Source organism: Sebastes umbrosus, chromosome 17 (assembly GCF_015220745.1).
Source record: "Sebastes umbrosus isolate fSebUmb1 chromosome 17, fSebUmb1.pri, whole genome shotgun sequence".
In the NCBI taxonomy this organism is placed as follows: Eukaryota; Metazoa; Chordata; class Actinopteri; order Perciformes; family Sebastidae; genus Sebastes; species Sebastes umbrosus.
Genome location: NC_051285.1, coordinates 4,838,990 through 4,960,885, shown reverse-complemented (window position 1 = coordinate 4,960,885; position 121,896 = coordinate 4,838,990). Strand labels below are relative to the sequence as shown.

Below are 121,896 nucleotides of genomic sequence, written 5' to 3'. Positions count from 1 at the left end.
AGCTAATTGCCTAAACTATTCCTTTAAAATAATATTTAACAAAAAATCTAAATAGTTTATAAAAAAACTAAATATACAGATTAAAATATTAGGTTTTTAAATCAGAAACATAAAAATTGATTAGTTTGTCAAATAATAAAAATATGTCAAATCAGTGCTAGTTGATTGTTCAGTATGACCACTTAAACAACTTTAAATAAGCAGTTTGCGGCCTGTAAACAATGTTGGTTAAAGTTATTATGAGTAGAATCAAACCTTTCTGCCCCCGTTGTCTGAACACCACTTATACTTTTACAGATTTCTGCCTCTTCTGTACTGTTATTTGTGCTTTAAAATACACATACAATACAAATAACTTCATCTGATATTTTCTTTTTCATGAATAATATAAAAACAAAATACAAACAAAAAGAAAAAAGAAAATGTGTGGTAAGGTAAAGTTGTTCTGATCTCTCTGCTCAGCAGGATCCAGATGAGAAGGTGTCTTTTTTTTTGTTAGAATAAACTCTCTCCCGTTCTCTTGTCTTAACCCACATCGTCGTAGTCTTCTTCATCGTCTTCACCTCCGATGTCATCGTAGTCGTCCGTGGAGATGTTGTCTGCTGCTGGATCTTGACCATTGTATAGAGGAGGAGGAGGAGGAGGGAGAAGCTCCTCCTCATCCTCCATCTTCACATAATCAGACTGCTCGTCCATGTTCTGATTGTCCTCAGGCATGTTCTGCACGTAGTCGGGGATGCTCTGCACGTAGTCAGGGATGCCCTGCACGTAGTCAGGGATGTCCTGCACATAGTCTGGGTCGGCCTGCTCGTAGGCGGCCTTGTCCTGCTCGTAGTCTGGGTCGGCCTGCTCGTAGGCGGCCTTGTCCTGCTCGTAGTCTGGGTCGGCCTGCTCGTAGGCGGCCTTGTCCTGCTCGTAGTCGGGGTCGGCCTGCTCGTAGGCGGGGTCGGCCTGCTCGTAGTCTGGGTCGGCCTGCTCGTAGGCGGCCTTGTCCTGCTCGTAGTCGGGGTCGGCCTGCTCGTAGGCGGGGTCGGCCTGCTCGTAGGCGGCCTTGTCCTGCTCGTAGTCGGGGTCGGCCTGCTCGTAGGCGGCCTTGTTGTGCTCAGAGTCAGTGTCGACCTGCTCGTAGTCCTCAGCCAGGTTCTCATAGCTTTGGGCCTCTGAAACAACAAATTTCATATCAAAGAAGAGTTCATTATTAGTATATTCAAAATGTGTCCCAGTTTATTTCCTGTTGCAGTGTATGTGAATGTCATCAGCTGACAGGAAGTACACATGGACCCAAGCTGTTGCCTAGCAACGCAATTCTGTTGCAATTCCGTCAAAATGCGCTAAAACGGAGCGTTTCAGACAGACGGTAAATACAGACATATTCAGGCAGACAGTATGAGGAAAATAATGTGTTTTTTGAACATTACAGCATGTAAACATGTTCTAGTGGAAACACAAAATACAAAAAGTATGAACCTGAAAATGAGCACGATATGGGACCTTTAAGTTGGACCTTTCTTTATGTTTTTCACACCTCGCTAATGCTAAAATCCTAATGTTAGTGTCAATCATCTACACTTCTCTCTCAGTCTGATTTGGTAATGAATGGATGAGTTTTGGTTCAGAAACTCCAGTTTAGATTAAAATATGTGGTTCTTTGTTGGATCTGAGTTCAGTTTCTGGGGTTATTCACTACCCTTTATGATGTCTAATTTTATTGACATCAGTGGTCACATGTTTTTTTGGTTTGTCAAAACAAATTCATGTGATACCAAGAGTACAATCCTCGTTTTCTGCTGCCCTTTAGATGCTGGGTTAATGTCAAATGGCAGATGGGATGAGGTTTTGTATTCAGTTCTTGTGATAATGTGGTGGAAATGAGTAGAAGAGGATGTGTGGTTTAGAGGAGGAAGAGGTGATTTTGAAATTGTGTCTTGCCTGCTGTGAGAAACTGTGTCCGAGGAGGTAAAGGTGGGGTTTTGATGCTAGGGCTTCTCTCCTCGTATTTGTTGCTCCTGAAGTCAAGAAGAAGAAATGTTTTGTAGTTCAGTTCGATATAAATCTTCGCATAACTCTCGACAAGAAAGTGAATAAGTATTTCTTCTTCAATGTGAAACTTTTCCTTTTTTACAGTTCACTAAGATAGAATGTATTTAATATTAAACGTGACAGTGTATATTCATATATTACTTGACAGTGAAGTTGGAAGATCTGCTGTGAAGCTGATAGATTCTTTGTTTTCCTTTGGAAAAAACAAAAAGAATGTGCAGTTAAATTCAAGCAACAGGAAAAAGAAAAGTCTTGCATGAAATGTTAAAAAGGTTGATGTCAAATCTTTGTGCATTATGAAAACCAGAGGGTTTTTATTTTGGTGATGCAAAATGAGGACAAAAATAAATACAACAGCTTTAAGTAGGACATGAGAAAACCTAACAATACACATTTGTACATTAAATCTGTTTATGTCTAAATGTATATCCATACAGTATTCATGTTTTCATAATCCTCTTTTATCTGCACATGTGCTTTTACTCGTGATTATCAGTTATATTTTGTTCCCTTTATTTGCTCTGTGTTTATCTACATCCTAAACCATCACGGAGCCCCTCTCTCTCTCTCTCTCTCTGCTGCTGCAGCCCACTTCTCCCCTCAGGGATCATTAAAGTTTCATCTGAGCTAATCAAATCCAGAGGGCACCACTAATAATAGCAATTCATACAATTATAATAGTTTTTCTTCTGCTTTGCAGTGAACCCCTCAGAGTAATGCTTTCACAGCTATAATGGCAGTCTGTTTGGGGTTTGGTTTCTCTTCCTGCTCTGACTTTGCATGCGTGGTAGTATATTAGTTTTCCAGTTAAAAAAAAGAGGTAGTTAATGATACTGAAAATGAAACGAATGTCTTCTGCTGACTTCTTTTTACTGTAAATTTAACTTTACTAGAAATTGCTTATGAACATGAAGGCCTTATAAGCAGATTGAAAATTGGCTGATGATACGCCACCCTTCATCTAGTGACAAACACATTTACTCGAGTATTTGTATTTTATGCTACTTTATACTACAATTTAAAAAAATAAAAATAAAATAATAATAATAATATTAAACTGTATTTGTATAACATCGATCATACAAGAAATGCAGCTCAAAGTGCTTAACAATAAAGATATTGAATGCACTCACTCGTGCTTCACATGAAAATGAACATAAAATTAAAACATTACGATAGAAAATAAAACCAGAAAAAACACATTATAAGAGATAAAATCAGTGACCTAAACAATCCGCTAAACAGCAAACTTTGGGTTCCAATTCAGAGTCGAGGGAAATATTTTTACTTCACTACAATTTTGACTGCTTTAGTTACTTTACGTATTAAGATTTTACGAACAAACATTTATGAACAGCATGCACAGATACAACTAACAAAAAATAGTTAAAATTAGCTTTACTTCGACCATACACATGGATAATGTTTCTACATTATCTATGGATTTATTTTATTAATCATCGCATATAACACATCAAATAGAGAAATGTAACAGTAAGTAAACTATTTATTAATAATAATAATAATAATAATAATGATTTTAATAATGATAATAATAATAATAATAATAATAATAATAATAACAATAATAATAATAATAATAATAATAATAATAATAATAATAATAATAATAATAATAATAAATAAAAATAATCATGATAATAATATTCATTCACATATCTTGAGGTCAAAGGTCAACGGACCCCTTTGAAAATGGTCATGACAGTTTTTGACCGTTATTTAACCTCCTTCTCGACAAATAAGTATGACATGGCATGACATGGCATGGTATGACATTTACTGTAGCTTTAAAACTGATCCTAACTATAAGTTGCGTTAATGCGTAAAAGAAATTAGTGGCGTTAAAACAGGCTGTTTTTCTGACTTTTTAGAGATACATGGTTCTCACAGGACAGCGACGCTACAAACATATGATGATCTTATAGACCATGATACATTACTGTAGATTAAACTAGCCAACAGTTTATAAAGGAGTTAAAATGCAATAAACACATTAATGCAGCAGTAAAACACTGACAGGGACACAATACTTTTCATACTTAAAGTACATTTTGATGATAATACTTATATACTTTTACTTAGGTAAGGTTTTGAATTCAGGACTTTTACTTTAGTGGAATATTTCCACAGTGTGGTATTAGTACTTTAAAGGATCTGAGTCATTCTTCACCACTGTTAAACACATGTTGGAGCACTTTTTGTCTGTATACAGTTATATAAGATAAAATACCACATCAGCGGGGTCTGGATTTTATTAATATTGATGTCATGATTCATAATTTCCCATAGGAAACCACACTCCGATGACAAATTATTTCACAGCATATTAAGATTTTCTATACATTTTATTTCCCTATATTACGGTCTAAATGGTGTTTCAAAGAAATACTGAGACTGCTGAGGTGCTAATCTCAGGTGGTAAATATTAAAACATGTAACATTCATTAAGATCATCAAGTTGTATTAGGAACATTCATTTTATAATAAGAGTAAAAAAGAAGTGTGTGTCAGGGCAGGAAAAAGGAGTAAACATTCCTGTTTTGACATGCACGTCCAGTAGCTGTCTGATATACAGTATGTGTGTGAGACGAGGTTCAACCTACCTGTTCTTAATATGCACTTGTTGATCCAGATGAAGATAACGATGATCACCCCACTCCCAAAAATAACTGCAACTATCATCCATAACCAGAAGTAACTGCGCCAAAGCTCCATGGGCATTCTGCTCGACACAACAAAAAGAAGATTACAGAGAAAAAGAAAATCTCATTAAAAGCTGTGAAAGACTGATTCTTCACTCTGAGTTGTTGCTTTTCAGTATACAGAACTGAGGATCGGAAAGAAGACCATTCACCACTTCCCCTTTTCTGTTGACTAAGCCTTAAGGTTATTTTGGTGTTTATGTTAGCGCTCTGAGAATCCAACTGACAAGCTCTAGGGACTTTTTACTTGTGAAGAAGCCTACCAAAAATGTGATAACTTTTGTTTCGCTGTGTCTGCACTTGACATGAACTCAGTTTTCAACTTAACTGTTTATGTCAGCTAGAAAGATGTATTTATATTCCCTTATCTATATGAACAGAATGAAATAAATGTTCTTCTTCTGTTTATCTGAACACCACCCATATCCTCTTTTTGCACCAGCTTCCTGTCAACTTCCAATAAAAAGACAAGTCTGACAAATACAGCTGATTCTGAGTATACGTCTCGCTGGATATTCTGGTATTTTTCCACACATAAATGCACATAAATAACAAATATTATAGTTGAATATAGGCCTAATCTTTACATTTTACACTTTTCTTAAATAATACAATTATGTTAATCATGAATCATTTTATAATAGATATATTTTAGGATTCATTCAAGTCCAAAATGTTATTTTTTTTCACGTCAAATTCCTTCCAAATACTCAGAATGTGCCTTACCTTTTCAGGGAACAGCTTATGTCTTCAGGGCTGCGTTAAAGTGGGTGGAAAAGTCTCAGTTAATGGATGACAAAAGCAGATGGTGAGATATGTCAATGTCTGTGTTGCATTTATTTGCATGATAGTTTCTAATTTACTTACTCTAACCAAAGAGACTTGAAGGCTGAGACTGCATTAACACCTCCCCGCCCTCTGCCATGCTCCAGTGACTACAGCATGTGTGTGTCACAAGCATACCAGATATAGCCATACATCTGTGTGAAGACTTGAAGTTTGATGTTTTTTGTGGGAGATGATACTCCTCACTCAGTCTCTGTGATGTTAGAGATATCAAAAGCAATACTTTATGCATACATTTCCCATTGAGAATAGCCAGTGATGTCAATGTCTTGTGAGAGCTTTTATATCAAAGAGCAGAGCAGAGCATTACATCCATTTCCGAGTCTCTTTATATTTTCAGTTCCTCTTAAAATAGCATTTACATAAGTGTTAATCACCATGTATCACCACCTTTAGGAACTAGATTTTAAAGATAAGATTAGATAAGATAGTGCAAAAAACAAGATGCATCAGCTAACACAGTAAAAAAAAGTGTTACAAAATATGAACCATTTAAATAGAAGGAAGTGTAAAAAATAGAAGCAATATATACAGTACTGACAATAAACAGACTATTAACAAAATTGCAGAAGTGGAAAATGATATTGCACAGTGAGAATGAATGAAATTCCACCTGAAAATATCAGGTTATTGTCAGTTTTTGGTGTGTAAGTGTAAGTGGTCTACTGGGAGCAGTGCTGGTTGTGGAGTCTTTATCTTTATTGTAAATATTTTATATTCTATTTATGATTTTTGCTGGACTTTTTCTTCTCTTTTTTTTCCGTCTTACTATGTTTATTGTTATGCATCAAAATACCAAGACAAATCCCTTGTATGTGAAAACCTACTAAGCCTTAAACCTAAATAAAAATAAATAAATAAATATTTTAAATAGAAGGAAGTATAAAATAGGAGCAGTATATACAGTATTGACAATAAAAATAAATAAAATAGTGTTGTGCAGCTGTCTTTTTAAGTTATTTTTATGAACTGTGTCAAAATGAGAGAAAATTTGAATGAGGAACTTGATAGTTTCTATTTTATTTTTTTTTATCGCGAGGCGACGCGACGCTTCCCAACATTGGACGCTTGGTGGGCTGTCCCTAGAAACAAGGCACTTGGCTCCTGATTGGACGAACGCTTTCCCGCTGTTGGCTGCTGCTTCAAACCGGAACCAGTATGGAGGCTCGTTTGGAAACTTTCTTCTCTTATTTCACGAAAATAGTTCACCGAAATGTGTTTCTGAAAACATTTGAGACGAGAAATAAGCCGTGCAGTTGCTGAATATGTCTTTATTTTGGATCGACAACGTTTATTTTAAAAGATCTTCGGGAGTTTTGAGAGGCGGCGCGTCGCGTCGGATGCCCGTGATTTGCATAAAGTAGCCAGGACTTCAACTTTATGCAAATGAGGAGCGGGCTTCCTGCACGCCTAGTCTCTCGAATCGCGACGCCACGCTACCAGAATGCATTGCGCGGCTGCTTGCATAGACAATGAATGGGGAGTGTGGAAAGCACGGAACCTGTGGACACGTACCATTAGGAGCATACATACATAGTATGTTGTATGTATACTTAGTGGGTGTTTCCATTTGAAAAAAATTTAAAAGAACGCAGATGGACCCGCCCTTTGAAATGCGAGCGCGCATAGGACACCAACCTCGTAGATTTATACGTGTAAGAAGTTACAAACAGTCCCTTTAATGAATTGTATATATCTATATTTATGCTGCCTGTCTATACGTGCTGTCTGTCTGCATCCCTGAATGGGATTGTACTGATGTTTTATTGTATGTTTTGATTATATGTGCTGTCTCTGCATGATTGTACTGATGTTTTACTGTTCTCTTTTATCTTTATTGATCTATCTTGTTTCTTCTCTGTCTTAACTCTTTCCTTTTAATCAATGTGCTGTAATGTATTGTTCTTTTTAGGGTGCCTATTGTCATCGGGCCGGGGACTACAGCTGGATATTAGTCATGTTGGCTAAAGCTGCCCTTTTTACTGTTATTGCTACAGTCAAATAATTGGGATTGTCCACGATATAATAAACTAATAAACTAAACTAAACTATATCTATATATCTATATATCTACATATATATATATATATATAAACTGGAAAAACAAAGTTTGGAAACTTGTGTTTGGTCAATTATTTCTCTGTTGTTACAATGCTAATTGGCATTGTATTTTACATCGTTGGAAAGCCTGTTTATTTTCCTTCGCAATGATGCCCAACAGAGCATTTTGGCAAATTTTTCTTGGGCGCTACCCACATAATCAGCTGTGCTGCTCATCCCACAAATGCATGATCCTTACAAGTTGGACATCATTGCGAAGGTAAATAAACAGGCTTTCCAACGATGTAAAATACAATGCCAATTAGCATTGATACAACAGAGAAATAATCCACCAAACACAAGTTTCCAAACTTTGTTTTTCCAGTATATATATATATATATATACATATATATATATATATATATATATGTATATATATATATATATATATATTATTATTTTTATTTTTTTTATTTATTATTGATTTGACGCTTTTGCAATATTGTTCACCTGACAGTCATGCCAATAAAGCAAATTTAAATTAATTGAATATAGATTTTATTTTGAAAGTCTAACCGGAACCAGCCTGGTTTCCACCCCCTGCTAGTTTACCGGTTGTGATGTTAGCCTGTTTTCTGTGTCACTCCTAGCCGCTTATCTCACCCCACAGCCCGGGTTTAACAGCCTCACGTCCTCCCTCAGGACACCATGGCCGAGCAGGCCTCGGGACCCCCTCTGTCTACCCAACATGACGGTAAATATGTTGTTGTTGTTGTTGTTTTGTGTGAATGTTGAGAAGCAACGACAACATTAGCTTAGCATAGTTAGCATCATTAGCTCAGTTAGCATCATCAGGGCGACGTGTCACTGGCTGTCAACTGGCTCATATTCAACAATAACACTACGCAGCTGTTATATTACCTCCTTAAAGTTATTACAGCTTTATATAGCTGTGATATTACATCCTAATATATAATAATATACTCTCTAATGTTGATCTAAAGGTCGACACTAGCTTCTGTTAGCCTGTCAGTCTGTTAATCATATGGATTATATGGGTCCATTATAATGGCCTGCTGAACACTCACAGGGGTTGGACCATAATACAGGAGGATGATCATCCTGCTGGAGGTTTCTATACCTCTGGTTCTCAATCAGGGGCCCGGGGACCATCCTGGGGTCCTGCAGGGAATCTGTAGCTGCAGCTTTAAATGTGTGAGTGCAGATTATACATCTTGTATTTTCTAGAACAGTCACACCTGTTTGAGAACCCCTCCAGCAGGATGATCATCCTCCTGTATTATGGTCCAACCCCTGTGAGTGTGCAGGCCAGGCTACACACAACCCATTATAATGGACCCATATGATCCATATTACTCACTGCTACAGTTTGCACCCATAAATATAGTTGATATAAGCAGGTGTGGATGTTTTGGTGACAAATTATGCAGAAATCATAATGTCTTAAGATGTTTAAGGATTATTATTTTGTTCATAGGTTGTGCATAGGCAAGGCAAGCCAGCTTTATTGGTAGTGCACATTTCAGCAACAGGGCAATTCAAAGTGCTTTACATAAACATTCAAGATAAATTGCGAGTCCCAATTGTGGGATGTTTTAAGATGTATAAGGATTATTATTTTGTTCATAGGTTGTGCATATGCATGATCATCCTGCTGGATAGTTTCTACCTCTGGTTCTCAAACAGGGGTCCGAGGACCATCCTGGGGTCCTGCAGGGAATCTGTAGCTGTAGCTTTAAATGAGTGCAGATTATAAATCTTGCAGGATTTTAGTCACTGCTACAGTTTGCACCCATGAATATATGTGATATAAGCAGGTTTGGATGTTTTGGTGACAAATTATGCAGAAAGCATAATTGTGGGATGTTTTAAGATGTATAAGGATTATTATTTTGTTCATAGGTTGTGCATAGGCAAGGCAAAGCAGCTTTATTTGTAGAGCACATTTCAGCAACAGGGCAATTCAAAGTGCTTTACATAAACATTCAAGATAATTGCGACAAAGTGCAAGTCCCAATTGTGGGATGTTTTACGATGTACAAAGATTATTATTTTGTTCATAGGTTGTGCATATGCATGATCATCCTGCTGGATAGTTTCTACCTCTGGTTCTCAAACAGGGGTCCGAGGACCATCCTGGGGTCCTGCAGGGAATCTGTGCTGTAGCTTTAAGTGAGTGCAGATTATAAATCTTGCAGGATTTTTGTTTTGTAGAACAATTTCTGGTTAGTCACTGCTACAGTTTGCACCCATGAATATAGTTGATATAATCAGGTATGGATGTTGGTGACAAATTATGCAACAAGCATAATTGTGGGATGTCTTAAGATGTATAAGGATTATTAATTTGTTCATAGGTTGTGCATATGCATCATTTGGGATTAAAAGAAAGTCCAATTTTCATCCTGCAGTTTCACATGAGAGAACCACAAAATAATGTGATTCACAGGGGGCTTTTTTATGAAGCACCCTCACTATTTGTTCGGTAGTGTCAGGGGTTGCAAAACATTTCCATTTCATGCCATGTACAATTCCTCCATTTGATCATTTGAAAGAGCCTCATATCCAAGAGAGTGGGAGTGTGTGATTTAGTCATAATCAGATAAACCCTGAGAAACATAAAGCAGTTCAGGTTCAGCAGGTTCAGCAATCCTATATCTTGACACCTGAAATGAAAAATGTATTGATTTTTGGCCATTTCAATCAATATTAGGAAATGGAGCATGTTGTAATGGTTTTAGCATAGTGTAATACAGGTTATGAGGATGCTTTTGGTTATTGATCTTCAAAGGTTGATTGACTGTTAACGCTCTGAAATAGGGCTGGGCGATATGACAATATGTATTGTCAAAACAATATAAAAATGTCTATCTTGTATATCTTTCTATATCATTTTTATCACGATAAAAACTAGGTCTATATTTGTTTGTTTTTTCTCTATAATTTCACTTAGAGGTCAGAGGTCAAGGGACCCCTTTGAAAATGGCCAATGCCAGTTTTTCCTCGCCAAAATGTAGCGCATGTTTGGAGCGTTATTTAACCTCCTTCAGGACAAGCTAGTGTGACATGTTTGGTACCAATGGATTCTTTAAGTTTTGTAGTTTCATATGATACCAGTATCTTCACTCTAGCTTTAAAACTGAGCCTGCGACAACGTAACAATCACAAGTTGTGTTAATGCGTTAAAGAAATTATTGGCGTTAAAACAAATATGTGTGAACGCGTCATTATCGCGTTAACTTTGACAGCCCTAAAAATGATCTGAGAAGACGACTGTTACTGTTGGTGTACAGATAACTAGCGGCAGGTGTGGGTGGATGAATTATGTTTTTTTTTTCTGTCTTTTTCATTTATTTCCCTATTTTTTCCTTACAGTTATCTGTCAACTGTATGCTTGTGATGTTCTGTGTGAAAGGTGTAACACTAATCGTAAAATAATAAAAAGCTGGTCTTTTTTATCACAAAGTTTATGGCATGCAGTTTTGCATAGTTCTTTTTTTATTGCATATAATACTGCAAATGCTCAGAGGTAAAGTCAGGTCTTTATCCACTTAAGTGTCTACATTGACCCTGTTTATGTTCTCTAATCATCTCTAAAGCCTTTTTACTTACACTTTTGTTTCCCGGGCTACTTTTATTCGATATGTTCATGTTAATTCAGCATACTGATTCTAGATGTTTCCACATTCATGTGACTGCTGAAAAGTGGAGTGAGATTGAGCTTCATCCATATTTGCGTCTTCGGTGAATTGATTGTTTGTTGGCTAATAATTGCTGACTTTGTTTACATGCATGTGATCTTTGTGCATTCTTAAACTGAATGAATGAGTTTTTCATACCGAGACAGACCCTGTGACATAAGCTTGTTTCGGTAGCCATTATTTATAACTGTAGGAACGCTAAGTAAGTTTCCCTGTGTGTTTTGAGTTAAAGTGCAAAAAGAGCTTAACATGCTGTCTGTGTAAATTCTTCAAGAAAACCATGTGAATGTGTGTTGAGCTTAAATGTGGTGATGGAATTTCTGCTTTAGAGTCGGTTCAGCTGTCACATGATCGTGGTGGAGAGTTGTGCTGAAACGCTCTGCTGCTACTGCTGCTGCTGCTGCTAGTAAATGTTTCCATTCGTCTGTCTGTGATGGTATCATCGCTTCTCTGTCCTCGCTCTGCTGGTTTTGAATAAGAAAGGAGATAAATAAGATAAAGCAGCAATAGATGCCTTGTGACTTGAAGCCAGTTTGGAGGACTCTTGTTCATCAGTTTAGACTTTGAAGTATTTGTTTGGAAAGACCAATAAGTAACCGGATACTGCATTGATAATTACAAATGATATTGTGTGACTAGCTGGTCTTCCATATGCTTGAATGGTCCTGAAATCAAGGCTGTAGTCCAAAATCACAAAAGCAGGGACCTCACAGAGAGGTATTCATTTTATATTAGTTTTTTTTTTTAGAAACAGTTCAACACTAAGAACAACAACCAATCACGTTAAGTTTGTTAAAATAATTATGGTTACCTTTAGGTATTGTTAGTAGGGCTGTGTATTGGCAAGAATCTGGCAGTATGATACGTATCATGGTACAGGGGTAATGATATATTGAGATATATTGAGATACCGTAAGCAAGGTGATATATTGCAATTTTTTTTTAAAATTATTATTATTTTTATTTTAGGAAAATTAAAATCAAAAATAGCCATGCCAGTTTTTCCTCGCCAATATTTACTTTGGATCATTGGAGCGTTATAAAGAAATTAGTGGCATTAAAACTATTTTGCGTTAACGCGTTGTTATCTTCGAAAGCCCTAATTACTATATAATATAATAATAATAAACTTTATTTGTATAGCACTTTTCTTAACAACTTTACAAAGTGCTTCGCAACAAGAACAAAATTAAATAATAATAAAATACAAATGAAGTACAATATAGATAAAAATAGATACAAAAAACTGCTATGAAATAAAATTCACAGAGATAAAAGTTTAAAAAAAGAAAAATAAAAAAAGAAAGAGGAGAGGAGAAAATAACCTGGAAATGGAAGCATTACCATATATCATCTAGTTACTGTCTAGTTTAGACTACTCACTAAACTACTACTAAACTAGAATCATCATTTAGTCTCTAAGCAGTTACTATTTGTGTCAAATAAATACAAATACAGCTGCAAATAACAATTATTTCTATTGTCAATTAATTATTTTCTTGATAAATCTTTTGGTAGTGAAGTAGTTAAAAGTGGCCGTCACAATTTCTAAGCTGACATCCTTAAATCTTCTTGTTTTGTCCAATATAATACCCAAAAATAGTCATAGAAGACAAAAAAAAAAAAACTAACAGCAATTAGTTATCTCTCAAACTTTTTGTTGATTATTTTCTTGCTACTGAATTTTAATTTGTATGGTTATTTGATTGCTTATTGTCTTTACTTATAAATACATTGCAGCCGAAGTGAGTGAAAGTTGAATTTGTACATTATTGTCTTTAATTTGTAGGTTCAGTTTTATATTTATGTAATCAGCAGATGATTAATTACAGCCTTTTGTGTTTTCCTCTCTGTCATCCAGAGGTGCTCCAGCAACGGGTGGCCGCTCTGGAGCAGGAGAGGGCCGAGTTCATCAAACTCAAGCAGCAACTGGAGGCCGAGTTCAACCAGAAGAGAGCCAAGTTCAAAGAGCTCTACATGTCCAAGGAAGGTAAGGATCCCATAACCGTCATGTGTGTCATTTCCTGTTCTTCTTTCTGTTCTTGCACATTTGCCTCCATCATTCATGTCACCTCCCCTCCCTCCCCCCAGAGGAGATAAAGAGGCAGAACAAGGTGCTAGAGGGCGCCCAGGTCGAGCTGAGGTCCGTCCAGATCCAGCTGTCTGAGTCCCGCAGCGAGATGGAGAACATCAGAGCGGTTGCCACCGTGTCGGAAAACACCAAGCAGGAAGCCATTGACCAGGTCCGCGGCCAGTGGCAGGAGGAGGTGGCCTCGCTGCAGGCCATCATGAAAGGTATAACTGAGCAGTGGAAAAGTTTAATCCTACTCCTAATCATCCTAATCATATGGCATCATTTCACAAAGAATATGTTGCTCTTTAATACAGCAAATAGTGTAATTATGCTGTAGAAATTTGACTTAATGCCCAGACTTTCATCAAAAGAGAGAGCGATTTGTGATAGCTCACATGGCGTGAAGAGAGCGGAGAAATGGCTGAAGTTTTGGAAGAAAAGGGCAGTGACACAGCTGTAAAATATTGGAAGAACCATCAAAATTAAAAAGTAATTCTGCAAAGAGTCTCAGAAGGATGCCAGCATTTTTATATACTTGTCCTGAACCTGAACTTTCTTCCTGTGAGTTTTTGCTCAAAGTCGGATTCACCAAATTCTTGTAACTGCACAAACTTGTATGCTTGTTTCAACTTAAATTTAGCAGTGTCAGAAGTGTTAATAGGAGACTCCAAAAATGAGAAAACGCCTGTCAGCGGCAAGCTGTACAACAACAGAAGTAAAGAAGGAATGCTTTGACATGCATGTAAATGCAAAATAAATGGGGCAGGTCCATCTGTGTTCTAGTGTAACATAGCAAATTTCTGGGGTTTCCCCCTTGGCTACATGATTTGTGTATATGTATATTATATGTCCTCTGTTTCATTGTATGCTTTCCTCTCTGTCGTCCAATCAGAAACTGTGTGCGAGTACGAAGTCCAGTTCCACCAGCGTCTGGAGCAGGAGCGAGCCCAGTGGAACCAGTACCGGGAGGCAGTGGAGAGGGAACTGGGTGAGCTGAGACGGCGCCTCACCGAGGGCCAGGAGGAGGAGAACCTGGAGGAGGAAATGAAAAAAGTAGGCGTCACCACTGTAACTTTTGGATGGAGTATTTTACAGACTAAAATTCAGTTTCTGTAAGAATCATAAATTGTAACTTGGTGTGTAGCTGCACACATATTTACACGTTTAATGAGGGAGTGTAAAAACCCTTTAAAGGCCCAGGAGGATGCAGAGAAGCTGCGTTCAGTGGTGATGCCCCTGGAGCACGAGATCGCATCCCTGAAAGCCAAGCTGACGACAGCCGAGGACCGGGTGAAGGAGCTGGAGGCCTCCAAGGTTAGTCAGCAGTACATCGATGAAGATGAGAGGGGAAGATGATATTAACCCGGCATGGCAGCTGGTGTTTTCTAAGTAAATAAAATTTGAAGTGGTTCAATATATTCCAAATAAAAAGCCTATATATTTACAGTGTTTTGGTTGAGTTGTACATTCATAAAAGTTGCCATTTATTTAGCACGAAAAAGAAAGACAGTAAAGTTATTCTGCACCTAACATGTATTTTAGTGTCATGTAGGTGTGAAAAGTGTCTGTTGAATGTTTGCAGTGACAGTTCTCAGAGATAAAAGTGGTTGTGGTTGCGGCTTGCTTGTTACAATGCAGTGAGTGCAGTGTTAACCATATTTTCGTGAGTGTACTATAAGCGTACAGAACTTGTCACCACTGGAATCCATTTCAAAGGGCGGGTCTATCTGCGTTCTTTTACATTTTTTTCAAATGGAAACGCCCACTAAGTATACATACAACATACTATGTATGTATGTTCCTGTGTTCTGCGAGGTAAAATTACAGTTTTTGTGAATGTAGTCTGGTGGCTTTGAAGAGAGCGATATAACGTCTCCAGTTCCCTGTGAGAAAGGGTTGTCTGACGGCGAGGTAAAGCGGCTGTGGACGGGAGCAGCAGAAAAGGGTATTTTAGCCACCTAAAAAAAATCAATATCGGTGTAAGTGTACGCTATATTTAGAATATTTTCACCACTTTACCTCGCCGTTATCTATGCTCTCTTCAGAGCCACCAGACTTCATTCACAAAAACAGTAATTTTACCTCACAGAACACGGGAGTTGCTGGTCTACTGCTACATCGATCAATATGGAGCAGCGTCATCATGCAGAAACCTTATAAATTAAAGCTGCAATGATTAGTTGACTAACTGATCTGTCAATCAACAGAAAAATAATCACCAACTATTTTGTTCAAAGTGAAGAAAGGGGAGATGAACGCAGAGCTAAAAGGAGATTGAATATTGGACTTACTCTCGTCTCCAAACTCTGCAGTTACAGTAACTCCTGATAGAGAAGTTTCTACAAGATGTTTTAAGCTTGAAAGCAAATATGTCTTTTCTTTTCCAGGTCAAGGAGCTCAATCATGTCCTCGAGGCTGAGAAGTCGTGCCGTACGGACCTGGAGATGTACGTCGCCGTGTTGAACACTCAGAAGTCGGTCCTGCAGGAAGACGCAGAGAAACTACGGAAAGAGCTCCACGAAGGTACGTAGTTATGTTTATTTTTTAATGAACGTCCTTTTGATGAATAGAAGAAATGTTACGGCTGCACAGGTTGATGAGAGAGGAAGACTTCAGAGAGACAGAACTGATTAGAGAGAAACAGATCTGAGATCCCTCATTAGTGATGAAGATCAGTGAGGTATTTACATTATTAATATATTTTTATCTTTATAAAAGTCACTGTGAAATATAACTTACTGTATGTGTTAGAATCTGACACACAACCTTTCTATAAGCAGTGGTGGTACTGTACTTAAGTACAATTTTTGTGGTACTTTACTTGAGTATTTCTCATTTATTACTACTTCTACTCCACTACGTTATTCTGACAGTTGAAGTTATTTTTCAGATTAAGATTTTACATAAAACAATACAAGTTTATAAAATAAAATACAATGCATTGTGTAAGATTAAACTAGTGGTTCCCGACGACCGCCATCTAAGTTAAGTTTTTCCTCTCTCTTGCTGCTGTTTGGTTTTTCAGTCTGTCACAAGCTGGAGTTGGAGCGGCAGCAGCACAACCAGTTGAAACACACATGGCAGAGAGCCAACGACCAGTTCCTCGAGTCCCAGCGTCTCCTCATGAGGGACATGCAGAGGATAGAGAGCGTGCTGTCCTCAGAGCAGCTCCGCCAGGTGGAGGAGATGAAGAAGAAAGATCAGGTATACACACAGACCTGTTATTGTCTCTGTAGACTCAAGTGGTGGCTGCGTAGGGTTGTTTCCGACTCACATTATCCAAATAATTCCAGTAACTCCGTCGTTTGAAAGTCCATAAACAAAAGGTTTATTGAAATGAAATAGATCAAAAAATCATTTATTGAATCACATTTGTCAGCGTTTAACCTTTTGAAACAATTTTCACTGCGGTCAAAAAACTGTTCTCCGTTCTGCCGCTTGCCACACACAAAGGGAGGCGCTCACCTGTATAGAAAGTGTGGTCAAATTGAGAAAGAAATAATCAACGATCCTGCTTTTGATTGCGATGGTAGTGATAGGAGGCTAATTTAAAAAAAGAAAAAATTATTGTTTTTGCATTTATTATTTATAAACATTAATAAATAAAAGTGAAAATTAAACAGAAGAGTAAATAAATTATAATTATATTAATACAACGATAAATAAATAAAGAATCAAATTAAAACAGAAATATTAATTAATGTCACATTCTATCAATTAATTAATGGCGACATTTATTTTTAATATTATTTTTGCTACATTTAATGACATTTATTTATTCATTTATTTTTTATTTTGGCAGGTTCCTTCCTCCATACACTGCAAACTACAACCTTATTAATAAACATATAGTTAAATTAAACTCAAAGCTCAACATTATTATCTTTGTAAAGGCAGAATTTATGGCTGAGCTGTTGTATTGGATATTATATTTTTTTTAACTTATAAAGTGGAGTAATGGATGGAACTAATACGTGATAAATCTATGCTTAAAACCTTTTCCTGTCTGTCGAAGGAGGAGGACGAGCAGGAGAGGCTGAACCAAGTGAAGGAGCTGCAGGAGGAGGATGTGGGAGACAACACCGAGCCTCTGGAGGATTATTATCTCGGGCTGAGCGTCGAGGAGGTACGAGCATCACGTAACGCGATACGTCCCTCAGAGAGAACAGTGCAGACCCATTATCGTCTTACGTCATACATTATATTCCCTTCAGAGTAACGTGAGCTGCAAACAGGCAACACGGCACCTTCACTTTTGTCCTCGTGTGTTTCTAGCAGCCATGAAGTGACGCTGCAAACCTGTGATTATTTGAAATGTATATTTTATTTTGTGATTTAACTCGACCTTGAAGTGGCAATCCTTAATCTTTGTGTTGATACATGAGCTTCAAGTTTTCAGAATTGTGTGCATAGTTGCCTTTTTTTCTGTGTATATAATAGAGAAAAACTGTAAACAGACACTTGGTTTGTAATGCAATACTTTCATCAGTGGGCCATAGGCTCAGTCACCATTGTGTCACCTCCTGCGGCGATAGATAGTGATTTAACAGACATTTAATTAAATTAAAATCTTCGAGATTGCCTCTTTAAAGATTTAATTCTTTTGTTATTTTATCTTCATATAAAGTTTACAACAGTTGTGTAAAGTAACTAAGTACATAGACTCAAGTATTGTACTTAAGTACAGATTTGAGGTACTTTACTTGAGTATTACTTGAGTTCTTTTCATGCCACTTTATACTTCTATTCCACATCATCTCCTGCTTTTACATTAATTCATGAGTAATAATAATATAATGATAAAATAGTATACGACAGCGTATTAGGGTCATTGTAGGTAAAAAAATTAAATAATTACAGACCCGGGGAGGAGGTTAATATTCAGAGAAAAAAATTTGAATTTCCAAGATTATAAAGTCATACATTTACAAGAAAAAACTTGCATATTCTCTGAGATTAAAGTGGCCAATTTACGAGAAAAAACAAAAAAAATGTTATAGAAACTCCTCATTTACAGATTTCTCTTATTGTCTCCCTCTCTTTCAGCCTCGTGCCAACCACAGCGCCCACGGCTCGATGCACTCCTTAGACACGGATGTGGTGGCCGGCGTAGACCCCTACAAGGAAAACCTGCGGAGAGTCCAGTCGACAGACAGCCTCGGCTCCTCGCTGTCCGTCCAGCAGGGACTCGGCGGCCACAACCACAAGGCCAAGTCGGCCAGCCACTTGGACGAGTCGGACTTTGGGCCCTTGGTGGGGGCCGACTGCGGTGTGACTGACAGTAGCTTTGGCGAAACTTTGTCCATCAGCTCCATTAAGCTGACGTCGAGCCACTTCCTGCTGACTAAAGACCAGGAGAAGGCCATCAAGGCCATGACGCCCGAGCAGGAGGAGACGGCGTCGCTGCTGTCCAGCATCTCCCACGCAGCCGACACCGCCTTCTTACCGCCGGTGGGCTACAGACTCGTCAGCGACAGCGAGTGGAACCTGCTGCAGCAAGAGGTGCATCACCGCGGCTTTTTTCAGAGACGTTTGTGGTTAAATAAACTCCAAACTATTTAATGATTATGACAGGACATTAAACCTATACAGCACTAAGTAGCAATGAAGGTTTTCAAGTGATTTTATGATGATTACCTCCAGAGAATATATCACTTTTCCCAGTATTTCTCGCCGTCAGAGCTGCCGATGATCTTTATTCTTTCATATTTACAGTATTTGTTAGATTATAGTAATATTTTTAAGAGAATATTAATTTGTAAAAACTAAATGCAACCTTACAGAATCATTTCATTCTCTGTTTTTCAGCAGATCCTCTGTAGATCTATGGGAGTGTAAGGCCATTTTTTAAGGGCTGATCTGAGGTTATTAGTGTGTGCAGCGTCAGGGAAGGAAAATCACATGCAGCCGTTCCTGCTTGTTATTGTAGTAGTTAAAGGGATAGTTTGGGTGATTTGAAGTGGGGTTGTATGATTTACTTCTCCATAGTCAGTGTATCACCTACAGTAGATGGAGTTTGTAGAAACAGACAGGAGTTCCAGCACGGGAGCAAAGTAAAGTACTGCTGTGGACGGGGGCAGCAGCAATACGTAGTTTAGACACCTAAAATATCAGTTTAAGTGTACGCTATATTTAGAATATTTTCACCACTTTACCTTGCCGTGAGACAGCCTGACTTCAAACTGAAGCCATCTATGCTCTCGAAAGCCACCAGACTCCATTGGAAAAGAAAACTGTAATTTGACCTTGCAGAACACAGGAGTTGCTGTTCTTCTGCTTTTCGTTTTTGCTATTGTGTAACTTTGGTGAACCTGAACTACCCAAAGTCACATAATAATACAAACAAACCGATCGAGGCAGCGATAGACCAGCAACTCTTTTGTTCTAAGAGGTAAAACTGCTGTTTTTTTTCAAATTAGTCTGGTTGTTTTGGCGAGAGCATAGATAACGGCTTCGGTTCCCTGTTGGAAATGTCAGTCTCACTGCAAGGTAAAGGGGTGAAAATACTCTAAATATAGCGTACACTTAACTGATTTTTTTAAGGGTCTAAAATCCGTTTTTCTGCTGCCCCCATCCACAGCAGTACATTGCTTTGCTCCCGTGCTTGTACTCCTGTCTGTTTCTCCAACCTCCATCTACTGTAGGTAATACACAGACTATGGAGGAGTGCCTCATACAATCCAGCTTCAAAACACCTGAACTATCCCTTTGAAAAGAACCACATTATAAAGATGGAGATCTGGCCTTTCATGTCTAATTAAGACACTTGTTGAACAATCACGTTCACGTAATCTAAATACTATTTTGCCACCCAGCTGAACTGTAAGGTGACTTCATAGCATGACGATTATTCGGAAAAAAACAGCTCAAAAGTTGATCAAGATTACTGCAATAACAGCAATTTAAGATCCGACTACGACCGTTGCGTGGGAGATATGCACACAAATGCACTCAAGCACAAACATGCTAATAATCCCGGGATCCTGCAGTTATTTATTCCCAAGAAATAGGACAATATTTTGGCAAGAATTCCCGTTCACATACTGCGATGTCCACTCTGAATTCAGTCCTGAGAGAAGAAGGACTTCACGTTTCATTAATTGATAATCTTTTTTAATTCATCATCAATATAGCACACCCACATTACATTATCAAGTAGTTATTATTAAGTGCTTCATGGTTTTCTTATTGGTCTGTCACCAGGTGAAAAATGCCGGCAGGAAGCTTGGCCGGCGTTGTGACATGTGCTCCAACTATGAGAAGCAGCTGCAGGCCATCCAAGGACAAGAGGCTGAGACACGAGATCAGGTTTGTGTCTTTGCTGTCACTTTTATTTTTACTACAAGAACGTTTGTTGACATCAAACCACGGATGTTTTTAGAAGCATGGTGATGTGTGGTCTGCAGCAAGAGAGTGTGTAGAGCTGTACTGTCTGCATGTTGTATGATAGTGTTGTGTTTCTCTGTCACGCTGTCATCCAGGTGAAGAAACTGCAGGTGATGCTGCGTCAGGCCAACGATCAGCTGGAGAGGACGATGACTGAGAAACAGAATTTGGAAGATTCGGTCAAAGTGGGCAACGAGGAAACCGCTGCTAAGGTTTGGACACAGTGAATGTATTAATAACTTTATGTTGTTCCCTTCAGATATCTGGTTCAGTGCTTGATGTGTGACTGACAGTGAGGACTTTGATACCTAGCCTGCGTTTTTTTATGGAGGACTTTCTATCTCAGCATGTTGTTCTCAAATTACATTTGATAACATTGAATAATGGCTGCAGAAAAATTGTTTATTATTTGAGTAGATTTTTACAGAAAGTATTCAGAGATCGCGATCTTTAAACGATTAATCATGCAGCCCCAGAAGTAGGATAGTGAAACCTGGTCCTGCTTGGCTGTCGTTAATTAGGCCTACGTCTATCATATCTGACTGTTTTTAGATCTAGTGCAGTGACTCTGTGGAAGAGAGAGGACATCTATTGAGTAATAATGTGTTGAAAGTAGTGAATTCCTGATAACAGGCACTAGTATCTAATATGTGTAGGTGTATTACCTCAAGTGCACAGTGAGGATTTCTTCTCATCTGCACCTGTTTAGTGTTTCGATGACTTACCACAGTGGGAGGAGAGGTGCCGTACAGTAGGAGGGAGTGTAACAGGTTGTTGAGCAGTGAAATGCTATTTTGGTGACGAGGTTCACTGTTTTTTGGGCTTTCCATCATGTGCCTGTTTGGACCAGCTCAAATCTATCTTCATAGGCCTCTCCTAATTCACACAAACTCCTTTTATGTATGATTTGCTCATCTGTTCACTCTCTATTCTACTCTATTACATCCGACGGTCATCCAGAACTTGTAGAACCTTAGGTATACATGTAAGTCTTGTTTTTACGTCACTAATTGTCTAATAAGGTGACTGTACATGTAATTTACTAACTCAAAAAAGTGGATTTAGTGTTAAGTTTAAAGAGATATTATTTGCCCTGGCAGATTTGTGCTTCTAGTTCTCCTTGTCCTATAAGAGAATAAGAGAATATTACTGCTGTTTCCTCTGAGGAAAAGCTTTTCTAGAAGTGACCAAACTCATCATAGTGGGAAGAGAAAGCTGCTTTTAAACGGGAGGAGAGGAGCTGATGTGATTGGCCTTCATTTGTTAATAGTCCACTAACAAACCGCTGATGCAACACGCCCACTGATAATGTGTGATAATGGATTCTTCCTCATCCCACGCTGTTCCCACGATGCACCACAGGTCTGCTGCACTCTCTGCACACCATACTTGCCAACCTTGAGACCTCAAAAATCCAAAGTGGGGGGGATTTCTGGATCGTCTCCCAGAAATATTTGAGTTTCAGAGACTTTGTTTCCTGCATTCTGGTGACTTTTAAAGAATGAAAATTGCAAAATAATTAGAATTATAATGTACAATGCAAAAGCAGTTTTATGTTAAATGCTTTTAATTTTACGTTTAATTTCCAGGAATGAATACAGAGTAACTGGTCCCTCTGGTGTGAACTTGTGGGCCTGCACTCTGAAACCCATTATTTCCAGTGGCTTGCGCCATGCCACAACAGCTTTTTGCTGCATGAAGCAAAGCCCAACTTCAGGTGCAGCGCGCACTGACAATGTGCGCCAAACCCGGCTGAACCCGGTGGCAAGCTCAGCTCAAACCGCAAGCAGCTCTCTTCCCCGAGGAAACGACATTTGTTCTGGCTGTATTGTCGTCCGGGTGGAAACAGTAGAGCTTATACACGCTGTACAGTGCCAGAAAGACGTTGAGATAATGAGAAGGGAAAAAAGGTGCGAATATTTGTCATAAATCGGGATACATGCAGGAGAATTGTGACCCCGGGAGGAAATCGGGAGAGGGTAATGAAAAACGTGACTTTCTGAAACGCCTTTTGTCAGTTCACAAACCGGCAGGTTCATTTTAGACAGATGTCACAGCTGTGGGTCACAACTGGTCCAGACACTGAGGTGCAGTGTTGAAACCAGGACGGTCAGCTGTCTCTGCAACTTCTGTTGCTTTCTCTTGTCTCTTAACAATGTTTTATTTTTTCTGTCTGTGTTGTAGGTGTCCGCCCTCATGCAGAGAGTGCAGGAGTCAGAAATGCTGCTCAGCACATTACAACAGGCCTTCAGTGAAGCAAAGAGGAACACACAGGAACAGATGGTGAGCTGCCGATTCTTCCTCTGTTGCTTGTTCTTGCCAGCTGTGTTTGGATCTCTTCTTCCTTCCCTAATGTCATAGTCTGCTAATGTTGGCATCGGCGAGGCTTCAGCCCTTCAAATAAGCATATCAGTTTTTGGTTCTGACAACAGGCTCCGGCGCCGTTATCGCACATGCAGCCAAACTGAATCTCAGCCTGTTAGTGTTTTGGATTTACGTCTCTCCGCCTCTGTGGCAATAATAACGTCACTGTGCCTCCCTACTGCAAATATTTGTTGGAGGTGGAGATGGAAGATTTTTCACTTGTAAAAATGATGTTAAATATGTCCAAAAGTTGCTCATCCACCACAACAGAAATGTACAGATTTGTGCACCGTACATCACTGCAAAATTGCCATATGCATTGCTAAGTAAAGTAAGTGTAAAGTGTAAAATGTGATGTTTTGAGAGCCCAAGGTGACATCTTTGATTGTCTTGTTTTGTTCAACCAACAGTCCCAAACCCAAAGATATTTAATTTAAAATAATAGAAAACACAGAAGATCAGATAAATGTTTTAGAAGCATAACGTAACATATGTCAATTATCGAGGTTGTTACTGATTTAAATTACTGTCTCAGTCTATTAATTGATCACTGTCTAAATGTTTCAGGTCGACTTTAAACCTAAAAAATAAAGAAAATCATAACTTTATTTGGAGGAAAAATGGACTGTTTTGGTCACTTTTCCTCCAGAAACGTACAGATTTGTGCATCACTGCAAATAGCTGAGATTTAATTGGATTGTAATAGGAAGCAATAATGTTGATGATGTTTTGAGAGTTCAAGGTGACGTCTTTGATTGTCTTGTTTTGTCCAACCAACAGTCCCAAACCCAAAGATATTTGATTAAAAATAATGTAAAACACAGAAGATCTGAACACTTTAGAGGCATAACATAACGTCTATCAGTTATGCAAAATAGTCACTTTTTTTTGGAGGTAAAATGGAACTGTTACCACAATAATTGGCTCTTGGCTGCAGGATTCTTTACTTGTAAAAAATGGCATTAAAAATGTCCAGCTGTTGCTCATCCACCACAACAGAAACGTTCAGATTCATACATCATTGAAAAAAAAATGCCTTACGCATTGCTAAGTAAAGTAAGTTCACTTACTTTTTTCTAGCGGATCGCTGTGAGGGGAAAACAGGAGGAAGTGAGTGAGACTGAAACACTCTCAATAATGAATGTGCAGCTGTGAGCTGTGTCACAGCACATGCATCAATGTGCCTTCAAAGCTCAGAAAAATGAGACGTTCCTGTTGCTGCATGTGGCTTTAATCTAAAGAAATATGGGTCTTAATACTGTCATGAATTCAGTCATAATGTCATACCGACGGGAATGATGGCTCTGCAGGGAGAATCTGGTGAGTCACTCTTCACCATGTGTGGAAGAGCTGCTGGTTCCACATGACAGGAGTTTTAAAAAAAAAGGGGAAACAAGCTGACACAGGATGAGACGGAGTGATTTATTTTGATTGTTTGTTTCAGGCGGTGCTGGTGAAGTCGAGGGAGCAGGTGGCAGACGAACTAAGCCGACTGCAGAGAGACAACGAGAGCCTGCAGGGAAAACACAGGCTGCACGTAGAGCTGCAGCAACAGGAGGACTTCCAGATGCCCAACACTGTGCAAGTACGTGAAGTTCAAACTCAACGTTGGCATCAGTAGTAGAGCTCAAAACTTTCTTTGAACCGACCAACACGTGTTTATAACACAGAGTATCTAAAACTGTCAAGTACTGCTAGTTTTTTTATTCTTTGATCCAATAGTTCCAGATTTCAATCCATATTTGTTTGGCGTTTAGCCTTTCAAAAACAACATTTTCACTGCGGTTTGTTCTCCTGCTTGCCGCACATAAAGGGAGACAGCACTTGTATTAATGGGGCGGTTTAGCAGCAACCTAACAGCACCATAAATTACATTTATACAACCACAATAACAACAAATCTATTTCGGCTGCTATCTGCATTTGTTTGGCGCTCGGCGCTCCACCAAGACGTCATCACTTTTCATGCCTTCCAACTGTTGACAGATGTTTTATTTTTTATTTTGTTTAACCTTTATTTAACCAGCAGTAAAGACTCATTGAGATTAAAAAATCTCTTTTTCAAGAGTGTCCTGGCCAAGATAGGCAGCAGCACAGTTACACGGTTGCAGACATAAAACTAACATTACAATTTAAAACGAAGACAAAGAGCAAATTACAGAATCATAAGGTATCGAGAAAACATTTAACAACATTCAAAACATCTACAGCCAGATGTGCGTGCTTCCAAGTCTTTTAGAAGACATTTAGTGAGACCAGCTCTTAAAGATTCAGGTAACTGATTCCAGGAAGAGGGAGCATAATACTTTAATATCCTTTTCCCAGTTCATTACGGACTTTGGCAACAGTTAATGGGATTAAGTCCTGGAAGCGAAGAGAGTAACTTCCTGTTCTTTTTTGAAGGATGTAGATCTGTAGGTAAAATGGAATTAGATCAAGAATAGCCTTATAAATAAGAATACGCCAGTGGTTCAGTCTACGGGTGGACAAGGCAGACCATCCTACCCGAGCATACAAAGAGCGATGGTGCGTACGGGCTTTAAAATTCATAATAAATCTCAGTGCTCCATGGAAGACAGTATCCAGCGTGCGGAGGCTTTGAGAAGATGCATGCATGTATATAACGTTGCCATAGCACAGACATAAAGGTGGCAGCGGCAAGCCTCTTTTTGGCCTCGAAGGAAAAGCAAGACTTTTTTCTAAAATAGAAAACCCAATTTTCATTCAAATTGAGTATTTTTTTTTTCCTTATAGGGTGATGACGTCATAAAATATGACGACAGACATTCAAAGCTTCATACGAAAACCTCAATAGATGCTTTGAATGTAAAAAAATTACATTCGGTATAGCCCTAACATTGTTACACATACTGATGCGAAGGTGACGAACGGACGTCCATGCTCTAATTTCATCAGTATAATTTGTTTTCATGTGAGGAGATGCTTAATGGGCGCGCTCCATTTGTCACTAAACAGCCGGTTGGTCTTGTTTGGCCGAGTCTGCGCTCCATTAAAACAAAACGCAGCATGAGCAGTGTCATCCCCATGCATACCACATACAGAGTGGTGACACCAGGTTATAGAAAGACAAAGATCCCTGCAGTGCAGATGTCAGAAGCTAATTGCTTCAGTGTTATCACCTTTTGTGGCCCCATTAGCTCATTTTCAGTGATTAACGACTCCACTTTCTGATGAGGTGAGAACACTATCTTCTTTTTTTTATTACAACTGTGTGCTCTCAAACACGCTCATCATCCTCCCACACCGTTACTCTTCAGCGTCTTGTTGAATGATGCTCCGGCGGTATATCTGGCAGAGTGGGCCCGTGCTTTAGTGGAGGTGGAGTAACGCTGATGATCCCGTGACATTTTCAGCTTGTTGGTGGTTGAAACAAGCTGCTCACATAACATTTATGTTATATCAGACTAGTGATTTACTAAAGGGGGTTGCATCATTAAAACTTAAGGAACATCTTAAGTGTAATACAACTTCCAAATATGAACAATTTAAGGCGCTTAGTGATATATTATACATAAACTTAACTGCCAATCCTGTGTAGGTTTTATTTATTCATGCATACATGCAGAAATTTTTGTTTTAGAGTTATTAGTATTCAACATCTAACGTAACCTTATTTGGACATTAAGTGTAACGTTAATGGCAAAACATTTTTTAATTTGACGTGTATTTTTCTGAAATATAATTTAAAATGTTCCCAGTTTACAATCACAACAGTTACACCTGGCAGTTATTAAGAGTAACTATTTAGTGACCGCTAATCTCTCCTTTTTAATATAGTGATGCACAATCGGGCGTTCAAACCAAAAACAGCAAAAAGTTAGATTGTTTTTCCCCAGTGCAAAACAAAAGATTGAAACACAAGCTGCAAACAACAAGATACAAAAACAGGTACAGAACAAGATACAACACAAGGTACTAATAGAGAAATATAAATGTGTAAATATATGTAAACAAATGCAAAGTGAAGTAGTGCACTAAACACCATTTTAGTTTAGATGTTATCACTATATAAATATAGGTGTATGTCATCAGCATACAACATCAAATTTTCAAAGCTATGACTTCAGCAGACATTTAAATGAGAGATAAAAGTAGATGGAACTTTATTAAGAGTCTCAGCTTTACAGTGATACCTAATTTATGTAATTCCAAGACTGGGCGAAAATAACACATTTATACTGCATTCAAAAAAACTGCATGTGATTATCATAAAGTGGCCATGTCTGTAAAGGGGAGACTCGTGGGTACCCATAGAACCCATTTTCATTCACACATCTTGAGGTCAGAGTTTAAGGGACCCCTTTTAAAATGGCCATGCCAGTGTCACCATATAAGTATAGAGGTGTACGTCATCAGCATACAACATCACATTTTCCAGCAACGTCTTCCCAAGACATTTAGATGAGAGATAAGGGAAGATTAACTTTATTTATCCCGATGGGAAATTGTTGTGCAGCACAACAGTTGCAGTACAAAGTAGGAAAGAGTGCAAATAAAAACAAAATAGATTATAAATGAGGTCTGCAAACTCCTTCCAAATTAACTTCCTTTTATCTTCATGAATTACATGAGCTACGTGATGATGATGATGATCCCCCTTTTGATGCGTTGATTTAATTCTTCCTCAGGAGCTACATGGCCTGGTGGTGCGGTTACGTGAGGACCTGGTGGCGTTGCGGACGGCCTACGATCACATGGAGGAGAAGCTGAAAGCTGAGATTCTGTTTCTGAAGGAGCAGAACCAGGCGGAGCAGTGTCTGAAGGAGAACCTGGAGGAGACGCTGCAGCTGGAGATCGAGGGCTGTAAGGAGGAGATAGGTGAGGCTCAGTTAGATCATTGATTAACCTTTGATCAGCTATACAGTAGATAACTAACCAATCGTTTTCTAGTAAAGGAATAGTTCACACACAACAATTTGTTTGGGGGATTTTTTTTAAAGAAAACATGTAACCGCCGGTGGGTTTTGGGGTTCAGAGGGTGTTAACTTCTTTCCAGCATACATGTTTTTTTTTATTTTATGGACATTTTTCACATCCTTTTCTGTTTCTGCTTTTGTTTCTTCTCCATTGATCACTGTCATTCAGACATCTTGGAAGGTATGACAAACACTTTGAGTGAGCTCACTTTAACGGCTCGTATGTGTGTGTTTGTGTGTGTTAATGGTATAGCTGTTAGACTAAGGAATGACTAGTGAGTCTACAAGATAAAACATGTTTTGAACTGTCTTGGAACGACTAAAACGTGCATTAATAGATAATTTACCTCACTGAATGTTGTCCTGCCCCACAGATTGTTTATAACGTGTTTCAATGTAGTTATTTAAAGGGTGTTTGTGTTTCCTGTTGATTAGTAACCCTGTTGTTCTCAGTATAATGTGTGCACTCACAGCCTGAACCTCTACACATGTGTTGTTGTTGTTCACTGAAAGGACTTGTACCCGATGTGTCATGAGAGTTCTGTCTGGTGTTGCATTAACATGACGTTTAAACTACAGTAGGGCTGCCGGCTTACAATTATTCTAATTATCGATACAGCAGACGATCATTTTATTTCCAATTTATTTTAAGCTTTTAGCTTATGAAATGTACACGGCGTTTGTCACTCTTTATACTTAATTGATTTAGTAGGATATGTACAAATTACAGTGCATTATTTTTCGTAGGTATATCTAAGAACAGTGTATGAGAACAGCCTGATTTATTTGCATATAGAGCAGGGAAGTGAGATACAATCCCAAGTGGTCACTCAAGACTCATGTGGAGATGCATTCTAGTACCAGCTGTGAACTGACGTACTTAGAGCTGTCCATTTGTGATCGGATCACCCAAGACGCATGTTAATGACAGGTGTGAACAGGATCTTTTCAGCAAAGCTCTTTGCCTTCACTAAAGGTGCAGCTTTCTTGCATTATTCATGATTTGTCAGATAACGTAAGGATCCCGGAGAGATTCGGGTCTTTTGAGATTCAGATCCGTGCAGCAGTGTGATCCTCTAATGATGTCTCCCTTCCCACAGCGTCTTTCTCCAGTCTGAAGACGGAGCTGGAGCGAATAAAGGCGGAGAAGGATCAGGTACTTTACTCCCCAATATCATGCAGTATTACAAAAACAGAGTCACTTTACAGAGATTTCTCTAATGCACATGCTGCTCATTTTATTTTTATAAAAAGTCTGTCAAAAGACCTCATGTGGTCGGCGAGGGTTTTTTATTTTTATCCTGATTTTTAAAGCTGCACTAATCACTATTTTTATGAGTCAAATCATTACATGTTTTAGCTTCTTTTAGTTTGTTGTTTTGTTTTGTCTTTGGCTCCAAAACGTCACTGTTTTGGTTCAGTCTCGGCGCTCTCATCATCAGCATTGTTTCCAGATGCAGGAGGCAGCTGTTTTTAGTGAAAAAGCTCTATGATATATGATATAATAGACACTCAGTAGTTTACTTTATGGTAAGTACTAATTCAGATTTCAGATCCTCATTATTCTACGTCAACTGTAATATTCACATCTATAAAACGTGACTTTTTTTAAAGCACTAATAAAGACGAAACAAAAGAAAATCTCAACACAACTAACATTGATTAACAGAATTTCTTTACGTTACATTCCGCATGTAACGTAACAACGTCATCACGAGCGTACAACGTGATGACAACGTTCGAGCTATTATGGTTTTCATTTTAGACTGATTTTAAACAAGATCATGCAAACAGCGATTTCACGCGGACATTACAGGGCAATACTCTGGCGCCGCCACACGTTGTCACCACGTTTTGCGCCGCACGTAACTTAACAACATCATCTTGAGCGTACAACATGATGACGCGAAAGACAAAAGCCTAAGCTGCAAAAAGAATGAATGCTCTAGGTATTATGGTTTTTGTTTTAGATCGATTTATCATGCAAACGATTTGGTCCGTTGTGGAATTAGTCAAATGTGTTTTCAGTGTGTTCTGCTGCCTCAAAGTGTCCAATAAAAATCCACCAACGGAGCTGTAATATTGAGAATCAGTCACAGTATCTTTTTAATACGACCACTGAGGGGCGGTAAAGTCTGGAATTTAAAAATTTTGCACAAACAGGCTTTAAAAAAAGTCTTTAGTTCATCCCTAATTGCCCTCTCTCCCTCCCTTCAGTTGTAGACTCTGGATTCAATGTATTATCTGCAGTACTTTCGTGTATTATTGATTGATTATCTGTTGTTTATGTAGTTTCAGAAGAGTCTAAGAGAGAAGACTGAGACACTGGAGAACATCCAGAGCCTGAGGATCAGCCTGGAGCGCCAGGTCAGAGAGCTCACCACCACAAAGGTCAGTTAAACACATTAAACCTGGAGACCTCGCACACCAGACTCTACTCAAAATATGAACAATTATATCAGATCGTCGCAGAGGACAGCTGCCTTAATGATTGTCCTTATTTAAACTAAAATACATAGTATGTTAGATCAAGTTGAGCATGATTGTATGTAAATATTTTACAGCGTTTTTAGACAAGCCAAAGCCTTTTGTAGACTGCTGTGTGATGACACTAAAGCTACATCGTTTTAAATTATTCAGTAAATGTGTTTCGGTTAAATATTTATCTCACTTCTTCTGTGATGTTGACGATGTTTTATTGCAGTTTATTGGCTCCATTTAGCCTCTCTAATTGAATGTGTGTGTGTGTGTGTGTTTTGACTGCAGAGTGCACTAGAGAGTCAGGCGTTTGATGAGAAGGACAAAGCTCAGCGGCTGCAGACTGAGCTGGATGTCAGTGAGCAGGTTCAGAAGGACTTTGTCAAACTTTCTCAGACCCTTCAGGTAAGAAAGAATCGTCTGTTTATGGGAGAGTATTGTGAAAAAATTAAATAAAAAGGCAATCGTCACAAATCCCATGGAAACTTGTCTGACACATCCTCTTCCATAGAGCCATAGAGCTCCATTGTTGTCCCAAAAACTATTAAAAACACATCAATGAGCCTCACTGTGTCACTGGATGACATGTTCCTTCATCACCATGAACACAGACACTGACGATTAATCCGCCGCTGAAAATAGTCCCCAATAAATGCACACTAAAAACTACAGTTACGTCTTCAATAGGAACAAGTATTATTAATTAAGTAACAAGTATTCATTGTTGGTTTTTGGTCTTTTTATTGGATTTGTTGACTGTAAGAAAAATGTCACCAACTTTAATGTGGATCAGTCAAGGTTATGTTGGTTATAATTTTAATTTTAATTCAATCAATACTTTTTAAAGCCAATTTAGAATAAAAACTTTTATTTCATTATTTAATTTTTTCTACTAAAACAAAATTGAGCTACATGAAATATGAAATGTAGTTTAATAGCACAACGTAAAGACTAACAATGACTACAACTAATGATTATTTTCAATCTGTGGTTGATCTAGACTTAATGATCATTGAGATTGTTTAATCGATGAAAATTTTGTATTTTTATGTTTCCCAAAGCCAAAGATGACGTCCTCAAATGTCTTGTTTTGTCCACAACTCAAAGATATTCAGTTTACTGTCATAGAGGAGTACAGAAATCAGAAAATATACACATTTAAAAAGCTGAAATTAGAGAAATACTTACTCTAACTGATTAATCGATTAATTTTAATAGATGACAACTAATCAATTAATTGTTGCAGCTATATTGGAGACTATTAACTGTACATACAAATACAGATTAAAAGTTGTTTTTTTGTATTTTTTCATACAGAGATTTATAATGAGTAAATCTAACAGAAACTGTAAAAGAAAAAACAGGATTTAAAAAAAATAATTTTTCTGTATAAATTAATCAATCAATTGATTGTGGGTGTCTGCAGGTACAGATGGAGCGAATACGACAGGCGGAGTCTTTGGATCGAATCAAAGTCATCCTCAATGACACCAACTTGACTGACATCAACCAGCTTCCAGAGACATGATGCCACTGAATGAAAACTGCCTTCAGTTTCATTCCCCCTCTTCTTTCTCTTATCACTGGCAACAATAACATTATTGATCTGACCCTTCCTCCTCCTCCTCCTCCTCCTCCCCCATAACCACCACAGAAGAAGAGTTTGGAGGGACAGACATGGCATGAGGAGCCTCTTTGTGTACATTAAGAGTCTTGGAAACACACCCTGGATAGAATAATGAAGAAGAACACTACTAAAAGAAATGTAAATAACTAAATGTGTGACTGTGGACGGAGGGAGTCCATCTTCCTGTGGGTCTGTGTCTTGTTTCTACTGTAGATATATATGACTGTCTGTATTAGCTCAACCAAAAAAGGTCTGTCGTCTTCTAAAAAGCACTTTTCATCTGCAACTTCTCTTTCCAGGTAAATATAGAAAACAAATTTGGATGCATAACTTTTCCTCCTCCGTGTTTCTGAAAAGCGGTTGATAATCGCTTCCTTGTTCCTTCTGGCTCTTTTTCTGTGACATTTTCCACCTCGTTCTGGTCATTTCACCCCCGTGACAAAGACGTGATGAAGGAGAGTCATGGGAAATACTTGCACATAACTTAACTGATATATAAAAAAAAAAAAAGGAACACAATTTGAGCAATACCCTCCATCTCTTAAACATCCTCTACTACTGTATCTTGCTTTGTTCTTAACGTCTGACACTTTTTTTGTTTTAAAGCTGCAGAAATACAGTGAAGAAAATGTTCATGTTTCAAAGTTTTATTTTTCACACTTGTTTCTTGATTGTTAAAGGGGTAGTTTGGGTGTTTTGAAGTGGGGTTGTATGAGGTACTTATCCAAAGTCAGTGTATTACCTACAGTAGGAAAGTAATGTACTGCTGTGGACGGGGGCAGCAGCAAAACTTATAATAGACACCTAAACAAATCAGTTCAACTGTACGCTTTATTTAGAATATTTTCAGCGCTTTACCTCGCCGTCAGAGAGGGCTGTCTGACAGCGAGGTAAAATATATATATATATAGGTGAAAATATTCAAACTATTGCTATATATTCTTTACCCCGGGATCATATCTCACACGAAAATCCATCTAGTCAGGCTTTAAGTAATTGCGTTTGTGTCCGGCAAGCCAGATCACGGACCAATTGCCGTTCTGTGAGGTTAGTGTAGATGCTGCCATAGCCTCAGTTATTTCAGAACGGGAGAGTATTTCTTCATTGAAAGAAGAGCAAAGAACAACAGCACTCTTCTCCTGACTATCTTTGGCTAGACTTGGATTGGCAGATGGTTCATCCAATCACCTGCCAAGTATTTTTAGAACAGTTTCCAATGACGGCTTCTCAGTTGGTTCTGTCTGGTACTCCTGTCTGTCTCTCCAAACTCCATCTACTGTAGGTAATACACTGACTATGAAGAAGTACTTCATACAACCCCACTTCAAATCACCTGAACTATCCCTTTTAAGGCCACAGTTCATGTCAGAGTAAAGAAATTGTTAGCTGAAAAAGAAGTTTAAATGATAAGTAATGGATTTTAATACACACTTTCCTCCTTTTTTTTATTCATTTCTTTTTTGAGTTTCTTCTAAAGCTCTTAAATTACAGTGAGCCGCATTTAGATTATAACGGAAGAACTCACCATCACAACACTGGCACAAGGTGTTTGTCTTCTGTCACAGCAGTAAGAGGCAGTTAGCTGGTAGGAGAAAAAGCTAACCTCTAACTAACTAACTAACCAGCCAACCTGTCTAAGAGGTTCATTCATCACTATTAGAAATTCTGTTATCTTTGAGGCGATTTAATTTAAATAACCTGCGTTAGAAAGCAAACCACTAATGATCTGTGTTTGATATATCGAAACAGGAACGACTAAATTTAACATCCTGAAGACTTTGCATCAGAAAGTCACTAAAAAAAGACGCCTCGTCTCTCGAATCGCACCGCCACGCTACCAGAATGCATTGCACAGCTGCTTACGTAGACAATGAATGGGAAGCGTAGACAGGACAAAGGCTGTGGACACGTACAATGAGAGGATCTGACGCTTCGTTTGGAGCGTACCGAGGCCTTCACACATACTGAAAATAATAATCCATATTTAACTGACTATAGGAGAAGGGTTTAACCACAGGTGGCGTTCATTAACACGTTAAGGTTTCGAGGTGTAAGACAGGGCTGCTCATTCCTCCCAAAACCTTTATTTTCTAATGGAATAAATAAATGATTAATAGGACGTTGTTTGGGTTGGTATGGTTTTTAATCGGTCTAAGTACGTGGCTTCATGTGCTGTGTCAGGTTTTATTACGTATGTGACCAATTTAGGCAATAAGTGTACGCTATATTTAGAATATTATAACCGCTTTACCTCGCCATCACACAGCCTTTTTCTGACGGGGAACTGAAGCAGTTATATCCCTGTCTTCAAAGCCACCAGACTCCATCGACAAAAACAGTGATTTTACCTCAGAACACTGAAGTTACTGTTTCTACCGCTGCATCAATTGGTTGGGGTTTAGTCCGGAAGTCACACAATAACACAAACAAACTAACCAGCGGTAGACCAGCAACTCCCGTGTTCTGGGAGGTAAAATTACTGTTTTTGTAAATGGAGTCTGGTGGCTTTGCAGAGAGCTTAGATCGATATAACGGCTTAGGTTCCCCGTCGGAAAGGGCTGTCTGACGGCAAGATAAAGCGGTGAAAATAATCTAAATATACAGTAAAATTACTGTTATCAATGGAGTCTAGTGGCTGCTTTTAAGTATTAATAGACAAATGGAAAAATACAGTCTACTGGCGCTGATAAAAGTGGAACATTTTGGAGAACACCAGAGAAAATATATAATTTTAAGAACCCCAAATAACATTCTCTGTCATACACGTTTTCAAATAATTTTCCAGGAATTGGCGTCCTTGAATGAATGAATGAATTTTATGGAGAATATGAGGCTGAATTGTTGTAAAAAAATGTTCCTGAAATGGAGGGAGGGATTCTCTTGGCATTGCGATTAAAACAGTATATCTATATAAACATGCATACAGCAGCTTTGTATGGTTTAAAGACGTGTCGATCACTGTTTGTTTTGACTTGCATGTGTTACGTTTCCTTCCTGTTGCATTATGTCTATACTGTAGATATCTTGAGTTGATATTTATGATAGATTCCTGCAGCGTGTTGTGAGATGATGATGATGATGATGATGATGATGATGTGGATGCGTGGGCAAAGCCAGCCTCAAGTTGCACTGACAGAAAACCTGTATGTCTTGTATGATTGTGGGCTGAAAACTGAGAATTTAAAAGTAGAAATTATACAGCGTGAGATCTGGGTATTATTTTACTCTGAACGGCCTTATTGCATTTGTGTGTTTTTTAATTTTATTTGTGACATTTATGTCATGTCCCTCTAATTTAATGTCCGTCTATTACAGTAACACATTTTACTCGTGGCCCATATGGCATTAATTAATATGGAGATTCTCGCGTCATCATCGCAGACAGTCGTTATGTTAAAGAGTTGATTTTTATTGAGTAATTTCTGGTCTAACATTGGAAAAAAATGTATGTTTAATCCCGAAAAAATGATTGGAGAAGATGTTAAAAATGAGATGGACGCTTGAATTTGTGTTCAGGGTGGAAGTCTGAAGCTCTGAAAGCTCACACTGTGCACCACCTACCACTTTAGTTGTTAGAATAAATAGAAAGTCACACACACTGAGCTATAATGATTTGTTTTTGAAGACTATGACTTGTGGGAAAATAAACATATTGCATTATAAACATTGACAATAAATTTGTTTGCAATATAAATCAAAAATATTAAACATTCAACTAACAAAGATCAACATGCTGATTGGATTTTAAAGATTATTTTTGCACTTTACTAATAATTAACATTTATTTCACTGACTCAGCGATGCACAGTTTGAGCTTTCAGCTACAGTTTTTATCATTCCATATAATTGTTACCATGTGTTGTTTTACATTATTAAGATCTGTACGAGGGTTAGACCGATATTCTCGTTTGCTGACAAATTAAATGGCATCCGGTTTAAAATAAAACACTCCAGATACAAATTTCCTATTTTCTTTTCTTTTTTTATTCATTAATAATTCATAAATCAGCAATAGGAGTTGCAATCTGAATTAACTGTATTTAAGCATGGGGGTTCAGCAGAGATGTAAATGCTGTTTCACAACAACAACAATAAAATCTTCTAAGTCTTGAATATTTGTAGTTTTCACCATAAAAATTGGTCAAACTTCACCGCTGAATATTCAGAAATGTCAGTACTGACTTTTAAAAACTCATATCGGTCAGATCCTGCTGTGTGTAGCAGCAAAATGTCCAAAAAACAAAACAAAAAGGTGAAATTTTAATTGTAATTTTTGCTCATTAGTGGAAAGAGAGAATCGCACCCTGAATGATGATTAAATTAAACATTATTTACTATAAAGTTCTGCCTCTGAATTTGTGTTATCTTGTGATCATTTTGAATCACACTACTGATGTTGCACCTGCAGGCGCTCTGTATCCCCTCCAAACATTTAAAAGATTTGCTAAGATGATTAAAGTAAATTTGACATTGGTCTATGAGGGGTGGAAAAATTAATTGATGAAAATTGGAGGTGATGAAAATGCATGTGAAACTGAAAAATTGAGCCGTAAAAAATGGACGTGAAATGAGAAAATTGAGTGATAAATTACCAAGTGATTTGATTAATTTAAAGCTGATTTCTCTAAAACAGTCGTGATATGATGAAATCAGAGCCATATTTTGTCATTTTTACCATCTTATATTCATTATTCATCATTTACAACACAAAAAATGCCATTTATAATTCATGAAAATGGTCCTCGAGGGGTGAAAGTAACAAAAAATATTTGAAGAAACTGACATTTATCGTTAACAGCACGCAATTTTTTACCTTAATCTATTTGCTAACAAGGTAGGATGCAGCCATTGCAGTTAACTTGTGATCATCTCATTTATATTCATTAAAAACTTTTTAATGTACGTTAGTTTCCTTTGAAATACTATAAATTTTGAGTATTTCTGTGATTATTTTTATTATTATTATGGTGTGTGAAATCACCATTTAATGGCATCTTCTAACATTTTTATCAAGATCTCCATAATTGTTTTATTTTATTTATATCATAATAGTTATTGCTGCTCTACATGTGTCAAAAAATGTCAGTATTGCTTGGCTGTGTGTTGCTGCTTCCTGTTGCTTGCTTGCTTGCATGGTTACATGTCCTGAATTGTGGACATAAGTGTTTCAGTCGTGTTTCCATAGTGATTGACAGGTTGACTTTGCAACAAGACCAACCGGTCGGGTTTCATTGCTTCACCTCCAAACAAAGACAACATGGAGCATACATACAATCATAAATTAATAGTTGATATATTTAATTAAGATTTAAATTCTGTTTATTTATTTATTTATTTTTATTTATTTGCAGCACTATTTGTAGAAAATATCTGGTTAATGTACTTTTTTTCTCCTACAGTTATGACTTTATTCTCGTAATATTACGACTTTTTTTCTCGTTAAGTTATGACTTTTTTCTCGAAATCTCCGATTTTTTTCCCTCAATGTGGCCCTAATACTCCGTAGTACATTTGCACTTTGGCCCTCACTGCATTAAACTTATATACTATATACTTAGACTATAAACTGTGTTAACTTCATCACAATGCTCAAATGTTTTGCAGCTCCAGACAGATATATATATATTATTTTTTTTTGCCCAAAATGTCTCTTTTGATAGTAAAGGTTGCTGACCCCTGGTCTAAAGCAAATATATCCCCTTTTATTTATCATTGTTTTAGGTCTATGGTACGACAGTACAATGGAATATTAGGGCCACATTGAGGAAAAAAAGAAAATCTGAGATTTCGAGAATAAAGCCATAATATTACAAGAATTAAGTCCTAGGTTTATGAGAAAAAAGTCGTAATATTATGTAAATAAAGTCGTAATATTTCGAGAAAAAAGTCGTAATATTAGGAGAATAAAGTCATAATATTACAAGAATAAAGTCATAGGTTTATGAGAAAAAAAGTTGTAATATTATGAGAATAAATTCAGAAGTTTACGAGAAAAAAGTCGTAATATTATGAGAATAAAGTCATAATATTACAAGAATAAAGTCCTAGGTTTATGAGAAAAAAGTCGTAATATTATGAAAATAAAGTCGTAATATTACGAGAAAAAAGTCGTAATAGTATGAGAATAAAGTCAGAAGTTTACGAGAAAAAAAAGTCATAGTATTATGAGAAAAAAGTCGTAATATTAGGAGAATAAAGTCATAATATTACAAGAATAAAGTCATAGGTTTATGAAAAAAAAGTCGTAATATTAGGAGAATAAATTCAGAAGTTTACGAGAAAAAAGTCGTAATATTACAAGAATAAAGTCCTAGGTTTATGAAAAAAAAGTCGTAATATTAGGAGAATAAAGTCGTAATATTACAAGAATAAAGTCATAGGTTTATGAAAAAAAAGTCGTAATATTAGGAGAATAAATTCAGAAGTTTATGAGAAAAAAGTCGTAATATTATGAGAATAAAGTCAGAAATTTACGAGAAAAAAAAGTCATAGTATTATCAGAAAAAAGTCGTAAAATTATGAAAATAAAGTCATACTATTATGAGAATAACGTCGTAATAGTATGAGAAAAATGTCAGAAGTTTACGAGAAAAAAAATGTATAATATTATAAAATTGTATGTGTTATTTTTCTTTTTTTTCTCGTAATATTATGACTTTATTCTCGTAATATTATGACTTTATTCTGGAAATCTCAGATTTGTTTTCCCTCAATTTGACCTTAATACTGTCATAGCAACGGTTGTCCTGCAGGGGGCAACAGTTGCTATGAGAACTACTCAAACCATCACTTTAACTTCCCAACGAAGAAGAAACGACTTTAGAGGGGTGGAAAAAAAAAAGCAGAGAAGAAGCCAGAGGAACTCCTCCTGTTTACAACAACATAATGGAGCCGAAATGGTCAAATATCATCTGCAAACGTGTCTTATTGACTGGATTAACGCTATGTATTCTATTAGGTGAGTGTTTTGGGTTGAATTTCTATTTATATATGTTTACATTTGGGCTCCTTATTTAAGGTGGGGACATCAGGTTAGCTAGCTAGCGATGTTACAGGAGACCCCTAGCTTTAACCTCTCTGTTCACTATCTTGCTAATTAATGAAGTTTTAAATCACCTTTTTGTTGATTTAACACTGCCGAAAACACGTATCTTAGGTGCGTTAGCTAGACATATACTTTTTAACACACACTAACATAACGTTATGGATAATTTTTAAAGGTAAAGTTAAATCCACTAAAAAGTGAATGGGGTTTGGTTCAGAGTGCTGGCTACCGCCCATAATAGAACGTTCTGTGGAAGGGTCTTATGGCAACACAGCGTTAAATTTTGAGGCTAAACCAGTTAGTACACGGTGATATTTAGCTGAAATAAAGGTTGCTGGGTGTGTTTTATATATGCCGAATTGAAGAGTGACTTCTACTAATACAGAAAATGTTTAAAAAAGTGTGATTTCATGGAGGTGTTTGGGGCGATAAACAAAGCCACGTTAAAATGCCTGATTTGTGGATGAGGTGTCGTTTAGGCGTGGGTCTCCACGGGGTCATTTACGAAGCTAATCAGCACCTAACACTATTTAGAGTCATTTTGCAGCATAATATTCCGTTATAATTAGCATTAATATATATGTTTTATTAACACACACAGTGCCAACGCATCAGCTCGAGTAGCTTTACCTTTGAGTAGCTCAGCGTCCAGAAAACCTGAGATAGCATCTCATTTCCTTGTTGGCTAACCTCGTCCTGACCCACCTAGTAAAGCTACCATCATACATATAACATACAGTTAATGATGCAACACAACTGTATGCATTTTGTGCTAAGATTTACTTTAGATATTGGGACAGAAAGCACTGATTTAACTACTGTACTGCTGCTACCACTCATGCTAATGGCTGCAGCACCAAAACTCTCAGCTTTAACATGAATTAATCTACTTTTGCATGATAATATATATGTTTTACCCCTTAATAATCACTCAGATACTGTAGATTTAGCTCTAGACTTGAGGAATTATCAGGTACTTTATGAGTGATGTGCATGAAATGGGAATAATGTGATGCAGCAGATGAAATATGCTCATATTTAAAGGTCCAATATTATAAAAAAAAGTGAGATTTTCATGTTTTTTTTATTATAAAGAAGGCTTAAGTCCTATATAAATACTGTGAAAGTATGGAAACACTCAATCCACAGGGAAATACACACAGCCCGTATTCAGAAACTCTGCATTTGAAACATTTCTGCCCATTCGTGATGTCACGAATATACAATATTTAGACCATTACACGGTTTAAACGTAAACATTCTAAATGTGTCCCAGTTTATTCCTGGTTGCAGGGTATGTGAATGTCATCAGCTGACAGGAAGTAAACATGGACCCAAGCTGTTTCCTAGCAACGCAATTCTGTTGCACGTCCGTCAAAATGCGCTAAAACGGAGTGTTTCAGACAGACGGTAAATACAGGTATATTCAGGCTAACAGTTTGAGGAAAATAAAGTTTTTTTTTAACATGACAGCATGTAAACATGTTCTAGTAGAAACACAAAATACAAGTATGAACCTGAAAACGAGCATAATATGAGACCTTTAATACTGGACAGCTGGATAACCGCTTTTATTGTTGTAGTCTGAGTAACGTGACGTCATATCCGTTCCGTATCCGCCACTAAAACAAAACCGCAGCGAGCCGAAATGAGAAAGTAAAGAACGGTGAAGGGTCTGCGTGGATCTGACCTGCACCCTCACACGTTAAGTCCTGCGTGGTAAACACTACACATCCAGTAAAGGATGGAAACACTTTGAGTTTCACACATTGCAGGAAAAGCAGAGCTAGACATCATGGCTAAAGCTGCATGCTAACTCTGTCATGGACAGGAAACGTTATCGTATTGCGGTAACGTGCGGTCAAGCCGGCCGTCACTGTCATCTCCATAGTCAGATCGGCCGACGCTACAACTGTAGAGCACCCATATACTAACATTTAGGTTAAATGCATTCAAACGGCCCCGATGGAGCTGACCATGGATGTATAAAGAGAACGAAGGGAGAGCTATAAACGAACATGGCGAAGTTAGAGGAAGTAGACACATGTGACTACGTGTGGTTTTCAAAATATGGTGCTAACAAAGGGAACTGTATACACAAAATACATATATAGAAATAAGATTTATTGGATTATATTCACCAGAAGTATAAAACATTACATGTCTCTTATAAATTAACAAGAAAATACCACTAATTTGTGAGGGAAATGTCTTTATTCTTTGTTGCTGGAAAAAGATTAATAAATAATTCCTGACAATGACTGATATATTTGACATCAGGACATCCCTGACTACATACATGCTGAAAATAAAACATTTTTACTGTATTAATTTAGATATTTTCCAAAGTAAAAGTCCCAAGAAGTGAATGATTCAACTTTTTCCCATGGTCTAGTGTTAAAAAAGTTAACAAAAATTACAATAAATCGTAATATCGAATTGCAATACTTAAGCTGGATAACAACATCCTGAAGTTTGCAGAAATGCACTTTGAATCTCAGACTAATAACATCTGACTTGGAGGAAACAGGATGACAAACTTCCGTTTCATATTGTGATATTATCTTCAGCTGATTGCTGACAGAACAGTTTTTTTTAAATCCTCAGTATTTCCTGCTGGAGTCTGGCTCTCTCTCTGTCACTGTGCATTAGACTGAATTTCAGTGTGCAAAATGCAGAAGACAGGAACCATCTACGTTCCTGTTTTATTTACATCAATTCTATTAGATCCTCTCATTGTGGGAGCAAATGTGAAAGTCATGTTATGTCTGTGTTTGCCAAGGTCGTGACTAAGTTTTTCAGGTGAGTGTGCTGTCAAACATTCCCCATTCAGAGCTGTCCTGTACAAGTTATTAATCAGTAAACTGTGCAGTCAATACATAACATTTATAAACCCAGTTCTGCAAGAGAAATTTGATGTTTTCTGTCGACAAAATATTGTGCACAATATTTGTTGTAGTCGCTTCAAACACACTTCTCATTAGTCGACTAATCGGTCGTTTTGGTCGTAGTCAACTAAGATTTCTTTAGTCGATTAGCCGTTTTTTATGCTTTTTTTTATGCTGACTGACTTATTTATAAGAAACTTATGAGCACATCTCTGGTAAACACCAGATTTAAAGTGGTGCTTTTGTGTGATTCTTTGTGAAGGAACTCAGTTTTACAGATCTGTTGATTAAATCAACTAATCGACTAAGAATTTCTTTGGTCGAGGACAGCCCTATCAAGAATATAATGTTGATTTATTCAAGGTTGTACAGAGCATGTCTTTTTTTTGAGAATTTGGGTGCACAAATGAGTTATCCATACCCTTTAAATTAATAATTTGTACATAAAAATTAACAGAAACAGTTATCATATTAAATGGGGTTGTCATCGACCAAAGAAAATCTTAGTCAACTTAACACTTAAATGATTTTGTCAACTAATCAATTACGTGATTTAATCAACAGATCTGTAAAACCACAGAGAATCACACAAAAGCACCACTTTAAATCTTGTGTTTACCAGAGATGCACTCATAAGTTTCTTAGAAATAAGCCATTCAACATGTAAAAAAGTATAAAAAATGGCTAATCAACTAAAGAAATCTTAGTCGACTAAGACCAAAACGACTCATTAGTCGACTAATCGACTAAAAGGGGACAGCCCTAATATTAAAACAGTTTAAGGGATGTTAAAAATTGAACCCATTGTTGTGTTTATCATCCGATACATTCAAACATATATTCACGTCTCTTATTCTGAAATCAAACTAAAGCTGCATTAAAACCCAATCAGCTCATTTAGATTAGTTCATTATCTGACCTCCACTGTTTATTTTGCAGTGGTATGTATGCATTTAGCACACAGCACAGAGTAAATAAAAAGTACTAAATCAACATGAATACATGAGAAAGTTTCGAAGGGACAAAAGGAATGAATGCAATAAATTAAACATTAATAACTTGTGGGAAATAATTCAGTAATTTGCGGGCAGCACCGCACTAAAACAACCTGTAAGCTCAGTTTTTACTGCTACAATAACTTAATGCTTTTTATTTGAGGGAATTGATTAAGTCATTTGAGGGGAACAACTTAGTAAATCAATGGCACATGATTATAATTCAAGGATGTTAATTATTAATACCCTTGATACTTGCCGGACACCACTAGTGCTGTATATTTGCAAGAAATCTGGCGATACGAGACATATCATTACACATGGGTTAAGATTCAGCATATTGCAAGGTATTTCGATACTGTAAGCAAGGCGATATATTGTGGTCTTTTAAATCTAACTTAAGGAAAACCCCAAAAAATCCACATTGTTTTTGAATCAATACAGTATCAGAAAACATAATACTGCGATACTTGGGTGTATAGATATTTTTGTACACCCCTAGACACCACAAGACTGTGTCTGAAAACTGTTTCATTGATTCATCTGTTCATGAATTATTTAATCTTTCGATTAACAACCGTCTGGCTCCAAATGTGAGCATCATTGCTATATATTTATATATGTGTGTGTAAACAAGCCAATGGGCTCTGGGAAACTGTGATGTGTATTTCACTATTTATTGACTAAATGATTAATCAAGAAGATAATTAGATCAATCTAATGGTGCCAGTCTGTTGACGCAGGGGGCTCCGGTAGAACAATGCAGAGTCGTTCAGCAAAAGTTGAATCAAGCGCGACTTTTTCTGTGAAGTAGGGCGGCAACTAATGATTATATTCAGTGTAGATTAATCTGTCAATTATTTTCTCGTTTAATCGATTAGTTGTTTGGTTTATAAAATGGTGAAAAATGTCGATCAGTGTTTTCCAAAAGCCCAAGATGACGTTTTCAAATGTCTTGTTTTGTCCACAACTCAAAGATATTCAGTTTACTGTCACAGAGGAGTAAAGAAACCAGAAAATATTCATATTTATTCATGTTTTTTCTCTTAAAATAAGACTCAGATTATTAATCACTTATCAAAATAGTTGACGATTAATTTAATAGTTGACAACTAATCGATTAATCATTACAGTTCTACTGCAATGCAACGCCATTTGGCCAATCACATACATGCACATATTCATGGTACATTTTGTAACGTGAACGCCATATTTCTATTATTTACCTCGTGATTGTTGTGCCAAAAGATAGAATAGTTGCCGCCGTGATTTCCAGAGTTGTAAAATCAATGCCTGTGAATATTACAAACCCTGTTTTGACATCTCAGAAGCCTTTAAAGTCCTTTAAACCTGTTTCTCAAACTGGGCTTCCTGGGCTGTATTTCATTGTCTCACCGGTACCTGAAACAACACAACACTTCCCTCTAATATCTTGAGGCTGAGTTTGTTGTTATGTTCTATTATAACATGCTCCCCACAGTTTTCCCCATCCCACTACACCATGGTGCATTCAACAGGTTAAAGGGGACATTTGCTCATTTTCAGGTTCATACTTGCATTTTGGGTTCCTACTAGAACACGTTTACATGATTTAAAGGAACAGTGTGTAGCATTCAGGGGGATGTGTTGGCAGAAATGGAATATAATATTAATACGTATGTTTTCTTTAGTGTATAATCACCTGAAAATAAGAATTGTTGTGTTTTCGTTACCTTAGAATGAGCCGTTGGTATCTACATAGGGAGTAACCGCTTTTATTATTGTAGTCTGAGTAACGTGACGTCATATCCGTTCCGTATCCGTCACTAAAACAAACCACGGCGAAGTTAGAGGAAGTATACACGTGTGACTACGTCTGGTTTTCAAAATATGGTGTTAACAAAGGGAACTGTATATACAAATTACATATATGGAAATAAGATTGATTGGATTATATTCACCAGAAGTATAAAACATTACATATCCCTTATAAATTCAAAAGAAAATGCCACTAATTTGCGAGGGAAATGTCTTTATTCTTTGTTGCTTGAAAAAGATTCATAAATAATTCCTGACAATGACTGATATGTTTGACTTCAGGACATCTTCAACTACATACATGCTGAAAATCAAACATTTATACCATATTAATTAAGACATTTTCCAAAGTAAAAGTCTCTAGGACTTTTATCCCATGGTCGAGTGTTAAAAAAGTTAACAAAAATAGCAATACATTTTAATAATGAATCGCAATACTTAAAAATTGCAATATATATCGAATCGCCACCCAAGTATCGTGATAGTATTGAATCGGGAGATGGGTGTATCGTCCCAGCCCTACTGTATTATTGTATTCATGATATGTCCCTTTTAACTAATTCCTGTAAACTTATTTTCATCCTCTCATTTATTAATAGTCTCAAAACCTTCATCGGCAATCGAAATATACGCCGACCCTGAAGTGATGATGCAGAACGGCACCACGGGAACCCTCCGATGCACCTTTAAGTCCACCGAGGTTATCAGCAGCCAGACCTCGGTGAGCTGGAGTTTCCAGTCGAGTCAGCCTGACAACCAGTTCTACAAAGCTCCATACGCGGTGAGTCCTTGTCGCTCGTATCCGCCTAGGGAAGATTTCCCACCGCTCCAGGATGTTTTCCTGCGATTGTTTGTATCTGTACTGACACATGAAGAGCCGCTCTGCTGGCACGGTTTCAATATACAGCAGGTTCATTTCTCACTTCAGTCTCAGTGCCAGGCATTTATTTATACTGTATATTTGTTTATTTTACTTGTTTTTTGCTGCTTCCACCTTGTGTAACTGTGGCTTTGTTTGTTTTCTGTTTGCTATTTATCTTATCGCCTCAATCTTGTTTGAGCATCTTAATTTAATCTCACGGTGTGTTTCTACTGCAGTATTCCTGTTTATTTCTTATTCTTGTAACACAAAGCTCTTTTGTAAACACTGGGTTTTACAGACGAGAGCTGCCGCAGGATTTATTTCCACACCGCGCTTGTTGATACAGCACGTAAATTGATTTCATTCTGGCAAAATGATTCATGAAGCGGGCGATTATTACCACAGATGTCATGTTCAAACAATCGAGATTTACTATCAGGTGCTAAAACTGTCTTTATCCGCTTTAGTGTACATAATTAATTGCTCATATGAGTGTGATTTTATTAGTGTTTCCTAATCTGAGACACTCAAGAGCCTGAAAAAATATGAGTTGTACAATATTTGACATATCAGTAACAGTAGATTCAAGTTTAACTGAGCTTCAAATCACATTTAATGACGTTTTAATTGAGCAAAATGTAAACAGTTTATCCTAGAAGGTATTAGCTAGTAACTAGCAAAGTATTGAGTTTGAGGGGTGGGGAGGATCTCGTATCATGTCCCCCGTCCACAATACATCCTCCTTTTAGTTTACGGATCAGTCACAGGCTGGGCGGGGGCCTCCTCCTGTCTGCTGTGATCTCCTGCAAACATAATGACATAGCCGTAGGGTTTCAGAAATCACAGAGAAGTCGTGCCAGAACAGATACATGCAGAGGAGTATGTACACACTGAGCCGGTTAAATGTGTAAACGGATCTTTTTGTCATACAAAAACAACATGTCCCCCCCCCCCCCCCCAAAAAAACATAAACCTTAAAACGCCACCTTGGTATGTCCATGTGTTCGGGCCGGGGACTCTACAACCCTCTCTGATCGATCATTCTCGATGTCAATATAGCTGGATCCTCCTCGTTTTGTGATGATTTATGTCAGACGATTATAAGATAATTAGTTCATCACCGCAGTACGGCGGCTCGGGAATGATTGCTGGTTAACAGGATGTATTTATTGGGTTACAACAGAACAAGAAAAATACGTAAATGAGGCAAATATATATGCAAATTTCTACTACTACTTTATTTATTAAATGCCATAAAACAATATTATTGTAATTTTATGACTATTTTATGCCACTGATATAATGATAATGATCATTCTGACATGATATCATCAATATAATAGCACGATAATGCAAGTACACCCTTTCAAAGAGCAATGAACTTTCTTTTTTTTAACATATATTTATTGATTTTATACATTTAACACATTGTACATACAACACAGAACCTTCCCTCAAATTGAACATATGGCAGTGTATAAAACAATATTACAAAAATATATATAAAATGATTATAAACAATCTTGATTGAAAGTAAATAGCTAAACATGAAGTTAAAAGGATATACATTTACAATGAAAATATGATGAGTAAATAAATAAAACATATATATTAATAAATAAATAAATATATAAATAAATTAAATTGTGATTAAGCAATGAACCTTTAATTGATAAGAATATTAAGACGTTGGTATTGGAATGTGAAAAAAATATTCGAAATAAATAAAACATAAATGTAATAAAACCAAAACAATAAATAAAATGGGCTCTGTTGACAAAAATGTGCCATATCTGTGCAGAGCCCAACTCTTATAATGATCGGGAAAACCTGCTGTTTATTCTCTCTAAAATGTTGGTGAAATTCTTATGTAAACAAACACGCATGTAAACACAACAGGCAATATCGTGGTCAGCAAAAATGACCTTGATCATGTCCATATATCGTACGATAAGCTGATAACGTGAGTAGCGTGACAGGCGTAGTTGTGTGCGTCCTTTGACAAATATTAATATAGTTTCATGTATATTTTTTAAAGATAATTCTTGCTGTTTTTCATGTCTGCTACTGCTGGTGATGCCATTAATTTTGGACTAATTTAGTGTAGGCAGTAATAATAATAATAATAATAATAATAAACTTTATTTGTTTAGCACCCTTCGTTCAAGAAATGCAGCTCAAAGTGCTCAACAATAAATACATTACATGCACTGAGTGCTTCACATGAAAATGAACATAAAAACATGAAGGAAAATAAAACCAGAAAAAAACATTATGAAAGATACAATTTGTGACCTAAACAATCTGCTAAACAGCAAACTGTGGGTTCTCCACTCTCATTAAATACAAACGAGCCAAGATAGAATAAACAGGTATAAAATACAATAATAAAAGTAACTCAAAGTAATTAAAAGCAGCGGCAAACAGCATACAATGCTGTGCTTAATGTTAGTACATTTAGTTCATTCGACGTGCTTTGTTTTACATATTTTCTTGTTCGTATTTAATGTAAAACACACAAAACATGAACTCAAATTCCTAAAAAAGGTGTTTTCCTGTTCACTCTGCCACAATAAAGTTTTCTTCTACGTGCAACGTTTGGACTTTTTGGGATTTGATCAGTAACTTAAGTGGTGGGCTGTAACTTCTGGCAGCACAAGTTTATGAGAGAAGGCATGTTGCTTTTGTCAGATGATGTCGCAACCAGGAAATAATGATTAGGTCAGCCAGGCTGCGTTTGTCTCCATCCTCACCAGATGTTGTCAGTTTGGCCAACTGAAAAGAGGACAAAGAAGACGTTTTCTATTGTTCAGGAGGTGTTTCACTGTGGACAGAGAGCTCTACAATACGGATATCTGATGATAACACAGTTTCACTCTTAGTATTCTACCTTTTACTGTTATGTGAACGTGATATCAAGGTTATCGTCAGACTACAGGAACTAATTAATTACAATAGAAACTATTCTTCCCTTTAAGAGCTCTGTTGATACAGCTGACGCTGCTTAAAACAACAAGACCACGTCTTCACAAAACACGTTTGTCTCATGTATGAGCCAGAGACAGATTAGTGTTGGTGACGCTTAAATCAAAAATGTTTTTTATTTTTAACCACGCTGTGAGAAAATCAGCCACGTTAATCGACCATTTAGGTGTTGCTGCTGTGACTCTGCTGGGAGAGATCCATGACAACGAGAGTAGCTTCGGGTAATGTCAATGTGTTTTGAGTTTTAAGGGAAAAAATGTTTGAGAGGAAGCAGGAAGTCAACACAAAGTTCATAGATGTTTTTGATTATTAACAAATGGCTGGGATGATTTCAGTGTTGCTCATAAACATCTGTATGTTGTTGTGTCAAGCAGGCTTTTTTCACAGGAAACATTTTGACGCGTCACAGGTGTAAATAATAAAATCAGTGACGGCTGAAATACATTTTAGCTGCTTCAGTTTCAGGCTCCTGGTATTGTTCATTGCTGGCTCACACTGTCATACTGTCATGACTTACTGGGACACTTGAATACAACGAAGCCAATAATATTATTAGTGACATCTGAGCATTTCCTACTATAACAAGTCAAAATGTCTGCTTGAAAAAAGTTATCAATCCAGAACCTGCTTGATTTGACTCTAAATTTAAGACCGATTGAGCGTGAAATTGCTTTGTGCAAATCTTAACATTATATAGACTAACTATATTATAAATGTAATTATGTAATATGAATATTTAATCAACATTTAAATGAAAAAAAAGAATTCAGATTCAAAATCAGATTGGTATCTTCAGATACCCAACATTAAAGGACTTGGACTTATTTACGTCATATATGACCCTAAAAAAGCAGCAAATCATCACATTTAGAAGCTGGAATTGTTTTTTATTTTGTATTTGTTTTAAGAGAGTCAATTAAACCACACATGCACTTTGTTCTCCAAGATAAAACAAATAAATAAATATAATAAATAATAAAATAAAAGTAAGGAGAAACAGCCAAACAAACTGACAAATTATTATTATTATTATTATTAATAATAATAATAATAATAATAATAATAATAATGATACTAATACTACTACTACTACTAATAATAATAATAATAATAATCATGATCATAAAGAAAGAAAGATTTCGGCATTATTATTCTTGAAAAACAATGTTATTTATCAAAATAATTGTTGATTAATTTTCTGTCTATCGACTAATCGTTGCAGCTCAAATAATAAATGTAATACATTTTAATTATGATATAACACATTAAAGTAATTTATCATTATGAATTGTCAGACTACAGGAAACAATTCATTACCATAGAAGTTGTTATTCCTTTATAGCTCTGTTTAGGCAGCTGATACTGACAAAAGTAACAAGGCTTCACACAAAAAAATGAATTGAATGACAAATTATTATTAAGAATTATTGTTGGAATCCAAAAAATCCATTCGCAATGCCATCAAGGAAAGTTTTAGCTTTTCATTTTTGGTCTCTTATTGATACCACCAAATAAAATATTTCTTAGACAAATGGTGAATAATAATGTGTGAATTTTAACCTGATTTTCTTCCCTTTTGTTGTAGATTTTTTACTTTTCTCAGGGGAAAGGATTCCCGGGATCAGTTGAGTTCAAAGACAGAGTGCATTTTATTGGAGACATAAACAAGAGGGACGCCTCGATACAGCTGAGTCCGGTTCAGTTCAGCGACAACGGGACCTTCTTCTGTGACGTGAAGAACCCGCCGGACGTCATGGGAACACCGGCTCGAATAGAGCTCAGGGTCGTTCTGAAAGGTGAGCGCTCCGACTTCTCTTCGCATCAATGCTAATCAAATGTATTTATTGTGTAAAGGATTTCTTTTTAAAAGGAAAATCAGTTTCAACTCGAGGCAGTCGTACTGAAATATTGTGATTGTACAAGATGTTTTTTAAAAAGACCTGCGTCTTGTTATTGTATGAGCAGAGTGAGTGTGGCCTTGGCCAGTCACATGTTAGCCGTGTTCACCCACTCACTCTGACTCTCTGTACTGTATACGCTCATACTGATTGGACGGTGTGTGAAAACGCTGTCTGAGCCTGCAGTCAGCCTCTTTGTGCTGAATCTGTCATGTTTCCAGGCAGAGAGGTCTTTTCTCTGTCAATGTGGCTTTTTTACTACACAAGAAGTGTGCTATTTTGGACACAGCGGGTGGGTTTCACCACCTGGAAAGAATTAAAACCTCAATTAAAATACCGGTTCATCTTAAAACGCTGCTGCAACAAGCTTTAAATCAAATAGGATTACCTTTAAATCTCACTGTAGTTGTCCTTAAACCCAGATCATCAGGTGTGTAAAAAAACAAAACCAAATGTTAAGTGTGAGACACTTTCAGTAAGCATCTCCTGGGTTGGGACACACATGCTGTACTATGAGTAATACCATGAGCAATGCACACACAGGTCAAGTGACTGTGATAAGGAGCTGTTTACCTTCGTTTCCGTGGTATTGCAGGTGTGCTTGTCGAACCGGTTATCTTCTTCATCTAATCAGCACTTGGTGGCTGTTTCCTCTTGTACCGTTCCTGCCTGCATTATTTAAAACATGAAGCTATAGCGAGCAATTTACCTCGCACGGCAGATGGATTCTCACAATGTCATGCGAGAATCACGGGATCACAAATCACACGAAAAGCCATCTTGTCAGGCTTCAAGTAATGCCTACCATACACCAGGAGACTTTGAAAGTCTGACACCCACTCACATCTAAAGACAATGTGTCTTAAGTGTCCTACTGTCCCTAATGGGGCTACTGCAGATTGCTGGCTTCAATCATATAAATCAACACGCACACACACACGTGTATATATGAGAGAGATAGAGAGAGAGCTAGTACTGCAGCCAGATTTATATGATTGAAGCCAGCAATCTTCAGCTGTAACGTACAGTTAGCTTTCATATAGCATACTCACTACAGCTTTTGTGGCTGGTGCTAATTTCCAACCCTGATCGTGATACACAATTACGTAGTTTAAATTGATAATAAGATGGTTGCATTCATGTAGATCTGCAAGCAAACACCTGCTTCATCGCTGTCTGGGTATGAAAAGTTACTCCACACCTTCCAGAGGATTCCCATTGGTCATGGTATAACTAGGATTAATCTTGTATTAATCTGTAACTCAGTAGATTTCTGTAGCTTCAGGTGAAACATCTCAGCTCCTCTCAGTGTAATAGCACCACTGAGTGATCCGGTATAAGCCGACATACAGTATGGAAGCTGTTCCAGTAGTTGCATTCCTGTTATTTGTTTTCCAGTTACAAGGAAGCCCATATGTGCATGTGATGGCTTGTTATCTTTTGGCTCAGCGGCGGTTGCTCCACCCTCCAGGTGGGAGAATGTCCTTTATCTAACGTTTGTATCTGGGGAGCAACGCAGAGCCCTAAACAGAAAACGTCTTGTTTGTTTATCAAGAGATGTTTGATTTTTCATTATTCAGCTCTCACAAAGAGTTGCAGAAGTATTTTTCTTAAACACACAGATGTTTTGTTGCTGCTGGATGGCGTCGGGTATCAGTGACACTCCCAGCTTTGAGTCTGACCATTTTTTATGTACGGTGACACAACTTAATTTATGTCGTGTAGAGACAAGCTGAGAAAACCAGTTTTTTCACACAGTATCTGTGTCACAGTCTGTAGACCATGAGAATGTGTTCTGAAAGACATTTTTAAAACTTTGAGTTATAATATTTTCAGTAATTTAATACGCTTTCAAGTGAGTTTGGATAAAATCACTTTATAGGTAAATATACTGTATTGTAGTTTTATATCTCACATTTTTCTGTTGTATTTTTGTGTACAAATAGTGAATTTTTTTTTTAATCAAACTAAGTTTTATTGTCACATATACAATCATACACAGTATAGTGAAAGTCTTACATGCTTAATAAATTAAATAAAAATGAATCTAACAAATAGATAAAATGAAATAAAAATGAGAAGGTGAAACATTGAGATAATATAACAATATAATCAGTATGATATCTTTAAATCTTTAACTGTTCTATTCATATTTGAGTAATTATCACTAAAGATTTGTACATTTTTATAGGCTTCTGTATAATTTTGTTTGCATTTTGAATTTCTGGCCCCAAAATATAACTAATTAGAATTGACAAAATGATAAGTCAAAATTATACAAATTATTACAGAGCGGTGCAGTTGCGTTGGTGCAGAAGGAGCGCACGTTGCAGGGTTTCCTCCCGGTGAAGCGAGTGCTTGCAGGATCGGGAAATCCCACGTTCAGAGAGTATGGTAATTCCAGCCTACACTGTGGCAGCAGAGCGTGGGTTCAGCCTTCAGAACAAAATGAAAACGGCCGTGAGAATCCGTCTGTCAGAGGAAAAGACTACAGAAAGAAAACATTCATCTGCTTCTGTGTGTTGACATGAAAAGAGACCGCACATTTGGTGGTGTCTCTGTTCACGTTTTCTCTCCTTGCCCTTATAAATGCTTAATCTATAAACTTGTTCCGAGACAGCGAGCACCACCACCGTGTGTGCCGCTGTCTTGAGTCCAATGCTCAAAATTTACTGAAAAAAAGATAGCGCTGTGTATGAACTCTGGATTATTTGCAGTGTACACACGCAGAACGGACAGATAGCAGACTGTGAGGAGATGTTTGCTGAATTTGACAAAAAGTGTGTTGGATTAGGGAAATTGTAAATTATGACTGAAAGTCTAATGCAACCATTGCTATGCATGTAGGGTAAGGCATACATTTACCAAAATGAACATCAGAGGTTTTTAAACGCAGTTGGAAGTGTCGTCTTTATATTCTAAAACCAACCCTGTGTTGTTTGTTGTCCCTGTTGTTGTTTGTCCAGAATCTCTTCCTATGCCCAACACCACCATTATAGTCGGAGCAGTCTGTGGTGCTTTAGTGCTGCTCGTCCTCATCGCTGTAGCTGCCTGCGTCGTCATGAGGGTGCTTCACAACCGCCATGAATATGAAGGGTAAGTGTGCCATCTCACATACTTTACATATTACAGGTAGCAGGACCGTCACTGATATGACGACATTAACACCGCTGCAGTAACACGACACGAGACCTAGTTTCCAAAATAACAAATAGGATTCAGAAAGTATGTGAAGTCCACAAGAATATTTCTAACACTTTACTTTTACCCCTATAAGCCTTTATAAGCAATATATAAACATTCAATACATGGTTCAAAGGAGAATTGAGGTAAGATGAGTCTTTGTTGATCACCAGAGGGTGAATTCAGTTATAAAGAACAGAAACAAAGGACCGATAAATAAAGAATGTAAAAAATAAATAGAAAAAGGTATATAGAAGTAAAACTAGAAAATATACAAGAATAATTAAACCCCCAAAAATAATCAATTATACTTAGTGTCTGTATAAATATGGAAATATAATCAGAGAAAAAGCTCTTTTATTTTGCCGTCATAATCTCACTAATTTGAGTTTTTTTTTACGTTTTTTTTCTTGTAAATTTATGACTTTATCAACTTGCAAATTTGTGAGTTTTTTTCTTGTACATCTGCGACTTTAATCACAGAAATACTGAGTTGTTTTTTTTACCTTGCTACGTGTATTAAAAATGATAAGAATACACCAGAGCTGTGTTTACTGCTACCAACGAGGTCAAACTAATTTTAGTTGCACCACTTTATCATTTCTGTCAATATGTGTGACATTAATCCTCAAATAGCCATGTGGTTATTGAAAAATACTATATACTAAATACTATAAATACACTATCGGGTCTAATCAGTGGAATTAAATGATATTTTACCGTTCCAACAAGTAGATGAAACCAAACTAATCATAAATGAGTCATCTCAGTGTTTGATGTTGTTGAAATATCAGGTAAGTTTCTCAGATGTGTTTTATGCCTCGTGTTGTGTTTGAGCTGGTTTCCTGAATCTTTTTATTTCCAGTAATATTTTACTCGTTCTGAGATTTAATCATCCGACTGTAACACCTCGCTAACTCTTTCTGCATGGGAGCAGGGGTCACTCTCTCTTTGTTACTAATTATTAACATGTTTGTTTGAAGACGTGGTTTCCTTTCTGTGCTGGAGGTTAGTTTGATCACATCTGCTGTACCTCGCATGCTGCAGCCACACTTGCTCTATTAATCTCAACGAGATAACCACATAAAGAGATGTCCTAGATGGTGAAATTAGCATTAAAACTTGGTCTAAAGCAAGAAAATGAACGCTGTCAGCTCCTGTTTGGCTGTTGGATGATTTGAGCCGGCGATTTTCTGGGTTTCTGTTTTCACTTGGTGCCAGTCACTTTCCTCCATTACTGTTTGTTAACGCGACTAACTCCACAGCAACACTTTCTATTAACATCATTGATTGTCAGCTTATCAGCATGTTGTCTAGTCATTGATTGTTCGTCATCTTTTTGCCACTAACACTCCAAACTAACCGCCTTCTTCTTCTTCTTCATGTGTGTCTCTTTATCACCAGCTTTTCTTTTTTTTTTTAAATGAAACATGTTGAAAATGTTTCGAGGTTGACCGAGTTCAGTCATTTTGAAATGTTAACAGCTCATTATAACGCTGAAGTTGCCTGAACTGCCTCTCTTACTGTACAAACTGTTTACATTGTCTCTACTAGAGGTGCACTGATAACCTTTTATTGATCCAAGTACAAATCAATGAACAGTAGGGCTACAACCAGTGGTGGAAGAGGTATTTGAAACCTAATAATTAACCTGCTAATACCACACTGCAGAAGTGTGACTTGAGTACTACATTTGTTGACTTCCCAAGCCCAAAGATGAAAAAGTATGTTATTTAAAAAGTGTGAATTCATTTCCAGAATCAATTAAAGGATAATGTACAGCGAGCCGGTCATTGTTGTGAAATAAACCACGACAAGGTAATGCAGCACCCCGACGCGAAGCATCTCCCTGAAGGGGTTTATTTCACAACAATGACCCGCTAGCGGTACATTATCCCGCTTATCACACGGCTACTTACTTAAGAAATCAATAATCTGACACAAAAAGGGTCCGCCAGAACTGCACCCATAGCAACGGTCTGTTATACATAGCAATGGTCTGCTTTAAAGGAATAACAGAAGGTAGAACGCCATGATTGACCAATCAGAATTAAGTATTCAATAAAGCCGTGTAATAACTAACATTAAGGCTATTCCTTCCCAGCAAGTCAACATTCAATTCCCCAGACTCACTGCACTGGGGCAATCAGATAGTATCCAATCAAGTTGCAGGAGAAAACCATGAAGAAGTGAAGTTATGTAACTGAGCGCCAGTTGGAAATAAAATATACCAAAGATAATATTGTGTGCGTACAAAAACTATGCGGTGGTCAACAACAAAATAATTGCAGTATGCAAAAGGACTTCTTTAGGACTCGAAACTCAAAGTTTAGGACTTAAACGAAAGAGTTGCCCATTAATTTTCTATCAATTATTCAACTAATTGTTGCAGCTCCAGTGAAAACATAATAATAATCCTATTTGTGTAGCACTTTTCAAGCAAGGAGCTTAAAGTGCTTTCTAGTGCAGGGAACAAAAAAAAGATAGTTGCATATAAAACCAACAATAAGGTAGAAAACAATTAAATAATTATACCAGTCCAGCACATAAACCAAACAAGAGCTGTAAAAATACACAGAAATTTAATAATATGTGAACAAATAATTCTAGTAGTCACACAAGAAGTTGAGCTTATGAAAACAAAAGAACCTGGATATAATAAACTATAGTTTTCAGGTCTTTTTAACCTGTGAAACCAGTATTTACTGCAATACATTTACACCAGGAAGTTGTTGCTCTTCCTCCAGAAACGTTTTACATTGTGCCAAAGTGTGCATCATAAATCAAAATGGATCTGCATTAGCATCAGTGTGATAGAACTTTGAATCCCATCGGTGCACCTCTAGTCTCCTCACTGCTTCCAGTATCTCTGCTAAAACCACCGGGAGCTGATCCGGTGTGTTTTATGTGCTCATCTCTCATTGTTTTTATTTTTGTCTTGTGTCCCATTTATTTGTGTTTGTCTCCATTTTGACTGTGCACCAATGATTGCTCGACACCAACGACAAACCGTAAACCCTTAAATAGATGTACGTCCTTGGAGAGCGTGAGCTCCCAGGCTCCAAAACCACGAAAGAAGGTGGAGTCCAGACTGGAGGGCTCCAGAGGTACCGGTCCCTCGGGTCCACTACAGGTAGGAGCTGGGGGACGACGGAGAAATCCACTGGCTGCCACCATTTCAGTGGGAAGATGTTGCATTTATGTTGTTTATCCAAACTGAACTGGATCTTTATCCGCTGACTCAATGAAATATTCAGTATTTGGTTCAGATTAGGGCTGGGCAAAAGTTCAATATGATAATTATGTTTGGAGAAACAGACAGGAGTACCAGCACTGGAGCAAAGTAATGTACTGCTGTGGACGGGAGCAGCAGCTAAACGGATTTTAGACACCTAAAAACATCAATATCAGTGTTATTTTACCTCACAGAACAGAGGAGCTGCTGGTGTACCGCTGCCTCGACCGGTTGGTTTGTTTGTGTTGTAGTGTGACTTTGGTGAATCCGAACTTCAGATCCCTGTCAGAAAGGGCAAATATATTGATTTGAAATCCGTTTTGCTGCTGCCTCCGTCCACAGCAGTACATTGTTTTGCTCCCGTGCTGGTACTCCTGTCTGTTTTTCCAAACTCCATCTGCTGTAGGTAATACACTGACTATGGGTAAGAACCTCATACAACCCCACGTCAAATCATCTGAACTATCCCTTTAACTAATGACTTACAACTTGTAATAATAACTTGGGCTGCAAAGAAAACGACTGATATTCAATTATCAAAGTAGTTGCCCTTTAATTTCCTGTAGATTGACTAATTTATTTATCAGCTGTGTGCATGAGAAGGTGTTCTTAACTTTGTGACTAATAACTAATGAAGCCAGTCAGCGTCAAACTCTAGAAGAAACCCTTTCATTATGTAATTAATCTGCCATTCAGAAGTTGTACTGGAAAATACCAAAACTACCTGTTATGAGCTCCTTATAGATGTTTAAAATGATGTAGTAGTGAATAAATGAAGGTCCTCTGCATATATTAAGGTTCGTGATACCAAGCTTCGGATTTATCTGGATATATTTGTGTCTTTTACTGACTGCTTTTTCTCCTTATATTCCAGGGCCCGGTGATATACGCCCAGTTGGATCACTCAGGCAGCAAAAACTCATTCCACAAGATGGAGCCAGTGGTCTACGCTGACATTCGTAAAAACTGAAGAGGAACCGGGGACCAAAAAAAAAAAACGTAAAATAAAAACACAGTAAAGTATCAGACCTCTCTATCAGCTGCTCTTGGGAAGGGTGGGAATATCTCAACAGGGACAACACAAATTGGTGCAGTTCTCTTTCTCTCTTTTTCTTTTCCTCTTTCGTCCTCTGAAAGCATGACGCTGTTATATGTGATAAAGTCTCCATGTGCATTCGTTGTGAAGACAAAAAAAAAGCAAAGAAACACTCCTAAAGGACACTGCATCTCTCCATCAGCCTTTAAACTGTTCCATGTAAAAATAAGAATGCCTTCATAGATATCATTCCACATGGTAAGATGTTTTTATTTTGATTATTGTGCCAACGAAAAGAACTGCAGGCTGTTGCACCAGCTGAGCACGAGTAAAGTCAACTCTAACTAAACCATCACTACTTACATATCATAGCGAAGTCAACACTAATCAAGACATTGTTGCAGAAATTCACGTTAGCAACTAGTGAAGGAATTGTATCCTATTGCATGTGAACGAGCTACAACATGTCTGACTGACATCACCGATACTTCTGTGGTGATTATTTACTAAGCTGATATCAATAACAGTCAAAACCTCAACACTTAAGTTTCTGTTACGAACATCTTATTCTTCATACAAACACTACTTATACACTGACCAGTAAAGAAAAGACTAAAGAAACCAGAAAATATTCACATTTAAGAAGCTGCAATCAGAAAATTTAGACTTTTTTTTTCTTAAAAAAATGACTTAAACCGATTAATTTAATAGTTGACAACTAATCGATTAATTGTTGCAGCTCTAGTTACACCAGAGGCCAGTACTACGAAGCAGGATTTGTGGTTAGCGAGGTAACTTCAGTTGTAACCCTTCAGGGTTTTCCCTCCTACGACTGTGGATCACTTCTTCTTACCGGGGTAGATCGCCATGGTAACTGATGCTGAACACCTAACCTGCTCCGTATAAGAGATCAACTCTTATAAAAGCACCGCCCACTGACCAATCAGAGCTCGGTGCGCAGATCGTATGGTAATATTACACAAATACGAAGTAGTTAAAGTCATAATCCAGCTAAAAACAACACAGTTTGAACTGACAAATGCAGGAAGGACAGCTGGCTGTGGGTGCTTACCGCTTTGAATGTGTAACTCGCTTCGTAGTACAGGCCTCTGCTTGTTGTATCTAAACTCTATGTTGTAACTTACTTATAAAGTGAAGCCTGTTTCTATTAAAATTACTCCTAAATTACATTCCAACTAACCTACGTTTGATTTTACACAACGCTGGTGCAACAGGCTGCTGCAGCCACAGTGCATCTCCACCGTTGGGCAGTTCCATAGTGATCTTGTTTTGTAGGGGGCAAATAATGTAGAGTTTAGTTTTTACATTGCCTTCAGTAACTTTGCATGCAGTTATAAATGACATCTACAGACTTAAATTGGTACTCTTTGGATAGAAGAAAGCCGTCTGACGTTGTATTACTGTGAATGCTTCAGTTTTCTGTAGAGTTCTGGCATGTTGTTGTGGTACCTTTTTATAAAAAGACGCTGCCTCCCGTCTGATTTTCACCTCAGTGGAACATCTTTGTCTAGTTTTCGGTTTTCTTTTTTGTTTTTCAAAGTGAATATGAACAAAAGGGCAATCCAAGTAATGTTCTGCATCACACTTCAAGAAGTTTTCCTGCCTGTTTGTAGGTGTTTATTCAAAAGAATATTAATAACTTGGGCTTTTTTGTCAGCTTAGTTTTGAGTAATTTTGAAATATGCATGTTAAAATGTTCAGCTGAGGTGAAATATCCTTCTATGAAAACTGGGAGCGCTCATTTGTTGGCCAAAACTAAATACACTGTTTGCATGCAATTTACTAACATAACAATCATGATGAAAATATCCATCTTTTTTTCCATCTATGTAATGTGTAAAGCTCTTTTTTTGTTTTCAAACTAATGGGCCAAATATCTAATATCAGCATTAGGTTTCAGATGCTTTCAAGCTTTAAAATGCATTCCAAATGTATATGTTTTTAGTTCGAAGCATTTAAAAGCCAAATTAATGTTATAATTATGTTTGTTAACGGTGTGGTTACCTATGAGAATGATATTTGCGTTGCAACCAGTCTAAATGCCTTCAACTTCAGCTTGTGATTCCGAATGCAGTAAATTTCCATGTTGACCAGTATTTGTATATATTTCCTGCCCGTGTAAGATATAGTGCTGTTTACTGTAACTCATTCCAGTGTGGTATGGCTGTGGATGTCTTTCCAGAGAAGGAAAGTAGTTTGCTGTAGAGGTCTAGAAAGTTGGTGGCATGCTTAATGTTTTCTCTCTTTTAGTCTTAATATTTGTCAGCGAACACTCCAACGTGTACAGTGCCTGCAGAAAGTGTTGAGTTCAAAATGGCCTGAATCAAAACTTTGTTTAGTCAGTTAGTGCGCACAAAATCCATAACATATTAATATTGTTAAACCTGTAATAACCGCAATTTTTTGGCCACTTGGAGGCAGCAGAAACAAGTTGTGAACTGACATGTCATCCCCTTTTAAGTTGATATGTTGAACTTGTTAGCAAATAGTTGTTTAGTTCAACTCTCTCTCCTACAAAATGACATTCCCATACAACTAAACTGCATTCTCAGTTGCGTTTCAAGGGAAACGTATTTACTCCCAGAGTACGGTCGCAGTTTGACACAGTTTTAAACACGTGGTTAACTTTGTAAATTATAACGCAACAAAAATGCTCCACTATGTTCTCTAGCAAGGAGTGGGAAAAAAAAGTCTATTCATCTCACCCACAATCAGTGGGTAGAATAGAATAGAACTTTATTGTCCAAGCAGGGTAGGAAATGTGCCTTTGTCTCGCCAATAAGCACAATAAGAACAATAGACACAAGGGAAGTCACGATACCAGAAATTTAGTGGTCGATACCAACACCATTGAAATTCTACGATTCTCGATACCAATTCAAAACCACGGTAAAAAACAAAAGTAAAGCAGGTCATAATTCCCTCTCTATTATCTATTTTATATTGCTCAATACTGATTTTTACTGAATAGAGCCTGAACGCATCGTAAAGTAAATCAATGGCACCTCCTGTGTTGAAATCAAGAGCTGGTTACAGTAGCTATTAGCAGCCTGACCACACACTCTTGACCAAACAGTTGCTTTAACTTATTTCAAACAGTTTGTTTTATTTACATTCACTACCTTCTAACTGAAGTAAATCTTAATTCACTCCATTTTGACTGGACTCTGGTCTGCGACACCACACAATGCAGGCACTGTATAGTCTTCCAGGTGTGTTTTATCTCTCTGTTGTTTCCTGTTTCTGTTTGTTTCTTTGACCAGTTAGCATGTATTTCAACATATTCACCAAATCCAAAACAACCTGTATGATACCGACAAACCTTTACTGCTGGTCGCTTTGCTAAATGTGACTTGTCGCAGTGTTTAGTGCTGTTTGTAGAAATTGTGATGTAAACTATAACTTATGAAAGATTTCCGATCGGACCGAATTCACGCGCAACGTTTGGTGTGTTGGTGTCTTAAAGATTTGAGTGGATGCAGGTTTTGCGATGTTCACTCCACTCATGGCGAGTCTTAAACACGTGCGTGCTTAGTGTTTTTCGATGGTAAATAGTTGTGTGTTATTTGAGAATTGTTTGGTATGTTATGTTGTAAAATCTGCACTATGTCTTGCAAATCAAAGACAACAAATTCCCTGTGATTTTTTGTTTTGTTTTTATTTTTCGTTCATCTTCGAATGACCTTGGCCTCTTCTCTGTTTAACGTCTTTAAAAACTGGAATGTTGTACATTTAGTGCCTTTTACATTTCATCAGCTAACTTGAACACCTGCTCAAAATAGAAAAAAAGATAAGATTCATTTATTTTCCTTTTATTGTATGTATTTTTTTATACACATAATATCGCCTCTGTATCCACTGTTCAAATTTTATATAAAACCTATTCCTGGCCAATTACATGTGTTTGTTCTGATTATTATTTTCTCAGTTTTCTTCTGAATAAGATGTCAAGCTATTAAATCATATTTAAAAGTGAAACAAAGATAGGAAGATGTGTATATTCAGTTATGTATATACTGTAGTCTGCATTGTTTCTTAGTGTAAAGTGTTGATTCTCTAATATTGATTAATAACTTGTTTCTGCAGGAGTATGCATGTTTTAAAAGGTAAGCTTTGGGTTTAGTTTATTCACGGGTGTGAAATTGAATATACTATAGTGGGATATATTTCATTCAATCAATAAATCTTTATTTGTACGGCACCTTTTATACAGGTTAGTGCAGTTCAAAGTGCTTCACAGATGACTGACAAGCTGATAATAAGGCCAAACAAGTGTGGGCCTTGAAAACAACAATACTTTGAGACCAACGTACGCGAGACAATAAAATGAAAGAAAATTAATATAGTCAAATTAAAAGCTATAATAACAGTAATGGTAGTGAAACTGTGTGAAAAAACTAGATCAATAAAAATTAAATAGAATAAAATAAGTGATTAATAAAATAATAAAAGATAGAAAATTATACAAATTAAGTACAATAAAATAAGTGATTAATAAAATGATGTAAATTAAATACAATACAATTGGTGATTAATAAAATAACAAAATAATATAAAATTATTCAAATTAAATTGAATAAAATAGGTGATTAATGAAATAACACTAAAATATAATACAATTAAATACAATAAAATAAGTGACTAATAAAACAACAATAACATCTAATACAATTATACAAATTAAATATAATAAAGTGATTAATAAAATAATATAAATGTAATACAATAAAATTAATTAATACAATTATTTTATTAATCTACTATTAATATAATAATACTATATTATTAGTTTCTTGCAATTCCTGGATGTCTACGGGATCATGATTATGTTATTTGATCCCATAGACACTCAACAATTGAGCTGAGATAGCCTGATATTCCTAATATTGCTGTTTGACATAACTTCAGACGACACCAAACACATAAATAAAGGTCTGTCCTAAGACATTTATTAGTTTCTGACTCTGGGAAAAACAGTAAAATGACCTTTCTTTAACCAAATCACACACATTTAGGCTATTCTATGTGATTTTCTTTTTTTTTATAACTGATGTAATATTTTTCTCTGAGCCTCCCCTGAAACTGTTTGGAGTCCCACCTCCCACTTTGGAAACCTCTGATCTAGAGCATTAAGACCAGAGGGGGGATGACGTAGAACAAAGGTCTTAAGCCAGGATCAAACCAGCGACGTTGTGATTACATGGTATACACCTTTTATAGACCAGTAAAGCTCATCCTGAAGCCACCCACACTGTTTTCATTTTACTGCTCATCAGTGTTTTATGTGAGAGGAGCTGAGCTCAGCAAACTGTCACTAACGATGTCTTTCATGTTTTACAGGAGCGGTTCACAGACTCCACCCGGCATGTCACAAATGTGTTGATTTAAAAAACGAATTGTTTTAATGTTGATTATATAAAAGTTGTTCTCCTCGTGTCGACTGTGTGCATGTGAGCGTGAAAGGTCTGTCTGTCTCTGTGTGTTAGTTCTGTGATTGACTGGCGACTTTTGTACTTTTACTTAAGTCAAATTTTGAATGTCAGACTTCTACTTAGGTTTTTCCAAACTGTATTTCTTGAGTGCTAAAACTCAAACTTGTGATGTCATAGGGTATAAAGTGTGGAGCTGCTCCATAGACAATGAATGGGAGATGTTATAGATGACACTGAGAGCATCCAGGGGAATGTTGGTAGGTATATGGGGACTTTTTGTTGTTCCCCTTTAAGTAAAAGATCTGAGTAATTCTTCCACCACTGAAACACAAGTATTAGCATAAAAATATACTTATACTAATATATATATACTTACTAAAGTCGCTCGCTGTACATTATCCCGCTTTTTACACGGCTACTTACTTAGAAATCAATAATTTGACACAAAAACGGTCCTCCAGAGTCCGAAATCAGAATTGCGGCCATAGCAACGGTCTGTTATACATAGCAACAACGGTCTGTTATACATAGCAACAGTCTGTTATACATAGCAACAACGGTCTGTTATACATAGCAACAGTCTGTTATACATAGCAACGTTTTGTTATACATAGCAACAGTCTGTTATACATAGCAAAGGTCTGTTATACTATAGCAACGTTCTGTTATACATAGCAACGGTCTGTTATAAAGAAATAACGGACCATAGAACGCCGTAATTGACCAATCAGAATCGACTATTCAACAAAGCCGTGTAATATATATTATACTACTAGGTTATAATAATTGATTCATTAATATGTTCATCAATTTAATGTTGCAACACATTTTATATACTGCCGGATTAGTTTAGATTTATTTCAAACATGTAACAAATAAGGAAACAAAGTAAGAATAACCACTAAAATGAAGAGTACAGCCAATTCTAAATAAATAATTAGATATTAAATGTTTGAAAAGGAATGAAGGCAGACGTAAACACTCATAAGGTCCTATAACTTAAATATTGAAGTTAATGTTTATTACAAGGGCTGTCAATGAATTAAAATAGTTAATTGTGATTTAAACACATTTTTTATCTGTTCAAAATGTACCTTAAAGGGAGATTTGTCAAATATTTAATACTCTTATCAACATGGGATAGGACAAATATGCTGCTTAATGCAAATGTATATGTATATTTATTATTGTAAATCAATTAACAACACAAAACAATGACAAATATTGTCCAGAAACAATGAACCCTGAATCCCCAAAGTTACCAATGTTGTCAAAAAATGTAGTTGAGTAAAACGTATAAAGCATAAAATAGAAATACTCAAGTAAAGTACCTCAAAATTGCACTTAAGTACAGTACTTTCCACCCCTGTATGAACGAGCAGCAGGTCTAACGGCTGCATTGTGAGAGTGTGAGCAGCAGGAGGCAGGATTGACCTAACTGAGTGTGTATCATCATCATCGGCCTTCCTCTGCCTCTCTCTCAATACATTACTGATTAATGAGCTGGAATAACATCCCACTGATCTCACTATCTCCCTCCAGGAAACAAATATCTGGAAGAGAAAAACACCCTCCACACACCCATCAGTGATGGAGACGCTGAGATGCTGCAAAGAGAAACTACTGTACACTGGGAATCCCGGTACATAAAGAGGGGTAACCCCCCGAGGAAGGTGTGTGTGTGCTTTACCTGTAATATGAAGCTGTGTGTGTGTGTGTACACATGAAACCATGGATGAAAAGATGGTGAATGTGAAACCAAACCTGCTGCCACTGTACGAGACACTGCAGAAGAAGAGTCTTGGTAAGACTACTGCTACCACTACTGCTGCTACAACTACTACTACTACAACTACTACTACTACTACTATTTCTTCTTCTAGACACTGCAGAAAAAGAGACCAGGTAAGACGACTACTACTACTACTATTGCTGCTACTTCTACTACTACTAATAATACTACTATTACTACTACTACTTCTTCTTGACGACACTGCAGAAGAAGAGACCTGGTAAGATTACTACTACTACTGCTACTGCCACAACTACTACTACTACTACTACTACTACTTCTTCTTCACGACACTGCAGAAGAAGAGACCAGGTAAGACTACTACTACTACTACTGCTACTACTTCTGCTTCTACATCCCTTCTTCTTCTTCTTGACGACACTGCAGAAGAAAGAGACCTGGTAAGACTACTACTACTACAACTACTACTGCTTCTACCTCTTCTTCTTCTTCCTCTTCCACTTCCTCTTCTCCGCTTATTCACAATCACTTTTACGTACATTTACTCTGTATTTTACTTATGTACAATTTTGAGGTACTTTTACCCTATTTTCCACTTAAATTTGGAGATAAATATTGTACTCATTATTTATTTGACAGCTACAGTCAGCAGTTCCTAATTTAAGATATTTATATGTAAAGCATTAAAGATCCCATATTGTAAAAAGTGACATTTTCATGGCTTTTATATTATAAAGCAGGTTTAAGTGATATATAAATACTGTGAAAGTATCAAAACACTTAATCCACAGAGAAATACACACAGCCCGTATTCACAAACTGAGCTTTTGAAACAAGCCGTCAGGATTTCTGTCTATTTGTGATGTCACAAATCTACAATATTTAGACCATTTCACAAGCTGTTGCCTAGCAACGCAATTCTGTTGCAATTCCATTGCAATGCACTAAAACGGAGCATTTCAGACGGAGGGTAAATACAGCTATATCCAAGCAGACAGTATGAGGAAAATAATGTGTTTTTTAAACATTAAAGCATGTAAACATGGTCTAGTAGAAACCCAAAATACAAGTATGAACCTGAAAATGAGCACGATATGGGACCTTTAAAGTTTATTCTTGACGTTGGTAGAGTTCAGTGGAACTCAAGGCCCACTCACTGGCTTTTTCTGGGACTTTCAACCACACCATACTGTCTTCAGTTGCCATGGAGATGGATCTGTTGACACACAAGCCCAGTAGCTTTTATGACTGCGTTTTTTAGGACTTCTCGCATGTGTCGTCTTAAAATATGAAGCATAAGTTTTGACAACTCAAAGTCCTCAAAGTCAGTATAACTGACAGTATACAGTATCTCCACTAAAGCTATCGGAGGTGCAGAGCCTTGCTCAAGAGCACTACAGGCGGAGAAAGTGTTACTCACTCACTTTCCCAGCATGTTGGAGACATTCAAAGACAGTTTGTACAGTCATTTACAGTCTGTATGTGTGAACTGGTGTTTACTCATTATAATTACACTGTTGTTGTTTACTGTATGGTGAACCAGAGGGAAAGCCACATGACAAACCAGACTTCACTCCCACAGTCTCGAAAAGGATGTGTGATTTTTCAACACACCCACACGTTGGCCGATGGGCGGTTGGATTCTTATAAGTCCATCAATAACTGCTGTTCTCTCTGGGTGGAGATACATCTCAAACATGCATCCATAAAAGGTCACTTTAGAAAAAGATAATAAACACATGGGAGAGCTTTTCAAATACCCCAAATTCCAAATAGAGATTTTTGTGTGAGAACATCCAAACTATTACTAAAGACAGGATTAATAGAGGGTATTTTTGGAGGTTGGGGCGGGGGGGTTGTGTCTCCTTGAAGTGGAGCATAAAACTGGACTTCCCAACCCCCCTTATAAGGCATTTCCCTGAGAACAGTGGGAGGGGGGAAGCGATGCAGGATATTCTCACAGGATGTGATGGCTGGACAGCAGCCGCAGCCCTGAGATGTGGAGGGAAGAGTCAGCTGAGAGCAACTCTCTGGTTACTATCGATCTGTGAGTGGGTGGGTGTGAGCACTGAGGATGTGAAATCAACATGGTCAGGAGGAACAGTGAAACAGTGAAAGTTATCAGGTAAATCATCAGCTCTCTCTCTCTCTTTAAAACAAGTCTTTAAGCATGTTGTTGCTGCTGCTGCTGCATGGTTTGGTTGTTGGAAGACTTGGACTTGACTGTGGGAGCAGATGTGTGCAGAGGTGGAAGATAGTTTTACTTAAGTAAAAGTACCAACACAGCAATGTAAAAATACTTCTAGTCTTGTATTCAAACTCCAAACTATGTAAAAGTACAGAATGCTTATCAGTTAGTAGTTTACAGAGAAGCTTTTAAATTAAAATTGCATGATATTTCAGATAAAACCTTTGTATTTTTACAGTGCTATTACTACTTTTACTTAAAATACGTATGCAAAAATGCTCTTAAGTCCTGCATTCAAACTCCAAATGTAAAAGAACTGAAGTCCTATCAGTTACTAGTTTGCAGAATAGATTTGAAATTAAAGATGCATGATATTTCAGATAAAACCTCTCTATTTTTACATTGTGTCATTACTTTTACTTAAGTAAAAGTACCAATACATTACTGTAAAGATACTCTTAAGTCCTGCATTCAAAGTCCAAACAATGTAAAAGTACAGACGTCTTATCAGTTACTAGTTTGCAGATTAGATTTTAAATTAAAGACGCATGATATTTCAGATAAAACCTCTCTATTTTTACATTGGGTTATTACTTTTACATAAGTTACTTAAGTAAAAGTACAAATACATCAATGTAAAAATACTCCTAAGTCCTGCATTCAAACTCCAAAGTAAGTAAAAGTACAGACGTCTAGTTACTAGTTTGCAGAGAAGATTTTACACTTAAATCATATGATGTAAGTACATATTTCAGATAAAACCTCTGTATTTTTAGTGTTATTACTACTTTTAGTTTTACTTAGGAAAAAGTAATATAGCAATGCAAAAATACTCCCAAGTCCTGCATTCAAACTCCAAACTAAGTAAAAGTACATAAGTCTTATCAGTTACTAGTTTGCAGAGATTTTACACTAAAAACACATGATGTAAGTACATATTTCAGATAAAACCTTTTTTACAGTGTTGTTACTTCAAACTATGTAAAAGTATGGAAGTCTTATCAGTTCATATTTCTGATAAAACCTGTATTTTTACTTGACTGAAGGATCTAAACACTTCTTCTACTACTGGTTGCATCCATATTTGTACATTAATTTGCCTGAAAAGTGATTAGTAAAATATATAATTGAACAAGATGGAAAATCATCAGTTAAGAGACAGGAAATGTATGAAATGATGCCATGTGTAAACACGATTTGTGACTCCATATAAAAGATATTTTACTTTGTAAACAGCGAAAGTAAAAGTGACAGACGTCCCCTGTGACTGATATATTATCATAAATTATATTATTAGATTTGCATCAGTGTGTAAGCAGCATGTTACAGTTGTAGCTGGTTGAGGTGGAGTTACGTTTAACTACTTTATATACAGTTAGTTTAGTCCAGTGGTTCCCAACCTAGGGGTCGGGCCCCTCCAAAGGGTCACCAGGTAAAACTGAGCAGTGGATTTGTGTTCATTTTTTGGACTTTTTTGGTGAAATATTGACTAATTTAACTTCTTTGGGACTCAAACATCATTTAAATGAAACAATTGAAGAAGTTCGGAGAGGAAATGTCTCTTTGGTGGAACTGTGACAACATTATTATATAAGATTACATGTAATATTGTCAGGGGAACGGGGGGAAGGGACGCAATTGCGGACCAGGGGAATCTTAAAGTTAATCCCGAAGGATAACCACAAAAATTGCAAGCGATTTAAAGGGGGGAAATTAAGAAATTAAGGGGAAACACCAAATGAAAAAAGGCCTAAAAGGAAGGCTCCCTACACTCAATATATCTTGAAAAGACTAAGACTAAAACTAAAACGCCGCTGCCGAGCACCTGACTAAAACAGTGAGTGAATCCCACAGATAGATTCACATGGTACTTCTGCAGATTCACACCCCCCTATACAGAATATACAACAGGACAGCGCTCTCACTACCTCTGACAAAGAGACAATGAGTCAGCGACTGAGCACTGAAACCAGGAGTAGATATAGGCTTCAACCACCTGATCCTCATCAGGGACAATAAGGCTCCACAGCTGCCTCTCCTCAGAGATAATGAACCCAACCAGCCTGCTGAGTGGCAGCGTGACCGTCACAAATATGTGAAAAATAACTAGTAAACTATAGCTATCAAATAAATGTAGTGGCGTAAAAAATAAAAATGTTCCCTCTGAAATGTGGCGAAGTGGAAGAATAAAGTGGCATAAGATGGAAACACTCAAGTAAACCTCAACATGATCCTGAAGCACAGAACCCAGATGTCCGCCTTTTGCTTCAGATGGAGAGAATCAGTGTTGATCTTTCTGGCTGCTGGTTAAAAACCACAATGTTTTATCAGACTGTAAATGTTTAAAAGTGGTCTGCAAGATAAACTTTGTGTGTTCGACTTTCCTCGTCATTAAAACACTCAACTAACACCCGTACAATTTGATTGACTAATTGATTCGTTGATTTTTAAAACTGAGTTTCTCCACAAAGAATCACCACTTTAAATCTGTTGTTAATCAGAAATGTGCTCATAAGTTCTTGGAAATAAGTAATTCAGCATGACACGGCATAAAAAAATGACTAATCGACTAAAGAAATCTTAGTCGACTAAGACCAAAATGACAAAGAGGAAGCCTACAGCCTTTTGATCTGCCTTAAGTCACATTTTAAGCCACTTTTAAGGTGCTTTTTGAAACAAAACACGAGTTTCATGCTTCTATTTGTTAATTGCCAACAAATCCAAATGTTTTTCAGTAGCACTAAATGAATGATGAGTCTGTATTTTGTGCAGCTACAAGCGTTCACAAACATCACATGAGAGCACTGTGATGATAATATTGAATTTGCTCTGTGGTCATGTGAAGGTCTTACATCTTACATTTATCATTTTTAAGGCTGAAATGAATAGCAACTCTACAGCAAGTGAGTTTTTAGAGCAGCAGCTGTTAGCATTTTCTAATTTAAAACCCCTCTTGGGTGTTTTTATTTGCTATCTGCCAACCTTTATGGTGCCTCTTCTGGGTACTTACCATTACTGCCATGCTAATAACTCCCACATTGTCTACCATGTTGTTTTGTTTTGTTCAGGGGGAACCTATCAGGAAATATCTCAGCAAGTTTCCACAAAAAAAAAAAAACAATAACGAGGCACAGAGCTTGTAAAAGATGACTCACCAACAAAACAGTCTGTCTCAGTCTTTTTTTTTTGTTTCGAAACAATAACCTATAGTACAGACGAGTACTTACTGAGTATTTACACCGAAACCCTTCAGCTTCGTTCTCTTAGTCACTCGCTCTCAGTTCTACCAGTTCTGTAGCTAAATACGGTGTAAAAGAGAAATGTCACAGCACACAAGTGACAAAAAGTCCCTTTTATTATTTCAGGGCATAAATAGCGCCGTCATAGGTCAGCATGTCACACAGTAGGTACGTCCTTCTTCCTTCCCTTTTCGAGTCATATCAACTACAGCATGCTTCCTGCATTCATGTGTTTCTGACTCCCTGTGCTGCAGCACCATGGCCGTCTTCCAGCTGCTCTTCCCGCTGATGGTCAGCTGCGTGGCGGCATCCGCACGTCCTCAACGCCACCTCCCTGCATGCCAAGTTGTAAGTAAACCCTGAGGCACACACACACACACATCTGTCTAGTAGAGTCATTTAAATTCTGATTTTTATCATCTTCTACTCCTCACATCTCCAGCTGAATGAATACATCTGTTTTGAGTTTAGACGAGGCACCTAATCCATCAGGTGCTTGAGGTATTTTCAGATTATCTGCAGGCAGACGGTTTATTTGAAAGCTTTTGACCTGAGCAGAACCTGGTTTATTAGTTTTAACTGGCTTCATGCTTCAGTATTTGGACAGAGAGACGTTATTGGGCTTCGCTGGAAGAAAAACTGGGAAGTGTTTTTGTGTTACACGCTGCAGAGGTCACTCGTCATTCAAGCGTGTCCAGTTGTAGACTGTGACATCTTTTTATGGTGACTCATGTTTGGGTTTTTGCATCATGCAGCAGAACTTGATCTAATTATATAATAATAAAGTGGAAATGTATCACCATCACCATCACTTCCTTTGTGCTGGAGGATTTTCTTTTCTTAGGAAAGACCACCGAATACGTAGAAGAGCTATAATGATGTTGAATCACTGCTGTGTGTGTAGCAGTACGTGATGTTAGATGTTACCTAAACTGTTCACAGACTCAGTTGTAGCCATGCTGTAGTCCAGCGGTTCCTCTGAACTGGACCCCTAAACTGTATATGAAGTAAGTATATAAAACCCAGACAAAGACATAACTACTTGATTTATCTAACTCAGACTCATGCTACCTTCACCGTATGCATTTATGAACAAAACAAGGACACATATGTGGATTGTGTCCCCCATCTCTAACACTGGAGACACTTTAAGTTCCCATCTGTTGGACTAGTAGTGATGTTCTAGACTATGACTACATGCAGTGGTGGAAGAAGTACTCAGATCTTTTACTTAAGAAAAAGTATCAATACCACAGTGTGTAGGATTTGGCGGCATCTCGTGGTGTGGTTGCAGATTGCAACCAACTGAGTACCCTTCTGCTCACTCCTCCCTTTCAAAGACTGTGGTAACGTGAGCCGCCGAGTGCAAAACCGCGCACTACATTAGGAGCAACGGAAATCAAACGGCTTTGTATTCTGCGGCTCACGTTACCGCAGTTTCATAAGCGTGTCGGAGAAATACGGTGGCCTTCAGGTAACATAAAAACGCGAAAGATTCTCTCTAGAGCCAGAGTTTGGTTTGTCCGTTCTGGGCTACTGTAGAAACATAGCGGAGCAACTTGACGGACATGAAGAGGATCCGCTCCCTATGTAGATATGAAGGGCTCATTCTAAGCTAATGAAAATACAACAATTCTTAGTTTCAGGTGATTATACACTAATGAAAATATAGTTATGAATATTACATTATATTTCTGCTAATAGATCCCTCAAAATACTACACACTGGCTCTTTAACTTATATTTGAAGTACCAAAAGTAAAAGTATTCACTCGGCAGAATGGTGTGTATTTTATTATTTGATTATAATTATTGAAGCATTAATGTGTTCATCATTTTAATGTTGCAGATGATAAAGATGGGGATCATTTAAATTACTTTATATACTGCTAGCTTATAAATTTACCTCCAGGGATCAATGAAGTTTTAACGTTACCGATAATAATATATCATAATTTATTTGTTGATTGCATTTTTAATCTTAATCTGCAAAGTAACTTAAGTTATTGAATAAATGTAGTGGAGTAAAAAATACAATATTTCCCTCTAGAGTATAAAGTAATGGAAACACTCAAGTAAAGTACCTCAAAATACCTCAGTCCTTGAGTAAATGTACTTAGTTACTTTCCACCACTGACTACATGTGATGTAAACCACCTCACACATATATCAGAGTTTTTAGTAATGTAAGCAGTGTCTATATTATCACTGATAACACCAGACGTCACAGAGAAAAGATCTTTTAAATCATGATACTTTCTATAAAATATGTCTGTCAACAGACACAAAGATGTTTTGCCCTCTCAGAATAAATCAGCGTGTTTGTTTGTCTAACTTGAACCCTTGTAAGCATTGAGGAATGCCACGATCATGATACCACAAATATGCCAAGAAGCTCCATGAACTCTGGCTCGGAGAGAAAACGGAGAAGTAGACAGTTTTATGAGCTGTTTTTGGACAGAAGGGGTCTCTGGCCATGTGGTTTCAATTATAAACTAACCAGTTAATAACTTAAATATCTGAATCTATTAAGGGAGAGGGAGAGAAGAAAACTGTGCGTTGGTAATAAAGGTGTGAGGTGAACGGAAAAATATTTCTTTTAAAGCTGTTTTGTTGGTTGAAATTGAGTCAGAATAATTAATTTAAGGAGAAATAGAACGACTCAGCATCATAAACCACAGAGGACTGAGTCGCAGCCAAGAACATGCCGTAGACACACTGACTCATAAATCGCCCCTCCATGTTCGCTTCAAACATTTGGTCTGTGTTGTGTCACAGACGGGTAATCTGGCAGCGTGCCGACATAATCAGACTTGTGTGTTTGTGTTTTGCTCGTAGGTCCAGATGGATGCGTTTTGCAGCGATCTGAGCCTCAGAAGTGCCCCAGTCGACCTTCCTCATAGCGTCCAAATGCTGGACCTCTCTCGCAACCAGGTGCAGAATCTCAGCCAGGAAACTCTAGCCTACCGCACCGGCTTCCATTATCTGAACCTGCACTCCAACAAGATCCTCTTCATCCAGCCGGGGCTCTTCAAAGACATGACTGATCTAAAAGTCCTGGATCTGTCCAGGAATCAGCTGAATGTTTTCGCTCTCTCCAAAATCAACATCGGGCCTCTCACCGCTGTGGAGTCACTCGATCTTTCAAGCAACGGGCTGTACACGGGGATGTCGGACTACTTCCTGGCTGACTCTCCATTGCTGGCGAACCTTTCTCTGAACAGCAACAGCATCACCAAAATAGCACAAAACACCTTCAGCGGATCGTCGTCGTTGAGGAAAATCAGCCTCCACAACAACGTCATCTTGGAGATCGAAGACGGAGCTTTCGAGTCCTTGAATAGTCTGACTGAACTCGACTTGTCCAAGAACTCCATCACGTGCATCACAGACTTCAACCTCTGCAACTTAAAGGTGCTCAATCTCAGCAAGAACAGCGTGGAGCTTTTCCAGAGCACAACATCGACGGATTTCTATAAACTGCTCCGTCTTGATCTGAGTGAAAACAAAATGCTTTACTTCCCTCTTCTGCCTAGAAACAACGTACTCGAATACCTGGATATTTCACGAAACCATCTTCAGAGCGTCAACGTCACAGAAAGTCATATAAAGAAGGCAAAGGTTTATTTTTATTTCCTGAGATATTTGGACATGAGTTACAACCAACTCAAAAGCATACCAGAGTCCTTTTTCTACTGTATGGGATCACTGGAGGTCCTGAATGTGAGCAATAACTGCATCAGCTCGTTCTCGATCACTAACGAAGGCCTCCTGCAGACGGTGAAGACTATTGATCTCAGCTATAACTCGCTGCAGAGCCTCACATTTGGGGAAAACACTCTGAAATCGCTTGAAAAGCTCCTCTTACATGGAAACGACCTCACCATCCTCGACCATCAAGTATTTCAAAGACTTCCAAGCATCAAACACCTGCAGCTCCGGCAGAATAATCTGATGATCTGCCCTTCAGACCACCAGGATCCTCCAGATTGTGTCTCCTTTTCTTCCATACCAAACCTGGAGTTCCTGGATCTGTCTGAAAACAACCTGTGGACTCTTCCTGCGAACGTGTTTGTCGACACCCCTCTGAAGTTACTGGACTTGTCCCTGAACCCGGGTTTAGATATGCACAAAGACTCCTTCTCTGGTCTAGAGCACTCCCTGGTCCACCTCTTCCTGAGGGAGAACAACATTTCCAGTCTAAACACAGACCTGTCGTCGCTGAGGAGTCTCAAACACATCGACCTGTCCACCAACCAGCTGACCGCTGTACCTACGTGGAACAAAGACTCCTCCATAGAGTCGCTAAACCTGCAGAACAACAACCTGGTCACGCTGGAGTACAGCACCATGCACGCTCTGGAGCACTCACTAAAAACCCTCTACATGGGCTCCAACCCTCTGAGCTGCTGCAGCAACCTGGACTTCCTCCAAATGGTCCAGAACTCGGCCGTGGTCGTCCCCGACATCGAGACCGTGACCTGCGTTCACGATGAGTACTCAGAACCGGTAAACATCGAGAAATTGACCCAGGAAATGTGTCACAGATCAAGAGTCCAGAACTATATTATCGCCGTTGTTGTGATAGCGTTAGTTTTGTTGATCGTGCTGGGGCTGCTGGTTAAATGTTGCCACTCGAGGAAACGAAAGCCCAACAGAAGCTTTAACGCTTAATGTGAAGCCATGAAGGAATTTATATTTGGGACTTTTAACCAAAGACAAAGAAAAATATGAATGTAGAGTGAAGTCTTCTGAAGGGACGATTTATGATTTGATTTGGGTTTACCACTACTACCATCTTTGCCCCTAGAGTGAATGAATTTGGTAAAAAGGGGAAGAAGAAACAACAATGGCTGCCGGATCGCCTGAGACACCTGTCAATCAAGGTGCCACACATGCCATAATATCTCCTAAATCAGTGGTTCCCAAAGGGGGGCGCGGCGAGGCTAAATATTAATGATGATATCTACAAAACGGGGACCCTGCAGAAAAGGTTTGGGGCTGCAAGCCAGTCTCATAGGAAGGCGTATAAATACCACAACATCACACGGACACTCAGCGTATCATGAGTGCACATTTTAGCGTGTCATTTGTAAGCCAACGTCCGCAGATAGGTTCAGGCAAGAAAACCACTTAGTTAGGGTAAAGGAAACCATCATGGTTGGGTTTAAAATAAGTACGTAAACTAAGTAAAACATGTACGGAAACAACCATGGAAAACACGTCACAAATGTCAACAAAAAACACGTGACAAAAACAAAACAAAACACCGATCAACAATGGTCTCGAACCGGTGAACACAGGTTTCCTGGTTCAAAGTCCATTGTTTGTTGGACCCACCCGCCAACCATAAGTGGTCTTTCTTGCTTTATCTACGTCACTAACTCTTAACGTAACATTTACACGCAGATGTGTCTACATTGCAGTCAGTATGGGATACATGGCGTACAAATGACACGTGAAAATCAAGAAAGGCGTCCTTATTGCACCCTAAACGCCTTGTACATTATCGTGGCATTCATACGCCTTTTTCGTGTGAACAGGCTGGGAAACCACTGTCCTAAATGAAGACAATAGACTTGAACTATTGAAACCAGAACTTCTTGTGGAAAATGTTTTCCTGTTGGAGTTTGGACTTTTGGTCATTTCAGGAACTGCAACTTCAAAGCCTTGAAGCAGGAGTGTTTCCTGTTTTGCTAACCAGCATAAGTTTATTGAATGTAAAAGGATAAATAAACACTAAACACATTTCAACACTGTTGAGCCTGACATAAAATGCAAAAGCAATAGTTTTTTTTTTTTGGGAAAACACGCTTTCTTGCAGAGAGTTAGGCCTAGATGGGAAACCACCATAGAAATAGAATAGGAGTAGAACGGACTACTGTGGAAACTCTTGCGAGGTTGTTAAGATTAGGCATTTATCTTGAATAGTTAAGGTTAGGCATTGACATTGAATGGTTAAGGTTAGGATAGGTCGTCAGGCAGCGAGTCTCGCAAGAGATTTCGTAAGTCTTTGGGGCTCCCTTCTAGACACGACCGTGTGTTGTCGCCATAACAACTAACAACAATTGAAATTTTCTTTTATATTTGTCAAATGCATGGTAAATGACCACGGAAAACAGTTCAATGTCCGTTCTACTCTACTATTTATATGGATACCACTCTCAGCATTGAATATGAAGCTACAGGCAGTAACATGTTTCCATCCAACCTGTAACCTTTTTCCAGTTTTTATGCTAAGTTAAGCTAAACAACTGCTGGCTGGAGCTTCAGTTTTATAGTGCAGACATGAGAGCGGTATCATCTAACTGTCAGCAAGAAAGCATATTTTATATATTAACTATGCCTTTAAGTGATGCAGGAGGGGTTCTTGAAAATGAAGATAAATCAGTGAGTGAGACAGAGAAAGATGATTCAGATTTACTGGAACAAAAGTCAGATGTCTTCACTCAGTGACGTTCATTGTCTGAGAGAATAAAGAAAAAAACACTACAAAAGGTCAGGAAACAAAACGCTCTATTCATGGACGATGAAGTATGATTAAATGAAGTATAAAGAAGAGTTTTTATAAAGCAATCCAAGCTTTACCCTTTATGTAGTTTGCACTTTAAATGTCCTTTTGTTTGATTGTATTTTTGTTCTGTGACTGTTAACACTAAGAATGATTTTATACTATAAAAACTAAGCTGGACATTTGAAACAGTATGTTTTCTGTATTGATCCCAGGCCTGTGGTGCAATGGACACAATATCTATTAATTTGACATGAAAAGCTGAAAGCTGGGCTAAGCACTGACATGAATATAACTGTGATACTCTGATATAGAAGTATAATTTGTGTATTTTTTAGATAAATAAATGAATATGAAATCCAGCACTGTATTGTAGTGGGCTGCACTGGGATCCACAGTTTCATATGACTTTAATGTGCTTGATTAAGTGAAGCTGAATTGTAACTTTTTTCTCATCCTGTGATGTTATTTTGTAATGTAAGCAATATTTTGTACCAAATGAAGGCCATTTTCTACACGTAAACACTGTGTGAGACATTATTTGTGTAACAAAAATGAACGTAGTATTCCATTTCTTTTCTCCTCATTATTCAGCTCATACCTTAAAATGATATTTCACTCTGTACATATTTATAATGTTTTGAGTTTGGGGAAAGTTTCCTGTAGTAAGACACAAATTGTGTTGACATTTTACTTATTGTGGTGCTTGTACAGCTACTATAAGTTTTCTTGCAGAGAGTTAGATGAGAATATTAATACCACTTCGCATCTGACAGTGTCGTCAAGAGAATACATTTACGACCCAAAATTGTTGCACACTGTGAGTGCACGAGTAGCCTATAATAAACACAGCCTGCGAAGGATTTAAGGAGGTTTATGAGGAAACAGCACTTAATGATTTGAGATTAAACTGAATATAATTTTTTATAATATTTGTCTCTTGATTATTGAACAAATTTTTTGTCTGCCTCGAACAATCTAATATACATATTTTATATATTATTTAATTATTTATTTTTAATTATTGATTATTAATTAATATTTAATTATTTAATTATTATTTAATTATAATTATTATTTATCTGATGTAAGATAAGCCATCACAGATGCAGGCAATATTTCTTGTTTTTTTATAATTTATTTATGACTTTTATCATATAAAATATTAAACCATGACAAACAGAACATGGCAGAAAATAAAGGGGAAAAAAACACTAAAAAATTAGGAGAAATATGGGATACATCGGATTTCCTATCTTGAAAAACGCATCAATTTGTATGTAACGAGCTATTTCAGATAACCATATCTTATTTATTTAATTGTTTAGAGCTGAAACGATCAGTCAAAATATATTATATATTATTTAATTATTTGTTATCCGATGTAAGATAAGCCATCACAGATGCAGGCTATATTTCTTATTTTCCATAATTTATTTATGACTTTTATCATATAAAATATTAAATGACAAACCGAACATGGCAAAAACACAAAAAACGATGGAGAAATTAAAAAAAAGGGCCCCATATTTTTAGAAATATAACATGGTATTTCCTATTTGACAAGCTACAAGCTATTTCAGATAACCATATCATATCTTATTTTTTTTCTTGTTAAGAGCTGAAACGATCAGTCAATTAATTGACTAGTCGAACACAGAAAATAATTAGCAACTATTTTAATAACTGATTGTTTATTTTTTGTAAATTAAAAATGTCAAAAAATATCTGGTTCAAGCTTCTCAAAGGTGAATAATATATTAATAAAAATATGATAGTAAACTCAATTACAGTCCTATCCAATCAAATAAGAGTATTTTTTATTGTGAATATGATTTGTTCTCTGGAGACGTCACTCTTATTTTCTGACCAATTAAAAGTCTGGAATATCAATGTGGGCGGGGCTTACAGTCAGGTACCTGCTGATAAAGTTTGTGTGCACTGTGCTGCTAGCTGATGCCATGAGGAGAAGAAGAGATAGATGTACTTGACTGTTGCTCCAACATAATTTTTCCTGTTATAAATTCACTCCTAAGAGTCATTACCAAACTATTCCAATGAGATCTTGCAGAGAGACCGTTAACAGCAAACAGGATGATTAAAACCTGATGACTCCTTTAAACAACAAGGCAGATTCATTGAATGTCACACCACCTGCACCTTGATGTAAACCTGCAGCTTCTCCTCCACAAGACACCCAAGGTAAGATTAAACACTTAACGTTAGGTGCTTTAAAGCTGCAGTAGGCAGTATATTTTTGGCGTCATTGGGCTAAAATCCCATAATAACCTTTCAGCATATTGTAATTCAAGTCTTCTGAGAGAAAACCAGACTTCTGCTCCTCCTCATGCTTTAAAAAATCTAGCCCGTGACGGGAGACTTTGACCAATCACAGGTCATTTCATTGAGAGAGCGTTCCTATTGGCTGTGCTCCGGTCATGTGACCAGAACTTGGCGTTCCTTCACCAGATTTCACAATGGTGGCGGCGGCGGCGTCACAAATAATAATAATAGTTAAACCGTGCACTACAAGATGATTCTGAAAACATTTGAGGTGAGAAGTGAAGCATACAGCTTGTTATAATAAAAGTTAAGTTATAAGTTATAATTAAATACTGGTAATCGGATCGGTACTCGGTATTGGCCGATACCCAAAGCCCAGGTATCGCTTTCATGACTGAAAAAGTCAAAGATCAATGCATACCTATATATTATTGTCTTATTTAGTCATGAATATTTAATGTTATATATTTGAAACAGAGTTTTTCTTTAACAAAACTGTTTATAACAAGATCTGCTGATTAGACAGATAGCATATTTATTGTAATTTAGGTGAACTGAACCTTTAAATTACTAAATCACTCAAACTTTATTTTATAATAAAGCATTTAACTGACAAACTGATAATAAGACAATTTGAAAATATAAATAAAATAATGATGATAACAATAAAAATAGATAGAAAATTGAAAGAAAATGACGAATAAAATAGAGAAGTGGTTCCCTTTCTTCTTTACATTTGACCCAGTGGCCCTTTCACCGCAGCTGAGGCTTTTAATTTGATCTTTTTGACCTTCCTCCAGCCTTTCTGCCTCGGCTCCTTCTCTCCTCCTGTGTTTACGTTTGGATTAAAGGCTTTGCGATTGAGAAAATGCTGTTCAGCATGAGAAGCTGAACTGTCTATAATGAAACCCTTTTTACCCTCCGTGACTCAGATCCTCCGTCCCCTCCTCCCCCCAGGAGAGAGAAACACGCTTACTGAGGCTAATTTACCGTCCAGGGTGGTACAGGAAGTCGTCCGCCGGCCGCCGGCTGGTTTACGTCAAAGAGGAAAAAGCCTCTTTATCACTTTCAAAACAGACACGAGAATCTCACTAATGCTTGGTAAAACTTTCCAGTGAGAAACAGGCTTTTGTCTCGATAGCGAAGCATTGGGTTGGTTTACACTTTATTTTCTGGCGTGGCTCTAATATCAACATGTCACTGGGTGTTTGTGTTTAATTTAAATACTGCCCTGAATCACGCCGGGAACTGTTTAAAGAAGAAGACTTGAACTTTGAAGAAGCTCCTCCATGCTGTGAAGCATGTATTTGCTTAAATAATAAATATAGTTTTGTCTATTTTGTTAGGATATAGTTTAGGCTTTAAGACTTTGAAGCACGAAAATGATTTTTCCAGTAATACACTGAATCATTAAAGACATGTGGCTTCATCTCTTTTTTTAGTAGATCAACTTTAATCTTTCTGGTTGGATTTATAATTGAGATTTTGCTTATTTATCTGTTGCTCTGTATGCAGCGACAGGAAACGCCAGAAGTAATCTACATCATCTTTATCTGGTATCTGGAACTGTCTAGACTGTGTTTATGTGGGTGAGAGTTGTGTTTGCTCTCTGCCTTAATTAACAAGTGCAGCTCTTCTGTTTCCATGTTACATAACTAATGGCCTTAAAGTGAAGCGGGCTTTATGCGTCCCACAATTTAATCCTTTTTTATCAGAAGCCATTCATGGAAAAAACAGGATTTGAACTTTTACATTTTGATATTTGAAGGACCAGTATGTAACATTACAGCGTAAGAGGATATGTACAATGTACAATATGTACATAAAGTGACAGATGATTTGTACATATTACAAAAAAATGTGCATTAAAGTCTGTAAATTATAATCTAAAAAATGTGCATTAAAGACTGTAAATTATAATCTAAAAAATTTGCATTAAAGCCTGTAAATTATAATCTAAAAATGTTTATTAAAGAATTTAAATTATAATCTAAAACATTTGCATTAAAGCCTGTAAATTATAATCTAAAAATGTGCAAAATGTGCATTAAAGACGGTAAATTATAATCTCAAAATGTACTATAAAGACTGTAAGAATTGTAATCTATTGTGTACTACAGTATAGGGCTGCAACTAACAATTATTTTCATTGTCGATTAATCTGACGATTATTTTCTCCATTAATCGATTAGTTGTTTGGTCTATAAAATGTCAGAAAATGGTGAAAAATGTCGATCAGTGTTTCCCAAAAAGCCCAAGATGACGTCCTCAAATGTCTTGTTTTGTCCACAACTCAAAGATATTCAGTTTACTGTCATAGAGGAGTAAAGAAACCAGAAAATATTCACATTTAAGAAACTGGAATCAGAGAATTTAGACTCTTTTTTTCTTAAAAAATGACTCAAACAAATTATCAAAATGTTGGCAATTAATTTAATACTTGACAATTGATTGATTGTTGCAGCTGTACTGTAGTAAAACCTTTGGGATACAGCTTTGTGTGTGAGATGTATTAATTTAAAACAAACATCACAAATGACTGAATTACCTGAAACACTCAATAAATTCCTCTCTTACTTTTAATGGTTCCAGGAAAAACTACTAGGAGATCAAATTAGGCTACTACACTCTAACTTAATTTATTTTTCCAGAGCGGTATCGCCTCTCTAGGGAAAAGTAAAAAATAAACCGTATAGTGGGAGCTTTTGTTCCTCAGGGAGACGTTAGTTCAGCCTCTGAAGGGAAACTGTGTTCCTCCCAGTTGAAACCTACCAAGTCTACGTGAATGTAAGACATTAGAGCTTCACCCTTTCACGACCCAAAGACAAAACAAAGTGGACTCTTACTGAGCGGTCTCTTGCAGCTGTACCACCTCGCCGAAAGGCATCATTTCCTTTCAAAGACTTTTTTTCTGCTCTTGTTTATGAGATGAGCAGATAGAATCAGAGGAGGCCTACGGGAAGTATTTGTGGTTCCTTAATTGGAAGCAGACCACAGTCACTTTTCCTCCTCTCTGTGACCAGGCATTGAGTCATAAATGAATATCATTAACCTGTGTTTATCATACTTTAGTCACGCTGAGATCAAAAAACACTCTTTTATAAGGGGAGGATTGACCAGAGCACGAGCGCTCTGTCATTAAAGAAAGTGAGAAGAAAGAGAAAATAAGATTTGTCATGTGTTTTGTCTGAACACCAGCAGCGTTTTATCAATTGTTGACAGGTGAAAACTTTGTAATTTCTAGTTTAAATAATCTTTTTGTTTTATATAAATTTATATATATATATCGTTTTAATAAAATTCATAAAAATACATGGCTGGCAAGAAGAGATTGAGATCAATGTTTGATATGCTAATACCAAAGGAATACTCATTTATTAATAAAATATAATAAATGCGAATTTTACATTTGCTTAGATAAATTGTGAGTAATTTGAGAGTAAAAAAAACCCAATGAATTTAAAAAATATAATTTTAAGACTTTTTGCTCCAGAGCACAAATAATGTCGGTAATACACCAACACTTTTATGTCACATAACACAGGAGTTGCTGGTCCACCGCTGCCTCGATTGGTTAGTTCGTTTGTGCTATTGTGTGACTTTCGGACCCAAACTAACGTGGCGTCTGTCTGCTTCTCCAAACTGGGAGCGTGCCGACCGCCATCTAAGTTACTGTATGTGACGTTAATATACTGAACATAAGGATGTATATATACTGTACATGTAGCAGCGTCATCATGCAGAAACCTATGTCAGGTCATGTGGGGAAAAGTTTTTAGAAGGGCTTGAAGGGAAAATATAATTTTGACACTAAATCATACGTAGTTTAACCAAAATGTGAATGTTGGGATTTGAATACATAAGGAACACACTGGAAAGCTACACAATGATATAAAAACCTAAAAAAAACAACTAAAAAAGAATGGACCCGCTCTTTAATTGAAATGAGTTCATTAGATTAAGTGTTGCTCAAACAAAATTGTTTTCCTGGTAGTATGGAGAATTCTGTGAAACTACATTTTCAATCATCACATTGGGGTTTAATATCCAGTGATTCCTATGTAATGGTACAGGCCTGGTGGGCTGCCAGACCAACAGGAAACCCAGCCAGGCCAAGAAAAATCTTTATTTAATGCCAAAAATAAAACCAAATATCCACATTCACCGCTGTGAACTGCTGCGGTGCACCGCCGTGAGTCCATGACCGAGGCAAGTGTCTGTGGTTAGTCCACGTCTGTAATAACAGCAGGACAGGCAAGTGTCTGTTAAAGCTGACTAAAGTCAGTTGAACAAGTGAAGTAAAGCATTCAGGTTGTTGAAGTGCAGAGCAAACTTTTGTTATCCGCTCACCTTGAGGGTACTCATTGCCTCACATGACTCAAGAAATAAACTTTTCAGCATGTGCCTGGACAATAAAATAGGAAATCTGGCTTGATATTGTGTTTATCTCAGCCATATGCCCACAAAGTTGTCCTGCTCGTAAAGCAAACAGACTAACTCCAAGGTGAAACACAATGTTCTTGGAAAAACCTCAAAGCAAGTCGAGTAAATATGTGCTTTATTATTTTGCAGCAGATGCAGGATGTATAATACCATTGTCCTGACTGTGTGTCCTGTTTGCATTTTGTCTGCTGCCCTCCTGTTTCAACACAGACTTAAGCAGCTGTTCAGCTTCACTCCAGATACAACAACAGAAAGTTTAGTGTAGAATACACACATCAAATCCATGTAACTACAGGGAAATAAACACAAGAAGGTCACCTCTGACCTTTCCCATGGTCCTTGGCGATAAATCGGGATAGTGAGCGCTGTGTGGGAGCACTGGGATTGAATGTGGATGAATAATAGGATGCTCTCAGTTTGCCAGTCAGAGAGCCTGGAGATCACGGAGCTAGGTACAGCTAATCACACACAAACACACTCATGTAGGTCAACATGCACATCCATCTCCACTGAGATACTCCCAAAGAGAAACAGATGGAAATAGGACTGAATCATCATCACTCACACGTTTACATTAACATTGTCTGGTATGACTTATGAATACTGAATTGATCATCTAAGCATCACCCTTTCATAGCGAACACCGGTCTGTCGTCCAGACTGAAATATCTCAACTATTTGACGAATTCTCTTGAATTTTTGTAGACATTCATGTTGATCATCAGATGATTCTGACGATGATGATCCTACTGACTTTAGTGTACATACATGTTTTCCTCAGCATGAATTGTAGTAACTGTGGTGATCCGTGTGGTAATTTGTAAATAATAGTAATAATCCACAATTAAAACCCGGTACTATATTCATTCATGGAGCTCTCCAAGTCACTGCATGTTCTACAACACTGTCCGGCACATACTTCAGAATAAAAGCCTCATGTTAACAAATGAAGGAATTCTGTCCACAGAAAAAAACGCTTGAGGGCTTTTATTTTGAAATGAAAGCAGGAGGTGTTGATTTAAAAATAAGTCTTTACTTTTTTTCCTCTCCGTAACATATTCTACAGATAGACATTGAAACTGTAGTACTCTTGCTGGTATGATATCAATATACAGTCAATAGATCACTTTCATTGTCTGTTGTTGCTGTGAAACGCACGCGGCACGTGTCAAAAATAGGCGACACCTCTATTCTCTAGAAGAGACGCAGCTGAGACGGCAGTGTGGCTGCTCCAACCTGTTAACATGGACGCCGAAATAAAAAACAACAGGTAACGCAGCCACCACGCGCTCCTGACGTGCCCAGTGTTTCTCGGGCTTTAGTCTTGTCTTAAAGGAAAATTTGACTTTATTACAACTTGGGTGTTATAGTTTTCTTAGCTCTGGCCATCGGTTCTACTGGTTCTAATAACATTGTACTCATTGAAGTAATTGCTGGATCTTGGAACTAGGGCTGTCAAAATTGGAAATTTGAATGTTCATTCTAAAAAAACATGCATTTTTTAACTATTAGAATATCTATTTTTGCGCATTATGTCCATGACACCGTGTCCTAACTGGCCACGAGCAACGCAGCACTGCGCAGCTGTGAACTTTTGTCGGACGCCTTGTTTCTATTTATTCCTGCCGCTCACTTTGTAAGCGATGCAATGGACGATGAACTTATGGTTGATGATTGGTAAAGTTATCTGTATGTTATGTCCTCATTTCACCGCAAAAACCTAAACAAGGTGATCGCTGCCTGGAGGGAGATCACCTGAAAGTTCCCTACATGCTGTTGGCTGTATTGTACGTCCTTTCCAGTAAATATCACAATATTAAACAGGTGTTTTCTGTTGGAAGAGGGAAATACTACTCACCCATCTTTTAAGTGGTTACGTCTCCAGTCTGATCTCGAGTGCACAGCTGATAGGTACGTAGTTTGGTTACATGACGTAACGTAACGCTTGCTGTTAGGACACGGTGTCACTCTCTCTGTGGCCGGGTTCCCAGCTTGACCTAACATTACATTTTCAATTAATGAAAGTGACGTAGTATGTCTCCCGCCATGCGGTGCATTTAGTGCACGCGAGGCAGACAGGTATGGTAGTGCTTCATATTCGAATATAGTGACAGCCCTACTGGGAACATGGCGATAAGTGGCGAAAGTAAACTGGCTCTCTTGAATCACCATTGTCACTGAATGAATCAGTAGCTCTCAGGAGTGGAGTTCCTCTCTGGAGAGTACTGTACCCTCGTCTGCTCAGCTGTCATTCAGTGTTTTCAATATTTCCTTGTTAAAAGTCTATCACAAGAAAAAAAATCATAATCTGACACCATCGCTGCTAAGCTTACCGTTTGTGCAATGCTTATAAAGGATAGTTTTGTACCGAACTGAACGTAACGGCTTGAAACAGAATCAGTGCTGAACGTCTGTGACGCCTTCACTTACTGTTGTTGCATTTGAACGGTGATGTGACCGCTTACCTTAGTAACAAACTACACAGTCAGTGACTATGAATGCGGATTTAAATGGTAACAGTCCAACAATGAAGCTCTTTTCAACTGATGCACTCATACATTTTTTCAAAGTTAAAGGTTGTACACTAATCCACAGTGACTCACAGAGCGCTCAGGTTACTCACAAACTGATAAATTACACTAAAAAACCATTGTGGCTTTTAAAAAAAACCTGTGAAACATCATACGTACAGTTACAGTATGTGGTAGTAGTACGTTCTGTATAGTCAACCTCCTGTGGAGAAACATTTCCTCATGGTTTGACTTTTTAAATAATCGTTGTTTTGTTGAGCATAGACTATTCTTCTTTTAATACGTTCAAGACAAGAGGAACCAGTGTCTGAAGTGAGCTTTCCAAGAAGGACTCGCCCAGACTAAAGGGCAAAAATAAGAGAAATCAAATATAAGTCAAGCTGAAGGAATGCTGCTCTGGCCTCCATTATGACTGTTGGAGGAAACTCCTACCTCGGCCTTTACACCCATAATCTTTCCCACAGGGTTCAACTGACTTTAATTGTTAACAACAAACCAAACAGGCCACCAAAACACACCGTCTCTTGGTGTATTTCAATGTAGAATCTTAGTCATCTATTGAATGTTGAGTCTGAAGTAAAAAGCAGCTGGATCTGTTTAGTTTTGTTTCATTGCTTATCCAAAAGATTTCATCAGCTCCACAGAACCGATGAAGAACTGATGAGTCTCTCGGATGAGAGCATGAATGACAAAAGACACCTTTAACAGTTTAGCCCATGATCACATCTTTTATATGAATATATCCTGCATGTATGGATTGTTCGCACACTGCACGCCAAGTAGTTCATATATAAAGTGAAGTAGTAGAGTGCCCCAGGGATGACGTATTTCTGTAGGCCAACCAGAGGCCTGTACTACGAAGCAGGATTTGGCGTTAGCGAGGTAACTTCAGGGTTAACCCTTCAGGGTTTTCCGTCCTATGAAGCTGGTTTACTTCTTACCGGGGTAGATCACCAAAAGATCTATTCTGAAAAAAGTCTGAAAAAATGTCCGAAAAAAAAGATTAAAAAAAATGTCTGGAAAAAAGTCTGAAAAAAAAGTCTGAAAAAAAGACTGAAAAAAAAGTCTGAAAAAATGTCCGAAAAAAAGATCTATTCAAAAAAAAGTCTGAAAAAATGTCAGAAAAAAAGTCTGAAAAATGTCTGAAAAAAAAGTCTGAAAAAATGTCCGAAAAAAAAGTCTGAAAAAATGTCCGAAAAAAAAGATCTATTCTGAAAAAAGTCTGAAAAAAATTCTGAAAAAAAGTCTGAAAAATGTCTGAAAAAAAAGTCTGAAAAAATGTCCGAAAAAAAAGTCTGAAAAAAAATCTGAAAAAAAAGATCTATTTTGAAAAAAGTCTGAAAAAAAAGTCTGAAAAAAGTCTGAAAAAAAGTCTGAAAAAAAGTCAGAAAAAAAAGATCTATTCTGAAAAAAGTCTGAAAAAAAGTCTGAAAAAAAGTCTGAAAAATGTCTGAAAAAAACGTCTGAAAAAATGTCCGAAAAAAAAGATCTATTCTGAAAAAAAAGTCTGAAAAAAGTCTGAAAAAAAAGTCTGAAAAAAAGTCTGAAAAAAATGCTTGAAAAAAAAGTCTGAAAAAAAATATCTGAAAAATGTCAGACAAAAGAAGTCTGAAAAAAATGTCAGAAAAAAAAAGATCTGAAAAATGTCTGGAAAAAAAGTCTGAAAAAATGTCTGGAAAAAAAGTCTGAAAAAATGTCCGAAAAAAAAGTCAACCAGCACAGTCGTGCACGGAGCTAACAGCTGACGTTAACTAGCTCTCGTCCTGCCGATTTCAACAAGGGAGGTGCCATTGATTTACGTTATGATGCTCTATTCAGTAAAAAACTGTATTGGGCAAAGGTAAATTCTGAGGTTATCATGTGTTCAAATGTAATCTTGTAAAATGTAGTTTTTGGCGAGAAACTTGAATAAATCCAGTCGTTTTCACAGCAATATAAAATAGATAATAGAGAGAGAAATATGACCTGTTTAACTTCCTAACAGAAAACAGTATGCAAATGGTAATAAAGGAGTCTATGTTGAAGTACATGGGATTTACTGTTTTACTTTTTACCGTGGTATCGAATTGATATTGAGAATTGTGGAATTTCACAAGTATTGGTATTGATGACTAAATTTCTGGTAACGTGACTTCCCTGTTTCAGACATCTGGGGGTGTTTTAGATGCTGTTTGATGATGCGACAACTTGCATACTGACACCTTTAGTGTTACATGTTAACATCTTAGCTCCACATTAATCTCCACATATAGGTATGGCTGTAATTTTGACCTGTGTTTGGTGGCACTAAATAAAACATCGGAAGGTATTAGGATTCAAAATTTCATTGCAATCCAGGGATATTTATTTCACACCGAAAACAAGGGTTGAACCTATACTGTAGTTTTTCTTCCTGAGGAATCAGGGGTGATATATACGGTTCATTGTAGTTGTTTCAGGTGAGTCAGCAGAGCAGAGTAAACTGTGTTATCCTGTGGGATTTTGGCAACATTATCCAAGCAGGGGTGCAGGGTGGAAGGTGGAGGGACGGTAACTCAGCATGCTCCTAAACAGAGCCACATGTCTTCAGGTTGAGGCCAACCAATCAGACTGTGCGGGCTACATATGAGCCCCCATGAGCCCAATGGATCACTTTCAACGTGAGGAAGAAAAAGCGCCAGTGTGGAGCTGGACTCTACCAGGCAGCGTGCTTTAAGACTTTTACAAGAGTGCAGAGCCAACAGAAAAACCTCTAACACCACCGCACAGCGTCCAATAAACATTAGAACTTGGCTCCGATGGTCGTTATAATGCAATAAATATGATTTTATAATCGCCAGTAGAAGCCACTATAAATTCCAGTAAAGTTTTCTGGCTGCCTGAGCCAATTTCAGACCAAGTGTAAGTAGATATATAATGCTTGTATATGGCCAAAAATGCCTCATAAAACCTCATTTAAAAATCTGAATGTGTTGTAGATCAAGAGTTGGACAGCAATGTAACTTGTAAAAAGGAAAAAAATCACAAGTTTGATACCAACAACAGCAAAGACTCCTGTCAGACTGACACTTGTGATATTGTCAAACATTAAAATCTGTGTAACATATTTATTAATAACTAGGGCTGTCGGGGTGAATGAATTTCCTCTGCGGTGATGATTGGCTCAACAGCGCAATATGCAGTGTTGCCTTTTCTTTTGGAAATTACTTCATTTATTTTGATTTTAGTGCTGTATAAAGTATTATTGTTATGCTATTATTAAGTATATTGTTGCTTTTTAAATGACAAAGATGATAGTTTTAAAACTGATTCATTACTATATTGTATTTATTGTTAAAAGTAGAACAAAGAAGGCCAACGAGGGGCAGCATTGTTTTCAGCTGAGACACTTTTGGTTGCATCTGGTTGCTATGATACGAAATATCCGCAGAAATAAAAATGTTGGCACATGTAGAGTACTTGCTCTGGATGAAGGGAAGGTCGAAGAACATAGGGAGAAAGGACGGACCTGCCGGTCTGTGTATTAATTTCTTCTCCATTGTTGTTGTTATTCAGCACTTGTAGCCTACATGTAGGATTTGACAGTTGGTGTTTGTGGTATTTGTCCCGCCCTCCTCCATTGTGATTTGAACATATTTCAACTCTCGGCGACCAAGGAACACCAAACGAGCACTGCTGCCGTTTGTTTGCCATTGTTTGCACGTTGGCTGCTAGCCGCCGGCTCAGCCGTCACCATGTTGAGAGCTGTGGGGAGACAATCCTTCAATCATAAATATGCTCTGAATTAGGAATTTAGCACCTTTTAAGTGAAATCACAACTAGATTAGAAGCTAACCGTAGTCGAGTATGCAACTAATACTTGAAACGTGAAGCTTCCAGTGCACAAATATTGAATCCATCTTGTGTCCAGCAGTTAAACTTTTAAAATGATCAATATTCCAGTGATGCAAATAATGACTATTTGCATTGTCGATTAATCTGTTGATTATTTTCTCGATTAATCGATTAGTTGTTTGCTCCAGAAAATGGTGAAAAATGTCGATCAGTGTTTCCCACAGCCCGAGACGACATCCAACTTTTGTCCACAACTCAAAGACATTCAGTTTACTGTCATAGAGGAGTAAAGAAACCAGAAAATATTCACATTTAAGAAGCTGGATTCAGAGAATTTATACTTTTTTTCTTTAAAAATGAATCATAAACTAATAATTAAATTAATTAATTGTTGCAATTCTACAATATTTGCATGTTCATAAATTCTGGATTTGGATGGAAAGGGAGTAAACATAGTTTTAAGATATTTTAATTAAGTAATTTAACTTTTTTGTGGAAAAATATCAGACACTATTCAAAGCACAGTATTTTTATAAACACAAAAATGTATTGTTGTGATGCACACAGCATTACACTGTTTATCCCTCATTTTGTCTTTCTACATCCAAAAGCTAATTTTGTTTGCAACCAATAAAACTGTATAAACTGACGTGTTCTACTCAGCGGATTTATTGTGCAGATTAAATGATTTTTTCTCAACTAGTCATCTGGTTTGAAAAGGTATAAAAGAAATGCATAGTTTAAAACACACTATGCAGAAGCAAATGCATACTTGGTGAAATTCTCACTGCAACCTTTTAGACTCCAGAATATATTTTACAAAAAAAAGGTACATTGCTTAATGCTTTTTTTCTTTTTTACATTACATCAGTTACAATGAAGAGTAACACATATGTTATCATTCCTCCAGGACTCTTCTGGTTTATGTTCCTTCCACGCAGCAATTTCAATCCGCTCCAGCTTTGTTCTCTCATACCATAAGTGTTATAAGAGATTTTACTGTTAAAAAGCTGCACCTCAGTCAAAAAAAAATACTGCTCATCTGGTGGTAAAACCGTCAAGGTCATCAAAAGAAGATGTCCATCAACGGCAGAGTCGCTTTGTACAAACATCGAGGAACATATTTGAAATACTCTGGACACTGCAGTGGTTTGATCCGGCTGTATGTTTCTGAAATGATGTCCAATGGCACAAGGCACGGTGCCAAAAACTTCCAAATAATCAATTTCATGGATGTGTAGCTGTCCTGGAGTTTGTTTGGAGAGGCTGCTTTCCAACTGTCTGGGGCCGCACTAAAACTAATCCTTTCACCTCGCTCCCACATTTTACATCCAGCGTGCCTCACTGCCAATAAAAAACACATGTGCCTTTAGTTGTGGTGAGGAAAAAAAAAAAAGTTATTATGAACAAACTAATATTTGACACAAAAACAGAAAGCATTTTTGCTCTTTCACTATAAAAAAAAAAACAGCCAGAAAGTCTTTGTCCACTTGGTCTGTGTCTATGGTTGGTCAGGAGGACTGGCTGCCGTGGCCTCGTCGTTGCTGCTGTCCACCTCCTGCTCCATGGGGCTGTCCTCCTCCAGCTGCTGGCTGGTGTAGTTGGTGATCTCCAGGAAGCCGCTGGGCTCCACCACCACGTTGGACTGGCTGGAGTCCGGCAGGATGGAGTACTGAGGAATCACCTGCATGCGTTAGTCACATTTGGGTTTCAGTCAATTTCCAGTAACAAAATGTAAAAATAAACTAATACATTTTATTGAAAACAGAACCGTATTTTGCCCTCTATATTATCTAGGGGTGGGGACTAATCGCAAATTAATCACACATTTTTTATCTGTTCAAAATGCACCTTAAAGGGAGATTTGTCAAGTATTTAATACTATTATCAACATGGAAGTGGACAAATATGCTGTTTTATGCAAATGTATGTATACATTTATTATTGGAAATCAATTAACGACACAAAACAATGACAGATATTGTCCAGAAACCCTCACAGGTACTGCATGTAGCATAAAAAATATGCTTAAATCAAAACATGGCAAACTGCAGCCCAACAGGCAACAACAGCTGTCAGTGTGTCTGTGTGCTGACTTGACTATGACTTACCCCAAACTGCATGTGATTATCATAAAGTGGGCATGTCTGTAAAGGGGAGACTCGTGGATACCCATAGAACCCATTTACATTCACATATCTGGAGGTCAGAGGTCAAGGGACCCCTTTGAAAATGGCCATGACAGTTTTTCCTAGCCAAATTTGGAGCATTATTTTGCCTTCTTCGCGACTGACTTGTTAAAATGTTTTAATAAAGAGGTTAATATGTGACAGACATACTGTCTGTTTTGCGAGCTCTGTGGTGATTTATTACACACATCGTTATGTGATAAATATCTCACCTCAATGACCTCCAGGTCCTCTTTGCTCCTCTGTGCTGTGAGGCCCTGCATGCAGCTGAACTGGGGCTTTGTGTGGGAGTGGTGCATGGAGGCCCCAGAGCTGCTGATGAACTGGCCCGAGTCCAGTGTGCCTGACACGGCCTGGACCTCCATGGCTTTCCCCAGAGGGCCGCAGTCGCTGGAGGAATCCACCACCATGGGCTCCGTGCTCGGATCGATCTCCGCCTCCATCATGGAGATCTTCAGGATGTCCGACACCGAGGGCTTGTCTCCCGAGGGCCTGGAGCTGGACTCGGGGATCAGTTTGGCGGTGGCCTCGCCGCTGCTGAAGACCTGCGATGAATGGTGGGAGCTGCCGAAGGTGATCTTGGTGACGGTGGCGCTCTGTGTGATGATTGGCTGCTGTGGTGAAGATATATGAATGAGAAAAAACACAGCTGTAATACCATCATTTTTAATAATTAGTGAGGCTGAAATTTATGCGTTTGATATTTTGTCCGACCAACTGTCACAACTTCAATCACAAATCAGAGAAGAGCAGCAGCTGCAGCCGGCGTTAATACAACTATAAATCAGTTTACCTGTTCAAGGTAAGCCTGACAAATGTTTTGTTGTATTTGACAAAGAAGGTAGGAAAAATCCCGCCTCAAGACAAACCCGCTAAGACGAGTGACAGAAGTTGGGCCAGGAATTTTTCTACCTCTGGGCATTTTATTTTCAAATCCAACGAGGCATTGAAGGGCGTGACTTCATGTGTCTTTGTGCTAAAATCAAACAAACCCGTGTGAAAGCGCTCACCTGGCTGGAGGCCGTCTTTTCAGTGCTGACAGGGTGGTGCGCCTGCAGTGGAGGAGGGTGGGACATGGGTGTGTGCAGGGGTCTGTGGTGGGATGTGGGTGCTTGCTGGAGCTTCGGGAGCTGCGGCGTCAACAGGGGCTTTGTTGGCGTAACCGGGGTCGTGACCTTTAATCCGGCTTGGGCTGGTGCAGTCAGTGGTCTGTCTTTGGGAATCTGGGTTAAGGCCTGGGGTTTGGGCTGAGTCTGCTCTCGTAGTTTTGGGAGTTTCTTAGTCAGAAGAAGGGTGGAGGGGAAGGCAGCTGAGGAAGAGGAAGGCTGGCTGATTTGAGGTTTGCTGTGCAGTTGTGGCGGCGGCTGGATGGAGGTGGAGGTGGAGATGGTGGTGGAGGTGTGCCGGCTCTGCTCGGCCTCTGCCTGGCTCGAGGGAGGCGGCTGAGCGGCTGCAGAGTGGACGGTTTGCTTCATGGCGTCTGTAGCTGTTTGGCTGGAGCGGTAAAACAAGCCTGTTTGGGGGTCCAGGGTGTCGCCTTCCAGCTCGCCCACCTCTAACACGGTCTCCGTTTTACCATGGCTGTCAGAGGGCTGAAACACAGACACAAAGAAGACTACTGAGGGATGATATCAAGAGGAGGATGACACTTTACTCATCCCCATGGAGCTAACAGGGGCCAGTGCAGAGGCATCAATACAACATGACATGTACATGGTATTTAGATGAAACACAAGCAGTTAAAGTAGTCATTGTTGAGGGACATTTCCTGTCCTCGGGGGGCAGTATGACTTTATAAGTCATGATCTTATGATGTATTTCTTTTTTACTCTAATTGAATTAATTTAACCATAATACGGTGATTCAAATGAAAACTCTGCAGTCCGGTAAACCGTTGTACATTCAACAAATCTATCAAAAAATCATAATAAAACAGATAAATTGACTAGTTATTAACGGTTAATTAATGTTTATGTATTAATGTTGCAGTTTAATATTAATATCCATCTTTTAAACAATTTGATAATATAATAATAATAATAATGAATAAAAATAAATAAAAATACATTTCAAATAAATGTAAAAATAATAAATAAATAAATAAATAGATAAAAAGGGAAATTAAATAGAAGTCTAGATAAGGGAAGTAATACAAGGGTAAATAAATAAAGAATAATTAAAACAGAAATATAAATTTGTCACATTTTATCAATTGATTAATGGCTAAATTTATTTTTAATATTTTTTTTATTTATCAAGTCATTTATTTATTCATTTTCATTTTGGCAGGTTTCGTCCTCCATATATTTCACCCAAATGTCTCGCTTTAACAGTAGTCCATAGACTTCTCACGCACATGTTCACATTGAAACTACAGTACTTTCTGCGAGGAAATAGTTCCTAAAACTATTTACAGCGTGCTCTGGGTTATCCAGAGTGGTTTGTGGTGCTCACAGAATTTTTAAAAATCATTTTTCGAGGTTGTGATCACCACAAACAAAATTCCAGTCACCTCCATTGTATTGAGGTCCGGGAACATGAATCCAAAAACTATTTGCCTGGTTAAATACCACTAATGATAAGTCATAAAACGTTTTATACTTGGGTGAACTGGCCACTTAAACCAGAATATTTGTTATGTCATGTATTCTACTGTATTTCTTCACTTATTGGCCTTGTTGGTCTGTCCACTTCAAATCCACTTTAGTTTCTGTATATACAAGAGTATCAGACCAGCGTCCTCACCATGTGGATGACGTGTGAAGCTGCGCTCGCTGAGGACACGGTAGCGGCCGGTTTGGTTACCACGGTAACCTGGCTGATTTTGTAAGGCTTCCCCAGCTGCTGGCTGGAGGACATGACCACGTTATCGTCCTCCGAGGGCACGACCACTCTGCTGATGACTTTACCTGGCAGGGGGAATCGCAGTCGTTCATAATGAGTACATTTGGTACTTTAAATATATTTGATGCTTATACTTAAGTACTTTTACCTAGGGAACAATTTTGAAACTTGTAACAGAGTATTTCTACACTGCGGTATTGCTTTCTGTCACTACTGATATATTTCATACAATACGTCACGAAGCGGAGGCGTACCTGCTGTGACGTACTCGGTGCTGGGTTCAGCCTCTGAGGTGGAGGGCCTGGGGGACTCCGGGCTGGGCTTCTTCTCCTGGGCCAGCTGGATGGGCACGGCCATCTGGCTCAGGTCGATGGTGTGCTGTCTGGGTTTGGACTCGGCCTTCTCCTTCACTGCCGAGAGGGCTTTAGCAAAGGCTCAATAAGTGAGTGACAACAATAGAAGTGTTAAATCAGAGCAGCAGAGCGGTAAGAATGACATGACTGTTGTTGTACTGATGGAATTAGTGTTGTGGAAACATAACAGTTTATTGAATTGAACATGTAAACATGGAGGAAATGTTAAGTTTGTTTTAAAGGGTGGGTCCATCTTCGTTCTTTTCCATTGGGTTACCAAAGTAAGCTAATCAATAAGGTTATGATTAATGGAAACACTAGCACTAGCTGAGTCAACATGAGCTGTTCTAAGTTTGGAAATAACTGAAAGAATACGCCCATGTTCTGTGAGGTCAAATTAGTATTTTTTGTGAATGGAGTCTGGTGAAGAGAGCGATATAACGGCTTCAGTTCCCCGTCAGAAAGGGCTGTCTGACGGCGAGGTAAAGCGGCTGTGGACGGGAGCAGCAGAAAAACATATTTAGCCACCTAAAAGAAATCCAGTTTAAGTGTACGCTATATTAAGAATATTTTCACCGCTTTACCTCACCATCAAACAGCCCTTTCTGACGACGAATTGAAGCCGTTATATCGCAGTCTTCAAAGCCACCAGACTCCATTCACAAAAACAGTAATTTTACCTCTCAGAACACAGGAGTTGCTGGTCTACCGCTGCATTGATCGGTTAGTTTGTTTGTGTTATTGTGTGACTTTCGGATCCGAACTAAGCTAACCAATCTAAAGTTACTGTATGTAATGTTAATACACTGACTATTAGGATGTATATGTACTGTACATGTAGCAGCGTCATCATGCAGAAACCTACGTCAGGTCACGTGGAAAAAGTTTTTAGAAGGGCTTGAAGGGAAAATTTGAATGTTTCGATTTGAATACATAAGAAACACCCCTGGGAAGACACAGAATGATATAGAGACCTCAAAAAACAAACAAATAATGGACTCGCCCTTTAAGCGTCACCTAGAAATCACAAGGTGTTTTTAAGACACTGGGCAGTAAATCTGTTAATAAGTAGATCTTTTGGGAATGTTTTGGGAGTGTCACTGGAAGTTCTTATGTATGACTCTGAATAAAAGTTTTTCCCATACGTCAAATCTTCCGTGGGAATCTGTATCTTTCCCGTCTACTCATCAACCCAGTTCCACAGGTTTGTAGCCCTATGAGCTTATTGTGAGAGCAAAGCCTCAGGCGAAAAACATAACTAGTCTCGGCCGCTGGCTTTTTGGACTTTTTTTTCATTATTGGAAGCTCCCGAAAGGTCATTAACATTCGTTTGTTGGTAGGCTTTCAATAAAAGATTAAACCTGCGTTGCTAAAACTGTCAGAGCAAAAGGTGGTGATCGTTTCACTGCTTTAGTCAGCATGTGTACAGGTGATACAACCCCCCCCTCCCCTCCGTCCCATATTTTCCAGCTTACGTCTACAGCCTTTCCGTGACATAAAGGCTCACCTGTTGTCTGTTGTAGCTCCAGCAGGGCTTTGATGGTGGAGGTGGCAGACTGGGATTCCCCACCAGACACCTCCTGGTAGATAATAGTGGGGCTGGACTCTACGGATACTTCCTGCTCTGTCCAATCCTGCTCTCTGGAGGACACCAGGTGCACTACAGGGTGAGGCTCTGAGGACGAACGGAAACAATGTGGGACAAGTTTAAACTTTTAATGACACATGCATCGGGTTATTTTCACATTAAACTCCTGCCTAATGTTCCCGCATTAGATTCATCTGACCTTATCTCTTGTCTCTATGGAAAAGGGAAGTATACCTTGAGCGCTGCTATGGGAGGACTCGTCTTCCTTCGTGGACCCGTCCTGTCCCGAGGCTTGACCCTGCATGATTTCCGCAGAGCGGGTCACCTGCTGCAGCGCCTCGGTGACCAGCTGCCTGGTGTGCTCGCTCACCACCGCCGTCTGGAAGACTGGCTTAGGTTTGATGAGAACCTGGAAGGAAACCAAAGGAAACAAACAGAGTTGTTCTGTAAAGCAGCGGTAAAATATTATTGCTGATGTTTGGTTTTGCATTCTCACTTCCACCACTCCGTCACTTCTCTGCTCTCTTGCCAACTAGTTTTCACACATCGCAGCAGGCGGTTTTACAGATGACTCAGGTTGGTGGGAGGCAAGTCTTGTGCGATCTGCTTGTCGTAGCTGGTAATTTATTGGGTACTAGTGTCGTACCCGTTTGTGGTGTGTCCAATTGGAACGGGCCGATTGCTTGGCTCCCAGTAGCCTCCCGTTATGGCTGCTTGCAGCGTTGTCGGGGGCTCGTGCCCGTTCATAGTGGTCTGATTGTTTGGCCCAAAGGAAGTGCTGCTTGCATCAGTGTCAGTAACTGCTCGGTGCTCGTTGACTCCAGGGAAGTGAAGAAGAGTTCGGTTGTAACTACAGCTGCAATGATTAATCGATTACTTCAGCTTCACCGGCGATGAGCTGGACGAGTTTGTCCGCCTTCACTTGCGAGGCTTCTCGTGACAGTAAGCTGAATTATCTTTGAGTTGTGGACGAAACCAGACATTTGAGGACGTCATCTCGGGTTTTGAGAAACACTGATCGACATTATTCATAATTTTCTGACATTTTATAAACTAATCGATTAATCGAGAAAATGATCAACAGATTAATCGACCATGAAAATAATCTTTAGTTGCAGCTTCACAGCTGTATTTAAATTAGCTGAGCAACTGCACAATCTTTCGACATATCCTGTGGAGCCTACAGAAATACCCCCCTGTGGTACAAATACCCCTGGTTGGAAATTACTGTGACAAAGTAGATGGTAGAGTTTGCATGATGATATTAATACAGGTTTCCTTTTCGTGATCGTGAATGTCAATAACTTAAGTCATATCTCTGTCTGCTTTGCTATATCTTCAGTGAGAAGGTCATAAATATAAACAAGTCAAAAAGTTTTGGTGCCATTGTCGTCACTGGAAAGTGTTTTATAACTTTTAACATTGAAAAATGTGACTGGTTTCTGGTTTGTTGTTGCTGTTTTGGCAGATGTAGCTTGTGGTTCGCTGAAACTGCACAGCGGACCGTCACTGTGGGTGTTGAATACAGTACGTACCATATATGTATACTGTACCGCAGAGCCGGCTGACTCACTGACCTCAATTTCCCCATGATGACTAAAAATAGAAAGTGACTCCGGGCTATATTTAGACTCATGAGTTTGATATTGAAAGTATGACAGACTAAAATCAGCAGAATCTTGTTGCAGTAATTAAATGTATTTCTTTATGATAAGATACGAAAAGAAATTATTTTCCTTCATGTGTACGAAAGTATTTAAAAACACCTGGAAACTAGCATGATGGGATTTACCCTCTCAGAATATATTCTGACACCTGTGTGTTAAAATCAAATGTCCCCAAAAGTAATATTAGGGCAGTTAATCGTCCCATTAGTTCTCACTTCTCACTGGACTTCTTTCTAAGTCACTTGATAAACTTTCAAATCCCAAATTAGGCATTCTTGCTACTCGTCAGAAATACATGACTTTACAGAACTAATCCTGTTTTGTCTTAAAACTTTTTAAATGAAAAATCCCCAGGAACTGAAAAAACACACCTACTGGTTTCATTGTACAGGCTGATTAAACACTCTCATGTGAACATGTCCAAGCGATCCATTATCTCATCGCTGTCTCTTAAAGTAACAAAGCCATCACAGTTATTACAACTGGACACACAGAGACACTCTGCAGCACTGGCTCCCAACCTTTTTCTATCATTGAGTAAACTAACGACCCCTGACTAAGTGACATATTTTATGGATATTTCATATTATATTGAATGCCTAACAATAACAGTACAGTACAACTGATAAACTGTACATTTAACCTAAATAGTGAACACAATAACTGCAGGACGTTTGTGTAAAACGAGCCATTTGGATGAATTTTGAGCTGATTATTTCCTGTGATTATTGCATCAACAATGACTTTTCCTGATATTTCTAGGAACTTTTAATACAATTCTCTGTATTATTTGTTTATATATTAAATAATATATCCAAACTTTAACAATTTCATTTAGTTTTCTTCACAGAAATGAATGAAATGCTGAGGCATAGGCTGAGATACCAAGCCGACGGTTGGCCGTCGGACAGTTTATGGCCTTTGGTGAGCCTCGGTCGGCCTAGTTTTTGCAGTGTGTCCTGCACCGTGTGCTCTAGTCTGCCCGTGTCAGAGGTTTTTGGCCAATTCAGGATGTTGAATCGGCTGCGCTGGCCGTTGGTGAGAGAAATCACTCTGATTGGCAGTTCAGCTTAAACGAATCAGTGCACGAGAAGAGAAACGGACGTGAGGAAAGCAAGCCAACGAGTAAAGTCAAGAGGACACACACGGAAGGCTCTTTTAATTTTTCATCTTCATCTCATCTGATCATTCCAATACACGGATATTTTCACAGCAACATCTGGAATGAAGCTAAGCGGTGAGTGAGAGTGGTGTGAAAATGGTCAGCAAATGCCGCTTTGTTTCATGTACGCATCAAAACAACGGCTTGTATACCCGCAGTCCTCGGTCTTCCGGTTTCCCTTTTTGAATAAGGAATACAGATTACCGCCGCCTGCTGGTGTGGAGAGTTATTTCCTCTCACGTAAGCGCAGAACGTACGTGCTAACTGGCCGTCGGCTTGAGTCTTTGTGGTGTGTTCAAGTACAACTTGTTGGCCAAGACAAAGGCGACGTGACAGTCGGCCTTCATCGCTGCTAGTTCTTGATGTCGGTTTGGTGTGTCTGGGCCTTTAGACCCCTTCAAATCTAGAAGGCCTCATGACTCCCTGTAAAGCTTTGGCGACCCCTAGTAGGGGTCAGGACCCCCCAAGTTGGGAACCAGTGAGCTCTACTATTGGTTTGGTTTTTCCCGTTTTGGTTCAGCCGTTCTCATCAGTGTTGTTTTAATCCAAAAAGCTCTGATAAACCCACTGTACACTAGCTGCCCAGCACCAAACAGCAGACGGACACAGTTACCGACTAGCTGGTGAACACAGTGGAGCATTTAGCAGCTGAAGAGCCAGGTATTTCTTTATAAAGGTGATAATCTGTCAACGATGTGTTTACAGCTTGTTCCACTGCTCGCAAGTGGTCAAAGAAAATCAATTAATGCAGGTTTAATGTAATGGGTCAGAAACATGATCCTGTTACAGGAGACAAACGCTGTAACCTGCAGCTGTTTGACCTGAAAGAGCAGCAGACTAGTTGTCAGTCTGCCAGCCAGGCTCATTGATAACATTTAGTTCACGTCTCATTTCTTTCCCTGAACGGGGGAAGTAAATGGAGGAAGAGGAAAGGTCAGTGTCAAAGCCCCAGTATACATCTGTCAGCCTAAAATATGGGGGATTTTTCTCTTCTGTTTAAACTGATGCTTCTTGAGAAGACCAAAATGAGCAAAGACAAAGAAACCTTTTGTCTTATTTTGTCATTTTTCCTACCAATGACGTAAACATGTACAGCAGACATTACACTTGTGGTTACATGATGTCAGTCAGTAGGTCATAAGAATATCCACTTGATGTCAGTCATATGATACCCTACCTAGATCCCTCATTTGCATAATGAGGCAGAAATGCATAAAGAAATATAAAAAGAAATGTATAAAGAAATGTATAACGAGAAGAATGCATAAATAAATAAGTTCGGGGAAATAAGTAAGGGGTGAAATGCAAAGGGAAAATTGTGCATAAATAAATAAATAAATGCATAAATACATACATTTAAAAATAAGATATCAAATATATTAAAAACAAGATATAAAATTAATTAATAAAAAATTAATATATAATATACAAAATAAACATAAATAAATACATTTAAAAAAGAATACAAAATAAATACATCAAAAATAAAAGGGAAAATTAAACAGAAAAGTAAATAAGGGAATTAATACAAAGATAAATAAATAAATAAGCAAATTAAAACAGTAATATTGATTTGTGTCACATTTGATTTATTTATTTATTTTTAATATTTTTGCTATATTTAATGACATATCTATTAATTTAGCGAGTCATTTATTTATTTATTCATATATTTTTGGTAGATTCCGTCCTCCATACACGTGTGGTGACTTGAGGTCAGCCAGTAGGTCATATGAATATGAATATCCACTTGATGTTAGTCATATGATAACCTCATGGGCCTGTGGTTAACCAGGATCTAATCATGATTTTAAGTTCAAACCTTAGGAGTAGAAAATTCCCGTCAGTGGTAAATGGAATATTCCAGAGCTGTAGATTGTTGGAAAACACTAATAACTCAAAGGTTGTCAGGGACTGTTTTTATAAAGAAGTGTACAAAGAAAGAGAACCGTTTGATAAGCTGGCGGTGCCTCACCTGGGTCTTGCCCTGCTGGCCGTAGACGATCTTGGTTGGGATGATCTTGGTGGCGGTGGCCTGGGATACAGAGCTCATGCCTTTGGGCTGGGTGACGATCATCTTGGTGATGGGTCTGGAGGCGGTGATGATCGCCGGTTTGGTCCCCTGAACAGCCTGCAGGCCTTTCTCCCCCTGAAGCATACACAACAACACATAGTTTATTACAACATATCCGACTACAAACAGCAGCAGCACGGGAGGAAACCCCAGTAATGTACTGTAGACACTGTCAGCTTAATACACTCATGTGCAACAAAGTCACTATATCATTTAAGACATAAGAAACCTAATTTAAAGCAATTTACATTTTGACAGAGCCATGCTAGCTGTTTCCCCCCGTTTCCAGTCTTTGTGCTAAGCTAAGCTAATATTTCGCAAACAAATATAAGAGTGATATCAATCTGAACATCTAAATCTCCACCACAAAACTCATAAGAATATTTCCAAAAATGACAAAGTATTCCTTTTAAAAACACAAATGCAACTTTTTACTGTATTTAACAAATTTCAAAACCTTGAATTCAGTAGATTTAATATAATAAAATGTTTAAAGAACCTTTATGTAGGATGTGAAGGTTTCTAACTTTGGCGACACCTATTGGTTGTATCAAAAAAGACAGGGTCAAACAAACATTTATGCCATCAGAATTATTTGAAAGATTATTTAGTTTATTCATGACAGTTTTCACTATTAATCTGATTAATTTCTCAATTAATTGATTAATCGTTTGGTCTGTAAAGTTCCCATGGTGCATGGTGCTTAAACCACAGAGTGGTGTTTCACTCACCCCAGCATTTAAAAGAGTGGTGACCACATTCTTCCCAGGTAGTCCTTGGATGGTCGCTCCTTTTCCTGTGGTCTTCTGAACCACAATGACGTTTGGCTTGGAGGTCATGGGGATGGTGGTGATCTTGGTCGTTGTGCCTGTTGCAGAGAGAAGACAATATTTTACGAAAACTGCACAAATCACAGCAGTATTGATCTCGACTCGTTGACTCACCGGAGACGATGTTACTGCTGATGATCTTCCCACCCAGAGTGGCCAGAGACTTGGGCACCACGGTGATGATGCTGCCGCTGGTGGTCTTGACGTAGGTGGTCCCACTGGAGGCTGATATTCTGGCGCCGAGGCTGGGGCTGACAGTCGGTCTGGTATAGGTGGACTGGGTAGCTACATGCAAAAATATAGTGTTGCTATTCAGTAACTAGGCCTGGCTAACAAACATCAGCATTTGTGTGGAGTACAGGTGATTTTGCACCACTCACCTGTGGACTGAGTGACCAGTTTGGTGGTCATGATGGCTCCGTTGCTACTGACGACCATGATGGGGGACGAGGTGCTGCTGGACAAACCCACTTGTGAAGGTTTGGGCAGGATTTTGCTGGGCTGAACCTGCTGAGTGATTATCTTCACCCCTGGAAACGCACACAAAGAATATATTGACTCAGTACAAACAAAAAAATATATTCTGCAACCATAGAAACAGAGTAGGAGTAGAATGGACATTGAACTGTATTACATGGTCATTTGTATGAGTCAAATGACCATGTAATTTAGTTGTTATGGTGGCAGCAAGTTAGTAGGGCCGTAAAGTGTGGTCACAGCTCACTGGGAAGAGAACGGACAAAAAAAAGCCTCCTAATCCCAAAATATTTCTGCTTACTAATTAGCAAAATCACAAATTCTGTAATTTAAAATAGTAAAACAAATAAAAAGAAAGTAAAAGAAAGATAAAGGAGAATGAAAGAGATAAAGAAAAGGAAAGAAAGACCAAAAGGAAAAACATAAAGATAGATGGAGATAAAGACAGAGATAGGAATAAAGAAAAAGAGAGACACAACAAAAGAAAAAGATGAAGAAAGAAAGCATCTTACCGGACTCTTGTTTGATCTGGATGGTGGGCTTGGAGCCCGGCGAGGTGCTGGTGGTCTGGGTCTGGCTCACACTACAGACTCCCATAGAGGAGCTCTGCTGCAGCTGTTTGGGGGACTGCTGTTTGGGGAACTGGGCCATGATCTGAGCCGGGGAACCCACCATGGTCTTAGGTGAAGGAAGTCTGGCTGAAGCCACCTTCACTCCAGCTGAAGTAGCACCTGCAGCAGTGAACACCGTACTGTTACGTTAACACAGCTAGCTGCTCAGACAGTTTAGTACCATTAATACAGCTTTAAATGTGAGACGCAATAACAAACTGCTGATGGGAGTCTGAGGCTATTCCGGCGATGTTAAAATGTTCCATATAAGGTTCATGTTGCTTGTGTTGGTGCAGAGGAAGAAGGACCTACATGTTGTTGACATGACCACTGAAGGAGCCGAGGGGACCACCGTGGTCACCGCGACGGTGTTGGCGGGGCTGGCGCTGGCTGGGAAGACCACCGTCTGTTTCTGGCTGGACGCCGTCAGCATGGAGGTGGAGACCAGCTTGGACAGAGCGGCGTTGTGAGCGTGAGACTTGGACAGGATGTTGGGCACAAAGTTGGAGCTGGGCGAAGTCGTCACGATGATCACCTGAAGAGAAGACGAGACATTTAAAACTCGGGTATTGTGTAGAGAGTTGTGTGGAACAAGCATCGCTCACCTTCTGCGTGGTGGTGTTGGTGGTCTGGATGGTGGGCTTGGTGAAGGTGATCTTGACGGGGGACAGGTGGGGCGGCAGCGAGTTGGCGATGCTCTGCATGATGTTGCTCATCTTGGGGCTGCCGCTCACCGGCACCGTGATGCTCTTGGATATCGGCGGGGATACCTTGGTAATCTCCTTCAGCATCACCGGCGACGAGCTGGACGAGTTTGTCCGCCTTCGCTTGCGAGGCTTCTCGTCCTCGTCGGAACAGCTCACGCCTGCGAGGGAAATGGAGGACGGAAATTCAGGATATCGCATTTGGTTGTTTGTGAAATTCAAACTGAGAATAACTAATAGTGGCAAAGTCTATAGATATATAAGTCTATAGAGTAAAATCAAAGGTGAACACTGAATATTTGTAAACATCTCCACTGTAAAATCCTGATTTGCAAGTTCCAACTCAGCTCCATCAAGCAGGAAATCTCATAAATGCAACTGTAAGATGAAAATAAAATATAATTCTCTTCAGTGTTAATAATATGCAGACACATTTCTCATTCCCTTCCTGACTCAGCCTGTTGGACTCTGCTCATACCAGCTGTTAAACGTGCATGCACATATTGGCAGCAGACGCTTGTGGAATTGTCAAATTGAATCCAACAGATCCAACAAGACGACGTGTTTAGGAAATTTTAAATCCCAGCCAGTATAACGTCTACGTTGTGGGGAGAATTTCTGAATCATTTGTCCTGCGGCAAAACCTGAGCCATTTGTTCTGTATTTGCTTGACTCAAGAATGATTTATAAACAAGCCTTGTAGCGCCCCCTGTAGGCTGATCAGTACATTTGTTAAAATGCCTGAGCAGAGCAGAAGTCTAAATTGATTTGATGACTCACTTTTCACGTAGACGGTGCTCCCGCTGGGCAGCACCACCACGTTGGATGAAGGACTGGGTGGTCGTGGTGATTTCACAGTTGCTCCTATGGTGCCGCTGGTCGCCGTGGCGCTGGTAGGGGTGCCGGTGGTGCTTGTGTAGGAGTAACATACAACCACTGTAGGGAGGAAATTAAACATGTCATTCAACGTCTAATCTGTTTTACAACAACCTTAGTCGAATACTAAGTGATCCTGGGCTGGCCCACCTTCTTTGTTTCCTGTTTCAGCTGGCAACAGAAGGGAGGCATTCTGGTTGGCTGTGGCGCTGGCCACCGCATTAGCAGTCACAGTAAAGGCTGTCTGAGGGACCAGCCTCGGCATCAAGGGGACAAGCCGACGTCCTTCAATGGACCATTCGGACGAGCTGTTAGGACCGGACATACTGAAAAAGATGTAAATTATCATTCAGTAATTAGACATTAGTTTTTTTTTCGGCCCAGATGTCGAGCAAACATCGGACTTCTGCGGGGGTCCAAGTCAGTCCTCTCCCACTCATGTTAAAGGGGACCTATTATGATTTTGTGCTTTTTCCCTTTCCTTTAGTGTGATATATAGTTTTTTGTGCATGTTAAAAGTCTGCAAAGTTACAAAGCTGAAAGTCCACGCCTTAGGGAGTTACTCTTACCGACATGGAAAGCATCAAACATCCACAGTGTCTGGAGCACATTGGACAACACCTACTGTAGGTGCTAGCTGTTCAAACTAAACAAAACTGGGGGGTTGTGACTCAAAAAGGTTGAGGACCACTGCTGTAAGGTGCTGCACATGACGAGTGACACTTCTACACGGCCGGTCATACACTTACTGATATGCAATAGTGGTGAGGCGTTCATCATTGACAGCCCTGCGGACTTCTGCCCGATGGCGTTCTGTTGAGATACTGGGAGGACGAGGGGAAGGGTGGGTGGACAAAATGGTACAGCACGTTTAAAATGAAGCAAAGTTTGTGTGCAAAAGTTGGTTTAGAATACGTAGGAAAGAGTTACCCAAGGATTTTAGTGAGTTCTCCCAGCAGATCCTTCTTGTCCTTCGTCAGGTCTCCTTGGGCTCGCAGGGCACTGATAACCCCAGCATAAGCCTCCAGCTCTGGGAAAATTAAACAGAAATGATGTGAGTTCAATCAGATAACCTTAAATATGAACTGAAAAATGCTGTTTATAGCAATGGTCCTCCGATATTTATTTTGCATCTCATGACCTTACCAAGTTTACGGAGAATTCTTTTGCACTCATCCCTGCCCAGGTCAAGGATGGTGGGCCATACCACGGGCATGGTACCAGTCAGCACTGGTTTCTCCAGCTGAATCATGGGCTGAGTGGAGAGTAAACAAAATAATGCAAGATTAGACGATATTTTAGTAGATGCTCCTACCGGGCGCTGTTTCTTTTAAAGAGCTTCAAGAGTGGAATAAACAGTGTGAGCTAAATTTTGTTGTCTAAAGAGAGTTCCTTGACGCATTTTAATTAAGTGTACTCAAGTTTAATTGAATGAAATATTCCCTATAAAGAAGCTTTTCTCACAGAGGAGCTGCTGGGAGTAATTACTCCGCTAATTAGCAACCCTCTGCAATCATGCAGCTTTTATGCAAAACACGGATAGAGGACAAAAGGTGGCGTGTTGAGATGTTATGTGTGGGAAGTGAAGAGCAGAGGAGGGTGCAAAACAATGAATGTTTTAGTACCGATGCCACATACTATTGTGGGATTATGTCATCTTTGAAATGTCAAAGTTGAGGTGGTTTTGATAAACTGTTACTGATGAACAAATCAGCTGCATGACTCAATTACAACATGTGCGTTTATGCTCTCTACACTGCCTTTAAATTGAATGACAGTCGACAAAAACTAACTGTCCCTGTGTCTCTCTGGTAATTTGTTTCCAAACGTACTTGAATAGACCAAAAGGTTTATGTAGCTCATGAAACATTGGAAATGGTGTTTATAGTATTTATATTTATCTATTTTAGAATAAGAAGTAAATGTTAAAAATAAGAGAAATCGGAAATAGGACCTCAAAAGGATACCTTGAAGGCATCAGTAGTGCCAAAACAACCAGAGTGTAGTTAAAGTTGGTGCTATTCTATATTTTTTCATACTGTCAACTTTTTTTTTTTATATAAGTATGTAATAATAATATATAAATCCCAAAATAGCCCATGAAATAAGGAATAATCCCACAACATTAGCCATTATTCATGTTCCACATTAATTATTATTAGTTATTCTCAGACTGATATCGCTGTTTGTTATGTGTAGAGGTACGTGTGTGGGCTGTAGTGCGGCAGCGTCGCTGTCCCGAAGCTTCAAATACCTTCGAATATTTCTCACTGAAGCTTTCGAAGCCGAAAAAAAATGGTATTCGGGACAGCTCTACTGTCAACAACACTGTTGGTTTTGGGCTTAACATGGAATTTGATGAAAAAAATATAGAACGTCACCAGACTTTAAAGGGGACATATGTTAATTTTCAGGTTCATAATTGTATTTTGGGTTTCTACTAGAACATGTTTACATTCTTTAATGTTTCAAAAACATTATTTTTCTCATGCTGTCTGCTTGAATATACCTGTATTTACACTCTATCTGAAACGCTCCGTTTTAGTACGTTTCAATGGAAATGCGTTGCTAGTCAACAGTTTGGGTCCATGTTTACTTCCTGTCAGCTGATGTAATTCACATACACTGCAACAGGAAAAAAAAAAAAACTGGGACACATTTAGAATGTTTACATTTAAAACTGTGTAACGGACTAAATTTTGTATATTTGTGACATCACAAAAGGACAGAAATCCAAACGGCTTGTTTCAAATGTTGTAGAAAAACATGTATTTCTCCGTATATTGAGGGTTTTGATAGTTTAACAGTATTTATATAGCACTTAAACCTGCTTTATAATGTAAAAGACATGAAAATCTCACTTTTTTTTTACAATATGGGACCTTTAAAGAGATGATGCCAAACTCCATTTACAAATCCAGCAGTTTAATTCCAGCTTGTTTAAAGGTCCCTGATGTAATTCACATACACTGCAACAGGAAAAAAAAACTGGGACACATTTAGAATGTTTATGTTTAAAACTGTGTAACGGTTTAAATTTTGTATATTTGTGACATCACAAAAGGACAGAAATCGTAACGGCTTGTTTCAAACGCGCAATTTCTGAATACGGGCTGTGTGAATTTCTCCGTATATAGAGCGTTTTGATAGTTTAACAGTATTTATATAGCACTTAAACCTGCTTTATAATAAAAAAGACATGAAAATCTCACTTTTTTTATAATATGGGACCTTTAACTTGACTGTTTCCAGTGAGCAGCAGCGCCCACCACTGGTTCACCTCAGTAACTACAGAAACACTGTGGGCGTACAAGGCCAAACACACACACAGAAATGGAGATTATCTTTAAATCAAATGCTTCTTAAGGAACCATTTATAAGCCGAATTTAAGAGAATAACCTAATAAAACAAACCTGTATGTTTGTTTTAACCAGGATCCACATTTAATGACACATAAAGAAATATTAGTGAGAAGAGAAAAGCTGTTTTTCTGTGTTGAACTCTGTCAACACAAAAGGGGGAAACTGTGTCTACGCTTTCATCAAATTACACCACAAAAACATGTGCAGTAATGTTAAAATACATGCATACAATATCCACAGTAATGGGTGCAGATTTTGCACTGAGAACCTCTTAAAGAGTGACATTATATTTATGTTTAACTCGTATTAAAAGACCTTTGCAGTGATGATAATCTTACCATTCGTTAGCAGGACAACTTCAAGGCCTTTGGTTTATTCCCACATCCAAACAAACATGGCTCACTAGAAGAGGTTTGGATAAACTATAGCATCGTGTAGTTATTCTGCATTAAACTGCGGTAGAGAAAACAGAAGTTAAACTGTAATAAAGGCTCAATCTGATCAGAGATGTTTCAGTGTTTACGTTGTCTGCAGCTAGCAGCGGATAGCTTCTTCTTCGTGGGATTAATTAGGACACCGGATGCTTCTTCTCCTCTGTCGGTGCAGTGCTGCCACCTATAGGTAGATAGAGAGATGGACAACTTTATTAATGCAGCCAAATCACACATGAGAATCACAAAACAAACAAATAAAATATGTAATAATGTAATAGTAGTTTTAAAAAAAAATATTATATATTATAATTATAAAATATTATAAAATTATATTATTAATTAATATTAATATTAATTATAAAATACTGGATAGATAGATAGATAGATAGATAGTAACTTTATTGATCCCGAGGGAAATTCAAGTTTCCAGCATCACAGTTCCATAGTGCAAAACATGTTAGTAAAAAGGCAGTAAAAAAGTTAGTAGTGCAAAGTACAAAGTACAAAACAATATACCAGATATAAAAATAAAATGAGCTGAAGAAAACTGTTAAAACTGAATATAGTGCAGTGCATACTAGACTTATTTTCTCGTAAAGTTACGACTTTATTCTTGTAATTTTATGACTTTTTTTCTCGTAAAATTACAACTTTATTCTCGTAATTTTACGACTTTTTTCTCGTAAAGTTACGACTTTATTATCGCAATATTACAACTTTTTTTCTCGTAAAGTTACGACTTTATTATCGTAATATTACAACTTTTTTTCTCGTAAAGTTACGACTTTATTCTCGTAATTTTACGACTTTTTTCTCGTAAAGTTATGACTTTATTCTCGTAATTTTACAACTTTTTTCTCATAAAGTTATGACTTTATTCTTGTAATATTACGACTTTATTCTCGAAATCTCAGATTTTTTTTTTACTCAATGTGGCCCTAATACTCCGTCGTACTTTTCAGAATCAAATATATTATTGGATTATAATTAATGATGCATTCATGTGTACATTACTTTAATGTTGCAGCTGGTAAAAGTGGAGCATTTGAACTATTAATTAACTATTAATAATTAACTGATTATTAATAAATTACTTATGTAGAAGGGGTGGGATTAAATAAGTTTGTACTTCTCACTCCTTTTCGAATATGTAAATCAAGGCATCAAGTGTTACAATTTCTTATATGTAAAATTACGATATAAATTATATTACGATATAAAATTACGAGAATAAATTCGTAATTTTACGACTTTTTTCTCATAAAGTTATGACTTTATTCTTCTAATATTACGACTTTTTCTCCCGTTAAATTACAACTTTATTCTTGTAATTTTACGACTTTTTTCTCCTAAAGTTATGACTTTATTCTCGTAATATTACGACTTTTTTTCTCATAAAGTTACGATTTTATTCTCGAAATCTCAGATTTTTCTTTTCCCTCAATGTGGCCCTAATAAGTATAAGTATAAGTAAAGTATAAAGTAAAATGGAGATACTGAAGTACTTGTACTTGAGTAAATGTACCTGATTACTTTTCCTCCACTCTTTAATTGTGAGTCAAATAATACCACATTATAGCTGTGAAGTCTGAAAGTTTAGTTAATTACGAGGAGCCCTTGAACGCACCAGGATGGAAGGTGGGTTTTTCTCCTCTTTTTGACTCTTTTGGAGAGGAGGGGGGGTTTGACAAAAGCATTTCCTTTTTTCCATTTGCATCATCACTGTGTAGCAAAAAAACACCCAGACAGTCGTACAGATCTAGTTTAGAGGATTTAAAGTGAGCAGACCTGCAGGAGGAGGAGGATGCTTCACAGAAACTCAGCACTCTGGACGCTCATTTTGGATTCTAGCAGCCAAAGTTTGACGTAATTCTTCATCAGGATCATCAAGAATAGACTGTGAGTGTCATCATGGAAGTATTTCCCAAGGAAAGATAAGAGATATATCCTCAGTTTGGACTTGGAGGAGAAGAAAGTTGGGGAAAACATTTAAAGCAAAGTTGTTTGCAGGAGTTTTTCCAGATGTTTCTGCTGCTGCAAACAGCTGTTGTCTAATGAAACACATTCACACCCCAAAGAAGAAAAGAAGCACTTTTTCTTTATTTCTCATGACTTTATTCTCTCCAGCACTCCCATTAGAAGAATTTAAAAAACTTTGTATACTGCAAACTTCGTCGACGTTTCTGGATATGGATATACACCGAGGAGACAAAATAAAGGAGCCGATTTAATAAATAAGAATCAGATGTTATAATAAAAATGTTATTTGGGTGAAGTCGTTGGAAACTCTCAAGGGAAGCCCCAATGAGTGGCACACAGTCAACACTCACTGACAGGTAGGCTAAATGCTCTGTTTTATTCCTTATATTCTTTATTTTCCTCTTTACTATTGCACAAATTGCACTGTTGCACATTTTCTGCACGATTTATCAAGTTTAAATGGTTTTCTGAATAGGTTTATGAATGGAAAACACAACTTAGTGCATCACGCCAAACTCCATTTGAAAAACTCCCAATTTAAGGTTATCTCATAGTTGGGAAACATACATTATAGCAGAACTTAATATATGATATTTTACCATTTACTTAGGTATTTTTGGTGAATTCGGCTATCAAATCAAATACATAAGGCCCCCCTTAAGTCGCATTGTGTTTGGGAGAGCATGGCAACTGGGAATGGTAGTTTTAGTAAATCTAAAGGTGCTTGATCTACTGGATGCAAGCCGAATTGGACACAAACATTTACTAATTAATGTGAGCTCTAAAGTTTTCTTCTAACTTTAATGTTTTATGTGGGGGAACTTTGTTAAAGTTAAAATTGACACATTTCTCAATGGAGTACGTAACAGGGTGCAGAATGGAACAGAATGGGGCTCAGTTTCCCCCCCCATTCCCCCTATTCATGACTCCTCTTCACAGCCAGCAGGGGGCATTTTCCTGGAGTGATTCATTCTTGACTCGTGGCCCCTAAAAGGTTACCTAATATGAGAGGTTCCTGCACATTTTTTCTGTTCATATAACCTCCAGGACAAGTGCACACACAAGCAGAGACAATTTCCTTGTCGCCTGCACCGTTAAGAATTTCCCAGTAAAATAACAGTAAAGAACTGGCAGCAGGGTTGCCTTTATGTTACTGTAAAATTAACATTATTATACTGTTGCTTGAAATTTACAGCTTTGTACTGTTAATGTATGCAATGTTGCCTTTCTTACATGATAAATCCTGTATTTGTTAAAGGTCCCATATTGCAAAACGTGAGATTTTCAGGTCTTTTATATTATAAAGCAGGTTTAAGTGCTATATAAATACTGTTAAACTATCAAAACGCTCAATATACGGAGAAATACACACAGCCCGTATTCAGAAATTGTGCATTTGAAACAAGCCGTTAGGATTTCTGTCCATTTGTGATGTCACAAATATACAATTATATAAATCATGACACGGTTTTAAACGTAACATTCTAAATGTGTCCCAGTTTATTTCCTGTTGCAGTGTATGTGAATAACATCAGCTGACAGGAAGTAAACATGGACCCAAACTGTTGCCTAGCAACGCAATTCCGTCGCAATTCTGTTGAAATGCACTAAAACGGAGCGTTTCAGACAGAGAGGGTAAATACAGGTATATTCAGGCAGACAGTATGAGGAAAATAATGTGTTTTTTGAACATTACAACATGTAAACATGTTCTAGTAGAAACACAAAATACAAGTATGAACCTGAAAATGAGCACAATATGGGACCTTTAAATCAAGCTGTATTTTTCACTGCTCTACCATGATAGCGAGCTGGACAGCTTTTGAAAGTCACTCATGACGATATTCACGATTATCCCGATCATGGAAATTCAACCACGATCAACTTATTGTGTTTTTTTATCGCGATCTGTGATAAAATCCTAAATTGCCCATCCTGGGTAACAGTCCTGCAGAGGGTCCTATGGGGGTTCAGCAGACACATAATGTTATCTGTTATTGTCAACATGGTTAATCCACTGACAGCATGTGTTTGCAACAAGCTGCAGCATTGTGCACGACATTACAAATTGATTATATGATCATATGACTTCTCCCTTTACTGATCACAGCAAAAAACACCGGCTGACGAGAGGAAAAGTAACATTTATTTTTAGCCTTGTTCTTGGCAGAGAAGTGAGAAAGTTTTGTTGGTACGAGCCTGAATCATTTCTGTAAGACCCATATGAGGTGAATTGTTTTCGAAACGTTAATGGTTGACTTTGAGCTTTTCAGATTCCACCCTTTATAAGTCTCTTGTGTATTTTTAAACTGAGTAATCAGGAGTTTCCTCTGAAGGAAATGCCAAAACAAAGGCACACATGACTGCCTCTGAAAGTCAAACATAAAGTCATTTGATTTCTTGACCTTCAGCCTGCAGAGAGGACTGAGGCGTTCGCCTGCTTTATAACAAAACTGGGTCTCTTTATGTGTTAGTTCTGTATCTATGTAATGTTTTCATCACAAATTCCACATAAAAAGACCATATACAGTTAAAACAGAGTCTGTGGAAGTGGAAAGCATGACACACACCAAAGAGGACGGACCTAAAGGGGAAAACGTATTTTGAAATGGATTTCACAGATTTATCTGCAGTGTTGTACAGCTCAGGTTAGATGTGCTAGATGTATTATGACATGTGACTGAAATAAGCATTTAACAGAAATGGGATTATCACAAGATGTGGACATTTTTGAGGAGGTGCAGAAGTCTAGTTTTCTCTCAGAACACTTGAATTACAATATGCTGGAAGGTTATTATGGAATTTTTTGACCAATGATGCCAAACATATACCGTCTACCGCCACTTTGAGTAAAAGATCTGAGTACTTCTTTCACCACTGTGTACTGTGCGCTTTCTTCCTGCACTAACCATACAGGCAAATCACATGAAACATGGGAAATATTGATCACACCGTATGCCAATTGTGCACAGCTGTGGAAGGATATATTCAGTGTACTAGTGTACATATAACATATTGCACTGTCCTGCCGTCTTTGTTGCATCTGTGTAAGTTTTCACTGAGACGCATTTCAGTACCATCGTTTTACTTGCAAATGAGTTGACTTTGAATATGATTGCTGCCACCTGATCTTTTCATACTGGTCTTTGCTGCATCCCTCCTGTAATGACAGCACATTTCTCAGGTTCATACTAAAGCTTTGTTCTTATTTTGACGGGGTGATTTAGTTTCATTATCTAAACAACACATGGTGTTGTCTGTGGATTTTGAAGGTTGTTACTGAAGCACAATGGTGGAAGAAGTGCTCATATCTTTTAGTTCCAAAGCATTAATATAGCAGCTAATAACTATTTTCTATGTAAAGATATAGAGGAGTGATGTCTACCTGAGCAGAGAATGAAGTCACTCTCCCTCCGTGTGTGTTGTAATCAGAGCTTTTCTGTGCTTTGTTGACGTAGCCGGGCTGGCTGCGCATGTTTTAAGTGGATGTTAGTGCATGTGAGCGTGCCCCATTGGCTAGCTCATGGCCGTCACTCTACACTATACTAATGCAGCGGTTACAGCTGATAACGCCATCCCGACCGATGGCGGCGTTGCAGAAGCATAGCGCCCACCCTCCATTTCCCCCCCAGGTTAACACTGTTAGCTCTGTCAGAACTGTTGCCGTTGTTTTCACTGTTAGTGCTGTGAGCACCGTTAGTTGCGAGCCATGGGCTCAGCCGTCGCCATATTGAGAGCTGTGCAGAGGCAATAGAAATGCTCCCAGTCTCTCATTTAGCACCTTTAAGTAAAATTTGCAAAACCGCTCTGTAAAAATACTTTGTCACAAGTAAAAGTCTTACATTCAAGTACAAAAGTATGAGCAAAATGTACTTAACGTATTAAAGTAAAAGTACTGGTCAAAATGATAATTTCAGACAGTTCTATTATTATCATATTATTGGAATATATTCACTAATGCTTTAACATGTAAGCAGCATTTTAGTGTTACAGCTGGTTGGATAGTTTAATCTGTAGCACAGTGTCATATTTTAGAAATTGATCGCATGTTTTTTTTGTAAAATCTTAGTAACTCCAGCTGTCAGATTAATGTAGTAAAAAGTACAATATTTGCATAAAGTATAAAGTAGCATAAAATCGAAATACTCAAATAAAATAGAAGTACCTCAAATGTGTACTTAAGTACAGTACTTACTAGTTACTTTCCCCCACTGCTGAAGCCTGTTACATAAAAAAAAGGGTTGAGTTGCTCGGCAACGTTTGTGCCAACTCCAGCAGTGGTTGGGTCACTTCCTGGACGTTGTTCAAGGGTTTCTCAGTGAGAAGAATTCAGTGTGAGCAGCCTGCTAGGTTTCTCCTAACATTTGTGATATTTTACTGTCTGGGTGTGACAACCCCCAGCATGGGACATGTTCTCCTGTCTACCTCGCCTCCAGGGATGGACTGAAACAAGCCTCTCTCCTGCAGATTACTGTGCAGGACTCGTTGGGTACGCAGTACTTTTACTAGCAGAAGTAACTTAAGGCACGGCTCAGTTCCCTGGAGGTTGAGGAGAAGCAGTCGGCTTTTAGGCCTTTAAAGGAAAACTACAGTTTAACACGACTTAGGTTTTACTTTAGCAGCTCTGCTTTTATCAGTTTTGTTAACGTTGTACTCACCAAAGTAATTGCTGAGATTTGGAAACATGTCAACGGTGCTAAAAATAGGTTCAATGGTTCAACAAACACTGAGACAATCAGACAAGTTTTAAGCAGCCCAACAGGTTAGTAAAGAAACTAGAAAAAACCTAAGGAATCCATTGGTAACAACCATGTCATACTAGCTCGTCAGGAAGGAGACCAAATAGTGCCTCAGACTTGCGCTAAATTTAGGCGAGGAAGAACTGGCATGGCCATTTTCAAAGGGGTCCCTTGTCCTCTGACTGCAAGATATGTAAATGAAAATGGGTTCTATGGGTACCCACGAGTCTCCCCTTTACAGACATGCCCACTTTATGATCATCACATGCAGTTTGGGGTAAGTCATAGTCAAGTCAGCACACTGACACACTGACAGCTGTTGTTGCCTGTTGGGCTGCAGTTTGCCATGTGATGATTTGAGCATATTTTTATGCTAAATGCAGTACCTGTGAGGGTTTCTGGACAATATTTGTCATTGTTTTGTGTTGTTAATTGATTTTCAATAATATATATATACATACATTTGCATAAAACAGCATATTTGCCCACTCCCATGTTGATAAGAGTATTAGATACTTGACAAATCTCCCTTTAAGGTACATTTTGAACAGATAAATGTGTGATTAATTTGCGATTAATAGCAATTATGAATTCCTCTGCGGAGCTTCACCCACTGGGCTTTCCTTCCACCTGCAGAAAGTGTCAGACCCAGGATCAGCCCAGGAGCTGACAGTGTAATGAGCGGCTGCCGTAGTAAATCCGGAGCTAAATACATGCAGACACAAACACATGTCCAAATCTGGCCCGCCAGAGTTCTTGTAGGGAAATTAGGGAGGAAGTGGGGATGCAGCCAGGAGGAGGCTTTTTGAGTGTGGCCTTTCAGGACAGGTGTTTTTTGCTCTGTAGACGTGGTCAGATGACGCATGTATGATTCGTTTGACCCCTTGTACATGTTCAAACCATCAAGCAATCTAAATAATGACTTCTGCCTCCTCTTGTTGGGGCGTGACACGTTTTGTTCCGCTGTCGTCTTCGGTTTAAACCTCCCAGACTCATTAATTAGTTTATTTATTTGTTTGTTTTGTGACCCAGAGGGCGCAGCTTAGATCGAGGGTGTGTGATCAAGCTGAATGCCAGCAGGCTGCGGACCAGCTCTTCTGTTCTTTGTCACACAGTTTTGCTGATCTCTGTGTTTTCCCGCCAGCCGCCCTACACCCCCTCCACCGCCTCCACCCTACCCTCTGACGGGAAGTGGTGACATCACTGTTAAACAATGTCTGTCAGGCCCACCAGACCACTGGCCCTTCCTGACTGACACTGCTGCTGGCGACACATCAGTACAGGATGGCTACAGTACCAACCAGACAGCAGTTACAATATAACACTCACAGCGTCTATAGTTTGCGTAGTTTATAATAATTGGTGGTACTTTATTTTATTTTTATTGCTGCAGCCTCCTCACCGCCGCCCAAACTCTGCACAGTAACGGTGCGCCCTCATAAAAACAAAAGTAAAAACACTCCCATTAAAAGTCAAGTCAGGAAAGTTATATAATTAAAAACAATGGATTACTGTTTGTCAAAGCAGCACAGTTAGTAAATGACTTGTAAGCCTCCAAACATCATGTAAACTCGGGATGCAAAACCGAACCAACTAATGACGTACAAACCGACTGTAGGCTTGTTGAACCGTTGCATCACGATTAAATTATTTGATGAGGTGCCAAAGACATAGAGGAGGCAATTATCAGAACAAAGTCCTCCTTGACCATTAAGTAGCCTGCTTTATTCCACGTATAAAATCAGTGTTAGAGATATAATTCATTCATTGGTTATGTTTCTTCTCCTTAATGTGCAAAAAAAACAAAACGCAAACCGTGACCCAAAAACTGCAATACAAACCGAACTGTCGGCTTGTTGAACTGTTGCACCACTAATGTAAATGTAATGCAAATGTTCCACTTTCAGATGAATTATTTGGGTTAAAATAAACATTTTCATGCTAAAAATCCAATTTATATTTGAATTGACATGTAATAGAGTACACAGTTCCTGACAGTGCTCTGCTACATTTGCATGCGGCACAAGAGAGGCACAAAACAACTACAAAAAGAGGCTAAAGCAACTACAAAGAGACACAAAATGACCACAAAGAGACACAAAACAACTACAAAGTGGCACAAAACAACTATAAAGACACAAAACAACTACAAATAAACATAATAAACTACAAAAAGGCACTAAAAAAAACTACAAAAAGAGGCTAAAACAACTACAAAGAGACATAATAAACTATAAAGAGGCACAAACAACTACAAAGAGACAGAAAACGACTACAATAACAGGCTAAACAACTATAAAGTCTGTGTGTGTTTGGTAGGAGAGTTGTTGGGCCCATTTGTTATCGATTGATTTATACTTTTGTATATTTATCACTAAAGACAAACAAAGCTTCATCATGACGGAGGACCAAAGAGCAGGACGGTCAAAGAACACACATGTTGAGCAGTGAGAAGTCTGTAATAATTAATACCAGTTGTTTATTTACTGATGAATAATTCAGACTTTAAACTGTGTCTTGTTGCAAAGCTTTCCCCGCAGCAATTTCCCTTGGGATGAATACAGTTCTTATCTTATCTGTACACTGCTGGTTAATGAACATACAATATTTACATTACACCATTCTGGGATAAATCAGCTCACAACAGAATGTGCTCCAATGGGATAAAGCCCCCAAAGTTATCAATATAATCATGATTTATGAGCCCGAGGAGTTTATCCAACACGTCATCTGATATGAGAAAATATTGGCAATTAAAGCTTTATTCATATTACAAACTGTTCTGTATGGCAGCGATACGATCCTCATCAATCTTCTTGTGTAAGGACTTTCATACTCTGTTGTTCAGTGTTGAATGTTTTGCCGCTTACATTATTAAGCTACTTGATTAGATCATTGCTGGGAGTTCACAAGCTTATATTAAATTTGATGTTTGTGGTGATGATGCAGTGCTGGGAGCCAAGTGATGTCAGATGCAAATGTGCAATGATTCATTAATGGATGAGACATGGAAAATATTCCCCTTTGAAAGCTCAAATAATAAACCAGTGAAGTTATTGTTTAGTTAAAGGACAAGTCTGGTGAATTGATCCTAAAAGCAAAGATTGTTTGTTTATCCAAAGCCTCGTATATCTTCTTCCTCTGTGCCATAGAGCTTCATTGTTGCCCCAAAACTATTAAAAACACATCAAATGTGTATTAATCCGACGCTGAAAATAGTCCCCAACAAATACTACAGTGACCAACCCAAAGAAAATTAAAGTACTGTATCAGGCGGCAACAACTGAAGCCAATGCTGAAGTGCCTTAAACTTGCATTCTCTCTAACAGCCAGCAGGGGGCGACTCCTCTGGTTGCTAAAAGAAGTCTGATTGTATAGAAGTCTATGAGAAAATGAGCCTACTTCTCTCTTGATTTATTACCTCAGTAAACATTGTAAACATGAGTTTATGGTCTCAATCTCTAGTTTCAAGTCTTATTCAATACAGCATGATGTTCATTTAGTAAATTATGATCCTATTTAGAGTCAAATAGACCATAAAGCAGGGGATGCTTTAAGGCGTGGCTACCTTGTGATTGACAGGTCGCTACCACTGTGTTGTCCGGTCTGGGAGTTGTCCGTGTTTTCGTCTTATTAACCCTTTCACAGTGTGATTTCAGTGTATCAACATTAATTGAAACATTTTGGTCACCTAAAAATGTCTTATTCAGTGTTCAGTTGTATTTAGCTCCGCCCTCTGGTGTCACTTCTGGTTGCAAAGAAACCAAGATGGCGACGGCCAAAACGCAGAACTTGAGGCTTCAAAACCGTAGTCCACAAACCAATGGGTGACGTCATGATGACTACGTTCACTTCTACATACAGTATATAGCATATATTCATGGCCTGTTTTTAAAGATTTACATCTTCAGAACTTAATTAGAGTCAGAAAGTGACAGACGGACTAACAAATTGTTGTTTTTGGTCTTTTCATTTGTTTGGGTTTGTTTACAACAAGAGAAATAGAGAATATCGGCCTTATCCTTTAACTAGGGCTGTAAAAATGAATGTGATAATAACGTGTTAACACAAATTCAATACATTAATGCAACTTGCAATTTTTAGGGTGTACCGGGCTCGGTTTTAAAGCTAGAGCAAAGATACTGGCGTCATGTGAAACTATAAAACCTAAGGAATCCATTGGTACCAACCATGTCAGTGCAGTACCTGTGAGGGTTTCTGGACAATATTTGTTATTATTTTGTGTTGTTAATTGATTTACAATAATAAATATAAACATACATTTGCATAAAGCAGCATATTTGCCCACTCCCATGTTGATAAAAGTATTAAATACTTGAGAAATCTCCCTTTTAAGGTACATTTTGAACAGATAAAAACTGCGATTAATTTGCGATTAATCGCAATTAAAGATTTTAATCGATTGACAGCCCTACTTTTAAGTAATTTAGGGTATAACTTGCAGGAAATGAAAGATTAAAAAGTTAATTAAATAAAGGGACAAGTTGTCAATAAATTTGTATGTGTTTTAAACAATAATTAAATTAATTAATTAAATGACATTTTAATTAAGTTTTTGCCTTTCCTCCTGTTAGTTGATTCAATAAAAAGACGTATCAAATTCATTTCGCATGGTTCTCATTAGATTATTTGTCCAATTTATTTCATTGGTTACATAAGCTCCATGTGCGTAGCAACCCATTTTTAAAGGTCTTTAACTAAACCGCTGAAGCCTCACAGCGCTGTTGCAATTATTTCTTACAGTTTAATAGTGTTGCATTCATTTAACAGTCAGAATCAAGAATAATCAATTACCGTGTTACAGCTAAAATTGTATAGCAAAACTTCAGTTATGTTATTAATGTTGAGTCATGTTTTCAGCAAGATTGTTGGGAAACGTCATATTCAATGTATTTAGCTTTTATGTGGATTTGAAAGTGAATAGAGAAAACAATGGTTGTGCGATATCATTTCAGAAAGCTGAATCATCTTCAATCAATTATTATTGAGTCTTAAATCATGTAATATTTCACTGCGTTCATATAATAAACATGGAGATCTACTGTGTATGTGGAGCTTTAGCTTCGTCCTCAGTGGGCTTTCGTTTCCAACCCTCTGGAGCTGAGTGCTTTGCTGTTATCATCCCGGAGGAATTGTCTGGTATTTTTGGCATTTGAGGCACAAGTAGATTGCTGCATGTTTTGTTGTTGTTCCTCCTTTGGTAACTGTGCAGTGAGAAAGTAAAGAACGTCTGAACAAATTAGCCAGCAGACATGTATCCCAGCCGGGTGACGCTGATACAATAAGTAAATTAATGATTGCCTCTTATCGTGGTGCCAGTAAACTTTTCACATGGACGTGAACACTTTGCCTTTCGTAATCGTGGATTGGTGAACTTTTGGTGCTTCAAATGTTCTGTACAGAACAACAGAAAAATGCATTAGACTTTAATGACCTCTACAGAGGCAGGATATATCGCTGCACGATTGGTAACTGTTGGATTCGGAGTATAGCCTGGAAGATTTATCAATCATTTTCGGCCAAAATTAGCTTAAACGGGGGAGATGGACCGAAGCTTCAAATCCCAGGAAATAGTATTCGGGACAGCCCTGGAAAAAAATTGATTCTCCT

General features: G+C 38.0%; 6 protein-coding genes across 18 annotated transcripts in view; 4 read left to right on the top strand and 2 right to left on the bottom strand.

The window, feature by feature from the left end:
- Positions 1-412: 412 nt before the first annotated feature.
- On the bottom strand, positions 413-5,792 carry wu:fb97g03 (chromosomal replication initiator protein DnaA). 4 transcript variants are annotated; one of them, XM_037747641.1, is made up of 6 exons: positions 5,631-5,792; positions 5,490-5,519; positions 4,665-4,783; positions 2,182-2,233; positions 1,930-2,006; positions 413-1,160 (listed from the first exon to the last, which is right to left on the bottom strand). In XM_037747641.1, the coding sequence occupies exons 3-6, from the start codon at positions 4,780-4,782 to the stop codon at positions 526-528; spliced, it is 882 nt and encodes a 293-aa protein (XP_037603569.1). In that variant the 5' UTR covers position 4,783; positions 5,490-5,519; positions 5,631-5,792; the 3' UTR covers positions 413-525. The 4 variants fall into 4 exon arrangements, with proteins under 4 accessions (XP_037603569.1, XP_037603568.1, XP_037603570.1 ...); XM_037747640.1 differs by lacking the exon at positions 5,631-5,792 and having other exon boundaries at positions 5,490-5,609; XM_037747642.1 differs by lacking the exons at positions 5,490-5,519; positions 5,631-5,792 and having other exon boundaries at positions 413-1,077; positions 1,120-1,160; positions 4,665-5,475.
- A 2,447-nt stretch (positions 5,793-8,239) lies between these two features.
- On the top strand, positions 8,240-32,870 carry rabep1 (rabaptin, RAB GTPase binding effector protein 1). 2 transcript variants are annotated; one of them, XM_037748374.1, is made up of 19 exons: positions 8,240-8,404; positions 13,234-13,362; positions 13,464-13,667; positions 14,339-14,499; positions 14,641-14,760; positions 15,834-15,969; positions 16,472-16,650; positions 17,462-17,572; positions 18,493-18,948; positions 20,650-20,754; positions 20,928-21,044; positions 23,017-23,115; positions 24,641-24,781; positions 27,845-28,034; positions 28,302-28,313; positions 29,233-29,288; positions 30,425-30,523; positions 30,899-31,015; positions 32,037-32,870. In XM_037748374.1, the coding sequence occupies exons 1-19, from the start codon at positions 8,359-8,361 to the stop codon at positions 32,136-32,138; spliced, it is 2,580 nt and encodes an 859-aa protein (XP_037604302.1). In that variant the 5' UTR covers positions 8,240-8,358; the 3' UTR covers positions 32,139-32,870. The 2 variants fall into 2 exon arrangements, with proteins under 2 accessions (XP_037604302.1, XP_037604303.1); XM_037748375.1 differs by lacking the exon at positions 28,302-28,313 and having other exon boundaries at positions 8,241-8,404.
- A 6,159-nt stretch (positions 32,871-39,029) lies between these two features.
- Positions 39,030-58,153, top strand: mpzl1l (myelin protein zero-like 1 like). The gene is made up of 6 exons (XM_037748476.1): positions 39,030-39,195; positions 45,562-45,743; positions 50,395-50,605; positions 53,674-53,803; positions 56,918-57,023; positions 58,000-58,153. The coding sequence occupies exons 1-6, from the start codon at positions 39,123-39,125 to the stop codon at positions 58,093-58,095; spliced, it is 798 nt and encodes a 265-aa protein (XP_037604404.1). The 5' UTR covers positions 39,030-39,122; the 3' UTR covers positions 58,096-58,153.
- Positions 58,154-67,312: 9,159 nt separating this feature from the next.
- On the top strand, positions 67,313-76,838 carry lrrc32 (leucine rich repeat containing 32). Its single transcript, XM_037749265.1, has 3 exons — positions 67,313-67,492; positions 71,049-71,142; positions 73,632-76,838. The coding sequence occupies exons 1-3, from the start codon at positions 67,455-67,457 to the stop codon at positions 75,465-75,467; spliced, it is 1,968 nt and encodes a 655-aa protein (XP_037605193.1). The 5' UTR covers positions 67,313-67,454; the 3' UTR covers positions 75,468-76,838.
- Positions 76,839-90,885: 14,047 nt separating this feature from the next.
- Positions 90,886-109,694, bottom strand: emsy (EMSY transcriptional repressor, BRCA2 interacting). 8 transcript variants are annotated; one of them, XM_037748842.1, is made up of 21 exons: positions 109,451-109,694; positions 106,896-107,004; positions 106,680-106,779; positions 106,499-106,573; positions 105,900-106,075; positions 105,654-105,809; positions 104,775-105,034; positions 104,482-104,704; positions 104,071-104,289; positions 103,462-103,611; positions 103,196-103,366; positions 102,983-103,119; positions 102,751-102,789; positions 102,153-102,326; positions 97,583-97,769; positions 97,268-97,435; positions 95,662-95,841; positions 95,309-95,472; positions 93,574-94,155; positions 92,776-93,174; positions 90,886-92,058 (listed from the first exon to the last, which is right to left on the bottom strand). In XM_037748842.1, exons 1-21 carry the CDS (start codon positions 109,451-109,453, stop codon positions 91,876-91,878), a joined length of 3,855 nt encoding a protein of 1,284 aa, XP_037604770.1. In that variant the 5' UTR covers positions 109,454-109,694; the 3' UTR covers positions 90,886-91,875. The 8 variants fall into 8 exon arrangements, with proteins under 8 accessions (XP_037604770.1, XP_037604769.1, XP_037604773.1 ...); XM_037748841.1 differs by having other exon boundaries at positions 92,776-93,177; positions 109,451-109,693; XM_037748845.1 differs by having other exon boundaries at positions 90,886-92,046; positions 92,776-93,177; positions 109,451-109,693.
- A 1,556-nt stretch (positions 109,695-111,250) lies between these two features.
- LOC119475879 (rho guanine nucleotide exchange factor 12-like) overlaps positions 111,251-121,896 on the top strand; it is a 30,596-nt gene continuing 19,950 nt past the window's right edge. For both annotated transcript variants that reach the window (XM_037748965.1, XM_037748967.1), the window contains exon 1: positions 111,251-111,882. In XM_037748965.1, coding sequence (XP_037604893.1) covers positions 111,851-111,882 — 32 coding nt within the window. In that variant the 5' untranslated portion in view covers positions 111,251-111,850. The remainder of the gene's footprint in view (positions 111,883-121,896) is intronic.

Bases quoted from the DNA above. Each gene is read 5' to 3' on its own strand.
- rabep1 (XM_037748374.1), top strand. From the start codon at position 8,359: ATGGCCGAGCAGGCCTCGGGACCCCCTCTGTCTACCCAACATGACG. The intron at 15,970-16,471 runs GTACGTAGTTAT...TTGGTTTTTCAG, and splicing joins ACGGAAAGAGCTCCACGAAG to TCTGTCACAAGCTGGAGTTG. The intron at 23,116-24,640 runs GTGAGCTGCCGA...TGTTTGTTTCAG, and splicing joins GGAACACACAGGAACAGATG to GCGGTGCTGGTGAAGTCGAG.
- wu:fb97g03 (XM_037747641.1), bottom strand. From the start codon at position 4,782: ATGCCCATGGAGCTTTGGCGCAGTTACTTCTGGTTATGGATGATAGTT. The intron at 2,234-4,664 runs GTAGGTTGAACC...TTTTTTCCAAAG, and splicing joins CAAGTGCATATTAAGAACAG to GAAAACAAAGAATCTATCAG. The intron at 1,161-1,929 runs GCAAGACACAAT...TTGTTGTTTCAG, and splicing joins GACACAGTTTCTCACAGCAG to AGGCCCAAAGCTATGAGAAC.
- lrrc32 (XM_037749265.1), top strand. From the start codon at position 67,455: ATGGTCAGGAGGAACAGTGAAACAGTGAAAGTTATCAG. The intron at 67,493-71,048 runs GTAAATCATCAG...CCTGTGCTGCAG, and splicing joins GAAACAGTGAAAGTTATCAG to CACCATGGCCGTCTTCCAGC. The intron at 71,143-73,631 runs GTAAGTAAACCC...TTTTGCTCGTAG, and splicing joins ACCTCCCTGCATGCCAAGTT to GTCCAGATGGATGCGTTTTG.
- emsy (XM_037748841.1), bottom strand. The intron at 104,705-104,774 runs GTGAGCGATGCT...TCTTCTCTTCAG, and splicing joins CCAACACCACCACGCAGAAG to GTGATCATCGTGACGACTTC. The intron at 102,327-102,750 runs GTTCTTTAAACA...TGTATGCTTCAG, and splicing joins CCTTCACATCCTACATAAAG to GGGGAGAAAGGCCTGCAGGC.
- mpzl1l (XM_037748476.1), top strand. From the start codon at position 39,123: ATGGAGCCGAAATGGTCAAATATCATCTGCAAACGTGTCTTATTGACT. The intron at 50,606-53,673 runs GTGAGCGCTCCG...TTGTTTGTCCAG, and splicing joins GCTCAGGGTCGTTCTGAAAG to AATCTCTTCCTATGCCCAAC. The intron at 53,804-56,917 runs GTAAGTGTGCCA...ACCCTTAAATAG, and splicing joins AACCGCCATGAATATGAAGG to ATGTACGTCCTTGGAGAGCG.